We start from the raw sequence: 144179 nt of genomic DNA on the forward strand, positions 1-144179 counted from the left end.
AACCCTGTCGGCAATTCAACAACGAGAGGTCAAGGAGTTTCTGGTCAGAAATAGGGTGCTGTTCTCTGACGTACCTGGGAAAACCTTGGTCGTTAAACATGACATCATCACTGACCCAGGGGTTAAAGTTAATCTAAAGCCCTATAGGTTACCAGAAGCACAAAGAGCATCGGTGTCGAAAGAAATTAAAAATATGCTAGAGTTAGGGGTTATTGAAGTATCACATAGTGAATGGTCAAGTCCCATTGTGTTGATTCCAAAGCCCGACGGGAGTGTGCGTTTCTGCAAAGACTTCCGAAGGTTGAACAGTGTTTCAGAATTCGATGCCTACCCGATGCCACAGTGGAGAAGGAGGCATTGGCCATAAAGTGGATGTCTGAAAGTAAGGACAGTAATACGAGATGGTTCTTGGCGTTACAAACTTTTACATTTTCAGTGGAACACAGGCCAGGGGGCCTGTTGTTTAAAGCAGACGCGTTGTCACGCGTTCATTGTTTGGGGGCTTCAGTTGTTCCGTCCCATAGGTCGAAACAAAGGGGGGGGATATGTGATAGGATCACTGGTAAAGTGGTCTGTGACAGGGACATTTATCCCAGATTCCTGTCCTATGTGTTTAAAATCCCCAGGAGAAAGTCTGCAGTGTAGCAGGCTTGAGTTTCGGCTTTTTGAAAAGCCGGTTTGGGACCTGGGGGTTGTGGGTGAGAGGAGAGAGAGGGCTCCACCCATGGCCACTCCAGGGTTTGGTTCTCGCAGCCTGGTAACAGGCTTGTTAGTTTTCCACCTGAGAGTGGCCAATATAAGCCTAGTGTGTTGAGGGCTGATTGTCTCACCTGGGAGAGCAGGCAGGGAGTTTGCTCAGAGACACTTGAAAAACCTATTTGTGAGTACTGTGCTGTGCTTTGTTGCTGGCGAGGGCATTAGGCCCTGCCAGGTTCTGGTAGTGAGGGAACTACCTGTGAAGTTAGTGCCCCGACAGGGCTAGGATTTATATTTATGTTTTCTTTATATTTTCTGTCATTGTACAATAAAGACTGGCGCCGACCAGCTTGTACTTGCATCCAGACTGGTGTGCTGCTTCCCTGCTGCTGTGTGTGTGTGTAAGGAAGGAGTCCTCTACCCAGGAGAGGGACCCCCTAACCTAACTGTGTCACAATATGGTGGAGAATGCGGGCACCCACACACACTGAAGTTGCAGCAAGAGGAGAACTTTCCATTTAAAAATTAAAGGGACAGACACCCAATTTGTGAGTGTGGAAATAACACTGTGTCCTTGGAGTCCCATAGAGGAGGCATCAGCCAATGCTCAGAGAGGCAAGGTTCAGCTTCCAACCTACACCCCAGGACAAAATGGAGGACATTATTAAGGCCTTGCTCCAAGCTACAACAGCTCAGCAGGAATCTACCAGAGCTCAGCAGGAGACGAACAAACTTCAGCAGGAATCTACCTGGGCTCAGCAGGAATCTACCAGGGCGCAGCAGGAATCCACCAGGGTGCAACTGTTGGCCTTGGAGACAGCCCAGAGGCAACAACTGGTCGCCATCGAGGAAACCTGCCAGGCCATAAAAGAGGTGTTACAACACCTGGTCGCCCGGCCCAGAGATGTTACTACTGGTCCTCCCACCACCACTCACTCCGTACGAGCCAGTCACTTCCTCCAAAAGATGACTTTGGGTGATGATGTGGAGGCCTATCTCGCCGCATTTGAAAGAACGGCCGAAAGGGAGAGTTGGCCCCAGGAGCAGTGGGCAAGTCTGGTGGCACCTTTTTTGTCTGGGGAGCCACAAAAGGCCTATTTCGACTTATGCCTGGCTGATGCCAAGGACTATAAAAAACTAAAACAGGAGATCCTAACTCGCTTGGGAGTCACCACCTTTGTTCGTGCCCAAAGGGTCCACCGCTGGGAGTTCCATATGGACAAGCTTCCACGTTCACAGATGCATGACCTCGTCCATCTGTCCTCAAAATGGCTACAGCCCGAGACACTGACGGGACCACAGATCTTGGAAAGGGTCGTGTTTGACCGGTACCTGCGATCGTTACCTGCGACTCTGCGCAAGTGGGTGAGCCATGCAGACCCTAAGTCCGCGGACCAGTTGTTCGAGCTGGTGGAGAGGTACGTGGCGGCTGAGGAGCTGAGGAGTATGCCCCACCAAGCCCCGATGGCGCACCGGCGAACTCCCACAGACACTGGTAAGACTGTTCCAGGGGAGAAGGGTGCTGGGCGGTGGGATGTACCTAAGACTGAGGGTGTAGAACCTGGAGACAGGCCTGCCAGGCCAGGAAGGTTCTTGCCCCGTAAACGACTAGACATTAATATGATTCAGTGTTTCCGGTGTGGTGACTTCGGCCATATTTCCGATAATTGTTCACTTACAACTGAACCTATGCAATGTGATACTGCTCATGTCTATCGCAGGGGGTCTTTCTTTGCACAGACAGCCTGTACGGCTGACCGGAAGGCTGAGACTGATAAGCACATGTGTGTACTCACTGTAGATGGCAACCGAGTAGAGGCACTGTTAGACTCTGGTAGCTTGGTGACACTTATAAAAGCTGAGCTGGTGAACCCCTTGAGGCATACAGGGAAAACTGTTGGTGTGACCTGCATACATGGGGATACTCGATATTATGTTACTGCCGAGGTGAACATCGAGACACCATGTGGTTCGGCTATAGTTTCTGTGGGTTTGGTGCATGGTCTGATGTGCGATGCAATATTGGGGGGAGACTTTGCTCAGTTCTGGAAGTTGTGGGAAAGCCGTTTTGTTCCAGAAGTGAACAACCCCGATCCATTTGAGAAGGTTGTCGATGTAGTGGAGGAGGGAGTTTCTTCTGAGTCAGAGATACTCCCTTTTTCTACTATGATTGGCGAACTAGAGAATGCGGAGCGTGACGGTGGCCCGCCAACTGATGTGCCTCCCATATAGGTGGGAAGTGTTGTTGGGCCAGTTGATCATCTGCCTGACTTAGAGGTCAGAAGAGAGGTCTTTGCCGTGGAGCAGTTGAATGACCCTACTTTGGTAAAAGCCAGGGAGAATGTAAAAGTAGTTGATGGTAAACCCATAGACCCTGATAGTCCTTTGTCCTATCCCCACATGGTAATGTGTCAGGATTTGTTATATCAGGTGACTAAGAAGGGGGAAGATGTTGTGGAACAACTAATAGTTCCATTGCCTATTATAGAGGTGCCGATAGTGAGAGAGCACCTGAAACAGGCTCAACAGGCACAGCAGAGGGTATACAACCATAATACTCGGTTACGCAGCTTTGCTCCTGGGGACAGAGTGTTAGTGTTGGTTCCCACTGTGGAAAATAAACTTTTGGCTAAATGGCAAGGGCCCTTTGAAATCTTAGAAAGAGTGGGACAGGTCAATTACAAAGTTTACCAGCCGGGGAAAAGAAAGCCGGAACAGATATACCATAGAAATCTGTTAAAGCCCTGGAAAGATAGAATGGTACTGTCGGCCGTCCGAGTCCCTCCAGTAAATCCCGGGCCCTTAGTTCCCGAAGTGACAGTGGCAAAAACCCTGTCGGCAATTCAACAACGAGAGGTCAAGGAGTTTCTGGTCAGAAATAGGGTGCTGTTCTCTGACGTACCTGGGAAAACCTTGGTCGTTAAACATGACATCATCACTGACCCAGGGGTTAAAGTTAATCTAAAGCCCTATAGGTTACCAGAAGCACAAGAGCATCGATGTCGAAAGAAATTAAAAATATGCTAGAGTTAGGGGTTATTGAAGTATCACATAGTGAATGGTCAAGTCCCATTGTGTTGATTCCAAAGCCCGACGGGAGTGTGCGTTTCTGCAATGACTTCCGAAGGTTGAATAGTGTTTCAGAATTCGATGCCTACCCGATGCCACAGTGGAGAAGGAGGCGTTGGCCATAAAGTGGATGTCTGAAAGTAAGGACAGTAATACGAGATGGTTCTTGGCGTTACAAACTTTTAAAATTTCAATGGAACACAGGCCAGGGGGCCTGTTGTTTAAAGCAGACGCGTTGTCACGCGTTCATTGTTTGGGGGCTTCAGTTGTTCCGCCCCATAGGTCGAAACAAAGGGGGGGGATATGTGATAGGATCACTGGTAAAGTGGTCTGTGACAGGGACATTTATCCCAGATTCCTGTCCTATGTGTTTAAAATCCCCAGGAGAAAGTCTGCAGTGTAGCAGGCTTGAGTTTCGGCTTTTTGAAAAGCCGGTTTGGGACCTGGGGGTTGTGGTTGAGAGGAGAGGGAGGGCTCCACCCACGGCCACTCCAGGGTTTGGTTCTCGCAGCCTGGTAACAGGCTTGTTAGTTTTCCACCTGAGAGTGGCCAATATAAGCCTAGTGTGTTGAGGGCTGATTGTCTCACCTGGGAGAGCAGGCAGGGAGTTTGCTCAGAGACACTTGAAAAACCTATTTGTGAGTACTGTGCTGTGCTTTGTTGCTGGCGAGGGCATTAGGCCCTGCCAGGTTCTGGTAGTGAGGGAACTACCTGTGAAGTTAGTGCCCCGACAGGGCTAGGATTTATATTTATGTTTTCTTTATATTTTCTGTCATTGTACAATAAAGACTGGCGCCGACCAGCTTGTACTTGCATCCAGACTGGTGTGCTGCTTCCCTGCTGCTGTGTGTGTGTGTAAGGAAGGAGTCCTCTACCCAGGAGAGGGACCCCCTAACCTAACTGTGTCACAATATGGTGGAGAATGCGGGCACCCACACACACTGAAGTTGCAGCAAGAGGAGAACTTTCCATTTAAAAATTAAAGGGACAGACACCCAATTTGTGAGTGTGGAAATAACACTGTGTCCTTGGAGTCCCATAGAGGAGGCGTCAGCCAATGCTCAGAGAGGCAAGGTTCAGCTTCCAACCTACACCCCAGGACAAAATGGAGGACATTATTAAGGCCTTGCTCCAAGCTACAACAGCTCAGCAGGAATCTACCAGAGCTCAGCAGGAGACGAACAAACTTCAGCAGGAATCTACCTGGGCTCAGCAGGAATCTACCAGGGCGCAGCAGGAATCCACCAGGGTGCAACTGTTGGCCTTGGAGACAGCCCAGAGGCAACAACTGGTCGCCATCGAGGAAACCTGCCAGGCCATAAAAGAGGTGTTACAGCACCTGGTCGCCCGGCCCAGAGATGTTACTACTGGTCCTCCCACCACCACTCACTCCGTACGAGCCAGTCACTTCCTCCAAAAGATGACTTCGGGTGATGATGTGGAGGCCTATCTCGCCGCATTTGAAAGAACGGCCGAAAGGGAGAGTTGGCCCCAGGAGCAGTGGGCAAGTCTGGTGGCACCTTTTTTGTCTGGGGAGCCACAAAAGGCCTATTTCGACTTATGCCTGGCTGATGCCAAGGACTATAAAAAACGAAAACAGGAGATCCTAACTCGCTTGGGAGTCACCACCTTTGTTCGTGCCCAAAGGGTCCACCGCTGGGAGTTCCATATGGACAAGCCTCCACGTTCACAGATGCATGACCTCGTCCATCTGTCCTCAAAATGGCTACAGCCCGAGACACTGACGGGACCACAGATCTTGGAAAGGGTCGTGTTGGACCGGTACCTGCGATCGTTACCTGCGACTCTGCGCAAGTGGGTGAGCCATGCAGACCCTAAGTCCGCGGACCAGTTGGTCGAGCTGGTGGAGAGGTACGTGGCAGCTGAGGAGCTGAGGAGTATGCCCCACCAAGCCCCGATGGTGCACCGGCGAACTCCCACAGACACTGGTAAGACTGTTCCAGGGGAGAAGGGTGCTGGGCGGTGGGATGTACCTAAGACTGAGGGTGTAGAACCTGGAGACAGGCCTGCCAGGCCAGGAAGGTTCTTGCCCCGTAAACGACTAGACATTAATATGATTCAGTGTTTCCGGTGTGGTGACTTCGGCCATATTTCCGATAATTGTTCACTTACAACTGAACCTATGCAATGTGATACTGCTCATGTCTATCGCAGGGGGTCTTTCTTTGCACAGACAGCCTGTACGGCTGACCGGAAGGCTGAGACTGATAAGCACATGTGTGTACTCACTGTAGATGGCAACTGAGTAGAGGCACTGTTAGACTCTGGTAGCTTGGTGACACTTATAAAAGCTGAGCAGGTGAACCCCTTGAGGCATACAGGGAAAACTGTTGGTGTGACCTGCATACATGGGGATACTCGATATTATGTTACTGCCGAGGTGAACATCGAGACACCATGTGGTTCGGCTATAGTTTCTGTGGGTTTGGTGCATGGTCTGATGTGCGATGCAATATTGGGGAGAGACTTTACTCACTTCTGGAAGTTGTGGGAAAGCCGTTTTGTTCCAGAAGTGAACAACCCCGATCCATTTGAGAAGGTTGTCGATGTAGCGGAGGAGGGAGTTTCTTCTGAGTCAGAGATACTCCCTTTTTCTACTATGATTGGCGAACTAGAGAATGCGGAGCGTGACGGTGGCCCGCCAACTGATGTGCCTCCCATTGAGGTGGGAAGTGTTGTTGGGCCAGTTGATCATCTGCCTGACTTAGAGGTCAGAAGAGAGGTCTTTGCCGTGGAGCAGTTGAATGACCCTACTTTGGTAAAAGCCAGGGAGAATGTAAAAGTAGTTGATGGTAAACCCATAGACCCTGATAGTCCTTTGTCCTATCCCCACATGGTAATGTGTCAGGATTTGTTATATCAGGTGACTAAGAAGGGGGAAGATGTTGTGGAACAACTAATAGTTCCATTGCCTATTATAGAGGTGCCGATAGTGAGAGAGCACCTGAAACAGGCTCAACAGGCACAGCAGAGGGTATACAACCATAATACTCGGTTACGCAGCTTTGCTCCTGGGGACAGAGTGTTAGTGTTGGTTCCCACTGTGGAAAATAAACTTTTGGCTAAATGGCAAGGGCCCTTTGAAATCTTAGAAAGAGTGGGACAGGTCAATTACAAAGTTTACCAGCCGGGGAAAAGAAAGCCGGAACAGATATACCATAGAAATCTGTTAAAGCCCTGGAAAGATAGAACGGTACTGTCGGCCGTCCGAGTCCCTCCAGTAAATCCCGGGCCCTTAGTTCCCGAAGTGACAGTGGCAAAAACCCTGTCGGCAATTCAACAACGAGAGGTCAAGGAGTTTCTGGTCAGAAATAGGGTGCTGTTCTCTGACGTACCTGGGAAAACCTTGGTCGTTAAACATGACATCATCACTGACCCAGGGGTTAAAGTTAATCTAAAGCCCTATAGGTTACCAGAAGCACAAAGAGCATCGGTGTTGAAAGAAATTAAAAATATGCTAGAGTTAGGGGTTATTGAAGTATCACATAGTGAATGGTCAAGTCCCATTGTGTTGATTCCAAAGCCCGACGGGAGTGTGCGTTTCTGCAAAGACTTCCGAAGGTTGAACAGTGTTTCAGAATTCGATGCCTACCCGATGCCACAGTGGAGAAGGAGGCATTGGCCATAAAGTGGATGTCTGAAAGTAAGGACAGTAATACGAGATGGTTCTTGGCGTTACAAACTTTTACATTTTCAGTGGAACACAGGCCAGGGGGCCTGTTGTTTAAAGCAGACGCGTTGTCACGCGTTCATTGTTTGGGGGCTTCAGTTGTTCCGTCCCATAGGTCGAAACAAAGGGGGGGGATATGTGATAGGATCACTGGTAAAGTGGTCTGTGACAGGGACATTTATCCCAGATTCCTGTCCTATGTGTTTAAAATCCCCAGGAGAAAGTCTGCAGTGTAGCAGGCTTGAGTTTCGGCTTTTTGAAAAGCCGGTTTGGGACCTGGGGGTTGTGGGTGAGAGGAGAGAGAGGGCTCCACCCATGGCCACTCCAGGGTTTGGTTCTCGCAGCCTGGTAACAGGCTTGTTAGTTTTCCACCTGAGAGTGGCCAATATAAGCCTAGTGTGTTGAGGGCTGATTGTCTCACCTGGGAGAGCAGGCAGGGAGTTTGCTCAGAGACACTTGAAAAACCTATTTGTGAGTACTGTGCTGTGCTTTGTTGCTGGCGAGGGCATTAGGCCCTGCCAGGTTCTGGTAGTGAGGGAACTACCTGTGAAGTTAGTGCCCCGACAGGGCTAGGATTTATATTTATGTTTTCTTTATATTTTCTGTCATTGTACAATAAAGACTGGCGCCGACCAGCTTGTACTTGCATCCAGACTGGTGTGCTGCTTCCCTGCTGCTGTGTGTGTGTGTAAGGAAGGAGTCCTCTACCCAGGAGAGGGACCCCCTAACCTAACTGTGTCACAATATGGTGGAGAATGCGGGCACCCACACACACTGAAGTTGCAGCAAGAGGAGAACTTTCCATTTAAAAATTAAAGGGACAGACACCCAATTTGTGAGTGTGGAAATAACACTGTGTCCTTGGAGTCCCATAGAGGAGGCGTCAGCCAATGCTCAGAGAGGCAAGGTTCAGCTTCCAACCTACACCCCAGGACAAAATGGAGGACATTATTAAGGCCTTGCTCCAAGCTACAACAGCTCAGCAGGAATCTACCAGAGCTCAGCAGGAGACGAACAAACTTCAGCAGGAATCTACCTGGGTTCAGCAGGAATCTACCAGGGCGCAGCAGGAATCCACCAGGGTGCAACTGTTGGCCTTGGAGACAGCCCAGAGGCAACAACTGGTCGCCATCGAGGAAACCTGCCAGGCCATAAAAGAGGTGTTACAGCACCTGGTCGCCCGGCCCAGAGATGTTACTACTGGTCCTCCCACCACCACTCACTCCGTACGAGCCAGTCACTTCCTCCAAAAGATGACTTTGGGTGATGATGTGGAGGCCTATCTCGCCGCATTTGAAAGAACGGCCGAAAGGGAGAGTTGGCCCCAGGAGCAGTGGGCAAGTCTGGTGGCACCTTTTTTGTCTGGGGAGCCACAAAAGGCCTATTTCGACTTATGCCTGGCTGATGCCAAGGACTATAAAAAACTAAAACAGGAGATCCTAACTCGCTTGGGAGTCACCACCTTTGTTCGTGCCCAAAGGGTCCACCGCTGGGAGTTCCATATGGACAAGCTTCCACGTTCACAGATGCATGACCTCGTCCATCTGTCCTCAAAATGGCTACAGCCCGAGACACTGACGGGACCACAGATCTTGGAAAGGGTCGTGTTGGACCGGTACCTGCGATCGTTACCTGCGACTCTGCGCAAGTGGGTGAGCCATGCAGACCCTAAGTCCGCAGACCAGTTGGTCGAGCTGGTGGAGAGGTACGTGGCGGCTGAGGAGCTGAGGAGTATGCCCCACCAAGCCCCGATGGTGCACCGGCGAACTCCCACAGACACTGGTAAGACTGTTCCAGGGGAGAAGGGTGCTGGGCGGTGGGATGTACCTAAGACTGAGGGTGTAGAACCTGGAGACAGGCCTGCCAGGCCAGGAAGGTTCTTGCCCCGTAAACGACTAGACATTAATATGATTCAGTGTTTCCGGTGTGGTGACTTCGGCCATATTTCCGATAATTGTTCACTTACAACTGAACCTATGCAATGTGATACTGCTCATGTCTATCCCAGGGGGTCTTTCTTTGCACAGACAGCCTGTACGGCTGACCGGAAGGCTGAGACTGATAAGCACATGTGTGTACTCACTGTAGATGGCAACCGAGTAGAGGCACTGTTAGACTCTGGTAGCTTGGTGACACTTATAAAAGCTGAGCTGGTGAACCCCTTGAGGCATACAGGGAAAACTGTTGGTGTGACCTGCATACATGGGGATACTCGATATTATGTTACTGCCGAGGTGAACATCGAGACACCATGTGGTTCGGCTATAGTTTCTGTGGGTTTGGTGCATGGTCTGATGTGCGATGCAATATTGGGGAGAGACTTTGCTCAGTTCTGGAAGTTGTGGGAAAGCCGTTTTGTTCCAGAAGTGAACAACCCCGATCCATTTGAGAAGGTTGTCGATGTAGTGGAGGAGGGAGTTTCTTCTGAGTCAGAGATACTCCCTTTTTCTACTATGATTGGCGAACTAGAGAATGCGGAGCGTGACGGTGGCCCGCCAACTGATGTGCCTCCCATTGAGGTGGGAAGTGTTGTTGGGCCAGTTGATCATCTGCCTGACTTAGAGGTCAGAAGAGAGGTCTTTGCCGTGGAGCAGTTGAATGACCCTACTTTGGTAAAAGCCAGGGAGAATGTAAAAGTAGTTGATGGTAAACCCATAGACCCTGATAGTCCTTTGTCCTATCCCCACATGGTAATGTGTCAGGATTTGTTATATCAGGTGACTAAGAAGGGGGAAGATGTTGTGGAACAACTAATAGTTCCATTGCCTATTATAGAGGTGCCGATAGTGAGAGAGCACCTGAAACAGGCTCAACAGGCACAGCAGAGGGTATACAACCATAATACTCGGTTACGCAGCTTTGCTCCTGGGGACAGAGTGTTAGTGTTGGTTCCCACTGTGGAAAATAAACTTTTGGCTAAATGGCAAGGGCCCTTTGAAATCTTAGAAAGAGTGGGACAGGTCAATTACAAAGTTTACCAGCCGGGGAAAAGAAAGCCGGAACAGATATACCATAGAAATCTGTTAAAGCCCTGGAAAGATAGAATGGTACTGTCGGCCATCCGAGTCCCTCCAGTAAATCCCGGGCCCTTAGTTCCCGAAGTGACAGTGGCAAAAACCCTGTCGGCAATTCAACAACGAGAGGTCAAGAAGTTTCTGGTCAGAAATAGGGTGCTGTTCTCTGACGTACCTGGGAAAACCTTGGTCGTTAAACATGACATCATCACTGACCCAGGGGTTAAAGTTAATCTAAAGCCCTATAGGTTACCAGAAGCACAAAGAGCATCGGTGTCGAAAGAAATTAAAAATATGCTAGAGTTAGGGGTTATTGAAGTATCACATAGTGAATGGTCAAGTCCCATTGTGTTGATTCCAAAGCCCGACGGGAGTGTGCGTTTCTGCAATGACTTCCGAAGGTTGAATAGTGTTTCAGAATTCGATGCCTACCCGATGCCACAGTGGAGAAGGAGGCGTTGGCCATAAAGTGGATGTCTGAAAGTAAGGACAGTAATACGAGATGGTTCTTGGCGTTACAAACTTTTAAATTTTCAGTGGAACACAGGCCAGGGGGCCTGTTGTTTAAAGCAGACGCGTTGTCACGCGTTCATTGTTTGGGGGCTTCAGTTGTTCCGCCCCATAGGTCGAAACAAAGGGGGGGGATATGTGATAGGATCACTGGTAAAGTGGTCTGTGACAGGGACCAGATTCCTGTCCTATGTGTTTAAAATCCCCAGGAGAAAGTCTGCAGTGTAGCAGGCTTGAGTTTCGGCTTTTTGAAAAGCCGGTTTGGGACCTGGGGGTTGTGGTTGAGAGGAGAGGGAGGGCTCCACCCACGGCCACTCCAGGGTTTGGTTCTCGCAGCCTGGTAACAGGCTTGTTAGTTTTCCACCTGAGAGTGGCCAATATAAGCCTAGTGTGTTGAGGGCTGATTGTCTCACCTGGGAGAGCAGGCAGGGAGTTTGCTCAGAGACACTTGAAAAACCTATTTGTGAGTACTGTGCTGTGCTTTGTTGCTGGCGAGGGCATTAGGCCCTGCCAGGTTCTGGTAGTGAGGGAACTACCTGTGAAGTTAGTGCCCCGACAGGGCTAGGATTTATATTTATGTTTCTTTATATTTTCTGTCATTGTACAATAAAGACTGGCGCCGACCAGCTTGTACTTGCATCCAGACTGGTGTGCTGCTTCCCTGCTGCTGTGTGTGTGTGTAAGGAAGGAGTCCTCTACCCAGGAGAGGGACCCCCTAACCTAACTGTGTCACTATCTATCTATCTCTCTGCCCTAATAATGTTCTGATGGCATCCTAATGGTGTTTTAGAGTACCACAGCCTCTAAATCCACTCTCCTGTGTGAAATGGCACCTGATCATGAGGGAGGGACTGATATGCAACCCTATATATGCAGATCTGACATTTCTGGGAAAATAAAATTTTGCCTCTTTCTGAGATCTTGATGGGAAGACCAAGCCGGGACTTGGAATCACTTGGATCCCCTAAGTTTGGGTGTATTCGTTTATTAGAAAAACCAAACCAATCATTGCTAGTACCATGCTGAACATTCCTTGGTTACCCCAGCTAAATCCAAGTCTCAAAACATCATAATCAGCGGCGGCTCCAGAGGTGGGGTTGCAGCGCAGTCCAAAATTCAAATAGGAGAGCCACACCAACTGCCACCCCAAATGCTGCCAAACATCGCCGTCTGGGACTCAATGGCAGTTGGTGTAGCTCCCCTATTTGAATCTTAGACTGCGCTGTAGCCTCACCTCTAGGGCCGCCACTGATCATAATCCTGGAAATATTGGATCTAATGTGTTTTGTATTGCATATAAATCCCTGCCTGTTTACTTCCTAGTTCAATATGATCTGTGCAGGCTTAGTTATGGGTAAAAAAAAAAAGAATGGTTAATTAAAAAAAAAAATGTATGGGGTCACACCCCAAATCAAAAACCATCCTTGCATCACTGAGCCTGGTCAGGTCATGGGAAATAGGGTGAAAACCATGTGGGGTTCCCATTATTCTCTACTAACCAGCACAAAGCTAAAACAGCCAGAGGGCTGATGCTATAGCTGTGCCACTATGTTTCATAGATGCGTTATATTCTACTGCTCTGTTGCTTAGCTTCATTGATAATTATTAATTGTTTATAAATTTCTTGTACTTGCCTGTTACTCTGCTGTTGATCTGACATGAATTGCCTATATTGGCCTGAGGTCTGTGATTTGCTGTTTGGAGAAGTGTGTTGGTAACTTGGTAATATATTAGATTTCCTCCTAGGCTTTTACTGTTAGGCTATTAACCATTGATTAATGAAAACATTCTGTAGGGTTGTATAGTTTATTAAACTGCCATTCTGTTTGCCACTGCTGTGCCACTATATTTCATAAATGTGCTATATTCTGCCATATAAACTGCCATGTGTTTGTGCCACTGCTTTGTCACTTAGTTTAGCCAGCTAGCTCACTGCAGCCTTTGGTCAATATCAGTAATAACAATATTGGGACCTGTGAGCATTGGGGGAGCAGCAGTACTGTCTCCTTGTCATTTTCCTGAGCCATTGGGTACTAGGGCCTACCCCGGCTCTCACAGCAGGGAGTAAATTTACTAATATTCGATTTGATCCCGATTTGTCCCGTTTTTCAACTCGGATAGGATCGATAAAAAACTGACATTTTTTTAAATTAAAAAAATTGGGAATTTACCAAGGTCCTGGTTTTTAACAGGATCGTTTTGATTGATGGTGTATTTGGTCAATCCTGTCCGTTTTGAAGCCCCGATTTAACCGGACGAATTTCTCTCCCAAACAAGCAGGCTGCACATATCAGTGAAATATGTGCAGGCTGCTTGTTTTTTTTATATCTTAATGGGTTTTTTTTTCTTATAATTGACGTGGGGTCCCCCCTAAAACAGAACCAGCCCCGGACTTTTCATAGCCGCATCATGTAAAAACAGAGAAGTATCAACATTGTCTTTACAGTAGAACTGTAGGTCCCAGCAACACTCCCCCGCATGCTGGTACTTGGAAAACCACAAGTACCAGCATGCGAGACATTAAGGACCCACTGGTACCTGTAGCTCACCTGTAATGAAATGTTGAAAAAAAACACAAGACACACACACACCATGAAAGTTTTATTACATATACACACACACACATACTCACCTACATTAACAGGACTGGTCCCCTTGTCCAAAGTAGGCATTCAAGGTCTTCCTAAAACAAAAAAAATGAAAATCCCGATCCACGCAAAACAGATGGTTGTTATCTCCCGAATGAAATGCTCAGACACGGCTTCTGCCTTTGTAGAGCCATATCTGAGCGTTCATTGACTGACAGAGGTCAGCCCCTGCCTCTCTCAGCCAATGAACAGCTCCTCCATTGAAGTCAAATGGTGGGAACGGCAGAATAAACTTTAGTAACCTGTGCCTCTTCATTGACTTCAATGGAGGAGCCCACCATTGGCTGAGAGAGGCGGGGGCTGACCTCTCTCAGTCAATGAATGCTCAGATATGGCTCTACAAAGGCAGAAGCCAAGTCTGTTTGTTATCTATTGTGTGGATCGAGATTTTAATTTTTTTATTTTAAGCAGACCTTGTATGCCTACTTTGGACAAGGGGACCAGTCCTGGTAATGTAGGTCAGTATGTGTGTGTGTATGTTTGCAATAAAACTTTACGTTCATGGTGTGTGTGTCTTGTGTTTTTTTAGACATTTCTTTATAGGTGAACTACAGGTACCAGCGGGCCCTTAATGTCCCACATGCTGTTACTTGTGGTTTTCCAAGTACCAGCATGCGGGGGAGGCTTGCTGGGACCTACAGTTCTACTGTAAAGTCAATGTTGATACTTCTCTGTTTTTACACGACACAAACACTATCAACCTGCCACCCAACACCCAGGGGTGGTGGGGATAGCCCCGGGCTATCAGCCTAGGCCAGCGGTGCCCTGGATAGGGGGATCCCTTTATTGGGGTGGTCCCAACTCCCCAGGGATCCCTGGTCTGGGCTGACTAGCGGTCAGGGCTGATGTTGCAGCTGGGGGGCCCGGTGATAGTGCTCTCCTGGCTATGGCATCAGTCCCCTGCTAGAAGGGGTCCGCTGCTTGTACTGGGAATTACAGGGGAACCCTGCTAATTTTTTTCCTGTAATTCCAGAACCAGGACTGAATCCCAGAGCTATGAAAAGTCCGGGGCTGGCTATGCTTTTGAGGGGGACTTCATAGCCAATTTTTGTTTTAAAAAGTAAACCTTACAACACACTTTCCACTAATAAACATACACAAATCACTCAGATTTATGTATGTTGGATGGCAACTCGCAGCTCAGAAGGTGGTGCATCTGAAGCTTCTATTGAGAGTGTAAAATGCCCTACTTTAGAAAAACTAATAATGGTAAATTCCCAATTTAGGCAGAAATAAGTGAAAAGTACTTCCGAATTGAGCCGATGATATCATTTCTATTGTTCAAAATGGCCGAATTTGCGGTATTAAACCACCCTATTTCAACCTGAAAAAATTAACAAATAGCCCGACTTTAATGATAGTAAATTCCCGATTTGCAAAAAAGTGATATTATCACCAGAAAGCAAATCGGGACCAACACGAATCTTAGCAAATTTACCCCCAGGTCTTTCCTGCTGAATGCTCTACTGCCCATGCATGGCTATGCCACATGCTATTCTTCTCCGGCATCTAATACAGTTGGACACCACCCCTGTGCCCTGGACCAGTGGTGTTACAAGCGGGGTGCGGAACGTGCCCGGGTGTCACCTGCCTAGGAGTGACACCAAAGTGCCGACTCCTCAGTGATAGCCCCCAGGCGCCCCCCATCTGCAAGTTTGTGCCCCCTTTTGCTGCATGCACTACAATGCAGCCCAACACCACCGGCACAGGGTGTCAGAACAGGTAGGGATGCCACTGCTCAGGACTGTTCTACAGCCCAAAGGGCTGCAGGCATATGCTTTATGATTAGGTGTCTGAGCACCCTGCTGACACCACAGTGAGTAAGCAGTCTGATGGTGCATTCTGCACCAGATGAACTGCAATGCCCCACACAGGCCCAGCGACAGGAGGGTACAAAGGGTACTCCCGTCCCGGGCCCCGAGGTACAGACCATACTAACTTATTATGTAACACTACAAGGCAGCCAGCAGCTGAGGTGGGCCGCGGGCAGACTGTGTCACTGTGACACAGCTGCACCACACTTGTAAATGGGCGGCCACTTGCTTGTAAGGAGCAACATACCGTCACATCGCAGACGCAGCACGCAAACGTTGCTGGGGCTGGACGCAGTGGTGGGGGTCAGGAGCCACGGCCTGCATTTGGGGAAGGATCATTGGTGCCGGTGGCCATATTCATGTTGCCAGTGCTGCAGGTTAAAACGGCAGCCGGTAGAACCACCCGCCCATCGCCGTCGATGACCAAGTCCCTCCTGGCCCTGGGCTGGGTGACCTGCTGGTAAGTGTTAATACACACAGTTAGTGACAGACTGACAGTGTGTTGCAGTAACAGGCATGTCTGAGTCTGACTCAGAGATGGATTTAGACCTCAAGGGGTCCTAGGCAAGACATTATTTAGGGGCCCCCTCCCTCAAACAATCCTGTGCATATATTACAGTAGTTATATTCATGCATCATATTATATACACGCATCATTATACATATATATATATATATATATATATATATATATAGTTTTATTTCTCCAAAGGAAACCTGTCCGATCTGTGGAAAGGAATAGGCGGCACTCTTGAATCCTGATGAAAAGGTCTTAGGTGATCAATACACGTTTTTTCAGACGTAAGAATGCCACCTATTCTTTTCCACATGGAGAGGGCCAGGTTTTCCTTATCTTGCTCGAGTGACACCTACTGTACTATATGCACAGTTACTACAGTCTTCCTAGATCACATAATATATATATATATATATATATATATATATATATATTTTATCTATCTAATCTATCTATCTCATCCTGTAACAAATATATACATGAAAGGAGTGTGTATGTATGTGTGTGTATACATACATACATACATACACAGTTCGATGGGTGAGACGGGATGAAAGGGGGTGAAATGAACAGAGGAAGACAGAAGGAAAAATAGTGTGAGACTGTAGGAAAGGGGGAAGAACAGGGAGACGGGAGAAGGTGAGGGAACAGAAAATAAGATAAAAAAGCCCACACAATAGGTAGTAACTCAGCAAATATATATATATATATATATATATATAATATATATATATTAGGGGTGTGCACCGGCCACTTTTCGTGTTTTGTGTTTTGGTTTTGGATCTGGATCTTTCTTCGTGTTTTGGATCTGGATTGGTTTTGCCAAAACCACCCTTCCGTGTTTTGGTTTCTGGGTTTGTGTTTTGGATCTGTATTTTTTTTTTTAAAAAAGCATAAAAACAGCTAAAATCACAGAATTGGTGGGTTTTTCTGCTCCTATGCTATTATTAACCTCAATAACCTTAATTTCCACTCATTTCCAGTCTATTCTGAACACCTCACACCTCACAATAGTGTTTTTATATCCAAAAGGTTGCACCGAGGTAGCTGGATGACTATGTTAAGAGATACGAGTGGGCGGCACAAACACGTGGTCCATCTAGGAGTGACACTGCAGTGGCAGACAGGATGGCAGTTTGAAAAACTAGGCCCCAAACAGTACATAATTCAAAGAAAAAAAAGAGGTGCAAGATGGAATTGTCCTTGGTCCCTCCCACCCACCCTTATGTTGTATAAACAGGACATGCACACTTTAACAAACCAAACATTTCAGCGCCAGGGTCTGCCACACGACTGTGGCTGAAATGATTGGTTCGTTTGGGCCCCCACAAAACAAGCTGGCAATTAATCTGTCCCTGCACAAACTGGCTCTACGGAGGCAAGATGTCGTCCTCATCCTCCTCATCCACCGATTCCTCACCCTCTTCAGTGTTGTGTACATCCTCATCCTCACAGAGTATTAATTCGTCCCCGCTGGAATCCACAACCACAGGTCCCTCTGTACGTTCTGGAGGCTGGTCTCCCTGGAAGAGTTGATAATTAATTTTATGAACATCATCTTCTCCACATTTTGTGGAAGCAACCTCCTACGCCTTTCGCTGACAAGGTTCCCGGCTGCACTAAACACTCTTTCGGAGTACACACTGGAGGGGGGGCAACTCAGGTAAAATAGAGGCAGTTTGTACAGGGACCTCCAAATTGCTTCTTTTCCTGCCAGTAAAGGTACGGACTGTCTGACATGCCTACTTGGATGCTGTCACCGATGTAATCCTTTAACAGACAGACGCATGCTTGTCGCTGCTGCTTTGAGGATGCAAGTGCGGCTACAGCCCACACATTTCACAAAGACAGAAAAAAAAAGAAGAATATTTTTATTGTTTGTGGAGCACCCTTTGAGGGTGTCACCACCCTTTAACAGCCAGACGCACGCTTGTTGCTGCTGCTTTGAGGATGCAAGTGCGGCTACAGCCCACACAATTCACAAAGACAGAAAAAAAAGAAGAATTTTTTTATTGTTTGTGGAGCGCACTTTGAGGGTTACACCACCCTTTAACAGACAGACGCACGCTTGTCGCTGCTGCTTTAAGGATGCAGGTGCGGCTACAGCCCACACATTTCACATGGACAGAAAAAAAAGAAGAATATTTTTATTGTTTGTGGAGCGCACTTTGAGGGTTACACCACCCTTTAACAGACAGACGCACGCTTGTCGCTGCTGCTTTGAGGACAGTATCATATGCAGTGACAGTAGACTTGTCAGAAATTATTGGCACGTCCTTCAGTCCAGACCAGATGTCCAAACCGGCCCTTGACTTATGACACAGGCGCACGCTTGGCGCTGCTACTGTGTTGATGCACGTGCGGCTACATCGCACACAAGTCACAAACACATAAAAAAATAGTTTTTTATTTTTTGGAGCACTTTGAGGGTTACACCACCCTTTAACAGACAGACGCACGCTTGTCGCTGCTGCTTTGAGGATGCAAGTGCGGCTACAGCCCACACAATTCACAAAGACAGAAAAAAAAAGAAGAATTTTTTTATTGTTTGTGGAGCGCACTTTGAGGGTTACACCACCCTTTAACAGACAGACGCACGCTTGTCGCTGCTGCTTTAAGGATGCAGGTGCAGCTACAGCCCACACATTTCACAAAGACAGAAAAAAAAAGAAGAATATTTTTATTGTTTGTGGAGCACACTTTGAGGGTTACACCACCCTTTAACATACAGATGCACGCTTGTCGCTGCTGCTTTGAGGATGCAAGTGCGGCTACAGTCCACACAATTCACAAAGACAGAAAAAAAAGAAGAATATTTTTATTGTTTGTGGAGCGCACTTTGAGGGTGTCACCACCCTTTAACAGACAGACGCACGCTTGTCGCTGCTGCTTTAAGGATGCAGGTGCGGCTACAGCCCACACAATTCACAAAGACAGGAAAAAAAAAAAGAATATTTTTATTGTTTGTGGAGCACACTTTGAGGGTGTCACCACCCTTTAACAGACAGACGCACACTTGTCGCTGCTGCTTTGAGGATGCAAGTGCGGCTACAGCCCACACAATTCACAAAGACAGAAAAAAAAGAAGAATTTTTTTATTGTTTGTGGAGCGCACTTTGAGGGTTACACCACCCTTTAACAGACAGACGCACGTTTGTCGCTGCTGCTTTGAGGATGCAGGTGGAATCTAGACGGGATTTGGAACCGGGGACACACTTCCTCCATCAATTGTCTAAATCCCACTGCACTAATGGCGGATACCGGACGCACATCTAACACCAACATAGCAGTCAAGGCCTCAGTTATACGTTTTGCTTCAGGATGACTGCTGTCGTACTTCATCCTCATCGCTAGGGACTGTTGGAGGGTCAATTGTTTAGTAAAAGTAGTGGTGTTCCTACTTCCTCTCTGGGATGATGAACAACTCCCAGCAGCAGCAACAGCACTAGGAGGAAGTGGTTCTTGATCTTTCCCTATTTTATTTTTATCGGAGAAAGTTTGGTCCTCCATTTATGTTATATTGATATATACGTGCGGCTAAGGCGCACACAAACACAGAAAATATTTTTTTTTATTTTTGCTGGAGAGTAGTGCACTTTGTGGGTTACACCACCCTTTAAGAAATGAGCCAGCCGGCTCTTTTTACTTATGGGATACAGGCGCACGCTTGTCGCTGCTCCTTTGTTGATGCACGTGCAGCCACAGTGCACACAATTCACAAACACAGAAAATATTTTTTTATTTGGTTTGGACTGGAGTGTACTTTGGGGGTTACAGCACCCTTTAACGGTCAAGCCAGCCGGCCCTTTACTTATGACACAGGCGCACGCTTGGCACTACTTTGTTGATGCACGTGCGGCTACTGCGCACACAATTCACAAACACAGAAAATATTTTTTTATTTGGTTTGGACTGGAGTGTACTTTGGGGGTTACAGCACCCTTTAATGGTCAAGCCAGCCGGCCCTTTACTTATGACACAGGCGCACGCTTGGCACTACTTTGTTGATGCACGTGCGGCTACTGCGCACACAATTCACAAACACAGAAAAAATATTATTTTTTTAGCACTTGGGGGGAGCACCCCTGATGGAGAGAGCACCCCCTGGACAACACTACAGCACCCCTTTAGGACTGGGACACTGAACAGGACTTTGGAGTGGACACAGCCCCTATGGAGAACTGACTGCACAACACAGTCCAGCCAGCCCCTATGGACTTTGAAGTAGTGGACACAGCCCCTATTAACAACAGCAGCACAGCACAACACAGCCAGCCCCTATGGACTTTGAAGTAGTGGACACAGCCCCTATGGACAACAGCAGCACAGCGCAGCACAGCACAGCACAACATTACTCTGCACTACACTACACTACACAGCCCAGCCAGCCCTAACTCCCACCCTCCCTCTTCACTGTCCACAGCCGAGTGAGAAAATGGCGCCAACGCGGGTACCTTATATAGGATCCAAAACCCGCGAGACCCGGAAGGCGGGATGATGACGTTTTGCCTCGATTTCAGATCTGAGTCAGGCGGGAAAAGTCGAGCCTAACTCGGATCGGCCTCGGATCAGGGGGGCTCGGGGGGGTTCGGATTTCAGAAATCTGAACCCGCTCACCCCTAATATATATATATATATATATATATATATATATATATATGTATATCCTAGTGACATTGTAAAAACTGCATAAATCCAGTAGGTGTCACCAGGTCAAGCCTTGACCTAGTGACACCTACTGGAAATATGCAGTTTTTACAATGTCACCATATGAGAAAAAAAAATAACAGTTATACATTTTATTGTATATATATATATATATATATATATATATGTTTATATATATATAATATATATATATATATATATACATACATACATACATACAGACACAGGATATATATTTTTGCTCCCATTGAAATATACATTTTCATAATATATATATATATATATTTGTGTTGTTATTGCAGGTAGCTCACAAGGGTCTGGGCTTGCTGGGTGCTGCTGGCGGGTGGCGGCAGGCCTGGAAGGCTGGCAGAGTGGCTGATGGGGTGGGCTGCAGTGGGGCCCGGCTAGATGGGTGATGATCGATCATCAGGTGCGAGGGACAAGGCGGGCAGGCCGCGGACCTAGTGAGTCACTGTCTCTGTGCAGTGTGCACACACGCACAATTGGCTTCTTCCATCAGGCAACCAGTCGGGCTACGTACAGTCTCTCCCTCCTAGACAGAGAGACGGCCATGCGGGACTCTTTGGGAGAGGAGGCAGGAACATCATGACGTCACGCGGTACCTGCGCAGTGCTCCTCTGGGAGCACTGTTAATGTGTAATTTCCAAGGGCAAAGAGGCCCATCCACGGGCCCTTTGAGTCCCGCCGGGCCCTAGGCGAGCACCTAGGATGCCTGGCGGGAAATCCAGCCCTGGTTTGACTCACAGGCGCTGGGCTTATAATGTTAATGGTGTGGTTTTACTTATGTATATTACCCCTGTGTGACAATGTCTGACTGCTGTGTGTGTATGTGAGAAAATGGATGACTGCTGTGGGTATGTGAGACAATTAATGACTGTTGTGTGCGTGTGTGTGTTTGTGACAATGGGTGACTTCCATACACCTGCATAGTAGCCATATCTACCCTCAGTAGAAAAAAAAAAGGCAGGTAGCTGCTTTGAGCAAGCAGTGAATAGAATAATTGCTGTGCACATGCGCGTGGCATCTATTCACAGGATATAGCAGCACCCGGAGTGCTGGGCATGCATCCAGCGTGACAGTATGGGGTGTGGCTCGTGGGTACGGCTTTTCCCACGAGACCACGCTTCCTTCATTTTTTCGGGTGTGTGCCTAGTATTAATTCAGCCTTTATATAAGTTGTGCCCTTATATTAAGGCTGAATCAAAAAGACTGAATTCTCCAATAGGGAATTACTGAGGTGGGGGCATGGTGTTTAAGGGGCTACACCTCAAAAGTTTTTGGGTGTACCGAGCTGAAAGTTGGAATTGATGGGTAGAATTGTCGCTTGGTGCTGCATGCCAAATTTCAGGGCACAAAAATAAAAAATTTGGATTTGGGAGTAATCTAATGTTCCAACTGTCAGTTTTTTCTGACACTTTCTGTTGTATTCTATAGGGGATATTTGGGAAGGCATAAGTCAGGATAGGGGGTGAATTTATTTAGACTTGGGGTTTGTTTAATTAGGTAGCTCTTGTTCAAGGGTAGGTGCTTTTGAGGTTCAGGTAATTGAAAAAGTTACAGTTTTTAAACTATTAGCCCACAAATGCTCCATTATAGAGATAGGGAATGTCAACTTGCTGAGCAATGTCAGTTGGCGGCCTCCTGCAGAAGGTGTATAGTGGCTTCACTTGGGTGAACAAACATGGCTGCCTTTTAGCCCGCATCCCATTTTTATTAGGTGAACTGGAGGGGAATTACATACATTTTTGTGATACAATGGGGCAGGGGGGTGTTTTGGGGCTGGTGTGGGCACATTATCACAGTAATAAACCCTGTAAACGCTCACATTAATGAGTTTAATCCTTCGGTTCGAGCGGTGCCAGAGGAGTCTGATACAGCATGTGATCATGATTTTACTAATTTATTCAGAGGCAGAAAGTCAACAGAAAATTCAAAAGTGCTAAGGGCACTTATAATAAGGCTGAATCTAATAAATGGAATTCTCCCATAGGGAATTCCTGAGATGAGGCATGGTGTTTGAGGGGCTACATCTCTAAAGCTATTGGACGTACGGAGCTGAAATTTGGCATGGACGAGCAGAACTGAGGTTTGTTTTGTTAGGTAGCTCTTGTTCCAGTGTAGAGCCTTTTGTGGTTCAGGTAACAGTACAAGGCCCAGCAGCAGAGCGGCCACACCTCACGGCGCTGTCACACTGTTCCATTCCTGCACAGGAGGACACACTGGGTCAGTAAGAGGAGACAGGTCCGGGCAGGGGGAAATTACTGAAATTACACCTCCAGGGCTTCAGGAGCATTGGGCTGCACCGATGAGACACAGCAGCAGGGGATAGCAGAAAGCGGACAATAAGGCACCAACAAGAAGAGGGGGCTGCACATCTTACAACTTCAATCCTTCACATTGAAACTTCCGCTGCTTCTGTGTGTGATCTCCCGGCGTGATCCCACTCTGCTGAGCCATCTGTGTCTGCCCACGGGGAGCATGATCCCATCCGGCTGTGAATGGCAGCGAGCTCTCCCTCATTTCTGTTACCATCTACCAGATCCACCAGATATTTCACACAGCTGGACCCTACAGTACACCAGCCAGGAGACTCTCCCGCACTTCCTGGAGACCATGCAGCCCAGTACAGAGCAGTTTGCGGGACCGGGAGGGGAAACATGGCGTTCTATGTAGATAATAGTTTCAAACAGGCTGTGAGATTAAGCCCCCTGCTGACTGAGCCCTTAGGTATGAAACACAGGGTGGCTGTGTGTGCTATGTGCCAGCTGTGACTGACATCTCTCTGTGGGAAGTAAATGTAAACTACGGTTAGGGCGAGTCCGGGAAGATGGCAGCGTCCAAGGACACACCGGGTCAGAAAGATGAGGAGACCAGTCTGGATCAAGTCTCCGGGCAGAGGGCAGGGGGAAATGCCCGGATATCCCGGCAGCAGCGGCGCTGCCCAAACTCAGACGTAGATTGATCTCCAGGTGTTAGACAGACCAAAACTGAAATTATGGTCAGGGAGGGTGCGGGAAGATCGTGACGTCCAACAGTCTCATGTGTTCCCCTCACCTTCCACTATGTCATATATGTATAATATACCATGTACATGTTCTAACACTTCACATATGTATGTCATATATACACCTACTAATATATACATATCCTGTCAGCCACATATCCTAATATATCCAATACATGTCCTGTCACCTCATATGTCATATACACCTAATATATCCAATATGTCCTGTCACCTCATATATATGTCATATACACCTGTTAATATATACATGTCCTGTCATCCACACCTCCTAATATATCCAATACATGTTCTGCTACCTCATAATTATGTCATATACACCTCCTAATATATCCTATACATGTCCTGTTTCCTCATATATATGTCATATACACCTCCTAATATATCCAATACATGTCCTGTCACCTCATTTATATGTCATATACACCTGATAATATATACATGCCCTGTCATCCACTCCTCCTCATATATCCAATACATGTCCTGTCACCTCATATATTTGTCATATACACCTCCTAATATATCCAATACATGTCCTGTCACCTCATATATATATCATATACGCCTCCTAATATATCCAATACATGTCCTGTCACCTCATATATATGTCAGATACACCTCCTAATATATCCAATACATCTTCTGTCACCTCATATATATGTCATATACAGTGTTGGATTGGGGCATGGAGGACCCACTGGGGGAATGCAGTGGTAAGGGCGCATACTTTAGGGGTGTGACCAGCTTCCAGAGGGGGTGTGTCCAGCCACCACAGAGGCTTGGCCAACCATTAAGAAGTGTATGGTCTGGGCCCCTTTATAAATATATATAGTAAATAATGTAGTGCATGCATTATAATGTACCAGATTGATAACTACAATGCATTGTAGTGAATACACCATAAGTCTCAGATGTCTAATGTAACATATGCACAGTCTGGAACAAACCCCTAGAGGAGAGAGTGGGCCCTCAGACAGTGGGGCCCACCGGGGATTTCCCCTGTGGGCCAGTCCGACCCTGGTCATATACACCTCCTAATATATCCTATACATGTCCTGTTACCTCATATATATGTCATATACACCTGCGTATATAACCTATACATGTCCTGTCTCCTCATATATATGTCATATACACCTCCTAATATATCTAATACATGTCCTGTCACCTCATATATATGTCATATACACCTCCTAATATATCCTATACATGTCATGTCACCTCATATATATGTCATATACACCTGCGAATATAACCTATGCATGTCCTGTCTCCTCATATATATGTCATATACACCTCCTAATATAGCCAATACATGTCCTGTCACCTCATTAATATGTCATATATACCTCCTAATTAGGGTTGTGCGCTGACCCCCATGTTTTTGTTTTGGATCTGGATCTCCCCTGGTTTTGGATCTGTATTGGTTTTGCCGAAAACTCACCTACGTGTTTTGTTTTCGGGTTTTGGTTTTGGATCTCAAGTTTTTCTTAAAAAATCAATAAAACATCTAAAATCACATAAAATGGGCCTTTATTTGTTCCTACAGTATTAATAACCTCAATAATATTTATTTCCACTTGTTTCCAGTCAATTTTGACCACCTCACAGCTCACAATATTGATTTTTTTCATCTAGTTAAAGGGCCAAAAGGTTGCATCCAGCTTGCTGGCTCAAAACTGATTGATATAATTATTAATAGAGTTGAGGACTGTGCAAAGATGATGGTTGGGAAACCCTTGAGGATTGAATAATTGATAGTTGGTGCAGCCCCTTGTGTAAAATTGCTAGTAAATAAATTAAAAAACAATTCATTGGTGCAGCAACTGGCTGTAAAATTGATAAAAAATAAATAAAAAAACAATTCATTAGTGCAGCCCCGGGCTGAATAATCAATAATAAAAAGAAATTCATTGGTGCAGCCCCTGGCTGTAAAATTGATAATAAATTAATAAAAAAAAATTCATTGGTGCAGCCCTGGGCTGAATAATTAATAATAAACAAATTCATTGGTGCAGCCACTGGCTGTAAAATTGATAATAAATACATTAAAAAACAATTCAATGGTGCAATATATAGGAAAGGTTCCTGGACTGCACACCCTGAATATATATAATGGGAGGTGCTACCTAATGAGACTAATTGCAGGCACAGAGACAGACAAATCTCAGGCGCACAACTCCAAATTACTAATAATATAAAAATGCAATAAAATTTTGCAATCAATACAGGTTTTTAGCATAATCATGGCCAAGGTTATGGGCCTACCCACCTTATCCAGGTAACGTCTTTAGGGTAGGTCCCTAACATACTAGGGTTCAAATCCAGAGCGCAAGACACCCCCAAACTAGCCCAGCTAAGCCACCCCAGGGCACCGCCATAGTAAGAAAAGTGCAGTGTAAAAGAGATAATTAAGAGCAGCCACAGCTGCAAATAAAGAATGAAAATAAAAAAGTGAAGTACATGTATAATAAACAAACAATGAAGGGTTAAAATGTGTTATAAAAGAAAAATGTGTTATATGTGGTGCCCTGAAACAGATCAACCAAAGCAATCCAGGGGGACCCATGCCTCAAAAATGACCAAAGTTGCACTACAATATATAACTTGTATAACCTCTATTGATTGCAAAATTTTATTGCATTTATATATTATTAGTAATTTGGAGTTGTGCACCTGAGATTTGTCTGTTTCAATTCATTGGTGCAGCCCCGGGCTGAATAATCAATAATAATAATAAATTCATTTGTGCAGCCCCTGGCTGCAAAATTGATAATAAATTAATTAAAAAACAATTCATTGGTGCAGCCCCAGGCTGAATAATTAATAATAAAAAGAAATTCATTGGTGCAGCCCCTGGCTGTAAAATTGATAATAAATTAATTAAAAAACAAATCATTGGTTCCTAAACCAACCATAACATTAATTTAAAATGTCAGGCAGCAATGCCCCAACCAGCACATAATGGAAAGGAAAAAGGTGCAAGATGGAATAGTCCTTGGGCCCTCCTACCCACCCTTATGTTGTAAACAAAACAGAACATTCACAGTTTAACAAACCAATAATTTCAGCAACAAGGACTGCCAATTGTGGCTGAAATGGTTATTTTGTTTGGAACGCCATAAAACAAGCTGCCAATGTGCATTGGACATGGAAATGAAAATGATCCCATACTCAAACTGGCTTCACATTACAAGTTGTCAATGTCCTCATCCTCATCATCCCCATCAGTGTGTACATCCTCTTCTTCACACAATATTAATTTGTCCCCGCTGGAATCCAACATAGGCACCTCTATAAATTTTTTATGTAATTGTTGGTAGAGGTCTTCCTCATGGAATTTGTAATTAATTTTAATGAACATCATCTTTTCCGCATTTTGAGGAAGTAACCTCCTACATCGATCACTGACAAGTTTGCCAGCTGCACTGAAAACTCTTTTGGAGTACACACTGGAGGGTTGGCAACTTAAGTAATGCAAAGCCAGTTTGTGTATGGGACTCAAATTGCCTCTTTTTCCTGCCAGTACTGAAAGGGACTGTCTGACATGCCTATTAGGATGTTATCTCTGAAATAGTCCTCCACCATTCTGTGAATGGAGACCGTATCACACATAGTCACGGTAGACATGTTACTAGTAGGCAGTTCTCTCAGGCCCGACCAGATGTCAAATTTTGGTGAACAATCTGCATGACCAGCAGGCATTCTGTAAGGAAATTTTAGTTTTTTACTGGCAGCTGCAGAAACTGAGGAGTTGATGGCATTTCACGTGCGGCTGCAGCTGACAATTTTTTTGCCAACAGCTCTTTGCATAGTTTTAGATTTTGGTCTGTTAGAAAAAAACTCACAATGTAGGACTTAAACCTAGGATCCAGAATGGTCTCCAAAATATATTTTTCAGATTTCAATAGATTGATGACTCTTGGTTGGATCCTGGTGAAGTGAATCAAGGGCTTGAGCCACCAGTCCAACATACCTTGCGTAATCACTCCATTTCAGCTCCTCCTTCAGTTTTCCAGCTGTTTTTGTAAAAGGGGAATGACCTGACTCAAGCTGGCAGTGTCTGAACTAACTTCACATGTGGCAAGTTCAACATGGAAATTATTCTCCACTGCACTTGAGTAAGGTGCATTCCCCCTCCACGCCCTATGTCATAGGCTGTTGTATAGCCCTGGATGGCCTTTTGCTGTTCCTCCATCCGCTGAAGCATATAGAGGGTAGAATTCCACCGAGTTACTACTTCTTGCTTCAGCTGATGGCAGGGCAAATTTAACAGTACCTGCTGGTCCTGTAATATTTGACAAGTGGTTGCCAAATGTCTAAAATGTCCAGATATTTTGTGTGCCACCGAGAGCTTCTCCTGCACGCCCTTGTCATTTTAAAAAAAATGTTGCACCACCAAATTAATTGTGTGAGCAAAACATGGGATGTGTTGGAATTTGCCCACATGTAATGCTCTCACAATATTGGTGGCATTGTCCAAAATCAAAAATCCCAAGGAGAGTCCAACTTGGGTAAGCCATGTAGCAAAGATTTCCCTGAGTTTTTCTAAGAGGTTCTCATCTGTATGCCTCTTAGTGAAGCAAGTTATACAAAGAGTAGCCAGCTTCTGTATCAGCTGTCTTTTGGTAGATGTTGCTGCTGCAGTTGCTGTTGTAGGCATTACATCTACCCAGTGGGCTGTAATCCTTAGTTTGCCCCATCCCACTTGTCCACATATCAGTGGTCAATTGGACAGTGGGTACAACGGCATTTCTGAGGACATTAGTAAGGTTTTTTTAATGTCCTTGTACAGACTTGGAATTGCTGTTCTAGCGAAGTGGCATTAGGAAGGGATCTGGTAGCGAGGACACAGGACCTCAGTTAACTGTTGAAAACCCACTGCAGTAATGGGGGATACTGGATGCACATCTAATACCAGCATAGCTGTTATGGCGTCAGTAATCTTCTGTGCAACTTGGTGACTGCTGTCATGCTTGTTTGCCCTTGCAAATGACTGTTTGACAGTTAATTGTTTTTTGGAGGATACACTACAAGTAGTCTTCCTCCTGGTCCCCTTCTGGGATGAAGATTCACTCATAGCAGCAGCAACAGGCGTGGTCATCAAGAATACTTCTGAGGAATCATAGATAGGAGAGGAGTTAATCATGCTTCGAATAACAAAATTGGAGGCAGCAGGACTACTCCCGATGACGAATGAAGATGTTGATGATGCAGGTGTTGGTGGTGGAGATCGAAGGCACTTGGATCCCACAGAGAGAGAGCAGGTAGGTGACACTGGACTTGTTACGGTTTGAGTTTTGTAACTTGGCGACATACACTTTGATATTTGATGAATGCGCTCCAAGTGATGTAACAAGGAGGAGGTTCCTTGGTGGTTTAGGTCCCTCCCTCTACTCACTCTTGCTTGGCAATGGTTACATATGGCTTGACAACTGTTGTCCAGATTGGGGTGGCAACAATTCCACATGTGAGAAGTGGATTTTGTTGTCTTTTGCCCCGGCATGACAACAATGGGCTTTGGGCCTGATTCAGACCCGCTCGCAAGCGGGTTGATGCTGGCCCAGTGTGCACATGCGGCGTGCGCAACGCGCATGCACAAGCCCCATAGTGAGTGAGACCTTCACTCGCTCCGGGGCTCACTACAAGATGGGGCGGCTGTCGATGTTGATCAACAGCTCGCCCCATTTTGTAGGCGGGTAGGGGGGGTGGCTGAACAAATGGACATCTTCGGCATCAACATCCTCATTACCAACATCTTCATCATCAACAAGCTCATCATCCTTAGCGCCTTCAACTACCAAAATATCCTCCTCCATGTGCAATTCCACAGAAGCATCCTCACTGACTACGTCTGAAAGATGTTGACTGTCCTTCCCCACATTTACAGAGGGCACACAAATGTTGAAACTTGGAGGATCCTCCAGTACACTAGTATTTAGGTCTGGCTCACACATGGCAACCGCGGATACACTTCCACTCTCCTCGGGGATTTGTGATTTTGATTTCTCAGAACACACATTTGTTTTTTACGGAGCTGTCTTACTCTTCTTAACAACTTTCAATTTTTTAATGGTATCCCCACCACCACCACTACTACTACAAGCAGAAGGGCTATCAGAACCAGCAGTCATCATAAATAAAGGCCAAGGTCTTGTGCTTTCCTTTCCACTTGTAGTGAATGGCATATTGCCAATTTTTTGTTTATCTAAAAGCAGTTTGCCTTTCGATTTTTTTTTCTTTACTACAGTAAAAGTAGCTTTACCATATCCATGGCATGACTTAAGCCCTGGGGAATGGGCCTTCATAGAGGACGAGGAAGTTGACGGCCTTGCATTATCATGATGACTGCTGGCAGCAGCTACAACATGTGGTTCTTGGCCTTGCTCTCCTGTCATGTGACAGCCCTCCATATTTTCTGCGGTCTTGAAGCAGTGTCACAAGTACCAATAGTGTAGCCAAGGTGCGGTTACAAAATTCACACACATGCAGTTGTCTGCACACAGAAAAAAAATAGACAAAAGACACTTTTTTTTTGTTTTGTTTTTTTTCCAGGCCCAGATGGACGCAGCAGACAGCACAGCACCAGCCCAGATGGATGCAGCAGGCAGCACAGCACCAGCCCAGATGGATCAGGACCAGCCCAGATGGACACAGCAGGCAGCACAGCAGTGACAGCTCCAGCTGGATCAGCAGTGCACTAGCCCAGGACACAGCAGACAGCACAGCACCAGCACAACACCAGCACAGGTAAGTACTACCTCTCCCAGCCCTACACTACCCACCTTCCCTGTTTAGTCTCCACAGCCAGAGTGAAATGGCGGCCACTTCGTGGTCCCTTATATACATTGAGACGAAAGCTCGCGAGCCATGGTACCCGCCCGTCCTAGTTAGCCAGTTCAGTGCCGACTGCAGTGAGTGCGGTCAGCACTACACATTTACACAGGACCGGCACTAGTCTTCCCAGCACCGGCCCTGTGCTGCACAGCCGAGCCCCTTCCCTCCCCCTGAGCGCTTGCCCAATAGAGCCAGGAGGAGGGTGGCAGGCAGGCTCATGCTGTGCATTTCTACCAAACACATCGCCACCAGCGCAGCAGCGATGTGTGTGTTGATCAACAGCCAATGAGAGTCAGACAGACTCTCATTGGCTGCTGCCGCACACACATCGCCACCAGCGCTGGCGGTGATGTGTCTGTTAAACAGCAGCCAATGAGAGTCAGATAGACTTTCATTGACTGCTGCAGCACCCACTGTAAGAGCCGGCTCACTTCCGGCTCCTGCAGTGGGTAATAGGAGAGACGTCATGATGTCTCTCCCATAATGCAGTGCGCCAGCCCGGGAGGACTCACATGCGGATGGTGGCAGGAGCCAGAGCGTGGATTCAGGTCAGTTTTTTTCTTTTATTTATTGTTTTATTTTCAGTGTGTATTTGTTGGGGGGGGGTTCTATACTGGGGGCACTTATACTGGGGGCACTTATACTGTGGGCACTAATGGGGAACTTATACTGGGGCACTAATAGGGAACTCATACTGGGGCACTTATACTGGGGCACTAATGGAGGGGACCTATATTGGTGGCACTAATGGAGGGGACCTCTACTGGGGACACTAATGGGGGGAACCTCTCCTGGGGGCACTAATGGGGGGACCGCAACTGGGAGCACTAATGGGGGGGACTACTACTGGGGGCACCACTGTGGGGGACCACTACTGGGGACACTCCATCGGGGACCACTACTGGGGGCACTGCATAGAGGGGGGGCTGCTACTGGGAGCACTATCTAAGGGGCACTGCATAGGGGGACCACTACTGGGGACACTCCATTCGGGACCACTACTGGGGGGCACTGCATAGGGGGGGACTGCTACCGGGAGCACTATCTAAGGGGCACTGCATAGGGGGATCACTACTGGGGCACTGCATAAGGGATACTGCACTGGGTGCACTGAATAGGGAGGACCACTACAGGGGCAATGGATAGGGGTTACCACTACTGGGGGCCTGCATAAGGGGGACCACTACATGGGGCACTGCATAAGGGGGATTACTACTGGGGGCACTGTATAAGGGGCACTACTGGGGGCCTGCGTAAGGGGGACCACTACTGGGGGTACTGTACAAGGGGCACTACTGGGGGCCTGCATAAGAAGGACCACTACTGGGGACATTGCATACTGGGGGTACTGTACAAAGCGCACTACTGGGGGCCTGCATAAGAGGGACCACTACTGGGGACATTGCATACTGGGGGTACTGTACAAGGGGCACTACTGGGGGCCTGCATAAGAAGGACCACTACTGGGGACATTGCATACTGGGGGTACTGTACAAAGGGCACTACTGGGGGCCTGCATAAGAGGGACCACTACTGGGGACATTGCATACTGGGGGTCCTGTACAAGGGGCACTACTGGGGGCCTGCATAAGAGGGACCACCACTGGGGACATTGCATACTGGGGGTACTGTAGAAGGGGCACTACTGGGGGCCTGCATAAGAGGGACCACTACTGGGGACATTGCATACTGGGTGTACTGTATAAGGGGAACTACTGGGGCCTTCATAAGAGGGACCACTACTGGGGGCATTGCATAGGGGGGACTGTATAAGGGGCACTACTGGGGTTAATTTGCATATGGAATAGAAAGGAAGTTCAGAGTGACGAGAAATGGGTATGTGTGTCATGTTGACAAGCCCCATTTTTAAGTAGCCACACCCCTATTGACCATGCCCATTTTTCGTCACGCGCATCCTCGGTGCGCGCACATAGGGTGGGGGGCTCCATTTTTACATTTGCCTTGGGCTCCAAATACCCTAGTTACACCACTGCATGTCCTGTCACCTCATATAAATGTCATATACACCTGCTAATATAACCTATACATGTCCTGTCTCCTCATATAGTATATAGGAGAGACCAGCACTGGGCACTGCCATGTGTGTACCCTGCTACATTCCAGCACTGCCCCCTCCGCTATGGGTATTGTAATACACAGCAATGCCGTCCTCCTCATATACACACAGCGCTGCATATATAAGCAGCAGCAGGCCACCCGCGCTACTGTCAGCGACGGCTCAGTCACTGGTACCCACCTGTAGCTGGTGGTGGTGGTGTCCGGGGTTTTTCTACTTCAGCAGCGTGTCAACAGAGGATGGGACGGGGGTGCTGAGCTGGTTATCACTGTCAGTGTCTCTGGTGCAATGGGTACTGTAATTCAGCAAATGACGTGTTACTTAGTTGAAGCCATTACTAAGCAGCATGCAAGGAACTACAACTCCCAGAGGACATAGGGCCTGATTCAGACCTGCTCGTTCCTGGAGGCAGCTCGCAGGTCTGATCGGCATTTTTTTTTCTCCAGCCCGCTCGCAAAGTTGTGGGTCACCACCCACAGCTTGTGCAAGCGGCCTGGAGTCCCTCACGTTTATCGCGACCATCGGGCTTGTGATGATACCCTGTGGTAGGGTCTCGGCTCCCACAAGCCCGAGTGGACTTCGTGCTCTAATAGAGCAGGAAATCCACTACTGACATCACTAGTGATGTCAGTAGGGCCGCCCACAAATGCCAGGCTTTCCTAAGGGAACGCCTGCATTTGTGCAGCAACCCCCCCTACCCGCCTACAAAATGGGGTGAGCTGTCACTCACCATCGACAGCCACCACGTCTTGTAGCAAGACTCGTAGCAATGGAGCTCCCATTGCTGGATGGGTCTCATGCATGTGCATGCCGGAGGTGGCACATGCGCAGTTGGGGACAATCGACCCGCTTGCGAGTGCTGTGCGCTTGCGAGCGGGTATAAATCAGACCCATAGCATGCACCGTACTTGCCTGAATTTGTGCAACTTTGTTTATTTATTTATTGTGTTGATGTCATGCTTGGGCACTCGGTGACAGGAGGATGGAGAAACACATGTATATATTATATTATATACTCTGTGTGTATTGTGCAGCTGTACATAGTGTGTTGCTTGGTGTGTAGATGCTGCTGCTGATATACGGCCCACATGGCCTCTTTATAAGACATTAATGTGCATGTTTAGCAATCCCATCCTACCCACATTCAACGCCCGGCATAGTGTGTGCACGGCTAGTAATCCCATCCTACCCACATTCACCGCCTGGCATAGTGTGTGCACGCCTAGCAATCCCATCATATCCACATTCACCAGCCGGCACAGTGTGTGCACGCCTAGCAATCCCATCCTACCCACATTCACTGCCCAGCATAGTGTGTGCACACATTGTATCAAATATACATCATGACTGCTTATACAAGAATTATACTAGGGGTAAGAGATATATACTGGGGTAAATTATGTATTATAGCTGAGGCACATATGATTGATATGACATGGGATTATACAGGGGTACATGAGTGAGCTAGGTGGTTTATACTAGAGTAAATTAGGATTATAATAGAGGCACACATGATTGATATGGTTAATAAATAAAAAAGGCAATGAAATTCCTTTGGAAAAGACAAAAAAACTAAGTTTTACATGTCCCATTAAGGCTTCATTAGATATGATCTGAAAATTCACAAAACCTACTGAATTTCTGCCACTCAAACTAAAAAAAGCAATGAAATTCCAATCATTAAGGCTGGTGCCTTAATGGATGTGTTCCTTGCACAATACAGATACTGTATGCCATCACACCCTGTGGTTAACTGCAGATTCAGCACTCTCACAGAGTGAGATTGTTGTTACTCACGAAATGGTGGAGCTGCTAATTCACAGAATTGTGTGCTAATTCACAGAATTGTGTGCTCACACTTGCAGTCTTTGTGTTAGGATCTGCGGTTATCAAATCATCTTGGTGGCAGTTCCCAGTCATAGTTGTTACTGGGACATGTCCTGTCCTCATTTTAGCTGTTACAGGCAGCTGGAAATTCTGTCTTGTCTGTGTACAGCTCATAGCCTGTCATTCCTGCCTGTCTGGTGCAGTTCTCAGGTGCACACTAGTTAATCATCTGTCTGTGTGCTGAGCTCAGGTGCACAATAGCCGGTCATTAGGAAATGGCTCTGATTGGACCCTGCATCTCTTAAGTTACAGCCATCTTGAACTGTATCAGTATTCCTGTCTGTATTCTTGCCACATCATTGTGCCTTGTCTGTTTCTTTTTAGTCCAGTCTTGTCCATACTCTAGTCCTGTTTGTCTTGTCTTTGCTAGTCCAGTCTAGTCTGCCTTGTCCTTGCCTGATTCTTGCCTGTCTTGTCTGAAATCCTGCATACCCTGGTCACTCCTGCCCTGCAGCTATACCCTGTGTCTAGTCATTCCGTGTCTAGCGTCCTAGCTGCATTATAGTTCCTAGAAATTCCTCAGACCATAGTGACCTGTTGCTGTTAGTGCAACCTGTCTATACCTGTTAGTGCCACTCTCTGCAGCCACACTCCAACTAGTTGCCACAGTGGAAGGACTGCCACATCATTACCCTTTATAGTCTTCGGTCAGCAGTCCTGCGATCTCATATTCATGTGAGAATCGTAACACTATGCAACTGAGGTCTGAGCAGAAGAAAGAGCTGCACAGATGGGATAAGAGTGGTATGGATGGGAGGAGGAGACAGAGTGGTGTGGATGGATGAGACAGAAAGACATGGAGAGGGAGGAAGATTAAGCAGTACAGAGGGGAGCCAATGTGATGAAGATGAGTGGAAAACAGTGGTGTGGATAGGTGTGAGGAACAAAGTGATGCAAATGGGTGGAAAACAGTGGTGTGGATGGGGGGAAACAGCAGCATGGATGGGGGAGACAGAGTGGCACGGTTTGGGGGGACAGAGTAGGAAGACAGAGCAGTGCAGATGGGTAAAGACAGATTGGTGCAGATGAGGCAATACGGATTAGCACAAATGGGAGAATACACAACAGTAGGGATTGGGGAAGACAGATTGGGCCGGATGGGGAGGAAGACAGAGTGGTGCGGGCGAGGGGGGGGGGTAGACAGAGTTGCATGGTTGGGAAGGACAGAGTGGTGCAGATGGAGGAAGAAAGATTATCACAGATGAGAGGAAGACAGATCGGCATGGCTGGGGGAAGGCAGTGGTGCAGATGGAAGAAAACAGAGTGGCATGGATGGAGGAAGACAGGGTGGTGCAAATGAGGAAAGACAGATTGGTGCTGATGAGGGAACACAGACTAACATAGTTGAGAGACCACACAGCAGTAGGGAAGATAGAACAGCATGGAGGCGTATAGGGGATGAAAATGTACATGCCTTGACAGAGTATGATAGTTGTAGCATTTAGGGAGCTGAATGTGTATTCTGAATAAGATGGCTCATTGGAGTGAGAAAGATGTTGGAACCCAGTGAGATTGCTCACAATCTTCCCATTGGTGATCCAATGGGAAGATTGTGGGCACTGAGTGGGATGTGGGTGCTACATAACTGCTCAGACCTCAGTTGCATAGACTGCATGTGTGTATTCCAATGAGCCCACCATTCTGTGAATTAACAACTCAACCATTTTGTGAGTGACAGCAATCTCACTCTGTGAGAGTGCTGAATCTGCAGTTAGCCACAGGGTGTGACGGCATACCATAACTGTATTGTGCAAGGAACACGTCCATTAAGGCATCAGCTATAATGATTGGAATTTCATTACTTTTTTGAGTTTGAGGGGCAGAAATTCAGTAGGTTTTGTGAAATTTCAGATCATGTCTAATGAAGCCCTAATGGGACATGTGAAACTGTTTTTTGTCTATGGAATATATATGTGTGTGTGCATATTGGGGGTCGAGATGATGTTGTGTGTGGGGGCGGCTGGTTTGAGGGATATCACTGTACCGGGCCCCACAAATACACTGTGTATGCTTCAGGCTGCCACAGTATGTCTCCAACTATATATACACTATATATACTGTGCATATACCACTGATGTTTACCCCTGCATTACCTGCATTTACACTGTACCTGCTGTTACCAATAAACCCAGTACACTGGTTTAGGATCACTGTGTGGCCTAAGCTCCATTTCACTATTCCGCTGGTGCCTATTGTACTACACCAATAATATAGGAATGAAAACAGGTCCAAATTAGATCTTAGATGTTTTTAACAATTTTTAAAGAAATCCAGATCTAAAAGCAAAACCAAAACTGTTCAGGGTGGTTTTGCCAAAACCAAAACATGTTGATGATTTAGGACCAAAAGCAAAACACAGCAGTGAGGGAATCTGGATCCGCCTCTCGGATCTCCTTACCAATTCCGGACTTCAAAGTGAGGCAAATTGTCATCAACTGGTGTCAGATTTTCACAAGTGTTGGACTCTAAGTCCCTGCGTGGTGATTCAGGTGCCATTTCACTCTGTGCTGGCTGCTGTCCTATGCTGTGCTGTGTCCCTCGACTCCAGTTGCTGCTGTGCTGTGTCCATCCAATCCATCCACTTCAGTGGCTGCTGTGCTGTGCTGTGTCCATCCACTCCATCTACTCCAGTGACTACTGTGCTGTGTCCATCCACTCCAGTGCTGCTGACATATCTATCCAGTGTCCATCACTCAAGTGCTGAACTGACATATCTGTCAAATGTCCATCCACTCCAGTGCTGCTGATCTATCTGTCCAGTGTCCATCCACTCCAGTGCTGCTGTTGTATCTATTCAGTGTCCATCTACTCCTGTGCTGAGCTGATGTATCTCTTCAGTGTCCATCCACTCCAGTGCTGCTCAGTTGATGTACCTGTCCAGTGTACATCCACTTCAGTGCTGCTGATATATCTTTCCAGTTTCCTTCCACCCCAGTGCTGCTGATGTATCTGTCCAGTGTCCATCCACTCCAGTGCTGAACTAATGTATCTGTCCAGTGTATATCCACTCCAGTGCTACTGAGCTGATATATCTGTCCAGTGTCCATCCACTCCAGTGCTGCTGAGCAGACGCATCTGTCCAGTGTCCACTCACTCCAGTGCTGAGCTAACGTATGTGTCCATCCACTCCAGTGCTACTGCCATTTGTGAAAACAGTTTAAAAAAAGTAAAAAAAACAGTTAAAAGTAATTTTTTTAAAAAAACACGTAAAAAATATTTTTTTTGTACAGCTTGTGTGTGCTGTACCCCACTGTGTTCACAAAAGTAAGGTGACTCTGCAGGCTGTACCACACTGTGTTCATATCAGTACTGTGACTCAGCAGGCCATATCCCACTGTGTTCACAGAAGTACTGTTACTCCACAGGCCATACCCCACTACAGGGGCAGATTGGGCCACTGGGACAGCAGGTAAATTCTCGCTGGGCCAATCCCATTCCCCCATCTGTCGGGCTGGCTTACCCCACTTGCCAGGCTGGGTCACTTTGCCTACCAGCCTGGGCTGATGATTTATGCTTCTAACTGTCACTGGCCGGTTGGTGTATTTCTGGGATTTGTGGATCACAAACTGGAAGTTCTTACAGGCTCCGGCTAGCAGGCACTTCTGCGTATTGTTAGCCGGGAGCAGCAATGCTGCATTAATCATGTAACCCTCATAGTGATCCTGGCAGCCAGCATGCTCTGCAGGTACTGGGTCTGGCTCTCCTAACATAACGGGACTCCTCACTGGGAGCCCGGAAAGATGGGCGGCAGTAGCAGCTAGTAACGGGGGAATATGCAGCAGAAGACACACAGCTTCCAGCCTGGCCCAGAGAAGGGAAGTCCTGCCCAATGCCCATAGATGCAGATTACATGCTCCCCAGCCCAGCACAGGCAGGTAACCAGGCTCTCATCCTCCATCAACTGGATGATATACAAGGCGGTCTGTAGATGTGATGAGACCTCCCAGCCCAGCTTACAGAGCCAGCATTCACTAGGCAGGGGAATAATGAGGGTCAGCCCAGGGAGCAGTGACCAGAGCTGCCCCTGTAATTTATCACAGCTATAGTCAGTCTCTGGTCTGGGATTTCTAAATTGCACAATCTTATGCATTAAATGCACACCAGGGAAGGGGTTTGTAGCAGCATTAGCAAAAATGTTGCAGACTCAAAGCAAAAGACGCAAGGAAGTCCCCGGCTGTGTCCAACTCAGAATCAGGTGCTATGAGGAGGGATCCCATCCCGCTTGACAAACCACACCCCTCAACAGACCCTCCCCTGTTAGGGCTGTTTCCATAAATTTCCCGTTCTGGTTTTCAATCCCAATCTGCCCCTGTGCACTGTGTTCACATAAGTACTATGGCCCCACAGACCATATCCCACTATGTTTACATAAGCACTGTGAGTATGTAACTCTGCATGCCATACCCCACTGTGTTCACGTAAGTACTGTGACTCTGCAGTCTATACCCCACTGTGATCACATATGTACTGTGACTCCGCAGTGAGTGGGGATTTAAAAAAAAAAAGTTTAAGTAAATAATACTTTTACATTGTAGTTGTTTTTGTACAACTTGTGTGTGTCTATCGATATGGATCACGATGATCAGTCAAGAGAAGAGCAGGAGCAGCAACCAAATACTAGTGCTGCAGCTGCTACCACCAGTCAGGACAGAACTAGTCCTTCAATGTTATCTACTAACGCTGATGTCCAAGGTTATAGAGGGTTTAAGTCAGAGCATCTGAAATCAAGAAATCAATATTTTACAGTGGTAAAGAAAAAAACACCTCTAATAAAGAGAAAGTTTAGTGCAGAAAAAACAAAATTGCCAACATGTCATTCACCAAATTTAGTAGCAAGGAAAGGAATGTTGGTTCTGCAACTGTCATTGAGGCATCTTCTTCTGCCTGTCATGACGATGCAAGACATTCTCCCTCAGAGGGGTATATTTACTAAAGTGACAGTTTTTAGAGTTAGAGATGTTACCCATAGCAACCAATCAGATTCTACTTAACATTTAACTAGCACCTTTTAGATGATAATAACTAGAATCTGATTGGATGCTATGGGCAACATCTCCACTGCTAAAACTGTCACATTAGTAAATTTACCCTAGAGTGTAGAAGAGGTGTCAAAAAAATTAAAACCGTAAAATCAGTGCAGAAAATAACCACTAAATCAGCAGAACAAACTGTGTTCAGAAACATCACAAATCCCTAGGAAAAGTCTAAGTGTATCCATGAGCGCTATGTATGACCCTGACCTTTATGTACTTTCTGTACTCATAAAGAAGCCTCCTTTCTCCATTTATGCGCCATCTGCCAATGTGAGGATAAGCAGCACAAGTCAAGAAGTTTCTGATTGAGGATGCTACAGTGGAAGTGCTACAGGATGAGGGGATATTTGTGTAGCTGATGCAGGCGCTAATGAGGATGCTGATGATGAGGATGTTGATAATGAGGGTGTTGTTTGTGTAAGTGAGGCACCAGTGGAAGCAGTTGTTACCCGTGATAAGAAGAAGGCCATTGTCATGCCTGGGCATAAGACAAAAAAATCCACCTCTTATGTGTGGGATTATTTTAACCCAAATCTGGACAACAATTGTCTTGCCATCTGTAATGTTCGTAAAGCCACAGTAAGTAGAGATAGGGACTTTAACCATCTAGGAATCTCTTCCCTGTTACATCATTTGCAGTGCGTTCATGAAAAGTTTTTGGCAAAATCATAAACTTATGCTAAAAAAGAAACAATAAGCAGACCAGCGTCAGATAGCTCTCTTCTGTCTACTAGATCCAAGCACTGCAATCTTCACCAACAACACCTTCATCATCAGTATCCTCAATCATGATCTGCAGTAGTCCTGCATCCAATTTGATATGGCTAACTGAGTCATCCCCTATACAGGATTCCTCAGAAGAATCATTGAGCGCTAGGCCTGCTGCTGCTGGTGGATATCCCAGAAGGGGACAAAGAAGACTTCTACTAGTAGTAGTTTAAATACAATTGACTGATAAACAATCCTTCCATAGAGGAAGCAAATATGACAGCTGTCACCCAGTTGCACAGTGGATCACTGAAGTCATAACAAGTACTCTAGTATTAGATCTGCATCCAATTTCCTCCATTAATGCAGTGAGTTTTCGAAAGTTAATTGAGGTGTTGTATCTCCGCAACCAAATCTAGATTCCAATAGAAAAGCAATTCCCTGCCTGCACATGGACGTTAAAAAATACTTAATTAATGGCTCCAAAATGCCATTGTACCCACTGTCCACCTAACCACAGATATGTGGATATGCGGAACAGGACAAACTAAAGATTGCATGACTGTGACAGCCTGCTGGGTGTGTGTATTGCCTTTAGCAGCATGAACAGCAGCATCTAACAAATGCCAGCTCATTCAGAGTCAGGCTACTCTCTGTATCACTGGCTTCACTAAGAGGTATACTGGTGTCAACCTCTTAGAAAAACTTAGAGAAGTTACTGCAAAATGGCTTTGCCCACTTGGACTCTCCTCAGGATTTGTGATTTCTGACAACGCAACAAATTTAGTATATTGTATATTGAGAGCATTACAGCTGGGTAATTTTTAACACGTCCCAGGTTTTGCTCACACAATTAATTTGGTTGGAGTAGAATTTTTTGAAAAATGACAGGGCCGTGCAGGAGATGTTGTCTGTGGGCCAAAAAATGTTGGGACATTTCTCCATTCAGCAGCTGCATGTAAAAGATTGCAGCACCTGCAAGAACAATTTAATTTGCCCTGACACCAGCTGAAGCAAGAGGTAGTAACAAGGTGGAATTCCACCCTTTATATGCTTCAGTAGATGGAGGAAGAGCAAATGCCATCCAAAGCTACACAATGAGCCACAGCATAGGGAGAGTGTACCTTACTCCAAAGCAGTGGAGAATACTTTCTGTGTTGTGCAAGGTGCTGAAGCCCTTTAAAGTTATCACCTGTAAAGTGAGTTCAGACACTGCCAGCTTGAATCAGGTGATTCCCCTAATTAGACTTTTGGAAAACCAGCTCAAGAAACTGAAGGAGGAGCTAAAACTAAGCCATTCCGCTTAATTTGCCGGAGTTGTAGATGAAGTCCTTTATTCACTTCACCAGGATCCAAGGGTTGTCAGCATCTTAAAATCGGATCAATATATTTTGGCGACCATGCTTGAACCTAGGTTTAAGACATACATTGTGTATTTCTTTCCATCGGACACAGATCTGAAGAGATGCAAAGATCTGTTGGCGAGCAAGTTTTTAGCTCAAGCGGCACGTGACATGGCAACATCTCCTCCTTCAGTTTCTCCGGCAACTGCGGCTGCCAGGAAAATCTCAGTTTTCTTAAGAGACCCACTGGTGATGCAGATGAGTCAACAAAAAATGTTGACATCTGGTCGGGTCTAAAAGAATTGCCTAAAATTAGTGACACCTCTACCACGACTCCATCTTATCCGAACACCATTCAAAAAATGGTGGAGGATTATATTAATGATAGCGGCCAAATAGGCATGTCAGACACCACTGACAGGAAAAAAAGGCAATTTGGAGGCTCTAGTACAAACTGGCTTTGCTTTACTTAAGCCGGGAAACTTGTCAGTGATCGGCGTAGGAGGCTACTTCCTTAAAATGTGGAAAAGACGATTTTCATCAAAATGAACTACAAATTCCACGAGGAAACCGAATCGACAGTGCCGAGGCCTGCACCCACAGAGTAGCCAGATGGAGATCTCTGTTCAACCCGGCTTGAAGAAAAGAAAGCATTCGCGAGACCCTAAACACCTTAGGGTCATACTTCCTCAGTTCACACCACTGAAAAAATGAGTGCCAAATTCTGTAATAAATGCGGGCAGAGGGAGGTTTCTGTGCCCTCAACATTGTCTGTATTACAGAATCGGGAAAACTTTTTGCCTTTAAGACGAAGGCCTCAAGAGCCATGCTGTCAAAGATAGCTGAGGAAGGTCCACATTCAGACAGGGACCCTGTATTAACAGGTCCTGCCTTGGAGGAAGAGGCCACGGAGTATCTATGGAGAGACTCTGCAGGTAGGTGAACCAATGGCATCTGGGCCAAGCAGGAGCTACCAGTATTACTGTACTGCTTTCCTGCTTGACCTTCCTGATGACCCTGGGAAGAAGGGAAAATGGAGGAAACACTTACACCAGTCTGAAATTCCACCTTACTGCTAGAGCATCCACATTTTGGCCGCAGGATCCCTGGTCCTGGAACCGTACCTGAGAACCCTGTGCTTGTGCCTTGAGGCAATAAGGTCTACCTCTGAAAGACCTCATCTGTCCACTAGGTTTTAAAATACCTGAGGATGAAGAGCCCATTCTCTGGCATGTATATATTGTCGACTTAGAAAGTCCGCTTCCCAATTTAGGACTCCTGGTATGAGCACTGCCGATATTGCAGTGAGGTGACATTCTGCCCAGACCAGAATGTTTGACAATTCCGACATGGCAGCCTGGCTCCGCGTGCCATCCCTGATGGTTTAGGTAGGCTACTGCGGTGGCGTTGTCCGATTGTACATGGACAGGCCTGCCCTTTAATATTTCTTGAGCCTGAACCAGTGCTATGAATACTGCCCTTAGTTCCAGGACATTTATAGACAGAAGACTTTCTCTTGCCATCCACTTTCCCTGAAAAGTGTGATGACCTGTCACTGCACCCCATTCTCGGAGGCTGGCATCGGTTGTGAGGAGAACCCAATCTGGAATCCAGAATGGGTGAGCTTTGTTGAGACGACCCATCTGCAACCACCAAGACAGGGACAGTCGCAATTCTGGTGAGAGACTGATTGTCTGTGCGTTTATTAGGTGGTACTTCCCTCTCCAGTGAGAAAGGATTAACCTCTGCAATGGTCTGGAGTGGAACTGGGCGTACTCCACCATGTCGAAAGTCAACACCATGGAACCTTTGCTGCATGCTGCATGGATTTATACTAATCGGCTGAGAAGAAGCTTGCATATGCTCAGCTGAAGAGCCGCAATCTTGTCCTCTGGCAGATTAATCCTTTGTTCTAGAGAATCCAACCTTGCCCCTAGATACACCATCTCCTGTACTGAAAGAAGTGATGACTTTTTCCAATTTACAATACACCCATGTCTGTGCAGGCACGCTACCATCAGTCTGAGATGACGCTGCAACTCTTGTGATGACTGAGCCAATATCAGCAGGTCATCAAAATACGGCAGAATCCTGATTCCCTGACACCTGAGGCAGGCCGTTATTACTGCCATGACCTTGGTGAACACCCGAGGGGCCGTTGATAATCCAAAAGGCAGTGCCTGACATTGGAATTGCTCCTGTAAGACTGCGAACCACAGGAATTGCTGGTGGGATTGTGCAATTGGCACATTAAGGTATGCATCAAGGATACCATGAAATCCCCTGGTTCCATGACCAACACAATCGACTGCAGAGTTTCCATGCGAAACCTGGGCATACTGATAAATGTGTTGAGAGCTTTTAGGTTTAGAATAGGCCTGTGAGACCCGTTGGGTTTCTGAATCAAAAAGAGGGTGGAGAAATATCCCTTTCTCCGTTGATTCACTGGAACCAAGATTATAACCCTCGATATCAGCAGGGAGTGTATAGCCAGCTGGAGGGCCAAGGCATTCGCAGAACCCGCTGCAAGTAAGTTGTGCTGAAAAACCTTTATGGGGGACTTCTCTGGAATGTAAGGGTATACCCCTGGGAGACCACCTCCCGAACCCAGGCATCTGTTGTTGTAAGATGCCAGGTGTCTGAATACTGAAGAAGTCGGCCTCCCACCCTGGGATCCCCCAGAGGGAAACCCAATCCATCAAGCTGCAGGCTTGACATCTGACCTGACAGCCGGACGTCTGTTTGGCCAGGACATCCTAGACTGTGGCTTCCTATAAGCTGTGGCTTCCTATAAGCATTGGCTCTGGCGGAAGACTGACCTCTTGCTGGACAGAAAGGCTGACCGCTTAGGTTTAACAGTGGATGCCGAACGTAGACCAGCCATTTTAGAAGCTGCCACGGTAGCCACAATATTGTCCAACTCTGTGCCAAACAAAATGCCCCTTGAGAACGAAAGGGATTCCAGAGCTGGCTTGGACCCTGTATCTGCCTTCCAATTCCTCAGCCAGAGGGCTCTCCGGGCCACCACTGAAACCGCTGATGCTTTGGCAGATAATATCCCCGCATCTAAAGCTGACTCTCCCAAGTAGAACGCTGCTTCCTTAACATAAGAGATGGTTGTCAGCTGTTCCCTGGAAGCTTCTGGAAGAGAATTTTCCAGTGTCTTCATCCATTCCTCAATGGCCTTAGTGACCCAAGCTGTAGTCATTGCCAGTCAGGTAACTGCACCCGACAGAGAAAATATGGTTTTAAGACAGGCTTCAAGTTTCCTATCTGTGGGACAATTAAGCAAGGAAGCAGAAGGTATAGGCAATGTGGCACTCTTAACTAGATGTGCCACATGTGCATCCACTGATGGAGGAACCTCCCATTTAGTGCATTGGAAAGGGGTATAAGGCTTCCACCTTCCTTGTAATATGGAACTTCCTATCTGGCAATTTCCATGCTTCCCCCATGAGATCCGAAAGGTGCTCAGACTTGGGAAACTCAGGTTTTATAACCCTCTGGCATTTAAACCCTGGAGCCTTTCTTTGCATTGGCTCCTCCTCGTAAATTATTAGCACAGCCTTGACTTCCATAATTAGATAAGGGACATCTGCAACTGGAAAATGGTCTTCTTCGTCTGAGGGTGATTCCTGAGAGGAACCCTGTGTATCCCCACCATCGTCAGAAGATGTACCAGAATCTGAAGGCCGAATGGTGTGTAAAGCCGATCTCCTTCTGGACTTTTGCTGTACCGGCCTAATCGTCTATTTAGGCTGCTGAAAAGCTGCTAAAGACGAAGCTACATTCTGACTTGAATTAGCATACATGTCCAAACAGGACGGATGCATCAGGGGATAAAACATAGTATGTTGCAAATGCTCAGAGGGTCCCATCATTGCAGCTGGCCCAGGGACTGCCAATCTCTCCACAACCTGTGCCATAATCTGGGAAAAGGAAGCCCCGGGAGGTTCCTGCCCAGAAGCTGGCGAATTTGACTGATGTGGAGACTCCTTGACACAGCGGCCACATAACCCATCCTGTATGAAATCCTGTGGCCATACATGATACCAGCACAAGAGCCTCAGCCACCTGTCTTTCAGCTTCTTTGGACATAATAATATCTCTATTGATATGCAAAGTCTGAGTACAAATGTGACAATGTTTCATACCCAATATACACACCTGCCACAGAGGGTTAAATGAGGGGAAACAGTAGTGATAGATTATGACTGTCAGTTATTCAGATAAAGGCAGCATAACACACAGCAGATTTCAAAATAGTCACATGCGATGCATATAGATACATAGTTTGATATATACAGTATTATAACCATATGCACCAAGCTCTTTTAGCCACTACCATATAGCCATATATGACACCAGCACAGGCGTGGTAGTATATTGAGCTCTGTATAACCTGAACACCATAGAGAGAGGTATACAGGGAGACTGAGCCAGCCTCCTGAGACCCTAGCCACCGAGAGCACCTGAGAGTGGTCTCTGGCCAACTCATATAAAGGGAGGCTGGGAGGAGCAACCAGGAGGTGGGAAGTCTTATGACTGAACCACTATCCAGGTTTGGGGAGGCACTGCCAGGGGATAGCATACCTCCCCTCATGCTGTATGGATCCACCGGGCACACTGACATGTCTGCTGCCATAAGCCCCTGGCTGTCAGGATCCCTCATGTCCTGGTGGTCTAGTGCCGGTGACTGTTTCCAGATGGCTCTGCACAACAGCCTCCTCCGGCGGGTCTCCTACCACCGGAGGCACAGACTGCCACACCCGGTTCCCCCCATCAGTGGCCGCAGGGAGCCCCTCACCTGCCATCCCCAATGTTTTCCGGTTGCAGTCCTGGGTTGGTTAGGCCCGCTGAAAGTACTAGCCTGACGCTAGAGTTGTGGCCCAGTGGGGAAAGATGGACCGGCGGCACGAGCATCTATATAGATGCTAAGCTGCTTCAGGTCTCCCCTCCATCAGACACGTGCTGCCATTCGGAGAAAAAAAAAGAATAAAACTTGTTCGGGGAATGCGCCTGCTCCTGACCGCATGGTGCTCCTGCACCAAACAGCACAATACTGGCTTATTGTAGCCAGGGGCGGGGTATGTATGGAGGAGGACCCAGTGCATCCTGGGAGCTAAAGTTTGTTGACTGTTTGGTGCCTGGATCACTCCAGCTACATCCCAAGTTATTTCTGTGGGCATTATGGAAGCCGAAGAAGAAATATAACTAATGTCATAATCATAACCAGATAATGTATAGTAACAGAAGTTTTTGTGTAGGGCAAAATGTGAATTTCCCTGATCAAACAATTTATGTGTCTTTCCAGGCCTCCATGTTACTCCAGACACCCTTACGTCTCTCCATCCTCAGGCCCCCTGTCATTCTCCAGGCTCTTTGTGTCTCTCCATCTCCAGGCCTCCATATCTCTCTCCAGGACCCCAAAGTCTCTCTAGGGCCCCCTGCATCTCTCCATACCCAGGACCACCAGTAGCTCTCATTCCCCCAGCCTGTGTGTCTCAGCCTCATTCCTCAGACCCAGTGTGTCTCAGCCCCATTCCTCCAGACCCAGTGTGTCTCTCAGATCCATTCTTCCAGACCCAGTGTGTGTCTCTCAACCCTATTCCCCGAGCCCCAGCCTGTGTCTCAGCCCCACTGTCTCAGCCCCATTCCCCCAGACCCAGTGTCTCTCAACCCCATTCCCTCAGACCCATTGTTTCTCTCAAATGCATTTCCCCAGACCCTGTGTCCCAGCCCCAGTGTGTGTCAGCCTAATTCCCCCCAGCCCTAGTGTGTCTCAACCACATTCCCCAGCCCCAGTGTGTGTCTCAGCCCCAGTGTGTGTCAGCCCCATTCCCCCCAGCCCCAGTGTGTGTCTCAACCCCAGTGTGTGTCTCAGCCCCAGTGTGCCCCAGCCCCAGTGTGTGTCTTAGCCCCAGTGTGTCTCAGCCTCATTCCCCCCAGCCCCTGTGTGCCCCAGCCCCAATGTGTGTCAGGCTCATTCCCTCCAGCCCCAGTGTTTCTCTCAACCTTGCCCCCATTCCCCCTGTGCAGCCGCTGCCACTTACTTGCAGCTCCTCTGTCTGTCTGCTGCTTGCCTCGGCCGTGTGGCATCACTGTGTGCAGGCTGCTGTCCTGGAGGTGGGGAGCTGGGCTGCAGAGGGGCTGGACAGAGGCAGAGCCATCAGTGGTGACTGACAGGTTCTGCAAAAGCTTGTGGGAGCAGCATTTGCGCATGCGCTGCAAAAGTTGGAGAGCTGCCTGATTGGAGCTGAGCTCCGATCGTGGCAGCGGGGGATGGGCAAGTGCTGGGTGGCCACCGGCCACCGTGAGGACCGGCCCAGCGGGAACCAGCCCAGTTTCCCGTCGGCTCAATCCACTCCTGCGTCCTGGTGCTCTCCTGGTTACCCCTTCTGGCCTGAAGTGGGACTATCAATAGCATGCAATATAGGTGGCACTCTGGACATCTTGGCAAATAATAGAAACAGAAGTCCCAGTGTGAATTAATGTTTCAAGGCCTTTATTGTGAGCATATCCTGAAGAAAACGCTCACAAAAAAGGTGTAGAAACGTTGATTCACACTGGGACTTCTGTTTCCATTATTTGCCAAGATGTCCAGAGTGCTGACCTACTGTATATTGCATGCTATATATATATATATATATATATATATATATATATATATATAATCTCCACATGTTCAACTGATTAGGGCTGGAAGCATCTACATTTACTGTATGGGGAATGTTTTCCTTATTTGTAAGGAAAGGCTTACAAAACAAAAGTACCCCATACATAAAGTTCTTTTCAAGGTGCCCGTCAAGCAATCCTCCCCCCTCCCACTGTGCTATGCATTCTTCTCAACACCCAGAGGTTATATGGTGATGAAGCTTCCTTTAGTTCTCTCTTTTCTACCTCCTTTTATCCTGACCTGGGTCCCACAAGATCTGTGCTAATCAGATTCCAATGGAGTTTCTGGATAGAAATGGTATTGACATAGTTCTCCTTCATGCACTTGTCAATTCTGCTGTCTACTTCATTAAATCTCAGAATAGATCAGAATTGGATGGGGTGACTTGCACTTTATTAATCCAATGAGATTTATTTGAAAATATTAATGCATTTTATATCATCAAAAAATTGTGATGCAGAGGCTGCAGTTGTTGACAGGATTCATCAGTGCAATAATAGACTTCTGTGGATGAAACCAATGACAAAGTTGTCAATTAATTACCACTAAACACATGCATTAGCTCCCTTAACCCTGGAAAGAATTCATGGATTGTATAAAGTATTTCACCATTATGGAATCTCCCATTTTAGAGTATTTAGATGCAGTGGCGTCACTAGGGGGGTGAGGTGGGTGCGGCCCAACCCGGGTGTCACCATTCAAGGGGGTGACACTAAGAAGAGCAGCACGTCACACCCACGGGCCGCACACCCATGGCACCACCGCTGACTATGCTGCTGGAGCCGGAGGAGACACTTTTACTGTATATGCAGGTCCGCCGTCCGCGTCCATCCTGCCGTACACTGGTCCTCTGCTCTGCCCACCGCCGCCGGGGTGAGCTGCACATTCTCTCACCACGGCCGGCGTCCAGAGCCACACACATGCACAGAGAATCTCTCTGTGCCTGTGTGTGGTTCTGGCCGCAGGCCTCGATGATGTCATTGCGCACGCCGGATCCGCTTGTACTTCTGGGAGCCACTCAGCCTGATGGATGAGGAGGGACTACGGGCCTGTGAGCGCACTGCGTGTCAAGAACAGAATAAGGAATCAAGTGCGCAGTGCGCACCTCACCCGGACACACCCAGAGGTAAGTACTGACTCACTGCACAGCGGGGGCACAGCATAAGGGGGATTACTGGGGGCCACGGCCACTGCATAAGGGGTGCTGGAAGCAGAGCTTAAGGGGCATTGGAGTTCCATGCTGGGGCACTGTATAAGGGCACTACTGGGGGCCATGGAGCACTGTATAAGGGCACTACTGAGGGGCATGGGGCACTGTATAAGGGCACTATTGGGAGCACACCAGGCCCAGCTTAAGGGGCACTGCATAAGAGGCGCTACTGGGGGCACAGCTTAAGGGGCATTGCTGGGGGCACTACCACTGCATAAGAGAGGCAATACTGGGGGCACTGTATAAGGGCACTACTGGGGGCACAGCTTAAGGAGCATTGCTGGAGCACTGCATAAGAGGCGCTACTGGGGGCATAGCTTAAGGGGCATTGCTGGGGCACTGCATAAGGGAGGCAATACTGGGGCCACTGCATAAAGGGCACTACTGGGGGCACAGCTTAAGGGGCATTGCTGGGGCACTGCATTAGAGTGCATGTAGCACTCGTAAGAAAGCATGGAGTGACTAACCAAAGTACATGGCATGTATGAGAGTATGCCATGTGATAGTAACAAGCAACAGAAACCATACATTTTTTAAAAGTGTTCCTCGTTAAGTGATCAGAACTGCCTGATGTGCCCTGTTGGAAGTTGAACTGCCACATCCATTTCCTGATGTGCCCTGTTGGAAGTTGAACTGCCCACTGCTGTTGCAAAACAAGAGCTGTGAGGTGGTCAAAATTGACTGGAAATTAGTGGAAATTAATGTTTTTGAGGTTCATAATACTCTAAGAACAAAAAAATCTCAAATTATATGATTTTAGCTTTTTTTGTAAATTTCTGGAAAAAATCCAAAACCAAAACCAGTCACTGCATTTTGGCAAAACCAAAACCGGACAACAAATTAGAACCAAAACCAGCAAAAATGGTTTGGCACACATCTATAGTTTTAAATAGACTACATCCTGAGCTGCATGTTTAGCAGAAACATAAACAGATTAGTGTGACCCGTGTATGTTTCTGCCTGTAAATAAACAAGAAAAGGGTTACTTTAAAATAAAATGACATTCCCCCCCAAAAGCATAACCAACCCATGGCTCTGGGAGCCAGTACTGGTTCTAAAAATATGGGGGACAAAATGGGTAGAGGTCCTCCACGTTTTATGAACTAGCACTGGGCTCTGTGAGCCGGGCCTAGTTTTAAAAATTCAGGGAAAGAATTGTGTAAGGTCATGTATTTTCAAAACTGTTAACAGGCTCAAACTAGTCAGAGTGTAATGCCACAGCCAGGGGACCCTTTCACCAGGTCCCCTGGCCAAAGCCTTAACACCCCAAACTAGGCCGGGCTCTTCCCTGCACCCTGGCTGGTTGGTGCAGGTGTACTTGTGATAATATTTAATGGGTACTATTGTTTTTTACAGTAGGACTACAGATCCCAGCATGCCTGCCTTTTGGCACTTGTGGAACTAAAATGACAGGACACACACACTGTGCAAAGTATAAGTTTACGTGGCAGTTCATCTTAAGATCTGAGTCAGTTGGAAAAAAAGTAAGTGCGACTTACACCTAGCATCAAGCACAGTCATCAAAATCTAGTGATCCGACTTGAAGATATTTGGCAACCCTTGGATCCTGTCGAAGTGAACAAGTCTGACATACCTAGCAGAATCATTTTGTTTTAATCTCCTCCTTCAATTTCTTGAGCTGATTTTCCAAAAGCCTAATTAGGGTAATCACCTGACTCAAGCTAGCTTCATAGGTGGCTATTTCAAAGAGTTTGAGCACCTTGCACAAGATGGAAAGCATTCTCTGCTGCACTGGACTAAGAAACACTCACCCGCCTCTCCCAATGTCATGGCCCCGGTAAAAAAGTGGGCGTGGTCTAGTCACGGGAGGCATGGCCACACCTCCATAAGTGAAAAAAAAAACAGTTTTGCAGTGCGCTGGTGAGGGGATTGCAGTGAGCCCCCCTCAGCCCGGCGCATAACCAGTGGGGGGCGCGATCAGCTTGATTGCTCCCCCCACAGGCATAGGAGACTGCTGTGGCTGCTTCTTAGCATTCGCTAGCAGTCTCCCAGTGCAGCCCAGCACACAGCAGTGTGTGCTGGGCGGCTATGATGTAAGAGGGTGGGAGCAAGCCAGCAAGCCTGGGCCAGGGTAATTTGTACCTGCTCCCCCTCCCTCTCGGTGCCCCTGCTTGTTGTATAGCTGTGGATGGCTTTTTGCTGTTCATCCATCCACTATATAAAGGGTGGATTTCCACCTGGTTACTTGGACTCTCTTGCTTCAGTTGGTGGCAGAGCAAATTCAACTGTGCTTGCAAGTGCCACAGACAGCATCTCCTGCATACCCCTGTCATTTTTTTAAAACCCTCCAAGTTTATTGTGTGAGCAAAACATGGGATGTGTTGGAATTCACCCAGCTGTAATGCTCTCACAATATTGGTGGCATTGTCAGAAGTCACAAATCCTGAGGAGAGTCCAAGTGGGGTAAGCCATTTTGCTATGACATGTCTTAGTTTTTCTAAGCGGTTGTCAGCGGTATGCCTCTTAGTGAAGCCGGTGATACACAGAGTTAGATTAAGTTTGTTAGATATTGCTGCTGCTAAAGATGAATCACCCACCCAGTGGGCTGTCACAGTCATGTAATCTTTAGTTTGCCCACTACCGCTTGTCCACATATCTGGCACTGCATTCCGGTGCTTGATACATATGAAAAATTTAGTAAAACCCCAGAAAACTGCATTTTAAGGGATTTTACGGCATTTTTCCCTTTAGTACATCTCGACCCAATTGTTTCAGTACCCTTGTTCTGGCAAACAGGTTCTTTAAAAACTCTATAGTGTAGGAAGCAGTTGTGGAAATCATGGTAAACTTTAGCAATATTTATTATTTAGCAGGCTTCCACCACCAGAAACATGGACCCCATGTGCACTTGTTGCCGTGGGAGAGTTGGCCATTCCCACAGAAGCAAAGGTGCTGGTTAAATTCACATAGGGAGACAACATTGATTATCCAAAACGACACAGGTGCAGGCTTCCAACGCATTTCGAGACACTAAAATGCACCTGTGTCATTTTGGACCCCGGATCACCTTTACATGATTCCTACCCTATTTGGGTAAAGCAACTGGAGCCACTGCAGGGCAACCCGGGCACTCTGTAGTTTAACACCCGCTGGCTCCACATCACCCTTTGGGTAGGATCTTTCTTATATCTAAAAAACATTGGACCTCATTCAGAGTCTCTCGCAAGATGTGATCGCTCGCTTGCAAAAAGGGGTCGGGTATGCAAATCAAGCGATCGCTCTTTGCATTGTAAGGACGCCCTCTATGTCTTAGTGAGCAATGGCAGTTAGCGTACGCTGGACTATAAAACCTCCCACCTGTCACTCGCAGCACACGTCATCTCTGGGAAGAGTCTGATTAATCGTGAACATCAAGGGCCACCGGAGCTGCTTGCAGCGCTTGGGATTGACCTAACCTACCCCAAGCACTGCGAGCAGTTCAGGCTAAAAAACAACAAAGTCACGTGTGCAATGACGCTACTTTGCTAAATATGCACACCCATTAAACGCCGTTCTGACGGTCAGACATGCCTGCGTTCGCACAACCGCTCCCCCTTTCACAAGCACCTTCCCCTGTTACCACCCACAAACGGCACTATCTGTCACTCAAAGCAGCGACCTGAAAGTGGCTTGCAAGCTAGCAAAATCAGATCGCAACGAATGACTTGCGCACGCCCACTGCGAATTATACGCATACGCAGATGTGCGATTATCGCTCCCAGCAAGCGAGTATGCCCTAGCGAGAGACTTTGAATGAGGTCCATTGTCTGAAGTGACTTGTTTTATATATTTTTTATATAATTTTCTATACACTTCATTTTGGGTTATCCATGTGATAAGTGCATTTTTCTTGTCAATATATATATATATATATATATATATATATATATATATATATACCACTCTACTTATCTGACCATGCATAATGGTACCTGCTTTCTTAACCATTATTTGGTCTCATGGTAAAGAACATTAATTCTTTGCACTGTTATCATATATTTTAATTATATTGTGATCATCAATATTGTCTCCATATGTGAATTTTACCACTATTCAACTATTGCATTTGTTTCATTATTATTTAAAATTGTCTGTTAATAAATGCATCATATTCGTTATTGAGACTCTCTCAAAGACTTATTTTCACCATAGAATTGGTTGTCACTGAGCAGCACCATTGTATATGATAACAACAAATTTCCAGTATTGATTAATCCTAGACTAATTAATCCGGCAGTTGGGTGAAATTTTGTTTTTGTGGGTCTTTTAGCACTGCGGAAACATTTACACATGTGAAGTCCATTAGCATCAATGGTGTGCCCTCAGTATGTTACTGTAATTCATGTAAACCCCTTGTTGTTTATCAGTGTGTACCCACCAACCCTTACTTCACAATTAGCAGTTAAACCATAAACATCGTTTGGATTTTTTCTCAGCGCATGCATTCTGAAGACTCTGTTCATATTCAGGGGTCTATTTACTAAGCCTTGAATAGAGATAAAGTGAACGGAGATAAAGTATCAGCCAATCAGCTACTAACTGCCATGTTACTGGCTGGGTTTGAAAGATGACAGTTAGGAGCTGGTTAGTTGGTGCTTTATCTCTGTTCACTTTCTCCATTCAAGGCTTAGTAAATAGACCCCTCAGTGACGTGATCTGGGTGGGTGTTTCCATGTGATCTAAAGTAAATAATGTCATGGGGCAGTCTTCAGTCTCAGAAGCATGACTTTGACTGAAATCCTGCCTATCCCCCCACCTTTTGGCTTTTAGTAACTCCCATGTCTCATTTGGCAAGGCAAAAGGCATCATCGCCACCCCATCACTTGACCCCACCCCTTCTAATGGGCAAAGATACAATTCCTGATTTTATGTCTATGAAACCACATCGCACTGTACGTAGTTCCCAAACCAACTTGTTCATTGAGAGTACCACATTTTAACATATTCTCTGCATTTATAGATTTCAGCATTTTGCTCACATTTTGTCAAATCATCAGACATGGGTTCATATGACAATTTCATCACACAATCACACATCTGCTCAAATACATTTTCTGTAATGTGATTACATTTCTTCATTTCTGTCTAACAATTTTTCCTCTCAGTTTGGGCTGTCTCTGTGCATTTCCTCTCTTTCAATAGCCTCATCTAAGTACACTAAATCTTCACACTCTTGTCTGTGTATTTCAAACTCACTAATCCCTGTACTGGCTGCAATATGTAAATCAGCACCTGAAATTTCAACTTTTGCTTGTGAAAACTCAGTACCCCTCCCTTCAGAATTACTTAGAGGGGAACTGTCAGAATTCGGAGAAACACACAATGGCATAATTGCATCATTTCATTCAAAATCATTTTCTTTTAAAAACCTCCAATTGCACAGTTGTCTTCACACAGGTCAGATTAAACTGAGATTTTTGCAATAATTTCTGAAACGTCACCAACTGATTCTCTAATTTTACCTTCTCAAATTTAACATGTTTTTACCACTTGAAAAACATTTTTCTTTTTAAATGACAACAGACATATAACACTGTGATTCACAGACCTCTACATACAGTATATGGGGCAATGAGACAAAGGAAAACATACACATACAATAAAGGACAACAAGGGTAAATCAAAACATTAATTTGACTATTTACAGAATTAGTCAACCAGTCACATACTATTTAACCCCTTTGAACCCACTTCTGTACACTAATTGTTGTATACAGTGGGACTTTCTTTTATCTTTTATCAATATAGAAGTTGAATAGTTATACAAGTGACCAATGGAGTGAGTACAAACTAATTTACACTTTATTATAAGTAACAAACAAACAAACAAATAACAAACACAGTTTATACTAAACTTTTGTTTATTTATTCGGACAACAGCAGTTAATCATCTTCTTAATGTAGGGTGTGGTATCAGAGAGCCCTGGTTTCTCAATGCCTGGTTCAATCGATTTATAAGCAGATACATTACTGCTGTCTCAGGTCATGACATGAGCTGATGGCTATTGTGTAGGGACATGTATTTATACTAAAATCTCGGAGTTGGCTGCTAGATGTTAACCCCATATTAGTTACAAACTGGGTACCAGTGCTAGGCTGGTACAATACAACATGATCCATTCTTATCTCTTACACATGCGCAGTATGTATGTGTCTCACTGTCTCTTGCTAACACCATATAATGTACTACTAACTATCTCTTAAGAAGCCCACTGAATATCTAATACTAGTGTTAGGAGAACTCTGCGGAAATCCCCCTCGATATCTTTACCTAATTCCCCTCTTATGTCATTCTTTTTTAATGACCAATTTCTTCCAGGTATGGATGTTAAGACTTTCCACTCTTGGTTCGCAGTAGGACTTTTTAGGGTCGGACAGTTGATGAGTGGGAGTAGCTTTATGCCTTTGCTGAGATGTGTGAGAAATGGAACTTATCCCTCGGAAATATTGGCATTACCTTCAGTTACGTCATTTCCTGCAATCTCTCGGCCCCTCTAAGACTCTTTATACTCCCTTTGAACAATTATGTGTTAGCTCTACTCCCCTGACCCATACTATCTCGCTGATTTATAATTTTCTGTCGGCAGATGCTAGCCTCTCTCTCCCTAATTTTACTAAAGTTTGGGACCGTGAGTTTAGGGTCGGCCTAACTGAAGAGGAGTGGGGGAAAATATTTAAATTAGCCCATGCCTGCTCATCTAGTGTTGGTGTCATAGAGACCCAATATAAATTGCTTTCTCGTTGGTATAGATGTACAGATACCCTCTCTAAGATGGGAATTGGTGTTCCGAATATATGCTGGCATTGCTCTGGGGCTCCAGGCAACACATTCCATATTTGGTGGCAGTGCCCTATCCTTCAACCTTTTTGGAACAAAGGGCTCAATGTTCTAGCCCTGCGCATGCGCCGCGTCTCGCGTGCGCATGCACGAGTCCCACAGAGCGACTGAAGTTCAGTCACTCCGGAGCTCGCAACAAGACGGGGTGGCTGTGGTGATTGACAGCTCGCCCAGTTTTATGGACGGGTAGGGGGGGGGTGGCCGGACAAACGCAGGCATTCCCTTTGGAATGCCTGGTGTTTGTAGGAGGGCTTACTGATATCACTAGTGATGTCAGTAGTGGACTGACTGCTCTATTAGAGCAGGGAGTCCACTCAGGCTTGCGACAGGCTAGACCCTACCCCAGGGTCTCGTTGCAAGCCCGACGGTCGCGATAATCGTGACAATCTCCAGCCCGCTCGCACAAGCTGTGGGTGGTCACCCACAGCTTTTCGAGCGGCCTGGAGAAAAAAAAAAAAAAAAACGCCCACAGACCCAGCGAGCGGCCAGCGGCTGTGAGCAGGTCTGAATCAGGGCCAAAGTCCTTAGCCTTTCTGCAAAAATTCTAGACGAACCAGTCCCTTCAGATCCAATGTTCTGGCTGTTTCATTTATCATCCAGACCCCTCTTGAAATAAAAGAAAACTTTATTATGTCATTTAAACAACGCTGCTAAAACAGTCATTCCGGTAAAATGGCGCTACTTATCTCCTCCAACAGTTATGGAATAGGATAGACTTATACATGGAAATGGATGATATACTGACTTCTGCTGGTAATGATTTTGAGTCCTTTAGGGACCTGGTGCCGCTGGATGGATTTCCAAGACTTCAAAAATATCCTATCCTCTACCCGCTCTTCTATTTTCTAGGTCTGTCCAGGTCTGTAGTAATACCTGAGCTCTTGCACCTGGTTAATAGGTTGATTTATAGCTTTACTTTACTTTTTTATTATTCTTCCCTATACCCCTTTTTCATGTGTACTGATGCATGACTACATCATTTGATCTGAGGCGACTGCTTTCTCTTTTTCTGATATACATTTATCTACTCCCCTTTCCTTCCCTCTCCCTCCCATTTTCACCCTATTGTCTGGTTGCTTCCTTTATTTTTTTTTTGTATATTCTTTATCTCTTTTTTTATTTTTTTGTCATATTTGTGTTTTTTTTTATGTTTTATGATGTTACTGGCGATTTTGGATATTGGGTTTATCTCTTTCCTATGTTTGGCTAGTTTTGAACTAAGTTTTCTGACAATGACCCTGAGATTGTTTCTATATATCTGTACTGTTATTTTATTGTTTTGACAATTTATTAATAATAATAAAATACATTTTGCGCTAATACTAGTGTTAGGTACAAACAGACACAGGAAAGTAGGCCTCTCAATTAATGTCTGAAAATATGCAAAGTTAAGAACTGCATGAATACAATATCCTTTACAAACTTAATGGGACCCAACACAGGTTGTAAAACTTATATGTTATGTAAAAATTAAATAATTAACCATATGGCCCTGTTAACCCTGAATCAGGAGCAGACTGAGGTGTATAAGTGACTGAGGCTGCTGGTATACTCTGGTATAGTTATACAACAATGGGCCTGATTCAAAGTTGTACGCAAACCTGATGGTTTATGTACAACTCCGATGTTTTGCAATCAGTGCATGTGCAGGATCTGTTCTGCACATGTGCAGTCCTGTGTCTCTGACAACTATACCCACTATGTCACGATATGATTGACATGCAGCACCATTTGGGGACGGGGAAGGAGGCAGTGACAAGCTACGTTCTTGAAAATAGGGGCGCTGGCCTGGTTTACAAGGCATGCTTGAGGTCAGGGTCTGCATCGTCTGATGCAGATTTCCTTGCCTCTGCATAATTACACCAGATATCCTGAGTAACCCAATAGTTACTCAGATGTCCAATGGCCACGCAAGTGATCTGGTGCTGCATCTCTAGACACAGCAGCCAATCACAGAAGCCGGCAGGAGGCATATATTTACACAAAACACCTCCTGCTTTTGCATATTGTAACACTGCATACTATGACTGTTATGATGCTCCTGAATAATTTGTATAAGACCCCTAGAGTCATGCTAGGAAGAGCTTATGCCTATAACAGCCACCCATTGTTTCCTTAGAGTTGGATACACTCACCGGTATTTAGGATGCCACCAAATATCTTGATCTTCCGGACCGTAGGGGCTTATACAATTATCAGGAGATCACAGGATATGCTGGAAGGTAAGGATACTGATGCAGGAATGACCTCAATAATAAGCCACAGAAATAGAACCACAAAGGTAAAACACAGGGCTGGACAGAGGCAACCTATATAAACAACATGTTCGCTTGAGCAAGACTAAAGGTAGTGTAGCCTGCAGGAGATAAATGCAGCAGTGGTGAACAGAGTTAACCTTGCTCAGTGCCTGAACAGTAATAATTAATAGTCACGGAGACAGGACTTGGATAAATCCAGTACATGCTAGAATAACCAGGAGCATAAGCACTGAGATGCAGGTAATGGAAATATGCTCAGACACAGAAGTAACAGGAACAGCTACACACACTGAAGCATAAATGATCACTGGCAAAGGACCTGTGGGAATGACTGTCTTTCACCTAGAGCCTGTACCAATGAGATGCAGGCAAAGGGAACCAGTCCCCTGTAAACAAAATAAGCAGCAGCTTTAGAGCTGCATGTAGCCAGCATCCCAGCTAATAAATGACAGCTAAGGCTTCCCGGCGTCCGGGATGCTTACTAACAGCTCGGACCACAATTCCCTGTGGCCACCTTGTATCCTGGTTTCCTAGCAACCACTGGACCTAGACCCAGCATGGCCGAGGAGACGCGACGTCCCAGCCACCTAGCAAGGGCTACGACTCGCATTAAAGGTGAGCCGCCACACTCATAACAAGGATACATTGGCTGTGCTACTGTGTACAACTCTGAATCAAGCCCAGTAATCACTCAAGAATTACCGAGTGGAGTTTTAAGATAAGGGGGACTCTGCTCGGGATGAAGTTATGTGACCTTGCGGCCGCCAGTCACAATCCCGACGCCGGAATGCCGGCTATGGATTTATGACAGGCGTCAAGATACCGACCCCTGTCATAATCCCGATGCCGGATTGCAGAACAATGCGGGCCCGAATTAGGTAAATATGGGGCCCGTCCTCTTAGCCGCGGCGGGGGAAGGTAAGGTTTAGGGCACCCCAGGGGAATTTAGGGTTAGGCACCCGCCTGGGGAAGGTTAGGCTAGGGGAAGGGGGGTTATGTTTAGGCACTCCTTGGGGGAGTTTAGGGTTAGGCACCCCCCCGGGAGGGTTAGGCTTAGGGTGCGGAGAGGAGGGGTTAGGTTTAGGCACTAATGGTGGAGGGTTAGGGTTAGGCACTAGGGGGGGAAGGTTAGGGTTAGGCACCCCTAAAAGCAGTGACAGATCCAGGGGGAGGGGCGATTGGAGTGATCACCCCCCCTTAGCACAGTCCACATAATGCACTTAGCTGAGCAGGCTGTGTTCAGCCTGTGCTGTGATTGGAGCCTGTGTAATGCATGGGCCGTGCATTACACAGGCTCCGATCACAGCACAGGCTGAACACAGCCTGCTCAGCTCAGTGCATGATCCTGGGGGGGTGTGTCAGTGACAGGCTGAGGAGGGAGAGTAGACTGTCAACCCTGCACAGGGGCACTGACTGTGCGCTACTGACACTGTGCAGGGAGACATTACAACCTCCATCCTACATCGCTGCTATACTGCCCCCACACAAAGGGGAGGGGGGATGGCTCCTGCTGCCCTCGGTCAGAGGAAGAGGGGAAGCAGGAAGATGGCTGGGGGAGTGGGGAGCAGGAAAATGGCTGCTCCTGTCCTTGCACAAAGGGAGGATGGATTCTGCTCTAGGACAGGACGGGGGGTTGCAGGGAGTTGGCTGGGGGAGGGGGAGCAGGGAGATGGCTGCTGGTACTAAAACTGTGTATTCACAGTTAATACATACATTGTAATAATCAATGTGGCCATACAAAAAAAACCTGTAAAGGGGAGGCATTGGGACAAGAAAGGGGAATAGCCAATACAGGAAAGAGGAGGAGTCATAATTAATCATTAAATCGCCCCCCCCCCCCTAAAAGAACAGTTTAGATCCACCCCTGCCTGAAGGAGGGTTAGGGTTAGGGGGTGGAGAGGGGAGAGTTAGCTGTACTTACCTCCGCTGTCAGGATTTCCTCCCTTCGGCCAGCTGCACTCGGGATTTGAACCGGCGGCTATACAGCCACTGGCGTACAATCCCATTCTATAGCAAAGTGGCTAATGTAATGCCACAGATATTTCCAATGAGAAATGACTGATATTTTTCATAGAAATGATAAAACATGTAAAATGTAGATAATTGTTAAAGGTCTGTGATATAAGCTCAATAAGTGCACATATGGGCCCTCATTCAGACCCACTCGCAAGCGGGCGCACGTACGTTAGGCGTACGTACAAAATTATTTAAATTCAATGGCTCGCTCGTATTTTCTTTCGCATCTAAAATTCCTCCCTAAACTCAGGCGACTCCTCCTCTAACTAACGAGCGTGCGAAATAGCGAGCGTACATCCCCGAAATGGCTTGAAGGGAACGCACGCACAAGTGAAACCGGAAGTGGCCTTGTCAGATGTCGATTACCTGCTCCTTTATTCTGCCTACCTCCCTCAATCGTATCATGCCAATCAATGTATCAATTAGCTTAATTGTTGTTTTTTTTTCAACACAATGCAAGAAACTTTACTCTTGTCCGTGTTTGTGTTTACCCGCAGAATACGTACGGATGGAACATTCGCTTTTATTGTTCAAAAAACATGTGAACCACAATTAAACAATTGTTCTATTGCTGTGGATCCCCGCATATTTTCCGGGGTTCATTTCTTTATTTAAATTTGCAAACGCATGTCACTGCATCAAGCCTATCATAACTCTCCAGAGATTTCTGGCCCTGTTGAACACATGACTCATACACTAACCAATAAAACTGCTCCTGTTAATTTCCAAAATACATTAGCCAATCAGAAATTTATTGCACACTTTATCAAAAATGTTTTGTATGAAAAACTCCATTGCCATCATGAGAGCCTCCGCATTCACCAGGCGCGAGCTGCTGGTGCTTACGGAGGTGATGGATCGCCGTATCACCAGCCAGCCTCCACCCATCACCAACCGGCAGAAGCGCTCCGCGTATGCGGAGGCACGGTCCCGCCTGCGGTCCTTAGGTTCACGCCGCAACATCGGGCAGCTGGAGCGCAGGTGGTCAGACCTGCAACGGCGAACGCCCCGCTTGCTGGCATGCTTTCGCATGCAGATCCTGGAAAGTAAGTGTTATGTATTGTGGTTTTCATGTTTGTGTTTGTGGGGCAAACTGCGTGTGCATGTTTTCCTGTCTGTCCTATTTATTATTTGTCCTCATATCTGCGTGTGCATGTTTTCCCTCTATTTCTGTTTTTTTCATTCTACTCCTATTTGCATGTTTTTTGTTGTTGTTTTTTTTTTTTTTATTTGGGCCCCGGATTTGCCCAGAAACTAACCTCAATTTGTTTGACATATTTTAGGAGGACAGCCAAGACTACGCCGTCACCGTCCGGCCAGACGGCGTTCCCGGCCACTATCCCCAACCCCCAGCCAACACTCCACCCCAAATATTTCCCCTATACCCCACTCCTCCCCAGCCTTCCAAGACCCTCTCCCGGAACTGTCGGGCCTCCTTCCCCTCCGTCCCACTTCCCCCTCTCCTCCACCCACCCCTCTTCCAATTACCCCCTCCCCGGAGTCCGTCATTACCCCTCCCCGTTCTTTGGGGAATGAAGGCTCCTCCGAGGAAGAACATGGAGGGACTTCCGGAGCTCCCGTTTTGGCTCCCGGTATGTTTTTCTTTCACATTTTTTTTAACCACAAACTGTTTGTATGTAATCATGTGTCGTGCCTTTATTCGTGCTTGTTTGGTTTACTTTTGGTGATTTAGCAGTTTGCCTTTACCTCTTCCTGCTGATTTCAACATACACATATCACACCTGTGGGAATTTGTACATAGGCCTTGTATTTTTGGCAGCACCCCCTTTTTGTTTTTTTTGTTTTTTTTTTAGGTTTAGGAGTGATTTCGTTGTGTTTTTGTTTTTTTAATGTGGATTCCCTATTGTTTTATTAATCCACACACTTTTCTCACCCACAGAGGAACAGAGGCGTCGACAAGAGGTGGACGAATGTGTTGGCCAGATGCGCCAACATGTCATTGGCATTCTTGTGGGCCTTGACCGGCTGTCTGGCATCCTTCGCCAGTAGTTTTTTTTGTTTATTTTCGTTTTCTAAATAAATTTTTTTGTTCTAATATACGTTCTGGCTCATTCTTTTTTTCCAAAACAAAAATAGTTTTCCCTGACATAAGTAGACTGTTCCTGCAAGGATTTCCCTTTTTTAAAAGTTAGATTGTGTTTTGTATTTGTACGTTAAACAGCCACAAGAAACACATAACAGTAACAATGTCATTTCCCTTTTTGGGTGTAGTGTCAATTAGATATTTCGACATTTTACAGGTTCCTAGTTGGTGTGCAAGCTGCTTAGGCCAATCTTCAAAATCCAAAGGTTTGGACAGGCTTCCTTTTGGTGTGGGTTGGGAACCTGAAAACATATTTCAGTTTACATCAACTGGTGTCAGTACTGGATTACCCCTTAGTCAAATGTAAGGTGTGTTAACCTGGTTACACTTGCTGTTAACGTCCAAAAAAAGGAAGACCATTTCACTCTCCAAACATTTATTCACAACATAAATGAGAAATCAAAGTGGTCACTCCCAAAAAAAAAAAACAGTGATAATCTCAAATACAACACATACAAATAAAAAATTTAAATAAAAAAAACAATCAAGAACTGGTTGACGAAGGACCATGCCAACATGATTCCACAAACATGGCGTTGCGATATGGGTTCCAGAATATATGCCCAAAATCACCAGATCCAGGTTTGGTAAGGGTAGCAGGAAGTAGTGAGCGTTGGAGTGGCAAAGATTTTGTGAACAAACAGAAGATGGTGAAAAAAATAAAAATAAATTAGATGTTCGCAAACAAACACAAACACATTAGGTATAAACACTGTAGTTTTGGTCAAACTTACCTAAAAAATCTGGCCACCACATCATCGCGTATGGCCCCCCCACATACTGACCTCCGACCAACCTCGGGGGGGCCATCCTCAGGTAAGGCATCCTCTGGCTGCATTGGGACACCACTCCTTATGGCGATGTTGTGAAATATCCCACACAGGACCACAATTTTCGACACCATATCCGGCAAATACATGAGCTCGCCACCAGAGCGGTGGAGGCATCTGAATCGGCCTTGCCTGGTGGCTGTAAGTGCGGAATTATACTCACTTTGTGGGCCTGGTGTGGGAGCCAAATAAGGAGTGAGCAGCCAGGACATGCAAGGGTATCCACTGTCTCCTGTGAAAAATAAGAGACAACATCAGGAACACTGTGTATCAAGCTTAACATTGTTATGTACTAAAGGTCTCCACTTACCCAGAAGCCACGCATCACCAGCTTGTAGGTTGTTTAATTTGTGCCATATCCCTGATTGCCGGATGACGAAGGAGTCATGTGCACTTCCTGGTAATTTTGCATTCAGGGACAGGATCTGGAGGGAGGCATCACATACCACCATTACATTCAGGGAGTGATAGTGTTTCCTGTTTCGAAATATGGCCTCCAGCCGTGCTGGAGGCTGAAGTGGTATGTGAGTACCATCCACAACCCCTATGATGTGTGGGAAGCCAGCTATTTGGTAAAAATTGGCCTTGGCCACACTAAGGGCACCCATATCCAAAGGCATTTGAATAAAATGATGGAGGTGCTTGAAAAGTGCCTCCATCACTGCCCTCAGGATCCGGGAAAAGGAGGATTGGGAGATGCCCGCCACTATTCCCATCGTTGTTTGAAACGATCCTGAGGCACAGAAATGTAACACCGCCATAAATTGCGTCAGTGGTGGTATTGCTGTTGGACTGTCAATTTGCCGCTCAAGATCACTTTCTATTAATGAGAGAGTGTCTATGATGATTTTGGGAGGTAGACGGTAGCGTCTTAAAACCTCATCATCGGGCATTCCAAAAAGGGTGACACGTGTTCGAAATATCTGGGGCCTTGCATGCCTACGATGCCAACGCCTGGGATGAGATTGAGGTTGGTCGGCTTCCGGGAGCATGGCCAGAACAATCCGCCCCAGATCAACCTGAAATTCAAAGATTTCAAAGTAAGGCTTTTGACCCACCCCAAAACTATATTAAAACAACTTAGCTTGATGATACCATCCATTGCTGCTTACATGCCGGGGTATTGTCATGATACGTCCAAACTGAAAATAAACACCAAAATTACTTGACACATTTCACTCTGGGCATTTTTGTTTAAAAATTTTGTGCTAGACCAAAGTTAAAATATGCCAAACACCCATTTAGCAAAACCGCAAAGCGACATTTAACACAGTACATCAAAACGGGTCGAAATGTTGGCTCAAAAAGCGAAAGATAAACCACCAAAAAGTTAGAATGATTATTAAGCTGTTTAAAATGCGCTAATTAGTTCGCTAATACAAGTCACAAGAGTAACTACTAAAAATGCGCTAATTAGTTCGCTAATACAAGTCACAAGAGTAACTACTAAAAATGCGCTAATTAGTTCGCTAATACAAGATAAAAAATGGACTTACCAAGAGCAAATATCTAAGATGCAAAATCAAAAGGTCTTTGGGGTCGAAAATAAACAAAATCTAAAATAGAAAAAATTAGGGATCCAAAAATTACAAAATATACGAAACACAATGAAACAACAACTGAACAAAAGTTAGACTTCACAAAACTTACCAAATCAAGAAACGAGGTCCCAAAAATATAAACCAACAAAGATAACGGAAAAAAAAACGCAAATCTAACCAACAAACGAATCTCCAACCGCCAACTCCTTTCTACGCAATCAATAAACTCCAGCCAAGATAACCTCCAACAATCCAAAAACGCCACCTCGACTTGAGACACACCAAGCCATAAATAGTGTTTCGTTTCCCGCACAAATTAAGGAGGGATCATAGGGCCGCACAATCAATGATGCGGCCGCAAAATAAGGACGCATGTATAAATACGTCACGAAAACACATTCAAATTCTGGTGTATTTCTTGTTTGGACCTCAGACATTGCGACAGACCAGGTAAAAAATGGCCAAGAGTCAGGCGGTAAGTCTTTCATGCATTTTCTATCAACGATTAATTTGAAACATAAGATTAGGCAAGTTGTGATTTTGTGAATTCTGTAAATTTACACAAATAGGTGAGGAGGATGACATGGAAGAGGCTGCTGGGCCCAGTATTCCGGCCAAAAAAAAAAGGCAGCCACATTTCACAAGAAAGGAGATGGAGGTTTTGATCCAGAAGTGTGTGGACATCCTGCCACAGGCAGACAGGAATATGAGTCTAAGCCAGAAGTGGAGAATGTGGGAAGAGGTAGCCGTTGCTGTCAATAGAGTGGGTGATTATGTCCGTCTAGCCCGGGATGTCAAATGGCGGTAAGTAAACCCTTGCCCCCCCTAAAAACAAACCCCATTTTAAACCAAAGGATAATGGCTTCCATTTTTCCCCACAGATGGGGCGACTTCAAATATCGCCTAAAGCAAAAACTCGCGGACAGGGCTAGGCATGCAAGGGGGACAGGTGGGGGTCCCACCCCTGTGTCATTGGAGTTGACGGATTTAGAAGAGCTGGCACAGGGGTGTGTGCAGCCTGTGGAGGTGTTTGGCGTGTCCAACATGGATACGGACATGCCAGACTTTGCGGCTCCTCATGTTGGCCCAGGTAAGTATTGTGATGTCACCAACTCTGAAATGCTATTGTGCCAATATGTAGATTCTAATGTGACTCTTTTCTCATTTTTCCAACAGAGACACAGGCGGATGAGTCTGCTCCAGAGGGAAGCCTTGGCCGCAGAATTTCTGCTGGCTCTGCAGGGGAGGAACCAGTACATCCGGCTGAGGACCCTGCAGAAGCCAGTCCAGGGCGTGCCCCCTCGCAGGCAGTGGGCCTCCTCACAGAACTCAATTTAAAATCGGATTTCCATACGGAGATTCTGCAGAGGATGGACGCCAGTCTGATACGGGTGGCTGAGGCCCTGGAGCAAAATGCTGCGGCCAACGTGACCATTGGTCAGGCCCTGGCGGAAAATACCAGGGCCAACATCCGCATCGCCGATGCCCTGGAGCAGCTCGTTCGCCAGCACATGGTGGAGCCGACCTCCCTTCCTGCCGGAACATCAGGATCCTCCACCTCTGGCACAACATCAGCCAATCCTCCAAATGTGCCTAGCCCTGTGCCTAGTCCAGAGGCCACAACATCTGCCTCTGGACAGGCCAGCCCGATGGCATCCCGGACCCGGTCTGGCGCCCACCCTCCCCCATCCAAACGGGCGAAAAAACGGTGACAGCAATGGCGACTTTTCCCACACTCCTGTGCTTGGCTCATATTCCTTTCTGGTCAAAACTTCCCTCTCCTTTCTTGTGAAATGTTTTTAATTTATTTTTGTACGTTTATGTTAGCAGTTATTGATTATTTATTTTTGATAAAAAGTATCTTTGCCAGAAAAAAACAAAACAAAATATTAGGCCAATTGGTTTGTGTTTAACCAATAAATTTATGTTAAAAATCTGACATTGTATTTTGACATTATTGTACAAATGGGTTACATTTAATCCTGGCCCTAAAGGCAAAAAAGGACACCAAAAACCATTTCATTTTTTAAAAAAAAAGGCCTCTTGAAGGAACGTTTAAAAAATCACATAACGATGCAAATTCCACATTAATAAAAAAAGGGGAGCTAATTAAAACATGATGACATTATTGTCACAATAGGCCATAAACAACAAATTGAGGCCAAAAAAACCCCCAAAAAATGTACGCCAATTGATTGTGTAATCCTGACATTAGCAGGTATGATTTCCACCTGCGTACGGTTTTGTGCTATCCCAATAAACTGCTTTCCAAACACATACCAAGCCGGTTTTCAATACAGCACTAATTGCTTTTGTGACCACCCGCGATTAATCGCTGCAACATCATGGAGTCCCGGGACGGAGGAGAAGGCCATCGCCAATGTGGTCGAGTAATCCAGACCCTAAACTGTGCAAGCATTTTGAAGAGAAAGAGGATGTTCCAGTGACGTATGTGACGGTCCGAACACATTTGACGTTCGCATCTGCTAATGTATGTACGCCCCAAAAACGCCTCGCCACGCCTGCGTTTTTCCATCTCCACCCCCGTCAACACCCAAAAACGCCCTGTTCTGTCAATCACATTTGACATGTCACTTCCTGTATGCTATTTTAGGAACGACAGAAAAAAAGCTTGCAATCTGCCGTACGCACATGCGCAGTGTAACACCGACGCATGCGCGGTTAGTCAACATCGGAACGCAACGAGCGTACTGTTGGTAACGTGCGGCTCTGAATGAGGGCCATATATGGCATCAGTGTAGCCATTTATGTATAACATTGGGAAATACACTCATTGTTTTCATATTGTTTGATTTGTAGTAAGCAGTTAGTATAGTTACAAATACATTGGGAGTGACAAGTGGCTGATGTTTGCTGCAAAAATAATAAATGTCATTGCATTATTTTATTATAAATCTGTCTAATATATTATGTATTTAAAATAATATGAAGTGCACACATATATAGACCATTAGGGTAGCTGTTTGAGATATCATTAGTGGGAAAACATAGAGGGAAATGTGATAGACTGAGCATTTCTGGCACATTGAAAATCACAGTGCCATAACAGGGAAGAGCAGCACTGCCCGAAGCGTCCTGAAGTCAGTCCAAGTGGCTGCATAGACAGCATGGTGCATGCCCGGTGCATCCAAAGGACACGCCAAGCAGCACTGCCACAGAACTAGTGGCTGCAGGGTGCCATCCCAGGCACCCTGTTAGCCAGAAGCAAGGGCCATGGAGCAGCGATGGTGTGAATGGTTGCCTTCATTAGGGTAACCTGATATAATGTGTCTGTATGAAAACGATGACAAATTGTATTACCTTGACTATATATTAAATTGTTTTTTGTTATCAAGCCTATGAGGCAAGATGGAGACTGTGAAGAAGTAATTACCTAGGCAAGGAGTTTGTGGAAAGAGGATTACAGATACCTTCTGCCACTGCCTATGTGAACTGTGCAGAGATGAGCGTGAGGAAGGTGGAAAAGAAGGAGCAGAATATAAAAGGGGTCTGTGATTGCCACAGTGGGCAGTCAGATTTACTTGAGGTGGGATGTGGAGACCTGCGCAGCTGTGGTGCAGGAACTCGCTGCTGCCTTACATTTCACTGCTGCCCTGACAGAACAGAGGCCCTGATTCAGAGCCGGACGCTCTGACAGAGTGCTCGCTCTGAATCAGGGCCGTCCTTCCTAATTTTAGAGCGGCCTCCTGGCCGCTCGCATAGCTGTGGGTGACCACCCACAGCTATAGCGAGCTGCCAAAAAGATGGTCGCGATGGTCAAGACCATCGCGACCATCGGGCTTGCGACGAGACCCTTGTGGTAGGTCCTCGTTGCTGCAAGCCTTGGAGTGCTTTTGGCTCTATCAGAGCCGAGAGCACTCCCACTGACATCACTTGTGATGTCAGTGGGGCCGACCCCAGACGGTAGGCGTTCCCATGGGAACGCCTCCGTCTGGGCAGCAATGCCCCCGGCATGCCCACCAAAGGGGGTGTGCTGTCACTCACCATCGACAGCATGCCCACTTTGTAGAGAGAACCATAGCGACGGCTTGGCCATCGCCATCTGGGTCTCGCGCATCTGCACGTCGGAGCCGGCTCCCTCGTGCGCAAGCGCACTGGGCCAACATCGACCCGCTTGTGAGCGCTCAGCGTTCGCGAGCAGGTCTGAATCAGGCCCAGAGTCTGACACTGGAGCAAGGGGAGCAGGAGGATGGGGAGTTCCTTTATTGTTGTCAAACATTGAGGTGGGGCTCCATTGCAGGGATTGACATTGATGGTCAATGTTTACTAACCATCAATATTTTCCTTTTGATTGTAGTGTTTTTACCATTCAATGGTGGCACTCTGATGTGTGCTTCCATCGAATGGTAATGAAGCGATGGTCTTCTGATAGTTAATTACAAAAAAAATCCTGACAGCTGGCTCATACCTGGCTGCTAGTGTATCTGTGCTAGTCGCGGCATCACTCAGTCTCAGGTCACTGGCGGCTGTGTCCTGCACTGCTTCATCTCCTCTAGTGACGGACAGTTCACTCAACCTCCGGCCTGCCGCTCTGCTTTGGTGTTGCATATGGATGCTGTAAATGTACCAGCAGATCTGTAAAGGTGTCTGACACTCACTGCATCCTACAAAAAGACATTAAAAAGACTGCCCTGCCTAAGACTATCAATAAAAAGCTACTTAACACACTATCATAAAACAACTACTTACTGGGATGCTAATTAATAATTCAATTCATTTACTCAGGTGCGTGTAATTGCAGTGACTACAAGGACAAAGACTTCCAGTGAAATAAAATCTTTTGATTGAGAATGTGCAAATCATTCTGAGACTGCAATGCACTAATTGTAACATCTGCCCGGGTAGGAGCCAGGGGGATGCCTGGGTGCTGGGACTCCAGTCATGGCAGTCCCGGCGTGATTCTACCCCTTGTCCACAGGTGGCACAACAGGATGGTGCACCCCCCTCGGCCGGCGTCCCTGGTGAGTGCCTTCCTGGCCTATGGGTAGATACGCTCCTGGTTGCCACTAAAGGGGGAGGGTTAGGTTTAGGCAGTTTAATAGGTAGATATGAGAGCTTGGATTTTTAGAGGAAAGATATGATAAAAATAAATATAAAACCAAATATATATGATTAAAAATAATAAAATGAATAAAATTTAAATAAAAAAGTGAAATAAGTAAAAAAAGTAAAAAAAAAATGTTTTTAAATGCAAATAAAATTCAATATGAGTGGCACATGTGGAAAAATAGGATTGTTAGCAGCAATGATTATAGCTCTTTGTAAATATGTGGTGGGGACCGTTTGCAATCTTAGTCCAGGGGCTGTGCTCTGTGCTGACCCTATCTTACCCTGTCTCTCTCCTCCTGGTGGATGTGGAGGAGGTTAGGGATGGTTCAGCACGGCTCCTGGAGACTTGGAGGGGACTGAAACACATAGCCGCTGCATTCTATCCACCGCTCATCAGAGTGACATCATCAATTGCGGCCCACCAAAGCCCAGATGCACCAGGACAGCACACGGCAGGATCCATGCTGAACCATCCCAAACCTCCTCCACATCCACCAGGAGGACAGTAGGGTGGGAGGGTTAGGATACAGACCGACAAGTGTCGGTATCCTAACCCTGTCGGGATGCCAGCATCTGGATTCTGACCGCTGGGATCCTGAGCGCCGGCATCATGTACCCAACCCAATTGTATATACCTTATAGGCTTAGTAGGGGTTAGAGTTACTAATCACTAGCAGATGTATTGACCAAAGTTTCTTACTCTCTTTGGCTCTCAGGTGTTAGCCTGGAATACCCCCTGAGAGCCAAAGAGAGTAAGAAACTTTGGTTTATATGATAGACCATATACCTAAATCGATCCAGGGAGAAATGGTCAAAAAAACTTCTCCAATGTGAATCACGATGGATTCATCGCATGAATAGTTTGGCACCTTATGGTCTCAATGAGACATTGGGTCTGCACTCTTTTCTATAATGGGGATTAACCATACAGTGATACATATATTAGATTTATCCTTATATATTAGATTGATACATATAGTGCGCCATATAGCCTGTAACTTTGTTCGCGGTGTCACTTTGTTCTATGTTTCATATTTTTTCATGTGTTTTGATCAACATTATTTAGCAAGTACTCTGATGTAGTGATATTGTTTGTTTGCTATGTATGGTGCGTTTTGTATGCTTACTTTACGATGCATTAGTCAATAATAGACTGTTAGGTGATGTATACACCATGTTATATAGAGAGTTAAGGTAGCTTATGTCATATTTGTTTAGTCGTTTCCTTGGTGATGGGCTCTTCCGGTCTAGCGGCCGCCCAGCTGGTGCGGCGCGATGACGACACTCTTTGGGGACTATGATCAGCACCGGAACTCCGTGGGCGTGGTCACACACAGGGTTTCTCTGGTTATTTAAGGTCAGTAAATTGTTTGTATAATTTATTCTGAAGACAATGCTGAATTAAATAGCATTGAAACTTCAATACATTTCTGGTGATTATGTTTCTTCTTCCGAGTGTCGCACTGGATACAGACATACACACACACACACAATAAATATATATATATATCCAGGGTATTTTCCATAGCTAGGGAGAAAAACAGAGGGCAATCGCCAAAAGCAGTATGCTTATTTATTTAATGGCAGCATCATAATCCAAGCAGAATCATAATCATCATCTACGTTTCAGTCCCGAAGGACCCTTGTCAAGACTTCAGCATAACAATCAAATGCCAACATATACATGCATCAGGCGGCGTCACCGTCACCAGTTAATCTAACCAACATGTGTGTCAAGTGACCCGTATATAACCACCTTACCTTACCATGTTCCTATATACCATACATCTGAGGGCACCCAGGCACTTTGTTACTCAGTGGAGGAGTGCCAGCCAACATATATATATATATATATATATATAGATATATATATATATAATATATATATATAAAAGCATCCACAGGGTTAATAGGAAGACATGGATAGCAAACAGGTGATTTAGCTGACACCAGCAATAATCTACACAGCAAGATGTGCAGGTTTAGCAGCAGCACAGAATCCTGCACAGCATATATGTATACACTTGTGTAAGGCAGATATTTGTATTAACAGAAACACTACAGCAGAGATGATATTCCGTGTGTCAGCATAGGTGTGTAAGGAAGATATTCACTGTGTCAGCATAGGTGTGCAAGGCAGATATTCATTGTGTAGGTTTGGTAATACTTGCAGTTGGTAGAAACAATAATTAAAGTTCCACAAGAACGTAGAACACTGGGAATAGACATGGCTGGGCATATGCAGAACAGCAAACCAGAACAACAATACACATGGAACAGACCAGGCAGTAACACATAGTATAAGCTATCACAGGCAGAGAATGCTGGGAGTGAATGCAATATAACAGGAAGAGGAACCAATGCAACCATCCTTCTAATTGCAGTACAGCTGAACTGCATGCACACTGAGAGCTAGATAGCAGACTGGCTGCAGCTGAAGGCTTCCACAATACTCACAGCTTGCCTGCTGCCTAGCAACAGCCAGGAGTAGAAACTGCTAAGGCTGTCAGAAATCCTTGTAGCGGATCTTGAAGCCAGAAGCTTATGCAGGCATGAGACAGAGTGGAACATGGTGTGTCAGGGTCTAGGTCCATTTCGACTTGGTCATACAGATGGAACATGTTGTTATGGTTCAGCCGTTCAGGTTCATATGCCTCCTAAAAAAATGTGGCCTGCGCAGCCTTTTTGGTACCTGCATTACCTCATGAGCCTGCTCAGTTTCTTTCTCTTGTGTCTTTTAAGCCTGGTGGTAGAGCCTCTGAAATCCCAGTCACATGCAGTGAATAGCATTGGTAGTATATTCTGCCATTTTTGCTTCACATAAATCAATGCAGCTGATTAGCCCCTTTAATAGACATCATCATTGTGTTCCCACTAATTGCAAATTGAACACCTGTGAACACATGCAAACACTCACCTCAGGAGGTATTCTATATGAAAAATCAACTTTGGTGCGAGTTTGGTAATTTCCTGTGAAAGTTTCAAAACTCGATTCTTGGTAAATTTGCATGTTGTATTTTTTCTTTTGGAAAGTACTTGCGAGTGTGGCCGATGTGTATTTGGTCGTGTTTTTTAGGTTTGTGTGAGTTTTGATGTTCATTTCCTGCAAGTTCGCATGTGTGTGCCCTTAGTAAATTTGCGAGTCGGGAAAACAGGCTAAACTCGCACGAGAATACAATCTCACCCAAACACGATTCTTAGTAAATTTACCCCTAGGAGGGGTCTTAACTTTCATGATGCATGCACTGAAATTATATTGCAGATTAAGTAAGTCTTAAGTAATTTACTGTTTTTGCACTGTATGTATTTTGATGTACCATTTATTATTGTATATCTTCACTAGGTTGTGATTGGCCAGTATTTTATTTGATATGAGAATGTTAATAATTTGTCTTTTTTATACATTGGGTTTACAAGAATATTTATAAATCTTCATTTTTTATGCATACAGTATGTCAGGTAGGATTCCATATATGTGTATGGGGCAGAGCCAAAATGTATTGCAGCATACTGGTCCCCCAGCACCCGCAAATAGGGATGGAATGTCAAAAAAACCATCAGCGTACCAATGTTTTTACCATTTGTCATAAGCATAACAAATTTTTTAGTCCTAAGCATTGGTTCAACAACACCATTTCTTCTTGTTTGAAGAAAACTAGCTACTTAACAACACTCCAAATAAGGGATTTAGACCTCCTATTCCATATTCATACATTTAATGTGTAATCTATCTCGATTATACAGTGATTTCTGTGCACCTTGGAAATAATAACTTTTAATTAAATTCCATATATCTAAAACACACTTATTCCAGGATGCATTGAAAAGGACTTGAACTGTCAACCTCATGTACTACAGCTAGACACTTAAAACATGATCCATTGTTAGTTTAACCATTTCAGCTAAGCAAATCTATGTAGTGAGCAGCCACACACTATATAGAGCTGTTTAGCTGCAATGGCTTAAACTAACAATTACAAGTAGATTCATATAGTAAGAATGACAAGACTTCCTATGTAGGAGCACATAGCTCAATGTGTTATGTGTCTGACTGTCGTGTATGAGGTTGGAAGTTTGAATACCATGTATGGCATGCTGAGTCTGTTTTAAAAACAGGAGAATTAACTGACAGTGCACAAATCTCATGTACAAACAGTAGCCAATCAAACAAAACCTTGCTGCATCTGACACCAAATACATTGGTAGAACATGACATTGGGGTATCTGAGTACTCAGAAACCACCCCATGCATGCACCACTGTATGTAGGATTGATATCTTTGCACTTCAATAATTGTATTTCAATTTTTTTGGGAAGAGACACATCCCATTTTTTAGAGCAGACTATCCATTCATTACAGAATACGTAGAGCGGTTATCGCTCCTAGAGCGGAATATGTAAACACCAATAACTGCTATCTTGGGAAGTGTCCCTACTTCCTCAATTTGGAACAAGCAGATATAATAGAGGGAAGCACTCTGTGGTGAGTCTATTAATGATAAGTTTTCGGAAATGGATGTAATGCGTTATATAATGTTTTGAATATGTACTGTGTCTGTATTACTCATATGTTGGTCATAATAAAATATGAGTGTAAAGAAGGGGATATGATGGACTGAAAATTAAAGTTGGATATTGTTTACACAGAAAAAAGTCTTAGTCGTCAGGTAGGCAAAAAGTGTAGGCTGGGAGTTCAACACGAAAAAGACAATTGTCCAATCTAGTGGAGCATAGGTGGGTGTTGTTCGCAAAGGCAACAAGTCTATAATGCAATAGTCAGGTAGGCAAAAACTGTAAGCTGGGAGTTCACCACATGTGTTGAAAGGTGATGTGATGTCCAATAAACACAAATGTCAGATTTAGTGATAACCAGGTTGGCAAAAACTTTAGGCAGATTATTGTAAAATTATATATTGTATAGTCCTTCCTCAATGCTGTTTCAGGTACAGTGTAGTTTCATTTAGGTAAGAAATATTTACTTATCAAATACTGTGCCTGCTGGTCCGTCACCTCTCGTAATGTTTTGCTATTGTGTGAGCCTGTTACCCTTATTACCATTAAATAGATTGCTTTAGAGTTTCAGTACTCAGTTTTGTATATAAACACCTAGCCTTTCACTCACACATACATACCGGAGGAAATGCAAAGAGGTGACGGACCAGCAGACACAATATTTGGTAAGTAAATCTTTTTACCTAAATTAAACTACACTGCACTATAGTGTCACTATCAACCTGATACTGCGTTCCTTCTTTTTGAGGTAATGTGAGGAGGTGTGTACCTGAAACAGCATTGAGGAAGGACTATACAACACATAATTTTACAATAATCTGCCTAAAGTTTTTTCCAACCTGGTTAACACTAAATCAGACATTTGTCTTTATCGGACATCACATCACCTTTCAAAACATGTGTTGAACTCCCAGCCTACAGTTTTTGCCTACCTGACTATTGCATTATAGACTTGTTGCCTTTGCAAACAACACCCACCTATGCTCCACTAGATTGGACAATTGTTTTTTTCGTGTTGAACTCCCAGCCTACAGTTTTTGCCTACCTGATGACTAAGACTTTTTTCTGTGTAAACAATATCCAACTTTAATTTTCAGTCCCTCATATCCCCTTTTTTACACTTATATTTTATAGAGATGTGCGCCGGTGTTTTGGTTTTGGATCTGGATTTTTTCTTAAAAAATAAAAAAACAGCTAAAATCACATAAAATGGGCCATTTTTTGTTCCTACAGTATTAATAACCTCAATAACATTTATTTCCACTCGTTTCCAGTTAATTTTGATCATCTCACAGCTCACAAGGGGACCAGGAAGCATGCTTTCCAAAAATAAATAAACAATTGACTTAAATAATGCTTTGCAAATCTTCTATAAAGGCATTTCCCAACCTGTAGAGGGACATAAAAAAACACATAGTTAGTGGCCTTCAAACTGCCGTTATTCCCACTGTCCACTTAACCATATGATATATATTGTGAACAAGCGGAACAGAGCAGCAAATGCAACATTTCAGACCTAAGGTTTAAGTATTACGTTGTGTCTTTCTTGGGAATTCTTTCTTGAGTGCCATCGCTGCTTGCTGGGAGTTGATTTTTTTTCATCCCAGAAGGGGACCAGGAAGAGTACTTTCCAAAAATAAATAGACAATTGACTTAAATAACCCTTTGCAAACCTTCTGTTCTGTAACGGAATTTCCCAACCTGTACAGGGACATTAAAAAAAACTGAGTTAGTCAGTGGCCTTCAAATTGCCATTGTTCCCACTGTCCACTTCTCTTAGATATGTGAATGTTAGAATAGAATATAGAAGGCCAAAAATTGGGTGGACCACATATGGCTGATTGATCAACCATGGCGACTGGATTAGTGTCATAAGGAAGAGGAGGTTGCAAATTGGGTGTCATGTTATGAGTTGGCCATATGAGGTATGTTGCTGTTAAGGGATCAGGCTGGTAATCATCAGTGGACACATTAATTTATTATAGTTGTTGTTATTTTGGGTTGCCATCTCCTGAAGGGTATTTACCAACAGACAGAGACTACCTACCTATCAGCTCAGGCATAGACACTTCCTGAGGAACAGAGCTCTGTTCTCTGGAGGGAAGCCAAATAGGTGGGAGCCCCTGTACTTCCAACATCTGAATCTCTTATCTCTCCACATCATCTATGATAGAAGAAAAAAATGTAATTGGGGACATCTAGCTCCTCTTTCTGCACCCTGCTTACCCTTTTTGGACCGGAAGTCCAGGATGGATGGTTTGGAAGAAGAAGGCCTAGCAACAGATGGGGATGGTCATTATCAAGACCTGGTCCCCCCAGTGGGTGCAGTCTGTGAGGTATTGGTTGGTATGCAGGCAGCAGAATAACAAAGGCCTCCATGTTGTCTGTGCTTACTATTCCGTATTTCAGTTTGCGATTCAGGTAGGAATAAAGTGGGCTACAGAACAGTGATAGAATCACTGGATGTCTTAGTGCATTCAGGCCAGATACGATCCAGGAATTCCCAGACAGATTCCGAACAGATGAATCCTTTGCTTGTAATAATCTTTGGTAATTCCTGGCAAAGGTGGGTGTTATAGCCAGACACTTTGAAGGCTGTAACTTTGAACTGCTTTATAGAAAACATGTGAATTAAACCTTTCCACACTGCAGAACATGATGGAGAAATCCCTTGAAGTTCAGCACCTAGAGCATCTTTTTTCATGTTCTCGGAGGCCTCTCCTGACTGTGAAGAAAGAATCTCCACACTGTACCATTGTGACTTTTTAATGGTGATTTCAATGTTGTCCACTGGCTGAGATCCATCTCATCTGAGGGTTGGGTTTTCCCCATGCAAATGAGACAATTCACATCCAGAAGATGACTCTTATGTTTAGCCATGGTGTCAGTCTCTCTTTTGGCAAAATTAGGCTTTAGTTTTTTACAAATATAGGCTTTATTTTTTTTAGAGTATATAACTTTATAAGATGTTAGGATAACATTTCTGCTATGTTTAAGATTAAAAAAAAACTTTTTGTAACCTAATAACGTAAAAAAAAAGTTTTCATTGCAATATTCATGCAGCCCCTTGACAGATGCCCCAACAAGCACATAATGGAAGGAAAAAAATGCAAGATGGAATAGTCCTTGGGCCCTCCCACCCACCCTTATGTTGTATACGAAACAGGACAGTTTAACAAATCAATCATTTCAGCGACAAGGACTGGAAATTGTGGCTGAAATTATTGTTTTGTTTGGACCCCCCATAAAACAAACTGATCCCATACACAAACTGGATTTACATTACAAGTTGTCCTCATCCTTGTCCTCATCATCCCCATCAGTGTGTACATCCTCTCCTTCACACATTATTAATTCACCGCTGGAATCCACCATAGGCGCCTCTGTCATTTTTTAATATAATTGTTTGTAGAGGTCTTCTTCGTGGAATTTGTAATTAATTTTAATGAACATCATCTTTTCCACAATTTCAGGAAGTAACCTCCTATGCCAATCAGCTGCACTGAAAACTCTTTCGGAGTACACACTGGAGGGTGGGCAACTTAAGTAATGCAAAGCCAGTTTGTGTATGGGACTCCAGATTGCCTTTTTTTCCTGCCAGTACTGATAGGGACTGTTTGACATGTCTATTAGCATGTTATCTCTGAAATAGTCCTCCACCATTCTGTGAATGGAAACCGTATCACACATAGTCACGTTAGAAGACATGTCACTAGTAGGCAGTTCTGTCAGGCCCGACCAGATGTCATTTTTTGGTGAACGATCTGCATGACCAGCAGGCATTCTGTAAGGAAAATTTTGTTTTTTCTTGGCAGCTGTTGAAACTGAAGGAGGAGATGAAGGCGTTTGACATGCAGCTGCAGCTTACAAATTTTTGACCAACAGCTCTTTGCATAGTTTTAGATTCTGGTATGTTCGAAAAAAACTCACAAGGTAGGACTTAAACCTAGGATCCAGAATGGTGGCCAAAATATATTTTTCAGATTTCAATAGATTGATGACTCTTGGATCCTGGTGAAGTGAATCAAGGGGTTGATCCACCATTCCGACACACTTTGCGTAATCACTCCATTTCAGCTCCTCCTTCAGTTTCTCCAGCTGTTTTTGCAAAAGTCTGATGAGGGGAATGACCTGACTCAAGCTGGCAGTGTCTGAACTAACTTTACGTGTGACAAGTTCAAAGGGCTTGAGAACCTTACACAACATGGAAATTATTCTCCACTGCGCTTGAGTAGGGTGCATTCCCCCTCCACGGTCTATGTCATAGTCCATTGTATAGGCCTGGATGGCCTTTTGCTGTTACTTCATCCGCTGAAGCATATAGAGGGTAGAATTCCACCGAGTTACTACCTCTTGCTTCAGCTGATAGAAGGGTAAATTTAACAGTACCTGCTGGTCATGCAATCTTCAACAAGCGGTCGCTGAATGTCTAACATGTCCGGATATTTTGCGGGCCACCGAGAGCATCTCCTGCACGACCGTGTCAGTTTTTAAAAAACATTGCACCACCAAATTAATTGTGTGAGCAAAACATGGAACATGTTGGAATTCACCCACCTGTAATGCTCTAACAATATTGGTGGCATTGTCCGAAATCACAAATCCCGAGTAGAGTCCAAGTGGGGTAAGCCATTTAGCAATGAATTCCCTGAGTTTTTCTAAGAGGTTCTCATCAGTATGCTTCTTAGTGTAACCAGTTACACAAAGAGTAGCCTGCCTCTGTATCAGCTGTCTTTTGGGAGATGTTGCTGCTGCTGTTGTAGGCAATATACCTGCCCAGTGGGCTGTCACAGTCATGTAATCCTTAGTTTGCCCTGTCCCACTTGTCCACATATCAGTGGTCAAGTGGACAGTGGGTACAACGGCATTTCTGAGGACATTAATAAGGTTTTTTTTATTGTCCTTGTACAGACTTGGAATTGCTGTTCTAGTGAAGTGGAATCTAGAAGGGATCTGGTAGCGAGGACACAGGACCTTAATTAACTGTTGAAAACCCACTGCAGTAATGGCGGATACTGGACGCACATCTAATACCAGCATAGCTGTTATGGCGTCAGTAATCTGCTGTGCAAATGGGTGATTGCTGTCATACTTGTTTGCCCTTGCAAATGATTGTTTGACAGTTAATTGTTTTTTAGAGGATACACTACAAGTAGTCTTCTTCCTGGTCCCCTTCTGGGATGAAGAATCACTCACAGCAACAGCAGCAGCAGCAGGCGATTCATCAAGGATCCTTCTGGGGAATCACGGATAGGAGAGGAGTTAATCATGCTTCGAATACCAATATTGGATGCAGCAGGACTACTTCCGATGACAAATGAGGATGTTGATAATGCAAGTAGTGTTGGAGATTGAAGGCGTTTGGATCTCACAGAAAGGGAGCAGGTAGGTGAAACTGGACTTGTTACGTTTTGAGTTTTGGAACTTGGCTACGTACACTTTGATATTTGATGAATGCACTCCAAGTGATGTAACAAGGAGGAGGTTCCTAGGTGGTTTAGGTCCCTCCCTCTACTCACTCTTGCATGGCAACGGGCACATATGGCTTGACAACTATTGTCCGGACCGGGATGGAAATAATTCCACACATGAGAAGTAGATTTTATTTGCCTTTTGTCCCGGCATGACAACAATGGGCTTTGGCTTTTTCAAACCATTGACAACAGCTGTTGCCTTACTTACACAAAGGACATCCTCGGCATCAACATCCTCATCACCAATATCTTCATCATCAACATCTTCATCATCCTTAGCACCTTCAACGACCAAAATATCCTCCTCCTCCATGTGCAATTCCACAGAAGCATCCTCAATGACTACGTGTGCAAGATGTTGACTGCCCTTCCTCACATTTACAGAGGGCACACAAATGTTGGAACTTGGAGGATCCTCCAGTTCACTAGTACTTAGGTCAGGCTCACACATGGCAAAAAAATAAGTCTCTTTTATTGTTTTTTTGGGGAATAACTGGAGTCGGGCAGCACTAGGTTGCAACTTGCGTTGCTGGCTGGCTCTTGTGCGCTACTGCAGTTAAGCCTAATAGCCACAAGCACACACAGTAGAGAAAAATATAAGACACTTTTATTGTTTTTTTTTTTGGAGAATGACTGGAGTTGGGCAGCACAAGGTTGCAACTTGCATTGCTGGTTGGCTCTTGTGCGTTACTGCGGTTAAGCCTAACACGCACGAGCACACACAGAAGAAAAAAATATAAGACACTTTTATTGTTTTTTTTTTTTGAGAATGACTGGAGTTGGGCAGCACTAGGTTGCAACTTGCATTGCTGCTTGGCTCTTGTGCGCTACTGCGGTTAAGCCTAACACCCACGAGCACACACAGAAGAAAAAAATATAAGACACTTTTATTGGTTTTTTGGAGAATAACTGGAGTCGGGCAGCACTAGGTTGCAACTTGCGTTGCTGGCTGGCTCTTGTGCGCTACTGCAGTTAAGCCTAATAGCCACAAGCACACACAGTAGAGAAAAATATAAGACACTTTTATTGTTTTTTTTTTTGGAGAATGACTGGAGTTGGGCAGCACAAGGTTGCAACTTGCATTGCTGGTTGGCTCTTGTGCGCTACTGCGGTTAAGCCTAACACGCACGAGCACACACAGAAGAAAAAAATATAAGACACTTTTATTGTTTTTTTTTTTTGAGAATGACTGGAGTTGGGCAGCACAAGGTTGCAACTTGCATTGCTGGTTGGCTCTTGTGCGCTACTGCGGTTAAGCCTAACACCCACGAGCACACACAGAAGAAAAAAATATAAGACACTTTTATTGGTTTTTTTGGAGAACGACTGGAGTCGGGCAGCACAAGGTTGCAATGCGCGTTGCTGGCTGGCTCTTGTGCGCTACTGCAGTTAAGCATAACACTCACTCACACACAGAAAAAATATAAAAGACACTTTGATTGATTTTTTATTTTTTTTTAGCATGACTGGAGTTGGGCTGGATCTTGTGCGCTACTGCGGTTAAGCCTAACACACACAAGCACACACAGAAGAAATAAATATGACATGTTTATCGGGGTTTTTTTGGAGAACGAATGGAGTTGGGCAGCACAAGGTTGCAATGTGCGTTGCTGGCTGGCTCTTGTGCCCTACTGCAGTTAAGCCTAACACCCACGAGCACACACAGAAAAATATAAAAGACACTGATTTTTTTTTGTTTTTAGCACGACTGGAGTTGGGATGGATCTTGTGCGCTACTGCGGTTAAGCCTAACACCCACAAGCACACACAGAAGAACAAATTTAAGACACTTTTATTGTTTTTTTTTGGAGAACGACTGGAGATGGGCAGCACAAGGTTGCAACGTGCGTTGCTGGCTGGCTCTTGTGCGCTACTGCGTTTAAGCCTAACACCCATGAGCACACACAGAAAAATATAAAAGACACTTTGATTGATTTTTTTTTGTTTTTAGCACAGCTGGAGTTGGGCTGAATCTTGTGTGTTACTGTGGTTAAGCCTAACACGCACGCACGCACAGAAAAATATAAAAGACACTTTGATTTTTTTTTTTTACTTTTTTTTTTTTGGAGTTCAGAACTTGGGCCCAGAGATGGACACAGCACAAGCCCAGGACACAGCAGACAGCCCAGATGGATCAGCAGACAGCACAGTGGCAGTGTTAGCACCATGACCAAAGACCAGAATGGATTAGCAGTCAAAAGCCCAGGACACAGCTAACAGCCCATATGGATCAGCAGACAGCACAGTGACAGCACCGTGACTAGAGACCAGAATGGATCAGCAATCATCAGCCCAGGACACAGCAGATAGCACCAGCACCTCTCCCAGCCCTACACTACCCAACCTCCCTGTTCAGTCTCCACAGCCAGAGTGAAATGGCGTCTGTCGCGTGGTCCCTTATATACTACATTGATCATAGAGATGAAAGCTCGCGAACCGCGAGATTTCAGATTCTATCGTTTTGCCTCGGTTTTGAGATCTGAGTAAGGCTGGAAACTCCGAGCCTGCTTGGATCCAACTCGGTTATGCTAAATTCGGGTGGGTTCGGAACTCTGGAATCCGAACCCGCTCATTTCTAATATTTTATTATGACCAACATATGAGTAATACAGACACAGTACATGTTCAAAACGAAAAAAAATTAAACGCTGCATTACATCCATTTCCGAAAACTTATCATTAATACTCACCACAGAGCACTTGCCTCTATTATATCTGCTTGATCCATTCATTATGCATATAAATATTTAACTTTTTATTTTTTATTACTTTTCTAATAACACGTGCAGCCAGTGGTCTCGGTCTCTTGATGATGCGATTCGCTCTGAATTGTGCCATTGTGGCCCCATGTCAACTTTATAATGCTGTTAATTTTAGTTTTATAAAATGGGGTTGGGGCCATGATGATATGATCGCAGCATAATGCCACCCCCCCACACACACACTCACCACCCACCTGGCTGTACCACACCCACGTGCACCATCCACCCTGCTGCCACTGGCAGGAGGAGGCAGCCAAATATCAACATGAATGGGTTGGTCCAAAACTATGGATTTTAGGAAAGAAATTTGGCCCTAGTGTATATGGATACCCTCTAAAACACTGTTCTCTTCTTTGTTGAATGTTGGATTTATAAAAACAAACAGGTCTTGTAAGATAATGTTACATTTGTAATGTGCTACCTCCATCCTTGGAGACTTGCTTCCTGGATACAGTGCTTGCTGTGGAATGAGACTGCTGTACCATTGTTTCCGAGATCAGTGGAATAGAATAAATATATAGCAATGTTATACTTTTTAAAATTATAACTGAGGTCTGACTTGATATCATATTGTACATATAAATATACTTTGAAAAGGAGCCTTACCTGGTGTTCAGTAGAAGGCTCCATGGTGTCCATCGTTTCGTTTACTCCTTCCACAAGAGCTGGGTGCAGCCATTCCTTCACTTTCTCCTTCCAGTTTACTGTAGACATCAAGTAGTCTTTATCCTCATGTTCCTTTACCTTACCCTTCTTCACCTCTATGCATTGTATGCAGTAACAGTACTGTAGCTCTTTTTACATATTTAACAGTTCTGATGGGTTTAGTGATTACAGCTTCAGGACTGCTGCATCAGGCCTTATTTTTCACTTTTATGGAGAATGTAAACACCCTTCCTCATAGGAGCAGTTGGCATATCTGGGAGGCCATGTTGTGGCCATGCCCCCACTTGCTTGTCCATGCCCTTTCCCCCTCTACTCACTTGACGAACCTGCTGAGAATTTTGTAGTCACACGAAACGGGATGATGACATTGTTCTCATCAGTGGACCTTAAGTATCTTGTACCAGATCTAGCTATTCCTAATTTTTTATGTACAGTTATTTTTCTTAATCCCGACTCTTATACTAAGCCAGACCTGGCGAAACGAGCTTCATCCAGACTACTGGGGACTCAGTTGTGTGCATAACAGGTCCAAACCATGGCACAGTTACACTGATTGCCCCTCCAGCACAACAATAAAGGTACAAGGCTTTTTTCATGGGATGCATTGGTCTAATTTCTCTCTTCAATCTTACCTAATATTGATTCCTATAAGATGCTATTTAGTACTACAAGTCGCTTAAAAAAGAATTGCTTTCCCGTCCAACCGTGTGGTTCCAAAGCTCAAAAAGTTATTTATGTAAAAGGGATAACACAATGTAAGACTTAACAATTAGAGTAAAAAGCAATGAAAATAGTACAGCCCGGTACATTTTCGTGCGCACTGGTCCCAGTATACAGTCATCAATCCAGAAGTCTGCGGTCACAAGAAGATGTGTGTACACTGAGGTCAGGAGACAGCCTATATACCTTACAGGTTTCAGAGTTAACAAAGGGACAAATTGACAGGTTCTCTTTGGTTCTTGCTTCTGGTCAATTTGGTCATTGGTCAGTTCATACGGTGTCATCAGGGGTATGGCTCAGTCTTCCAACAGTCACATTGTGTAGCTTCCCGCCAAAGAACTGGTTAATATTGGCTACAACACTGAATACAAGTAAAAACATTCTATTCAATAACTCCCTATCATCCATAACTAGCGAACGCATGATGCGACTTCCTTGCCGATAGAAACGGATGTCTGCATATAAACAGGGATTTAGTATGATACCAAACATGACATGTCCACTGTATTCTGAACCTTAGATCTCTTTTAAGTACATCTCACATCATAATTATTAGCTAACAATAACTTTAATAACTCTGATTATTATCTATAATGTGTGGGAACCATTTTATATGTATGCGTTCGCATATATGCGTCTGTGTATTGTAATAGCAAATATGTGTCTGTGTATGTGAATACGCATATGAGCGTCTATGTGTAAGTATGTGAATATATATACGAATGTCTATGTGTGTGTGTAAATATATATATATATATATATATATATAAATATGTGCATGTTATGTGCGTCAGTGTATATGTATTGTGGATTCGCATTTGTGCGCATTGGATTGCACCAACGCAAAGTAGTGTCCTAGTAACACGTCATCAGACCATAGACGACTATATCATCAGATAATAATTGTAAATCGATCATATCCAATTATTTGACTTTGACACTAGACACTGTGTTCATTTTCATTACCATGTACCTGTGCTAATTTTCTGAGGAAGTGGCAATCAATGTAAATTTATTTATAAATAAATTCCTTCTAATTCTGAGTACACATTGGAGCTATCTGTGACATATTAATTATGTGTTTTTTCACTTGCACATAATTATTTCTGTTTGTCCTATAATTAGCTTTTTCCCCTTTTATCCACCACATTGACACATGTCCCCCACTTGTCTGTTTCAGTAAGAAACACAAATACCATGTTACATGTTTGAATGTTTTTTGTATGTCAGAGATTGTATGTATTATTATTATTGTTATTATTATTATTATTATTATTATTTTCAATAAAAGTTAAGTTTTAAATAATAATTCCCAGTTACAGAATCCTCACTCTATACTTTTGTCATATCTATACTATCACTCTAGAGCAGTGGTTCACAAACTGGGTGCTGTGGCACCCACAGGGCACTTGCAGAGGTGCCAGGACCTAATCAAATTATGTATGGTCCATATGATAGGCAAAACCAGATCTGGATGCTGCTAATTATAAAATATGTAGACAAATGAATTGACAACCCTGTCCACCACTACAAAACTGAACCTAAGGGTGACACATGAGCACAATTTACATAATTTAAATTTTTTTGCAGAATTTATCAATAAAAAACTTTTGTCCTAGGGGGTACCATGAAAAATTCTGAAATTCTAGGGCACTGTGATTCAAAAATGTTTGGGAACCACTGCTCTAGTATTTATTGTACTTGCTATAAGTCTTAGGGGTAAATTTACTAAGAATTGTGTTGATCTGATTATGCATTTATGGGAGTATTTAGCCATTTTTACAAACAAGAAAATTTACTATGGAAAAAAACTGATGTATTTTCCATCTTTACAGAGATGAACATGGGAGTTTTGATACTTCAAATGCGGCTGTAAACACTAATAGAAATGAATACACCATTGACTCAACACAGCAGAACTTTACATACACATATGCAAAACATTGGAATTTACTAGATATGAGCGGGTTCAGATTTCAGAGATCTGAACCCACCCGAACTTAGGAGATATGAGGTAGATTCGAGTCAACATGGGTTTTCCCACCTAACTCAAATCTCAAAACGAGGCAAAACGTCGTCATCCCGCTGTCGGATTCTTGCGGGATTTGGATTGTATAAAAGGTCCCACGATCACTGCCATATTTTATTCCGGCTGTGGAAAGGGAAGAGGGAAGGACCTGTGAATGTGATCGCTGTGCTGTTTGTGACACTGTGCATAGTGGCTGGCTACTGTTGTCACTCAGGGGCTGACTACTTAATGTCCACAGGGGGCGGGGCTGGCTGTGATCCATATGGGGGCTGGCTGGTTGTTGTCCTGTCCACTCTATAGGGGCTGGCTGTTGTCCATAGATGCTGGCTGTTGTCCATATAGGGGCTGGCTGGCTGTTGTACTGTCTACAGGAGCTGGCTGGCTGTTGTCATTTATCAAGGGGCTGCTGCCTCTTTCAAGGGTGCTCTTCACCCCCAGTGTGAAAAAAAAATTCTGTGTGTGTGCGCATTAGCCACACTTATCAGCAATGTAGGTGCACAGGGGTACTGCCTGTGTAATTTATCAAGGGGCTGCTGCCTCTTTCAGGGGTGCTCCTCACCCCCAGTTTGAAAAAAATAAAAACATTTTTTTCTGTGTGTGTGCATGTTAGCCACACTTATCAGCAACATAGTTGTGCAGGGGTGCTGCCTGTGTCATTTATCAAGGGGCTGCTGCCTCGTTGAGGTGTGTTCTCCCCCCCAGTGTGAAAAAAATATATATTTTTTTTCTGTATGTGGTTGTGTGCGTTAGCTGCAACTTAGCTGCTCTATAATTGCTTTGTGACACTGCTGTAAGACCGCAGTGAGTATGGAGGACAGTCACATGACAGGAGAGCAGGATCCACAAACCAGTCTTGTAGCTGCCGGCAGCAGTCATGATGATGATGCAAGGCCTTCAACGTCATCTATGAAGGCCGATGCACAAGGGCTTAAGTCAGGCCATATAATACAATCAACTTTTATCCTGTTACAGAAAAAAAATCTAAAGCTAAGTCAGCTTTAGAGAAACAAAAAATTGGCAATATGCCATTCACTACACGAAGTGGCAAGGAAAGGATAAGGCCTTGGCCTTTATTTATGACTGGTGGTTCTAGTTGTGATGTTTTAAGCTCTTCTGCTTGTAGAAGAGATACAAAAAAAATTAAAATTGTCTCCGAAAAGTCACAGATCCCCGTGGAGAGTCCAAGTGTGTCTATGGTTGCCATGTGTGAGCCTGAACTTTCTTATACTGTACTTGAAGAGGGCCCTCCTTCCACCATTTATGTGCCCTCTGCAAATGTGTGGGTGAGCAACACAAGTCAACATGCTGACGTAGAAATCGAGGATGCTTCTGTGGAACTGCACCAGGAGGATGAGGAGGATATTTACGTAGTTGGCAATAAAAACAAGGATGATGAGGATGTTGATTATGATAAGGATGTTGATACCGAGTATGTTTGTGTAAAAAAAACTGTAAATCAGGCAACAGTTGTTGCCCATGGTGGGAAAAATCCCATTTTTGCCATGCCTGGGCAAGGACCAAACAATCCACTTCTTACTACTAGTAGTAATTTAAAAAAACAATTGACCATTAAACAGGTCTTTGATAGAGGAAGTAAGTGTAACAGCTGTCACCCAGTTTCACAGCGGATCACTGATGCCAAGACGGCTGTGCTAGTATTAGATGGTGAAATAATAGAAAATGAGGATGATAGTGTGGAGGAAGTGCAAAAAAAAGGATGAGGGGGAAATCTGTGTCCTATCTGACGCTAATGAGGATGTTGATGATGAGGATGTGGTTTGTGTAAATCAGCCACCAGTGGCAGCAGTTCTTACTCAAGATAAAAAGAAAGCCAGAAAATCCATGTCTTGAGTGTGGAATTATTTTAATCTAAATTCTGACAACCGTTGTGAAGGCATCTGTTCCATTTGTAAAGCCAAAGTTAGCAGAGGAGAGGACGTTAACCATCTAGGCACCTCCTCCCTGTTAGGTCATTTGCAGTGAGTTCATGCAATTTGTTTAACAAAATTATAATAATTTGTAAATTAATAACAAGCAGTCCAGTATCAGCTACCAGCAGTTTGGACCAGTGCATGCAATCTCCACCACTAACACCCTCATCATCAACCTCGTCTTTAATAATTGAAGGTAGTTCTTCCAAAAAATGTTTTGTGGGGGCCCAAGGAGTTCAGCCACGAAAGTGTCAGTCCTAGTCGCTAAAGTGCTTGGTTTGTTAAACTGTGTATGTCCTTTTTAATATCCAACATAAGATGGGGTGGGAGGGACAATTCCATCTTGCACCTCTTTTCTTTACATTTTGCACCATTTGGGGCATTGCCGATTGACATTATTATAGTTTATTAAACTGCCATCCTGTCTGCCACTGCTGTGTGGCAATGTTTCTTAGATGTCCTATATTTTTTTTTAACTGCCATGCATTTGTGCCGCTGCTCTCTTGCTTACTTTAGCCAGCCAGCTCGCTGCAGCCTTTGGGCTATATTGGTGAAAAATAGTGAAATCAATATTGTGAGCTGTGGATGGAATTGCCTGAAAATTATTGTTATTAAGGTTAATAATACTGTAGGAACAAAACAGGCCCAAATTATTTGGTTTTAGCTGTTTATATAATTTTTTGGAAAAAATACAGATCCAAAACCAAAACCTAAAAACAAAACACCAAGGAAAAAGATAAGAAACCAGATCCAGATCCAAAACACAAGGAGATAAAGTTACAGATCCAAAACCAAAACACGGGGTTGCCGCACATCTCTAGAATTTACTATCAATCGTATTTTAAAAAATCAGCAATAAATGTGTGAAACAAAGTGATGACATAGAAGTTTGAAATGCACCACCTTTTGGCCACCGATTTGGATATGCAATTGCTTTTGGAACAGTTTTTTTCACATTTGTTTCCATTTGAAAGCATTCTGCAAACAATTATGAGGCATATAAAAGTATCCAAAGCTGCAGCATACTTTTCTCTGATTCCAGTATGGCAGAATTTGTTTATTGTGGATTGATGCAGGGTGCTGTGGGATTCCCAAGACTCTACCATCAGGCTGAAAGGACCTAGGAGCAAGAAACTGAACAAAATCAGCAGGTTATGCAGGTTCTGTGGAGGTTGCTCAGCCCTCGTTTTTTTAGAGGGCGTTTGAAACTGAACGCATTGGTCAATGGTGAGGTCATACAGATGTTGCTGCTTAATCATAACAACTTACTCCATCTGTATGACCAAGTCAAAATTGACATAGACCCTGACACAGCACGCTCAGTCTCAGGCTTGCATAAACTCATTGTTGTGTTGCACTTTTTGGATACTGGTAATTTTCAGTCTGTAACTTGTAGAGTTATTGGGATCTCACAGTCCAACTTTTCCTGCTACTTCACCAAGGTGATGGCTGCATTTCAGCCTTTGATTGGTGCCTCTATCTCAGCATTTTTCAAAACTGTGCCATGGCAAACTAGTGTGCCACGAGCAGTTGTCAAGTGTGCCGTGAGTAGTTGTCAAGTGTGCCGTGAGCCAGAGCCGTAGCTAGACTTTTTGGTGCCCTGTGCCAGAAAGAGCATTGGCGCCCCCTTCATTTTTCAAAGGGACATAATGCACCCAAAAAAGGGGAATGGCCTAATGGGGAAGGGCCAGGGAAGAGATAGGGGAGGCCAGGAGATGCTGGGAATGAAATAAGAGGAAGCTACAAGTGAGAATGATAATAAACAGAAAGTTGACAGGCCTAAACAGCGCCCCCTGACCTGTGGTGCCCTGTGCGATGGTACCGGCCGCACTACCCTAGCTACGGCCCTGCTGTGAGCAGTTGTCAAGTGTGCTGCGAGGTCAGTGCAGCCAGAGCTAACATTACTTGTACTGCTGGCCTGGGCAGTGCAGCACTCTTCAGGGAGGCTCAGGCATGCTCAGGTTGTGACCTATGGAGATGCAGCAGCGTAACATAGGTCAAACACGCTGCGTTGAACGCCCACCTGTACACTTCTCCCAGCTCTGCTCTGTGTGCTCGGTCACTGAGTGTGACTGAGCAATTCCAGCTGATGACAGACGACATTAAGCCTTCTTTTTTTTCTGTGGGTAGCAATATGATTGTTTTTTTTCTGTGGGGTCCAGTCAATGGGGGGAATTCAAATGTTTGTGTCAGGGCGTCTTATTTCTGTGCCCTTTATTCTTCGCCGCCATCGCAGCTAATCATCTGGCTTGTCAGGTCCGGATTCAATTGTTTGTATTGTGGGCGTGTAGAACTAGTGGACAGCGATGTGCACTTCCCGGCATGAGTGCCCAGCAGTCCTCCATGCCCACCCACCAGTGGAACTTCCCCATTGGCCCAGGTGTCAGGACACATGCCTGTCAGCAGCGCCGGCCAATTCCCCGGCTGCCTGTGACAGCCCATCCAGTGAGAGAGTGGCAAAGCAGAAGGGGCAGGATTGTGGTGGCCTGCTGCTTGTAGGATCCCGGAGGAAACGAGTTCCAGGCTTCAGCATAGGTAGGAGGGGATGCAGGCTGGGGATACAGCCTACGTGCTAGAGTGGTGTTGGGTGGACATGGGCCCCCTATAGACCATGCATGGTGCACCAGTGTGCTGGGAGGGGACATCCTGACCTGGCCTACCAGGGTTAATGCACATAGGCCTGTCAGCAGTATATATATATATATATATGTATGTGTGTATATATATATATATATATATATATATGTGTGTGTGTATATATATATATAAATATATATATAAGTCCTCCAAGTGGTGCAGCACTCCTGGCTTTCCAATAAGATACAGATTCGGTGGCTTACATTAATGTTCCTGTGCCAAGTTTGTGTATATATATATATATATATATATATAAATACATGTGTGTATGTATATATATATATATATCTATATATTATATAATGTAACCCCTAACCTTCCCCCAAACCCTGATACTTACATTTGGTAACCAGCGCCGGTATTTTAAGCCGTTGGAATCCTCTTTATGTGAATGTTATCTGCAACCCCCCCCCCCCCGCCAATGAAACTAAAAATAAAATTGTGTCCCCAAGCTGTTAGGGTCTGTCCGCATCCATCCTAACAGCTGCAGTTTCTTGTAAGAAAACAAACTCAAAAGAAGGGGATGATTGAGGCAAAAAAAAAGCTATTTTAATGATATTTTTGAAGAATAATTGATAATAGCCCTTAACAATTACATACCAGTTAAATATAAATAAAATTAAAATATTTAAATACTTTTTATTAAAACTCACACCCCCTAAGGCTGGTGAGAAATTACAGGTGATAAAGTGAAAAATAGGTTGACCAATATTTTTTATCACACCCAATTTCCAACAATTGAATAGCCCTGGCCATGTTACAGATAGGCTGGAATTTAGGCGTGATAAACCACAATTATCACGACCAAAAAATGTTCAATTGAATAGCGACTAAATTTTTCCACACCTAAACACATGTTTATCACGGGAAAAAACACAGTGATAAAAAATTGAATTCCCCCCACTGTGTGTGTTTGTTTTCTTTCTGTGGGGACCATTTTGTTGTATACTTTTTTCTGTGGAGCCCAATGTGTTTGATTTTGTTCTGTGGGGGCCATTGTGTTTTATTTTTTTCTGTGGGGGGCAATGTCTGTTCTTTCTCCTGTGGGGGGCCAATTTGTGAGTGTTTTTTCCCGTGGAGGCCAATGTGTGTGTTTTTTCCCATGAGGGACTGATGGTATGCCCTAGCAATTTTAAAATGTTTAAAATGTTGTTCAATATGCCGCGAGTTGAAAAAGGTTGAATATCATTGCTCTATCAAAGCCAGGAGTCACAGTGGCATGCAGACAGGGTAGCTTTTTATCGTATAGCAGGCATGCCAAATGTTCTGGGTGTGATTTACTGCACACACATTGGGCTGAGACCACCTAGGGTGCGTGCACATGTTTATTTTAATAGGCACCATGCACACTCCACTGATGTGTTTGCTGCAAGGTGCTGCCGTGATTATGTATTAGACAGTCAGCAGGCAGGGGATTCTGTTGTATCAGGCGACAATCTGACATCATACAGTGGGAGGCAGGTAAGGCAGGAGCTCATTGAACACCATTTTACCAGTAAGTATGTGCTTGTTTTCATACAAGAATAACATTAATTAGATGTGTTTTATGTTAATATAAATTCCACTTGACTACATCATTCAATTTTAAAGTGTTGTGTTTTTATATTTTTAAAACAATATACACAACATAAAATATTCAGTGACATTTGTCCCAGTGTCACATTTGAAAAAAAAATATTTCAAGATATTTGTAAAGCAAATTATTTTCTTGCCTGTATTTTAATCTATAAGTATTAAAATATTAGTAATTTGTTTTTGTGTAGAACATAATGATGAAAAATCACTTTATTTACATGATTTATCCACAACATACATAATATTAACCTCAAAAGAATAAATCCAACATTTCACATTTTTGGTTTTATTACAAAATATTTTTTTCTGGTCAATTTCCAAATATATGACCACTGTACTCAGTCAAATGTATTGGTGTAACCTATATTATTGGTCAATAATTTTAAAATTAAATTTAAAATAGCCAACAAACAATGTTTTACAACTTTTCAATTTTTTTCACAACACAGCCACCCCATAGATGAGATAGTGCATGACTGTGTTTGTTGCATTGATTTTCAAGTGCATTTTTCCAGTTGAGTTAACATGTTTTTTTTATAAACATATAAAAATACAAAAATACATCACAAAACACTTTACACATGCAAGTAAATGGAACATTTACAACATCTCAGCAAATTTATACAAACACATGATTATAACAAAAAAGTAATATTTAATGTAATAAGAACCAATATTTTTTAAACACTAAATATTTACTTTAATGTACATGAGATAATGATTTAGAATCTTATTTTTTGCGATACACATGACTCCTAACGGAGGAGTGTCCTCTTTGTGGAGTATTAGCCGAGTCAGGAGAACCCATTGATGTGGTATGTGGGGTGGTACCCTCTGAAGTGCTGCCACCATCATTTGGTAATCTATGAATGATTTGTCTGCCTAAATTGTTTAGGCTATTATTTAAGACCCTGGTAGCACTGTTATGGGATTCCATCATTATAATTACTGTTTGCTGTTAAATTAGCCTCCAGCATGTGTAGCTAAGACTGATGAAATTTTTGGTTGTCCTCCATTAAGTGCACAAATGTATCATGGAATCTATTGTTGTCAGTGCGCATTTCTTCTAGTATGTTTCCTACTCTCGTAACCTCTGTGGTTAATTGGCTGACATTTCTCGACATACATTGTGTATGTCTTGTCTGTGTGCTTATTTATTTTACAGGTTGAGTCTCCCATATCCAAATATTCCAAAATACGTAATATACCGAAATACAGATTTTTTTCAGCTCATTGTACACAAACTTTGTTTAGTGCACAAAATTATTAAAAGTATTCTATAAAATTACCTTCAGGCAGAGTGTATAAGGTGTATATCAAACATAAATGAATTTCATGTATGTACACAAAATTTGTTTGATGCACATAATTATTAGAAATACTGTATAAAATTACCTGCAGGCTGTGTGTATAAGGTGTATATAATACATAAATGCATTCTGTGTTGAGATATCTTGAGAATGGGACCCAAATCTAATCATGGTATGCAAATATTCCAAAATACGGAAAAATACGATATCCAAAATACCCCTGGACACAAGCATTTTGGATAAGGGAGACTCAACCTGTAAAAATGTGTAAGTATAGTGACAGGGACAGGACAAATCTGACATGGTTATACAACTACAGGTATGAGATCCAGTTCAGTTATTTTGGGTGTTCAAGTCTGAGCAGCAGCATGCATGATTGCAGACACCTGTCAGCTTGTTTATAAAAGGTTTCAGACACAGGAGACAGGGCTCCTGTGTCTGAAACACATGTATGGTGAATTAGTCGCCCAGGTGATAGGCCAGGGGTGGCTGCTGTTAGGAGACCTGTATTTGCTGTTTGGACACTGCTGTTTGTGTGACTTTCTGTGACCTGTGCTATAACCTGTGACTTGCTTGTAACCTGTTGACATTCTCCTATGAACTGCCAGTCTTGGAAAGCTGTGGAGAGACAAACCTGTCATTTGGAACTTTTACTCCAGTGTATGTGATACTTGTCACAGTATCTTTTTTTTGATTATTATTATTATTATTATTATTATTATTATTTATAACTTTTACATTCCTAAAATTGAAAAAGTACACAATAAATACTGTGCCCATATATTGGCCACTATAAAAATATTGTGTACGTCATTTTTGGGCTCCACTTTGGAAGTAATAATCATTTTTTAAACCACTTTTAATCGATTTATAATGTAGAGTGTAGTAAATTACTAAGAATTCAAACATCATCACTGAAATGTTCAAACACATTGTACATTTAGTTTGTGTTACACCATATGTCTTGGTACTGCACAACACAGTAATTGACAGTGGTGATGTGCACATTGTTGGGTTCCAGGGCTTTCATTTAGAAAAGCATTTACATTTTTAAGGTTCTTGCTTAAACAAACACAGTTCCTGCGTCCATACCTTTTCAAAATCTTTCATGATGTAATGTATTAATTGTTTAGGTACATAAAAAAACACTGTGGTTCACTTTAATATGTCAACATATATACTGCTCTTTTATAGTTTTTCATTTTTTTGGGATGCTTTGTAAGAAGTTGCATTAATACAACCTTTACTTGTAAATTTTGACCTCTTAAAGCAACTAAAAACAGTTTCACCACTATCTGTAAAAAAATTTAGCAAAAAATTTTTTAATTGTGTTTACCCATTAAGGTAAAAATTTATATTGCTATGTTTGATTTTTTGGTGTATGTTGCAATGTATAATTGTGTCTTTCAATGTGCTACAGACTCACCAATAGGCTGTGGTGAATGCAGCAGGATGTCTTCAGATATCTCCAGGATCATGCTGGGTGGTGTACTGGCAACCACTGAAATGAACCGAGGGGGTGTAATTGGAGCTGAAGATGGTCCTACATAGTATAATGTATATTTTTAGCAATAGATACCTTTCCTGGATAACCTTTTAAGTAGACATTATTACGATTTGTACCTGCGACCTCATCATTCTCCACGACATGTTGTGCACTGTACACCTTGGTGCTGCAGTTTTTCTTGCTATGTTGTGAAGTGTGTGAAAAAAAAAACATTGTTAATGTTAAAATATTTTTTTGAACAAATGAAAATCACTTTCTGGAAAAAAAATTGTAATAGTATTTGTTGCTCTGCATATGAAGGTTATTATGAATTAAAGTACTCTTACTCAACAGATCTGGTGGCTAGAGTGTGTGTAAATACTTTGTTTATATTAAATTGTTCAAAGTGTCATTCAAATGACAGCAACTTTCAAATCAATCAACACACATTGGAGTTACATGATGAAGGGAACTAAATTTATTAAGACCAGGGGTTAAAGTGGGCTGGAATGGGGTGGAACTGCGTTCCGTCACTTCTATTTGGAGATGGAACAGAGTTCTGCTTCCTCTGACCCACCTTAGCCTGGCGCCACAGGGAGGCTCCATTTGCCAGGCGCCCGCTGAGATTTTGTTACCAGCGGATGCCTGGCTCCCTCCCCGTATCACCAGCCGGAGATTGGAGCTCACACCTGATGTCATGATCTCAAGACGCCTCTCCCATAGTTCCGATGAGCCGCAAGTCGGATGGACGCAGATGCAGGAGTGGAGCTTAAGGTAAGTATTGTTTTTTTTTGTAAAAACTGTTTCCATATTAGGGGCATAACTTCTGGGGGCACTACTACTGGGGGCATCTACTTGGGGGCACTACCACTGGGGGCATTTGCTTGGGGGCATTACTATTGGTGGCACTACTACTGGGGGCATTTACTTGGGGCATTACTATTGGTGGCACTACTACTGGGGGGCATTTACTTGGGGGCATTACTATTGGGGAATTTACTCGGGGACATTACTACTGGGGGCACTACTAGTGGGGGCATTACTACAGGGGGTATTACTATTGGCACTACTACAGGGGGCATTACTACTGTGGCATTACTTCTTCAGGGGACATTATTACAGAGGGAACCACTCCTGGGGGCACTCCATATGGGACACCACTACTGGGGTCACTGAAAAAGGGACACTACCACTGTGGGCACTGCATAAGGGGCACTATCACTACTGGGGGAATTGCATAAGGGGCACCACTACTGGTGTCACTGCATAAGGGGCATTACCACTACTGGGCACGGCATAAGGGGCATAACTACTGGAGGCACTGCATAAGGGGCACCACTACTGGGGGCTCTGCATAAGGGGCACCACTACAATGTGCATTGCATAAGGGGCACTACTGCTGTGGGCATTATGTGTAAGGGGCACTACTGCTGTGGGCATTGTATAAGGTGTACTGCTACTGTGGGCATTATGTGTATTGGGGACACTACTGCTGTGGACATTGTGTATAAGGGGCACAAATGTGGGCATTGTGTAAAAGGGGCACTGTTGTGAGTCATACATGAATACTACTATGTAATGTGAATCTGGGGTGAATCAAGATTGTGCTACTATGTGGTGTAATGTGAATCAAGATTGTGCTACTGTGTGGAGTAATTTGAATTGGGAATACTATTGTGTGACTACACCCCTTTAAACAGACTGCACCCCTTTTTTCCAGCACATGCCTACGGTGTGCGCTGTCCCTTTTCTTAAAGAAACGCCACCACTTCTCTAGGACCACTTTAAGCACTGATTAAAGCCCAAACTGTTTTGTATCTGCTATACACCTTATACCTGTATGTAAAAATGTGTGACTCCACTGGGTATATAGGTGTGGTCACACCACATGTGGCAACAGGTATTATTGGATTGTAACTATCAACACAAAATAACAAAATTAACACTTTCTAGAGAAATATGTTCGTTTACATCACCTAAATAAGATCACATTGAGGATGTATTTTTTTTATTTTAAGCAAAACACATGTATGGGTGTGTCTACAACATTACATTAGACAATACAAACATTACTTTATATTGGTAGTGGGCTGCAAAAAAAAATGTAAGTGCACACACTAAAGGAACATAATCTTACACTCTGCACCTATGGAAACAAATCCACATGATGGCTACAATACACTCAATACATTAGACATCACTATAAAATGCAGCAACTACATAATAAAAGATGGCTTGGAAGCATGTACTGCCTCAAACAGAACCACTGACAAAATAACATGGCTCAAACATTTACACAATTATTACAATAAATTTAGAATTACCAGCCTGCCTGGATGCGTCGGTGTCACACACATGCGTGCGCTCCACTACCTTGGGGGGAATCAGCACCTTCAGTGGCTCCTCGTAGTCCAGTTACTGAGCAACATATGGAGAGCCACCACCTGTCCCCCCCTGCAGACTTTGCCTCCTTCCCCATCTTCTTTTTGACACGGCACTTGATGACTGACAGGCGTTTTTTTGCAGATATATATGGTCCTGCGCACATGACCCTCAGTATTAACTACCGCCAACACCTTCTGCCATATGGCATTTCTTTTATGGGTAGATACCCATGCTGCTTCATGCCTAAAAAGTTGACAGTGATACTTTATGACCTCAATCACCAAGGCCATGTTTTTTCACCAAACAAAAATTTGACCAAGTGACCAGTCCTGGTGCATCTCCTGGGTGCACTACCACTACCCTCATCAGACGACTGAGAATCTTGCCCTATAACCCCCTCCACCTCACAAACATCTGACACTGACATATTAAGACAAACAAATGGCAAATAACACTGAAAATGAAAGACAAACACACTTTCACACACACAAACACAAAAAAATGACAAAAGAATAAATGAACAAAGACAATAAAATGAGACAGACTAATAAATAACAAGACACCAAAAAGCACAAGACAACTTACACACACAGGACCTCATTCAGAGACGCTCGCAAAATGCGAGCACTCGCTCTGAATGAGGGCGGCCACATCTCTAAAAAGAGCCGGCCTCCTGGCTGCTTGCTAAGCTGTGAGTGACCACCCACAGCATTAGCGAGTGGCCAGGTTGATGGTCGCGATGGTCAAGACCATCGCGACCATCGGGGCTTGCGACAAGATCCTTGTGGTAGGGTCTCATCTGTACTAGAGCCGGAAGATCTCCCACTGACATCACTGGTGATGTCAGTGGGCCAACAAACGGCAGGCGTTCATTTGGGAACACCTCCGTTTGTGAAGCCACCCCCCGGCCACGCCTACAAAACGGGGCAAGCTGTTGATCACCATCGACAGCTGCCTCTTTTGTAGTGAGCATTGTACTGCGGCCAACATCAAGCCGCTTGTGAGCGCTCAAGCGCTTGCGAGTGGGTCTGAATGAGACTCACAATACTACACTCAGAAATCGCCAAAAAATACAAACTCCAACGATCTCTCTCAACTCCACTGACTAAACCCACAAGGTACAGACAGTTTGGAGCGTATTTAAAAGGCTCTGGCTTGACACTCCCACATAGAACACTTTCCACCAATCAGAAGCGTCTGAGTGCACTCCCGTATTTACATGAATTTGTCCGCAAATAACAAAGACGGCAGTCTACTTAAATGGTCGTATTAGTGACCATTTAGGTCACTAATATGACCAAAATACGGTAAGCTAATACATGCACCATCGAAAAACACGGGTTTTGAAAACACGGTAGCATAGTAAATTCCTGTATACTATATACTGTATTTTAAAAATGAACTCCCGACTTCCGGTTCCAGCATCTGCATGAGCGGCTGCTAGACGGAGCAGCTCCGCTACCACCCAGACAGCACAGCATCTCACGGACGCTGATTGGCCTCACCACAGTCGCGCTACCCACCACCAGTGTCCGGAGTCCCGCAGGCATTGTATGGAGCGGTACCTTATGCCGCCAGCACCTGGCAAACAGGAACGTCAGTAAGCGGATCGCCGCACCATGGATTCCAATATGGCGCCAAACACCATGGGAGCAGCTGTGCCGGACCCTGCCCTCCCAACCACACTGAATGTACAGTGTCTAAGAATGCTACACAGCAGGAGGGTGCCCCTGAGTCTCCTTCCCCTGCATGTGGTGCTAGCGAGGCTCCTGTAACATATGGAACACTTGTACAGGCAGTGAGGGAAGCTTAGGGTCTCTTTATGCAGGCACAAACTGCTGATACCAAAGCAGAAATATCCCAGCTATCTGAGAGAGTTCTGACCAATGAACATAGAATGGGTGAATTACTTCATGATGTGGCCAACCTAAAAAAATCAGTAGGTAAAACAGACAGCGTGCCATCATATCAGGAATAAATTAGACGACCTGGAAAACCGGTCAAGGAGAAACAATCTTTGCATCATGGGGCTACTTGAAGCTGTAAAAGACCCCGGGCTTTATGATTTATACATAATACTCTCACCACACTACTAAAGATCCAGGATGTATGCAATGATCTAGTTATAGAGCGTGCACATAGGGTGGGTCTGCAACGCAGTAATGGAGGTGCACGTCCTTGTGTAGTCCTGCTTAAATGCTCTCCATAAAGAGGCCTTTTGGAACGCCGCACGGAAATAGAGAGATCTGAGTTGGGATTCCCATAAGTTACTCATATTTCAAGATTACTCTGCAGAACTCTCAAAGGCATGCAAGGACTTTTCTCCTACATGCTCTCGTTTAGTTAAAGAGGGCAGAAAATTTGCTCTTCTCTACCCTGCGTGTTTCCGTATATATTATGGCTCATTTTACGTGGACTGTACGTCTGTGGCAGACGTAGAAGCCTTTTTTCGAGAACAAGAGGAAGAAAACAGAGGTCTTAATCCTGATGCAGTGGATTAAAGTGAAAAATGCATTTCATCCTTAATAATGGCTATTCTTATGAATGGTTTGCTATACTGATATCATTTTGAAGAGCTATTAACAGATATCTGGTATCTGAGTAGACATATATTTGATGCAGTGTTGATATAGTTTTGTGAAATAATAATATTACCTGCGGTTCTTCCTGTTCACCATTTTTATATAATTGTATATGCAGAAATGTTTGGGCAGTGCGGGGGTGTCCTCAGTGCATGTTTTCTGACTGTGTCGGCAGTGCAGGGGTGTTCTCAATGCAGGGTGCCGGCAATGTTGGCAGAGCGGGGGTGCCAGCGCTGTCCTCAGTGCAGGTTTGCTGACAGTGTCGGCAGTGCAGGGGTGCTGGTGGTGTCCTCAGTGTGGGAATGCCGACAGTGTGGGGGTCACTGACGATGTCCTCAGTACGTGGGACAGCAGTGCAGGGGTGCCGGCAGTGTCAGCAGCTGTGGTATCGGCAGCGGGGCATGCTGCCAGTGGGGGTGCTAGTTGTGTTGGCAGTGGGGGGTGTCGGCGGTGACAGGCAGCGGGGGAAGGCTGGCGCCATCTTTTTTTGCTTGCTGACTGTGTGCATAATGGTCTTAATGGGTTTAACGCTGATTGGCTGAGAGCCGTGACAGACGTTCAATACAAAACCTCGTGACCCGACAGCAGGATCGTGAGGTTTTGCCTCGAGTGAGGGATCCAGGGCAGGCAGGGAGATCCGAGCTTGGCTCAGATCGGCCCAGATACCCAAAATTCAGGTGGGTTTGGTTCTCTAAGAACCGAACTCGCTTATCCCTACTCCAAAGCCAGGGGAGTGGTCATATTAGCTAAACAACATTTGCAGTTAGAACTTCTTTCCACGAAAGCAGACCCTGAGGGCCGGTATTTGATGTGTGAAGTTTTACTAACTGGGAAAAAGTTTATTTTTTGCAATACTTATGCACCAAATGTCTACTCGAAGATTTTTTTCCCAGCAGCTAATTGCTCTCCTTATTCTCATTATCATGCTGATTCTTTGTTTGTCTGTGGGGATTATAATTTAATCTCTTTAACACAACTAGACAGACAGAAGTCTACTAGACAGATTCGTAAACCTCTTAAACTTGGGGTACCTTCTTTTGCAGCTAGTTTAAATCTGTTAGATATCTGGAGAATGTTCTATTCGCTGGAAAAATTATATTCTTGTTTGTCAGTAGCTCATGGTACCTTCACCAGAAAACATTATCTGCTTCTTTCTGCTGTATTACTTCCAAACATAGTGTGGGCTGAAATGGAACCGATTGGTCTGTCTGATCATGCTCTCTTGTGGTTTGGCCTTCATGTAAATTTTGACAACGGTAGTTGTCGATTATGGCGAATTCCGACATACTTAACACTGTCCCTTAAATTCCGGGCTAAAATTGAGACTGTATGGGAGGAATACAGACTAAATAACCTTGAACATTTGGAGAAGGAACCAGTTCTATTTTGGCAAGCTTCCAAAATGGTAATAAGGGGAGTTATTATTTCTTATACAGCAGCTCATAGGAAGAAACTAGCAGGAGATTACCTCTCAGCCCAACAATCACTCACAGATAAATTTCAAATATATTCAGCTTCCCCTACCAACCAAAATAGGCTTAGTTATTTGCAAGCCAAATCCTACTTTGATGGTCTATTTATTAAAATGGAAAATAGGTATAAGTTTAAAAAAGATCACTGGTTCCATAAGTCCTCCTTTGGTAGTTCATCCTCTACATCAGGGTCAGGGAACTTTTTTACCTTTTACCCAAAATATAGATACGCCAACATTACCCCCTTGATTTGAAAGGAAGGAAATCATATAGTAGTGCCCCCATAGTTATGCCCCTGTAGTAGTGCCCTCATAGTTATGTATCTGTAGTAGTGCCCCCATAGTTATGCCCCTGTAGTGCCGCTTGTACAAAAAAAACACTTACCTTAATCCCCGCTCCTGCATCTGCTGCCGTCTTGTCCGCCCGGCTGCTCCTCAGAACTATGGGAGAGACGCAGTGGTGGGCTGGGCCGGGGGGCAGGGTGCCATGTCATACGGGCCGCGGGCAGTCTGTGTCACTGTGACACAGACTGCACCGCGTGTGTAGCGCTGACCGGACGGAGTTCGGTCAGCGCTACACAGCACAAACACACCGCCGTCGGAGCCGGCAGCTGTGTGTTTGCTGTAATCAGCAGCCGCTGAGAGTCTGTCAGACTCTCATCGGCTGCTGCTGCTCCAACTGCGGGAGCCATCTTCCGGCTCCCGCAGTGGGTAATGGGAGAGACATCATGAGTAATGGCGTCTCTCCCATGCAAAGCGGCCGGAGGAGCTGTTAGCGGCGGGACCAGGAGCGGGAGTTTCAGGTAAGTGATTTTTTTTTTCTTTTTAAGTCTCTCTCTACTGGGGGGGGACTACTGGGGGCACTACCAGGGGGGGATTACTATGGGGGCACTAACAGGGGGGGATTACTACTGGGGGTGCTACCAGGGGGGTGGATTACTACTGGGGGCACTACAAGGGGGGGACTACTACTTATGGGGGCACTACAAGGGGGGGACTACTACTACTGGGGAAACTACAAGGGGAGACTACTAGTACTGGGGGCACTACAAAGGGGGGGACTACTACTGGGGGCACTACAAGGGTGGGACTACTACTACTACTGGGGGCACTACAAGGGGGGACTACTACTACTGGGGGCACTACAAGGGGGGGCTACTACTGGGGGCACTACAAGGGGGTACTACTACTGGGGGCACTACAAGGGGGGACTACTACTAGGGGCACTACAAGGGGAGGGGACTACTACTAGGGGAACTGCATAGGGGGCAGGGACTACTACTAGGGGCACTACGTAGGGGGAGGGGACTACTACTGGGGGCACTGCATCAAGGGACCACTGCTGGGGGCTCTATATAAAGGGCAATACTGGGGGTACTGCATAGGGGGGAGACTACAACTGGGGCCACTATTTAAGGGGCATTGCATAAGAGTTACCACTATTGGGGGCACTGCATGGGGGTGGACTGCTACTGGGGGCACTATATAAGGGGCACTGCATAGGGGGTACCACTATTGGGGGCACTATATAAGGGGCTTACTACTGGGGGCACAAGGGGCACTGCACAGGGGGGACCACTACTGGAGGCCTGCATAAGGGTGTTCTGTCCTGTGGCACACGGGGGCACTGCATATGGGCACTACGACAGGGGGTTGCCCCTAATCTTTATTTTTACCTTACATTAATCCCATATGGTCCCGCCTCCTCCCTGAAACATTTGAGGGGGGGGGCGCCATAGCACGCACGTTCTTCGGGCACCCTGGCTACACGCTACTCCTCTGCCAGGGCCGCCTGCATGCATTTGCCCCCCAGGCTAAAAGTTGCCAGCCAGCCCCTGGAGAGACATCATAGTGCGCATGGAGAGAGCTGGAAGCTGGCATTCAGAAGAGAACTCCAGCCTCCGGCTAACACGGCGCTGCAGGGAAGGAGCCGGGTGCCCGCTGGTAGTAACATCTCAGCGGGTGTCCGGCTTAGAGCCTCCCTGCGGCACAGCCGGGTATGCATATGAATCATTCTATATTATAGAATGATTCAAATGCATGCCCGGCTGTCCGTCCATTACCCCATGTGGGGTAATTTACCCCTGTTCCCTGACCACTGCTCTACATCTTTCTAATGGCTCCTTTACTACTTCAGGAGCACAGGTATTAGAGGTAATGAGATCATTTTATGAGACTCTAAATGCAGACAGGACAGTCTCCTGCACCCCCGAGGAAGTAGCAAAATTCTGGAAACTCTTACCGATCCCACAAGTGTCCACTTTATTTAATGATCTATTAACATCCCCTGTTACTGAATCAGAAGTGAAAAAGGCATTACATAATATGAAAAAAGGGAAAGCTCCTGGCCCTGATGGTCTATCCGCAGTCTTTTATCATATTCTCTCTAACAGAATGTGCCCTACGCTCAAAATCGTATTGAATCACATTATTCAACACAACACCATGCCAATACATTTTAACTCAGCGATTCTTAGGATTTTGCCAAAACCAGGTCGAGATCTGAGTGATCCAGCTTCATATTGCCCCATATCACTTTTAAGTATTGATTACAAAATTTTAACCAAAATAATCGCGGAAAGACTGGAACAGATACTGCCCTCTATAATTCATGGTGATCAGACCAGTTTTATTGCAGGCAGAAATTTGGTGGTCAATATTAGGAGTGCTATTTCGCCTATACTAGATGCCACTAATTCATCTCGTCAATCAGATAAAGTTATTTTGTCATTAGATGCTGAAAAGGCATTTGATATGGTGTTGTGGCCGAATCTCTATGATATTCTAAGGAGGTTTAGCTTCAATTACGCTTTTCTGAACATCTTACAAACCCTTTATTCTAGGCCTAACACTCAGATTGTGTGCGATGGACATATTTCTAATTTATTCCTGATCCAATGAAGTACTCGCCAGGGGTGCCCATTGTCACTGTTATTATTTGCAATTGTGTTTTGCGGCAGTCCCCCTTGTTTCAAGGCATATTAGTGGGTGGTATAGATCTGCAAGTAGGATTATTCGCAGATGATATGTTACTATTTTTATTTGCTCCTTCTGCGTCTATTCCTACGGTGATGAAAAAGGAGTTTGGGAAACTTGCCGGGTACAAAGTTAATGTAGATAAATTGGAAATACTTGTTATTTCTGGAAATATTTCTACACTCTCACAAGATTCATCACTACAACCGTTTTAAATTTTAGATATGCAGATGAAATACCTAGGGGTACATATACCTGCAAATCTATCAAAACTATACTCGCTGAATTTTTTGCCTCTGATTCAAACGATAGGCAAGATGCTGGACCGTTGAATGCTATTGCCTTTATCGATACTTGGTAAAGTAGCTGTGATAAAGACTGTCCTCTTCCCCAAATTATCATTTGCGTTGCAGATGTTGCCAATTAGATTGTCCCATGCAGACATAACTCACATCACTAGATTGTTCATAACATTTTTATTATTATTATTACCAGTTATTTATATAGCGCACACATATTCCGCATTGCTTTACAGAGAATATTTGGCCATTCACATCCGTCCCTGTCCCAGTAGAGCTTACAATCTATATTCCCTACCACATGTACACGCACACACATACACACTAGGGTAATTTTGTTAGGAGCCAATTAACCTACCAGAATATATTTTTGGAGTTTGGGAGGAAACCGGAGTACATGGAGGAAACCCACGCGAGCATAGGGACAATATACAAACTCCACACAGTTAGGGCCATAATGGGTATCGAACCCATGACCTCAATGCTGTGAGGCAGTAATGCTAACCATTTCACCGTCTGTGCTATCTGGGCTAATAAAAAGCCCAGAATAACGCAAGCCAACTTGAAAGCAACAAGAGAAAATGGTGGAGCTGACATTCCCGATCTCGTTAATTTCTCACACGCAGTGCATTTCACATACATTGCAGATTGGCTACTTACTAATAGTATTTACAATATATCCCCTAGACTGCATTATTGGCACCTTACTCCCCAGGAGCTCTCCAACACTCCCCGCAATCCAAAATTCCACCCAAAATTATGAGCAATATAATGTTTCACGACACGTATCTTGCTTGGTGGACCATTAACAAAACCCTAAAAAGAAATCCCAGGCATTCTAAATATATTCCATTTTTGGGGTAATCCCCAATTTTTACAAGCACTTGGAAATTCAAGTAAATCCACTCTATGGTGGACGTGTTTGACCCAGGAGGTAAAATGTTTTCATTCTCGGATTTAAGGGAGAAATATGGTCTTCCGCATTCCTATTTTTTCTCTATCTCCAAATAAGACATTATGTTCAGTTTGTGCCGCTTCCTATGGTTACGCCTCAAATGCAAGATTTTCTAATTTGTTTAGTTTCACAAATCTCCAAAACCACGTATAGAAAAAGATTCCTATAGAGGGAACGAATTAAACTTGATATTTCCAAGATCTGGGGACGATACTTACAATCCTGGCAATTGGATTTTATCTCCATAGATATTGGTCAAGCACCTCTGCATAATTATGACACAATGATACAAACTCTACATTCAGCTAAATTACAAGAAGTCCATCTTAAAACAATTAATAGGGCATATATTGCCCCATCACAACGTCGTTATATGATTTCAACTGAAACAGGAGTCTGCAGTAAATGTGGTTATAATCATGCCTCCTTTAAACATTGCTTATGGGAATTTTCAGCTATCAAGGAATAAATTAGAAGTATACCTTAACACTTTATTTCATCTTAATCTCACAATAGATCCATTAGCTCTTTTGTTTGCTAATTTTAGCCATTGGGACTAGATAATCAGATAATCGAATGTTGACTCCCTTTCTTATAGCAGCAGTTACCTCTGAGAAAAAAGTTATGTTACGTAAATGGACTACCCACTCTAAGCCTACTATTCAAAAGGTGAAACAATTATTGTTTAAGTTGATGTACTATGACAGGTACTCCGCCCTCCCGTATATTGAGTCAGGTGTAATTCGCTTTTATCGTAAATGGGGTAGATTTATTGAAATCTTAGATTCAGAGACTCAAAATGGTATATTTAAATTATTTGAAACCACAGATTGGTACCTCCTCAGGAAATTAGCTGCAACAGAGTAATTCTTAGCTACATTAGTTTGAGCTGCCCTCTGAGCCTACTCTCAGAGTTTCCAGTTTAGGTGAATCTTAACCAAAGGATGTGTCATTTGCAGGCAATATCATTATACAAATGTTTATTTATGGTCTAAAGAAATGTATCCCCCTCCCCCTCCCTAGTGTTCTTTCCTTTGTATGTCGTCTACCCCTGTTTGTCTATTTTGTCAATTTCAAATGGCATATTTTCTAGATTGTGCGGATTATTTAATTCATTCAAATTATATACACAGTGATGTTCTTTTATATCACCAAACAGCCAGCACAAAAGCCTCACCAACACCCAGCATAATACTGCTTCCAAGCCCGGAAGCAGACCACTCACACCCACTAGGCAGACCCTGCCTGTCCCAACCAGGAATCCTATACTGACCCCACGGGACTGAATCACAAGAATGTCACCCAGCAACTGATACAGTTTACACCAACAGGCACCCAACCGCCAGGCACCCCGCAGGACCCTGGAGGTCACCCACACCCCCTGGCCAGTCATTGGGATCAGAACAGCAACTGCCTTCCACCGTGGACCACACTTCACCTACCGGTAGGTAAGCATATCCCGACAACAGTGCGGGATGCCGCCAACTGCATGAACTCCTGGATACATCATTGTTACATCCCGGTTTCCACAAGTCTGTTGACCAAAGGTCCAGCATGGGAATTTGCAGTAATAAGGACCACACATCAAGGAGCCCCCTAAAGGGGTCAACCTATCTCCCAAACCATGGGTTGTACAGAGACAATATATACTACCATATCAACTGATGTCTTGTCCACATTCAGTGGAACCACCTAGAGAAGCACTGTGACTCACCCAATAAATAGGTCTGTATCCCACACGATTTGTTAGTCTATTCTTTCACTCCTCGATCCCCTGCTCCATCTTCCCCTACCCCACCCCTTCCTACACACAACACAGGAGCGCACGTATAACCCCCAGCTTAATTTAATAACTACATGATAAGTGGAAAATTTTGCCACTTTTTGGAATCTTGTATGGTCTTTACAAAATCAATAAAAATTATTTTAAAATAAAAATAAACTCCCATGTTCGATCGATCCCATCCGTGTTTAAATACGGTCAAACATGGGCAAAATATGATTCTTAGTAAATTTATCCTTTATGAATGCCGTTCAGTCGCTATTTTGCGCTGCTAGTCTCTTAAGAAAGAATTGCTTTCCAGTCTAATCAGGTGGTTCCAAAGCACAAAAAGTTATTTATGTAAAAAGGGGTAACACGATGTAAGTTTAACAATTAGAGTAAAAAGCAATAAAATAAACAATAGCACAGCTCGATACATACGCATGCGCACTGGTCCCAGTATACAGTCATTCAGTCCAGAAGTCTGCGGTCACAAAGAAGATGTCTGTACACTGGGGTCAGGACAAAAGCCTATATACCTTACAGGTTTCAGAGTTAACAAAGGGACCAATTGACAGGTTTTCATTGGTTCTTGCTTCTGGTCAATCTGGTCATTGGTCAGTTCATACGGTGTCATCAGGGGTAGGGCTCAGTCACATATGGTATGGTCACATTGTGTAGCTTCCCGCCGAAGAACTGGTTAAAACTGGCTACAACACTGCATACAAGTAATAACATTCTACTCAATAACTCCCTATCATCCATAACTAGCGGACGCATGATGTGACTTCTTTGCCGGTAGAAACGGATGTCTGCAAATAAACAGGGATTTAGTATGATACCAAACATGACATGTCCACTGTATTCTGAACCTTAGATCTCTTTTAAGTACATCTTACATCATAATTATAAGCTAACAATACCTTTAATAATTCTGGTTATTATCTATAATGTGTGGGAACCATTTTATACATAAGCGTTCGCATATGTGCGTCTGTGTGTGGAATTCGCATATGTGCGTATGTGTGTGTGTATGTGAATACATGTGTGCGTTCGCATTTGTGCGCATTGGATTACACCGACGCAAAGTAGTGTCCAAGTAACTCGTCGTCAGACTATAGACGACTATATCGTCAGATAATAATTGTAAAGCGATCATACCCAATTATTTGACTTTGACACCCTTATACCTAGTTGCAAAATATGTTCCTTTACAAATGACTGTTTTTCTCAGTATCCTTACAGTATAGGTATCTCCGCTCTCTATACATTATTATAAAATAACGAATAAATGTTATAATTTAAAGAGACAATAACATAAGATATAGGTGTACATTACTTGATATGCACGAGTGTGCCTGAATTTGTTTATAGAATATAGGTGGGTGCTGTGTTGAAGATGTAAAAATATTTTGTAATAAATTTATAAGATTAAATAAAAAAGGTTATGTTAGTGGTGTTGGATGCAATCAAATTGTCAAATGCAGTTTGCAAGTAGCTTTTAATTGCCAACTGGAAGGAGTAGTCACAGGGAACAATACACATCTCTCACAAGCTGCATTTTCTCAAAACAGCAAATTGCTATAGATGGGAGAAGGTATTAATGAGTCATATTTTTTGTGCCCATATATTTTTTGTGTCACCTAAAGAAAACAATTAATTTTTAATCACCTTGTGATGTTTTAAAAATCATGCAATAAACATTAGAGAGAAGCAAAAAAATACTGCTGCTCATGCTTAATTGAATCACCCATATGAAGGTTACCTGCAGCGTTTACAGGACATATCAGGGCTAGCATAACTGGAATTGCTGTGTGTAGGAACATATACTACTAGGACTAAAGCACACATACCTTCTTCTAAAGACGCAGTAGGGCTGGCACAGGACACCATGTTCAGACAGTGAAATCGTACCTGCCATATGGCGGCTGTAAGTTTTATATCACGACTGATGGTGTGTCTAAACTTTAGGACATACTGAGACAGATTAGCTCTGCTGCTAGTGGGCATCTCAGTAGAAACAGAACTGATAGTGGCATTAGCATAATGATGCAGCCACAAAAAAAAGCCAGCTGCAGAGGCATCTGCGAGCACCTCTAATCAGGGCCAAAGTCTTCTTGTGTAAATGAGTCCTGGAACGAACTACAGAACGTGTTTTGGCAAAGATCAATTATATAGCACTATCCAATTAATTATTATGAATGTAACTCCAGGTTTAAACTTTAAGTTTTGGAAATAAAATAACCAATAAAAACAGTATACCAATACCAACTATTGTTTATTATAATTATTATTAGTAGTAGTAGTATTAGTATTATTAGTATTACCCTAACATACATAAATTTAGAGTGTCACAAGAATACCTATATTAAAGGATAGCAAAAAAGAATAGAGCAATATTTCATGCTTTTTTTTCTTGTTTCCTAATAAAGCCTGATATATAACAATGTAATAGCTTAAAGTGATGACCTTGCCTTATGCCAGACAGACACAAGTGGGCAGATGTCTGACACCTGTACAGATTTTCCAGGAAGAAACAAGATTCTGAAGGCTCCTCCTTTTGGTAACTGTCAGTTACTGGACTGTGTTAACCCCCTGCCTGCCTGTGATATGCAGCATATCACGGAGAGGTTCACGGATGAACTGAAATAGTAGAGTGGTTTTCTCTCCAATTCACCACAGACTTCTTTCCCCTCAGCCCTCTCAAAGCTTCCAGGAAAATCCCCTCCCCTGCTAGATACATAAACTCCAAATAAATCCGGTCACGCAAAATCATTTTCATCTCCTACTTGTGATAAAGAGCTTCAAATCATATTATTAACCCTCATACTGCATTGCTGACTTTATATTTTCTCATGTTTATTTACTGATGAGTGTGTATAAATATATGTGTGATTATAAATGTGTGTGTCTATATGAATGTATATAAAGACAATTCAACATAGCCCTTTCCACTTAGTGCAAAATGCTCTCCAACAGAAATTCCAACTCAATTTACTATTGCAATTATGTACGCCAAATAAATTAATTAATTGAGCCAGATGACTGGAAACATAGATAAAGTTGGTGCAGATCACTTTGTGTTGGGTGGAAATGGTCGGTCTCTCTCTCTCTCTCTCTCTCTCTCTCTCTCTCTCTCTCTCTCTCCATTTAATCTTTACACATCACAATAGAAACAAAGTCATTGAAATCATATTTTAGCTATAAAAACTGGAAAATCCACCTATGAGATCAATTAAAAACCTCATAAGGTCATCGTCAGTGATTTTAACACTGCAATTAATTGCCAGCTGGACAGGTCTAAGCCAGTACCGAAGTCTCTTCAATGGCTATCCTCTTGCAATTCCATGGCCCTGAACTTTTTCTTGTCACAACATCTTTTGTTCAAAGCTTGGAGGGTAAAGAACCTACTGCTAGAGACTACCCTTTTTATTCACCCCTTCATGATGTATATTATAGACTGTATATGATTTTCTTAAGTGCAGAACCTGCTCAACAGATCCTTGATTAATCTATTTTCTCTAGTACAATCACGACCCTGTTTCCATAGATGTACCAGGTCCCCAATCAGGTCCTCACCACCCTCCGTGGCATATGAATGACAGAGCCCTCCTTAATCCACAACTTAAGCTACAATTGGAAATGGAGTTGTTGTACTATTTTAAAACTAACAATGCACCTACCATTTTCCCGATGCTTTTATGGGAGGCCTATAAGGCCGTGATTCGTGGTCACCTTTTTAGAACAATTGCATATGCAACACGGACTAGGACCAAATGCATTCTAGAAATCTCTGAACAAGTACACCTCCTCAGAAACTTACTAGTTCTACCGATGCCCTCACTAAACTGTCTACAGCCAAGGGTTAGCTGAATTTATTGTTGACTGCTAAAGCTGAAAATGCTCTGAAATGGCTAAACCAGTCCTTCTAGGAAATGTTGAAAAAGCTGACAGGCTATTTGTTTCTAGGTTGCAATCTGAATTGTCTTAAAAAAACATCCTCTCTGCTAAGACGGTCACTTTGGGATCCCAAACATATTTTGGACACATTCTTTAAGTTGATAAATTATGCTTCCCACTCTACTACTCCTTCCCCTGCTACTGAGGCATTCTGCCACTTTCTCTCACAGTGCCACCTGCTCTAGCTTAGTCCTGAAATATCAGAAGAGCAAATTGCTACTGCTATTAAATCTTTGAAAGATAATAAAACACTAGGTCCTGATGGCTTTACTGCTAGTTATTGTAAGTCTTTTCAGTTTCAGCTTATCACCCATCTCTCTGCCATCTTCAATAAAATTTCCTTGAGGCCAGGATCCTGGTGATCTGTCCAACTTTTTACTTATCTATACACATCACATTCGCAAACTGTCACCATAAAAATCTTTCATACACATCCCACAAATAAATTTATATCTCTTTCCTTCTACTTCTATTAGCTGGTGACATGTGACCAAATCCAGGCCCCAAGCACATGCCCCGCTCACAATGGAATATAAATCCAGCTAACCTCATAAACATCACGTGTCTTCCATCACCCTCCAAGTCGATACAATGTGCCTTATGGAATGCACACTCTGTTAGCAACAAACTAACAACCATCCATGACCTCTTTATCTCAACTAACCTCAACCTTTTGGTGATAACAGAAATATGGCTTACAGAATCAGACACTGCGTCCCCTGCAGCACTTTCACACAGTTACCTACAATTCACACACATATCCAGGGCTGTTAATTGTAAATGAGGTGGGGTTGGAATATTACTGTCCCAATCTTTCACATACACAGTTCTCCCACAGGTACCATCACTCACATTTACATCATTTGAAGTACATTCTACCAGGACTTTCACCCCTTTCTCTCTGTACATTGCTGCTATCTATACCCACCTGGGCCACCTCAACATTTTCTGGAACATTTTTCTGCCTGGCTACCTCACGTCTTGTCCTTTTTTTCACCACATTCAATCTGAATCAAAATCCTGTTAAATACATCTAAAAAACATATCCAATATTCAACCAAATCAACTCACTGCAAAAACTCTAATCCATGCACTCACTATTTTCCGCATTGAATATATTGCAATAGTCTTCATACTGGTCTTTCCAAAAACTGGCTCTCACCACTACAATCCATTATGAATGCAGCTGCGAGATTGATCTTCCTCACTAAACATTCATCGTCTGTTGTTCTGCTCTGTCAGTCCCTCCATTGGTTACCGGTTTTCTACTGTATGTAATACAAAATACATAAGGCTATTAACCAAACCACACCAATATACATCACTTATCTCAAAATATCTCCCAACGTGACCTCTCCGCTCAGCACAAGATCTGTGTCTCTCATCCACACGCATTACTTGCTCCCATTCACGGTTACAGAACTTTTTTCAGGCTGTACCCATTCTGTGGAATGCCCTCCCATGCACAATAAGACTTTCCTCTAGTCTCCAAACTTTTCAGCATTCTCTATAAACCCATTTTTTCAGACAAGCTTATCAGATTCCAGAATCACCCACATAACCTTCATAGCTTTCATATCTAATTACTTCCCCTCTCACAGTCCACACTTAACCTCACACATTTTCTTATCCTCCTGACCTTTGGCCAACATTCCTGTGTGACTGGATCATACAGCCCACTAAGATCCTCTGCAATCTTGTGTGAACCAATATGCAATATGTAGCACCTATCCTTGTGTATTATTGCCTACTTCCCTATAGATTGTAAGCTTGCAAGGAGGGCCTTCCTACCTCTATGTCTGTCTATTAGTACACAGTTTTGTTCTATTAATGTTTCCAATTGTGAAGCGCAACGGAATATGTTCTGCTGTATAAGAAACTGTTAATAAATAAATAAAACTGTATTAAATAATTATACGCTTATTTAGCTGTTATATACACACATTAAGTTATATGCCAAGATTCTCACATCATGCCTAAACTTAATACTGCCCTATTTGATTCATATGGGTCAGGTGAGCTTTATTCCGGTGCAACAGGTGAGGGACAATACAATACACACTATTAATATCATTCATGCCATTCGGAGAAAGCATTTAACAAGATTAGTTGGCCATTTATGCTAGAGACAATTCACCAGTTAGGGTTTGAAGGTAATTTCCTCATGGGGGTCCAAGCCTTGCATTTTGATCCCTCCACTAGAGTCTCTGTAAAAGGGATACCTTCCAGCTCCTTACAAATCACTAATGGTACTCGACAGGGGTGTCTCTTGTCACCCTTGATCTTTGCCTTGATAATAAACCTCTCACAACACGTATACATCTTTCTCCTGGTACTAGGGCAGCACAGACGGTGTAATGGTTAGCGTTACTGCCTCACAGCACTGAGGTCTTGGGTTCAATTCCCACCATGTGCGGAGTTTGTATATTCTCCCTGTGCTTGCGTGGGTTTCATCCAGGTACTCTGGTTTCCTCCCACACTCCAAAAATATACTGGTAGGTTAATTGGCTCCCAGCAAATATTAACCCTAGTGTGTAAGTGTGTGAGCATGTGTTAGGGAATATAGATTGTAAGCTACACTGGGGCAGGGACTGATGTGAATGGCCAAATATTCTTTGTAAAGCGCTGCGGAATATGTGTGCGCTATATAAATAACTGGTAATATAAAAAAATTATAGGGGGATTTCAGTGGGTATGTCAGATTATAAAATCTTTATTTGCTGATGATGTCCTTCTCACGCTGTCATCTCCCCACATATTCCTTTCCAGGGGTATATTTACTAAAGGTCCAGTTTGGTTGATTTTAGATTTATGGTGTATTTGTAGTAAATTTTTAATCGATTTTGCAAATTGGGGATTTACTAAAGGTAAAATCAATAATAAAACCGATAAAAAAAACAGAATCCCGACCAAAACCAAACATTGACCAAACATAGGTCCTTTCAAATAGACCACTTCTGGATTCACCGATTTACAGTCAGATTGAAAATTTAATAAAACTTAACTACAAAACAGACTTAAAAAGCACCCAAACAATAGACCTGCCTGAGGCAGTTGTGTTTAGGAGAAGCATGCACAGACCACTTTGATCTGTGCATGCTTCTCAGGGTTAAAAGATCCAAAAACTTTAAAAATGCTGTGAGGTCTCCCCCTAAATATGTACGTGGGTACTCATCCATTTTATTATTTTACCAAGACTTATCTGGGATAATCCTAGTTTCCCTTCTGGTCTATCCTCCATGCGCTCCTTCCCTCAGCTTGCAGAGGCATCTGCTGGTACTCAATGTCTTAGATTATGGCTCATGCATTCCCCTCTGATCTTCTATTGAGATTTGAGTTTCCTTATGCAATCCTTTTACATATTTGCATTTGAGACACTTCATCTCCTTTCTGGCTTGCTCCACAAACCTTTGGACTTTAACCTCCCTTTTATACCTTTGCTACCATAGACCTCTGACTAAAGGACTTAACTCTATGCTTTATAATGTTCTCCTCTCCTCTAAACAGTTCCAGCTTCTTAAATATGAACTCCAGTGGGAAATGAGTCTGGGCCACCCTCCTGATGAAGACAAATGGTCCACCATTAGAGACCTGGGGTAGATGTACTAAGCCTTGGAGAGAGATAAAGTGGAGAGAGATAAAAGACCAACCAATCAGCTCATAACTGTCACTTTGCAGATTGTGTTTGAAAAAAATGACCATTAGGAGCTGATTGGTTAGTGGTTTATCTTTCTCCACTTTAACTCTCTCCAAGTTACATCAACTCCAGAGTCTCTAAAGCTTCTATTTCCACACTAGTGAAGGAAAATGCTTGTATAGTAAATTATAGATGGTACCTGGTCCCCACTAGATTGCATTGATACATTCTCACAATGTAGACTGTCCATTATGATTTAATTTTTTACAGAAATGTATCCTAATATTAATGATTATGTATTATAAATCCATTATTTGGCACTAGTTCAAAAAAATTAGCAAGTTTGGAAGTTTTATCCACATTTGGTGGTCCTGTCCCAAGATCAACTTCTTTTACTGGAATGCAATAAAAAAACTAATTTTTTCCAACATTATTAGCCTAACTTTGAACTCACTTGTACTAATCTACTTCTATGTGCACTCATTGAGTGGACAAGCCTATAGATAGCTCATATTACACCTATGTTATGCTGCAAAATACCATATTGCACGTAACTGGAAACAAGCAAATCCATCTATGCAAAGAGAAGTAATTAATCACATATGGTTCAGTTACAGAGTGGAATACAGGTATATAACTAACTTGCAAAACATAACAGTCAGTGAATTCCACAAGGTTTGTGACCCCTGCTACTCATACCATGAAGCTCACTACGGAAGAGATGTACCAAACCTTCTAGAGAGATAAAAGGGAGAAATTGGCCATAGTAACCAATCAGCAACTGTCATGTAATAGACTGTGCTACATAAATGATAGCTGATAAATGATAGCTAGAAGCTTATTGGTAGATATGCGTAACTTATGCACTTTATCTCCCTTGAAGGTTTCATACATATCACTCTTCAATTTCAGCTGATTTCCCCCTGACTCATTTCCCTCAAGCATCCACTCCTATGTCCAACCCCAGACAGATAATAAACAGCACATATGGTACTTGTGTACTTTACTGACTCATTGCAGAGAGAACCCAATGAATGTTTTAAATGGTACTTGTGTACTTTATGTACACAAGTACCGAAAGTTGTCCCCACCTAAAGAAGAAAGTTGTCCCCTCGAGGGCTTGCTGCACTCGCCACGCTTCGGGCTCGGTGGCTCGCTACACTCACCACAAGGTTATATTCCCCCTCTATGCCCACTTGGATGGTAGGGAATGTCGCTGGACACTGGGAATGATGCTGGACACTGGCTGATGACGTCAGGGTCTTCTCCGTGAAGGGGATTGAGAGACATTACCATGATTGGGTACTCTCTGTAAAATACACCAGTACCGAACATACAATTGCTGTACTTTTCGCATGCCAGACTTTTCGCCGTCATCGCTGGTTTTCCATGCGAAAAAGTATCGCACGCGTCCCGCTTATCCCCGTATTCAATTAGAAATTAGAAATTCAATTAGAAATCTGCGAAAACTGTAACATTCAAAAAGTACTGTCAGATTTGGGGAAATCAGCCTGACACTCCCCAAAAGATGCACTGACATTTGGGATCACTATAGATCCCCCCAATTGGCCTACTGTAGGTATTTGGGGTACTTAAATGCTCTCAATAGCTGCTAATTAGTGTATTTGCAAAAGTGGTGAAGAATAGCATTTAGCAGTGTTTTTTGCAAGAAATAAGTAGTCCCAGCATATTTGGGGTACATGAAAATGGGTGCTTGCATATTTTAAATTTGATGAAGTGAAGTTTTCAAAATCGTAAAAAATACCCTTGCCGCAACCACCTGCAAACTTAAAAACACCTGGAGCATACTTGGGGACCCCCCTGAAGTCTATTTTGCTAGTTTTTAAATTTGTCCCCCCCCTTTGGCCTTTTTCGCCCCCTAATGAAAGTACTCTTTTAGGGTGATCTAGTCTTTAAACTTCTTTTGACGCAGTGTACCTTTGGGGGACTGTCCCACGGGTGAAGGGGGTTTTTCTGATGTTTGCACCCCAAACCCCCAATTCTGCACATTTTTCGACACCTATTCATAGGCGAAACTTTTTCACCGGCTATAATGCATTGAGTTTCCGCACTGGCGACAAGTCTCCACAATTGAATATGGGAATAAGTTTCCGCTGGCAAAATGTCATCACTGGCGAAACTTTTTTGACGCTAACTGAATACGGCCCTCAGCAGGAATAATAAGTAGCTCTCACATGAAGTAGACCCATGTTCATGAGCATAGACTCAATAAGCAGGTCTGATGAAACAAGGGTGCAGTGGTAGGAAGAAAAACCCAAAGGAAGAGAGCCCTGCTCATGAGAGATTATATCCTAAATGGAAGACACGGACACAAATATGGTTGCACTAAATGGGGGAGTGGAGATTATAGCAAAGGCAGAGGAATTAGGAGGGCTGATAGGCTTGAATCAACAGGGGAGCTTTGAAGGCACATTTGATGAGGTTACAGTCAGGGCCGGCTCCAGGGGTCAGAGCACCCTGTGCCAGCCCATCATATGTAGCCCTCTCATCGCGCGCGGCTTTGCCGCGCACGCCTGAATTTGGTAGCGTGGCCTAAACACCACAGGCCACACCCCCTATGTGACGTTATTTGGAGGCGTGCCCGAATGGCACGTCTCCAAATAAAGTCAGGCTGGGGGTAAAGCCCAGCAATCCGTCACTGGCTGGGCTTCCCCCAGCCCTCTTCCGTCAGTGAATGGCGGCATCCATTCACACTCCGGGGGTCCGGCACCGCCGCACAGCTGCGGTGGTGGGGGTCCCCAACCTCCCGATTAGACCACCCGCGGGCCACTTCGGCCCGTGGATGGAGCAGCGGGACAATACTGTCCCGCTGAAATCGGGATGCTGGGGAAGGGTGCCGCCCTCTAGGGGTGGCGCCCTTGTGCGACCGCACTGGTCGAACACCCCTAGAGCCGACCCTGGTTACAGTAGTCAAGACTAGAGATGATTAGGTTGTGATTGGTTGGTTCCAGGGTGAAAAAGGGCCAGATGATTGTTTATTCATGAATCCATGACTTTACTTTAAAATAATAGAACACACCTGTAAGTAACAATGAAAATGCACTATGGCCTAGCATGTAGCAGAAAAGATTCTCTTCACAATACTAATAAGGGAATTTATTGTGGTTACTTGAAAGATAACATGTTTTCAACTAGGAAAATATTTTAAATAAACTATACAGTAAGTCACAGGCATAGTATTATTAATTAATATTAACATAGGGACCCATTGAACATTTTTGAAGGGATTTTATCATGAAAACAAAGGTCTTTTTATTTTTCTGTTCTAAAGTTAGTGCCCTCTGATCAATGTTAAAATATGATACTGATGATAATGATAAAAGGGGAAGATTTGGGGGCTGATGCACATTGAGTATTATGCTAGCGGCATGAATTCACAAAAGCACAATTACAGTGTAGAACACATTATGTGCATATAACCCCTCACTTGCAGAGAGACAGAACATGGATTGGAACGATCATTATAATATAGGGTGAATAAAATAAGTGTGTGTTTATGCAAATACAGACAAACAGCAGTAGGCATACAATTTGCACTAGCTCTAGGCAGGTTCAAATACAAAATGATAATAATGATGATGGATGGCAATGATCAGATTGGATGATTGCTGACTCATGGGCACAGCTGACAACACTGCTTTTATTAATCACACCTATATCAGTTGAGTTAGCATTTTTAGCGTTGAGGCACATATGCAAAAATCTTTTCTTTTCTTTACACTTATTTGCACGTGTGTGTCTCACTAGCTGAGCAATTGTCCAGAAACATTAATGCCTTGCCAATTTCATTGTAATTTTATCTTGCTACACTTGATTGATTGATACTATTGATTATGATTGACTGAAACTATTGATTATGATTGACTGATACTATTGATTAAGCTTATTTAGCTCATATTGCAAAGTGCTCTAAGCTCAGTTTTTTTTTCTTTGTAAATCACCAATACTCAGACTTTTGAGACATATGAAGGCAATTATGACTTGTGCCTTACGTGAAGTATTACCTTACACCAGGGCCATAACTATGGTAGTGCGACCTCTCTGGCACAGGGCACCAAAAAGTCTAGTTACGGCTCTGCCTTACAAATGTGTCTTTTTAATGTTATTTGTGTATTATTGTAATCATGTGATTTGTTTCTCACAACAGAGATACTAATTTGTATTTTACATACCATATCATTTTTTGTCTTTTTATATATCTAAAAAATTAATTTTATTTGTTTAATTTGTATGACATATATGACCAGATGGTTTATGTGGCCATTGCTGTTGGCTAAAGATATTGCAGTGGTGCACTCAGGGGGGTTTCTAAACACACAACATTCCACCCAGTGGCGGGCTGGGCCGGGGGGCAGGGTGCCACCTGCCCCCCAGGCCGGTACAACTGTGCAGCATTAGAGCCGTCCGGTCCTCTGCCGGGCTCCCTGTCTGGCCGACTCACATCAGCCGGCAGGATAGGCTCACATCAGCCTGGTGGGACCGGCTCACATCCGCCGCTGAGCGCTTCCAGGATTTGCATTCCAATGGAGCGCAAACTGGAAGCTGTGGTATGCTCCGAATAGCGGGAACTTCAGATCCCAGAAGGAGCCACCGGGGACAGCTGCAGCGGTGGCCGGGTGGCACTAGTGGTAGTTGGACTGGTGGCTGCTACATCCCCCCCATTCGGAAAAGTGACCTCAGTGTCGGTAAGTAACTGTGTCTCTATCTGGGAGGGGGAGGAGAAGTGATTGCTGCCCAACACTGCTGGTGACACCGGGTACTCACCTCCCACCTCAGTGCCTTATACCTCCCACATAACTGCCTCACACCTAACCCCCTGCTCACTGCACCTAGGGTCCAATTTATTCACCCACACTTCTTTTACCTGTTTATATACAGTGTATATATATATATATATATATATATATTATAACACATATAATAACATCTCTCACAGAAACACAGAAAAGCTGCACATCATGCCTCACTGACAGTAAAATGTCAAGAAATGTCAAAATTACTACTTATTTCAAAGGACTTGATTTCAGTCCTCACCAAAGAACTTGAACAGGAATTAGCTGAGCAGCCATGTCAGCATCCAGCACAGCAAAAAGTGAGCACACTTGATCCTGAAGAAGCATTTAGCACTTCCTTCCAGTACATTTCACTATTCAATGCATGCTTTCTTTCCAAAATGAATCACCTTAAAGTGACAGTAGTCATTAATATTCAACTGTTTAAACAGCCTTTTCTGAATGTTCAACTGTTTTATTCACTTACACTGTTGTCCAGTTAAATGTTTATGCATTAAAAATAATTCAAATTAAACAGCCTATTCTAAACTTTTTTCTCCTCCTATTCTATATCTGTTGCACCCTACATAATTCTCCACATAGAACTATTTTGTCAACAGGGACCATTTTATAAGATAGATATACCACTCTTGGCTGATTGGTAGCACTCTGATGTTGAACACACCAAGGTGTGCATCAGTGGCGTCACTTACCTTTATTGCACCTGGTGAATATGGGGTCCATATTCTCGCGCCGGAGGCACGCGCGTGGGTGGAAGGGGCATAGTTTCATCCCACTAAGCCATGCCCACTTGTTGACAATCCCCCATCCTCTGCAGTCAATGGGCAGGGGAGAGGCTAGGGGCTGCTGTGTTGCTCTGCTGAGTAAGCCCAACTCAGCGCAACAGCAGCTGCAGGACAGCCAGCAACAGCCTCTCCCTCCTCTCATGAGTGTGGGTTCTCGGTGACACCAAAATAGCAGAGCAGCTCTGGTATTTTGGTGTCACCCCCTCGAATGGTGTCACCCGGTGCAGCCCGCACCACCCGCACCCCCCCTTGTGATGCCAGTGGTGTGCATATATCAGAGCACAACCGCACACCCAAGAGTGGTATATCTATTACATATATATATTGTGTACAAAGAAATCACACTCACCACAATTTATTCATATGCTTTGGGTGCCAGGTTTTAGTCTCCCATCAAGGCTCCGGCACAAAACAAGACCAGCACACCTCTTAAATGCCAAATGTATTTAATATCACCAATTGAGTCAGGGGTAAACAAGCCATTTTACAAACCATGAATAGAGACAAATACTTAGCATGGATAATTCTCATAAAAACAGGGGAGCTGTGCTCTTCAACCCAATTAGTCCCATGTTTCCAATATGAGCTTGTTCCAATAGCTGTTTCGTGGTCATCTTCCTCAGAGTACTGCTGTCTCTTTATGCCATAAAGATAGGTATATATACCCCCATACATTAATTATAAAACCAATTACAGGACTCACCTGTGCTCCAGCATGGCATCCGCAGAGTCCCTCTCGGCAGCTGGAAAGCACATGTCCCCCAAGCCACAGGATGCAGCCCCGCCGTCATCACCACACCACGCCGGAACTGATGCAAGCAGGTGGAATCCAATGAAATGCTTCCTGTTGCAGTGGAAAACACATCAATGGTACCCAGGTGCCGGAAGTGATATATAAGATATATATACTCATATATTTACTTGGGTCCAAGATTTGCCCAGCGGACTCCAGCGTGAGGTCTGACCGGGACCCCAACCACTCCATTAGGCATCCCAGACCAATTGCCACCCCTTTGTGAAGTTTTCATCCAAATCCATCCAGTGGAAGGCCTAGAACAGGCTTCCTGGGTCAAAGTTCTGCCCAGTGTACACCAACAAGAGGTCCGACCGGGACCTCAAGCTCTTAGTATGTCTTCTGGGATCCAGTGTTACCTCTCTGTGAAGTTTTTGTCTAAATCCATCCAGTGGAAGACATACCAGGATCAAAGTTCTGACCAGCGACCAAACAACGGTAGGTCTGATTGGGACCCTAACCCCCCTAAAACCTGTTCAGTATCCAACTGGACAACCTCGTGTTGGTTTCATCCCAATCGATGCAAGGGTGTATCTTCAAGTTTTTAAGTTTTATTATGTGATGTTGTCCAAATCCATCCATTGGAAGACCCAGAACAGGCTCCTTGGGTCAAAGTTCTGCCAGGCGCACTCCACTGTGAGGTCCAACTGGGACCTCAAACCCCTAGTATGTCCTCAGGGATCCAATATTACCACTCTGAAGTTTTCATCCAAATCCATCCAGTGGAACGCTCAGAACAGGCTCCCCGGATACGAACAGGCTCCCTGGGTAAAAGTTCTGCGTGGTGCACTCTGCCGTAAGGTCTTACCTGGACCCCAACCACTCCATTAGGCATCCCAGACCAATTGCCATCCCTCTCTGAAGTTTTCATCCAAATCCATCCAGTGGAAGGCAAAGAACAGGCTACCCAGGTCAAAATTTTGACCAGTGTCCCCGCATCAAAGTACTGCCCAGTGTACACCAACTGGAGGTGCAACTGGGACCTCAAACCCCTAATATGACTTCTGAGGTCCAAGGTTACCATTCTGTGAGGTTTTCATCAAAAAACATCCAGCAGAAGGCACAGAACAGGCTCCCCGGGTCAAAGTTCTGCCCAGCATATACCAACGGGAGGTCCAACTGGGATCCTAACCCCCATAAAACCTAGCCAGGATCCAACTGGACCACCTTGCATTGGATGCATTCAAATCAGTGCAGGGGTGGCAGAATGCATAACCGGACAAACAAACAGACCAAAGAATTTATATTTAAGATGTGGTCTAGACCCGCACTTATATCCCAGATTAAACAGCAAAATTTGGGATGCCACCCTATAGACCATTCAAAAAATACTCCGTATTTAAATCTACTTAACATCCAAATTGGAGTAACAGAGGTCACTCACCAGATATAAAAAATAGAAATCACATTTTAATCATTCATATCCAACATAGCAATGCCAATAATGTCGATGTTTCAATCCTGTAGGACCTCTGTCAAGACTTTAACATCAGAACAAACATATAGTATCAGATGTACAGCAGCAGCTTGCCTGAATGCTATTGGCAAACACTGTCAATAGTTGCTATGACTTTCTCATGTTTCCATAGACCAAGGTATGGTCTGTGTCAAATTTTATTAAATTACGTCAATTACTTTAAACGTTCTAAGGAAAAATTTGGGGCCAATAGCGAGTGAAACACCCTGTATTTTGGTGATAATGTATTACGTTACCAGATACCCGGAAGATATACCATTGCGCAATAATCAACAAAGACCATTGCTAGAGAACTAGTATATGTCTTTAGCAGATTGGGGATACCTAAGGAAATCCTGATCTGGATTTTCCATCCTGGAGCCTAGAAATAACAGTCCCCCCTTCCCAGCAGCCTGACCCTAACACTCCCCTCCCACAGTCTAACCCTAACCCTCCCCCTAGTGCCTAACCCTAAACCTAACCATAACATAATACAGTCAAGATCGCAACCATCTGCATTCTGGAGCTGGGATTTTGAGTGCTGTCGGTATTCCAGTGCCGGGATTGTGACCACCGGCATTGTGTGCAACGGGATGCCGTAAACATCCTGGAATATACACTGAACTAGTTAAAGATTAAAAATCCTAGTAAAAATACCTGCTAACTGGTCAGCACACTCACGCAAAACCCTACCCGGAATACAATCAGGACCTGGGGCCTTCCTGACATTTTTTATGCGCAGACATTGCCTAAAATTGTAGTCTTCCAAAGTTGAATAACTTTTAGAAGGGGACATGTATTTTTTTGCTGCTGATCCATTTTCACTTAATCAAACCTTCTACAAAAAGTACTGTATAAGCACCTCTTGTGAAATGGAATTTCCCCACAACACAGCTTTCAGAGCACACCATTAGTTAAAAATATTAGTATGTTCGAGGGAGTTAGTGGTGGTGTATTGAGACAGAGAGGCTGAGAATGCTTGGACTAAGTTAGGAGACTGTAGGAGATGAGCACAGAACTGCCAAGGGCATATCAGGGGTCTAAATGGAGAAGAGTTCCAGACCCAAAGGAATTGGGCATGATCTGACAATGTAATGGGCAGAATCTTAATGGATAGAATGAACTGAAGGGTCGATTTATTAGCAAAAAAAGGACTATGCAAGAGTAAGTATTATGGACATTGAAAAAGAAAGTATAGTCTCCTACCTCTGTATTTTCAGCCCACCATATATCGTATATGATGAATTCAGTAAGCAATTTTTTTTTTAAAAACAGTCATTGGGCCTAGATCCCTGGGGGACAGACCTATCCTAGAAGCACCTAATCTTTCAAGATGGGGGTCTGGAGCAGTGTGAAAATCCCCACATATAATAGGATGGTCTTTCTTATTATTTTGAATCTCAGAGCAGACTGTCCTCAGGAAAGAGATCTGACGAGAGTTTGGGGCATATAGAGAAACCAAAGTCACCTGGAGGCCATTTAGGATGCCTACCCAAATTAGAAACCTCTAGTTTTTAATTTTTTGAGTAAGGGTGAAAGGGGATGCTACATGGAATAAAATGGCATCCCCATTTCTTTTGAAAGGCCCATTGGCCGTATAACAAACTGGGTATCAATGATCTATTTATGTGGGTGGACTAGTGGCTGAAAAATGCGTTTCCTGCAGAGCCACCACATCTGCCTTATGGGCATGGAAGGTCCTTAAAGCTCAACGTCTTTTGTTAGGGGAATTTAGTCCTTTATTAGTCGATGAGTAAAGCTTAACCATAAAGAAAACTCAAAGAGCAAAGATATTATTAATCATGGAGACAGGATACCCAGGAAAAAAAAGGGAAAATGGACAAAATAACAGGGGGAACAAACCAAACAGGCCCAGTGTATCGGGCAGGAGCATCTGCCACATGCCAATTGTGGCAAAATAAAGAACTTGGAGGCAGACTGGAGGCAGCCTAACTCATGCGATAGTAATGTGTCAGGAAGTAAAAAAAACAGAGAAACAGTTGTAACCCCATCAGAGTATGTACAAAAGCACAGTAGGCATGGATAACAGAATATACTGAATTAACATAAACGGTAAAATGGAACAATATAAATTGTAGAAAGACAATAGACTGACAACTCATAACTGTGAAAATAACCATTAAGCAAGTGGGACAGAGACCAATGTATTAAACATCCCATAGCTCAGCATTGATTCCAGAATCATCCTAATTTTGATGTTGTTGCATCGGGAGCGGTCTTCTAAATCTGCTGATTTATCTTTAAGAGTAGATATCTCTGCCACCATGGATTCATGGGCAGTAATGAAGTTATTATGGGAGGTCACAAGTTCCTACATCTTTCATGTTTGAAGATGAATTGGTTCTCTCCCCCAGGTCATATAGATCTTGTTCATATCCTGTAGTGCAGAATGCTTGTCATCCATGAACTCCACCCAGAGAGACATCATTAAAGCAGGAAGTGGAGTATCATCAACAATAGGACCCATCTGTAAGGAAAGAAGGAGCAGGTCTGACCAGGGGAAAACCCGTGGGTGCAAGTAGGAGCAGCTGGGAAGGACTTGTTAGCAGCTGTAAGATCCCTTGGTTGAAAACAAATTGGCTGGGTCAAGGAGGATATTTTTGATTGCCTCTTGGTAGACATATTCTGTTATGACCGCCACATGAAAATGTAAAGACAAAGCGGGTGTAGAGCAGGAAGAGTAGGTGCCATTGGAGATGGATTCTCTGCAAGGACTGTCACATGGGTAAGGAGAGAACATCAATCAGAAGGCATCAAATTGGAAATATATACAATATATATAAATCAAGGCAACATGACTTTAAGAGCACTCTTGGCTAGAGCACAACCAGCATACATCCAAAGGGGACCAGAGGGTTAGGTGGGCATCCTGAACAAAACAGCTAGAATCAGATGAGAGCCAAATGACTTATATAATGGCAACAGGACTGTATCAAGAGCCAGAGGAGGAGCCACACTGATGTGGTTACCCTCCCAGGAAGCTGCTAGTAGGGGATAAACAGTAAACTCTCAAAAATTGAAGAGGAGCAGGTAGGTGTCTGCCCAGCAGGAAATCAAAAGGCCTCCAGATGCTCTAAATCATAAAACAACAAAAGTGAATACAAAATAAAATAAACTATTATTTGTGACTCTCAAGGGGTAGTGTATTTACTCGAATGCCCCTGCGGGTTACAATACGTGGGGAGAAATACCAGAACCCTGAAATGTAGAATCGCTGAACATATAAGAGGGATAAAAAACAAAGTGGATACACATAGTGTACCAATACATTTTGCAAAATGTCAAAATAGCGATCCTTCAGGACTAAAGTATTTAGGTATTAAAAAACTGAAGTATAATTGGAGAGGAGACGACAAAATCTCCGATATATCAAAGGAGGAAACAAAATATAATCTACTATCTGGACACAATATGTCCAAAAGGATTACACATTGATTTTGATATAGGATCCCTCCTCTGAGTCCCCAGGTTTACTAATGAAATGTATGCTTTCCAAAACCAAATATAACCTTTTCTATTTTCCTCTATTCTTGTTTGCAAAAATTTTTATTCTTTTTCCATTTCTCCCTTTTTTCTTTTTCTTTCTTAAGTATAATCCCACTATCAAATTATTAGGGGTGGACACTTTTCATGTTTTGTGTTTTGGTTTTGGATCTGTATCTTTGTTCGTGTTTTGGATCTGGATTGGTTTTGCCAAAACCACCCTTCCGGATTTTGGTTTTGGATCTGTATTTTTTTGAAAAAAGTATAAAAACAGCTAAAATCACAGAATGTGTTTTTTTTTTGTTCCTACACTATTAATAACCTCAATAACAATAATTTCCACTAATTTCCAGTCTATTCTGAACACCTCACAATATTGTTTTTAGGCCAAAAGGTTGCACCGAGGTAGCTGGATGACTATGCTAAGTGACACAAGTGGGTGGCACAAGCACGTGGCCCATCCAGGAATAGCACTGCAGTGGCAGACAGGATGGCAGTTTGAAAAACTAGGCCCCAAAGAGTACATAATTCAAAGAAGTAAAAGAGGTGCAAGATGGAATTGTCCTTGGGCCCTCCCAACCAACCTTATATTGTATAAACAGGACATGCACACTTTAACAAACCAATCATTTCAGCGTCAGGGTCTGCCACATGACTGTGGCTGAAATGTTTGGTTCGTTTGGGCCCCCACAAAACAATCTGGCAACTAATCTATTCCTGCACTAACTGACTCTACAGAGGCAAGATGTCGTCCTCATCCTCATCCACTGATTCCTCACCATCTTCAGTGTTGTGTACATCCTCATCCTCTCAGAGTATTAATTCGTCCCTGCTAGAATCCACCACCACAGGTCCCTCTGTACTTTTTGGAGGCTGGTCTTCCCAGAAGAATTGATAATACATTTTGATGAACATCATCTTCTCCACGTTTTATGGAAGCAACCTCCTATGCCTTTTGCTGACAAGGTTCCCGGCTGCACTAAAAACTCTTTCGGAGTACACACTGGAGGGGGTGCAACTTAGGTAAAATAGAGCCAGCTTGTACAGGGGCCTCCAAATTGCCTCTTTTTCCTGCTAGTACAGGTACGGACTGTCTGACATGCCTACTTGGATGGTGTCACCAATGTAATCCTCCACAATTCTTTCAATGGTGACAGCATAATATGCAGTGACAGTAGACATGTCAGAAATTGTTGGCAGGTCCTTCAGTCTGGACCAGATGTTCAAACTTGGTCCTGCTTGCCCTGCATCATCGCCAGTGGGTTGGCTAGGATATCTAAATTGTTTCCAGGCAGCCCTAGTTGCGGGAGAAAATGAGAAGGAGCTGTTGCCATGTCACGTTATGCTTCAGGTGACAATGTTTTCACCAGCAGGTCTTTGCACCTCTGCAGGCTTGTGTCCACTGGAAAGCGAGACACCAAGTAGGCTTTTAACCTAGGATCGAGTACGGTGGCCAAAATGTTGTGGTCTGATTTCAACAGATTGACCACTTTCGAAGCCTAGTAAAGTGAAAGAAAGGATTCATCCACGTCCCACATACTGAGCGGAATCCTTTCATCTTAGCTCCTCCTTCAATTTCTCCAGCTGCTTCTGCAAAAAGCCTGATGAGGGGAATGACCTGACTCAAACTGGCAGTGTCTGAACTGATTTCACGTGTGGCAAGTTCGAAGGGTTGGAGAACATTGCACAACACAGAAATCATTCTCCACTGCACTTGAGTCAGGTGCATACCCCCTCCTTTGCCCATGTCATAGGTGGCTGTATAGGCTTGAATGGCCTTTTGCTGCTCCTCCATCCTCTGAAGCATATAGAGGGTTCAGTTCCACCACATTACAACCTCTTGCTTCAGGTGATGGCAGGGCAGGTTCAAGAGTGTTTGCTGGCACTCCAGTCTTCGGCACGCAGTCACTGAATGGCAAAAGTGGGCTGAAATTTTTCGAGCCACCAAAAGCGTCTCCTGCACGCCCCTGTTGTTTTTTCACCACCAAATTTATTGTATGAGTAAAACATGGGAGGACGTGCTGGAATTTGTCCAGATGTAATGTCCACACAATATTGGTGGCGTTGTCAAATATCACAAATCCCCAAGAGAGTCTAAGCAGGGTAAGCCATTGGGCAATGATTTCCCTCAGTTTCTCTAAGAGGTTGTCGGTGGTGTGCCTCTTACTGAAACCATTGATACACAGCGTAGCGTGCCTTGGAACGAGCTGGCATTTCTGAGATGCTGCTACTGGTGACGCTGCTGTTGTTGCTGCATAAGGCAATACATCGACCCAGTGGGCTGTCACAGTCATATAGTCCTTAGTCTACCTTGTTCCACTTGTCCACATGTCCATGGTTAAGTGGACATTGGGTACAACCGCATTTTTTAGGACACTGAGGATACTTTTTCTGACATCTCTGTACATTCTCGGTATCGCCTGCCTAGTGAAGTGGAATCTAGATGGAATTTGGTACTGGGGACACACTACCTCCATCAATTGTCTAAATCCCACTGCACTAATGGCAGATACTGGATGCACGTCTAACACCAACATAGCTGTCAAGGCCTCAGTTATCCGCTTTGCAACAGGATGACTGCTGTCATACTTCATCCTACTCACAAAGGACTGTTGGACAGTCAGTTGCTTAGTAAAAGAAGTAGTGGTGTTCCAACTTCCTCTCTGGGTTGATGAAAGACTCCCAGCAACAACAGCAGCAGTGGCAGCAGTAGGCGCAGACATGCAGGATCCTCCGGAGGAATCCCGGATAGGATAGGAGTCAGTCATGCCAGTGATATGGCCTGCAGGACTACTTCCAATCCTGATTGAGGAGGAAATTAATGAGGAGGGAGTTGCTGGTGTGGTTTGCAGGCACTTGGATACAACAGGACAAAGGGATTTAGGTGTTCCTGGACTGCTTTCGGTCTTAGCCACAATTTAAGAACTTGAGAGTGACTTTTTATAAATGTGCTGCAGGTGACGTATAAGGGAGGATGTTCCTAGGTGGTTAACGTCCTTACCCCTACCTATTACACCTTTACATTAGCTACATATGGCAAAACAGTTGTTGTCCAGATTTGGATAGAAATAATTCCAGACCGAAGAGGTGGATTTTTTGGTCCTCTGCCCAGGCATGACAATGGGCTTTTTCATCCCACGGACAACAACTGTCTCTCCCAGTACCTGATTTAAACAAACCACATCACCATCAGAATCCTCCTCATCAACTTCCTCCTCAGCGCCAGTTACACCAATATCCTCATCCTGTTGGACTTCAACAGTGACATCTTCAAATTGAATATCTGCAACTGGACTGTGGGTGCTCTTTCCAACACTTGCAGAGGGCGTACAAATGGTAGAAGGAGCCACCTCTTCCCATCCAGTGTTGGGAAGGTCAGGCATCGCAACCGCCAACACACTTGGACTCTCCTTGGGGATTTGTGATATCTTTTTAGAATGCACAGTTCTTTGCTGTGGTTTTGCCAGCTTAACTCTTTTAATTTTTCTAGTGGGAGGAAGAGGGCTTCCATCGTCATCTGAAGCTGAACAAGTTCTGAACGTAAGCCAGGGCTCAGCCGTTCCTTGCAACTCCGTGTCATAAATGGAATATTAGCAAGTTTACGTTTCTCCCCAGATGATTTAAATGTATTTGTTTGGGTCATTTTTCAGAACTGTGGCTTTTTGGAATTTACATGCCCTCTACTAAGACATCGTCTATGTCATGACTAGTGGCAGCAGCTTCAGCACTAGGAGGAAGTGGTTCTTGATCTTTCCCTGTTTTATACTCCAAATTTTTGTCCTCCATTATTTTTATGGAGTGCATTATTTTTTATGGAGTGAATGACCCCTGTAAAATTTATTTGGATTAATTAAATAACCCCTGTAAAAATTATTTGGATGAATTAAATCACCCCTTTTTATTTGGAGACTAGAGTGAATACACAGCACAGGGCACCGTAGCCCTACAATACACAAGGAAAGGCCCTGTATATTTTTGGATTAATTAAATAACCCCTGTAAAAATTATTTGGATTAATTAAATTACCACTTTTTATTTGGAGACTGGAGTGAATACACCACACAGGGCAGCCCCTATAAAAATTATTTGGGCTGAATATACAGCACAGGACAGCACCACCGGACTGGACTGATACAGCAGAGTAAGTAACCCCCAGACTGATACAGCAGCACAGCACCACTGGACTGGACTGATACAGAAGAACAGGTCACCCCCAGACTGATACAGCAGCACAGCACCACTGGACTGGACTGATACAGCAGAGCAGGTCACCCCCAGACTGATACAGCAGCACAAAACCAATGGACTGGACTGATACAGAAGAGCAGGTCACCCCCAGACTGATGCAGCAGCACAGCACCACTGGACTGGACTGATACAGCAGAACAGGTCACCCCCAGACTGATACAGCAGCACAGCACCACTGGACTGGAGCGATACTGCAGCACAGCACCACTGGACTGGACTGATACAGCAGAGCAGGTACCCCCAGACTGATGCAGCAGAGCAGGTCACCACCCCATGATACTCCACTTTCCCACAGACACTAGAGAGACTGGAGTGAAGATGGCGGAGCTGGAGGCTTGACATGTGCAAAGTCCGGGTCTTGCAAGAATCCAACACCAGGATGATGACGTTTTGCCTCGTTCCGGGAACTGAGTCTGGCAGGAAAACCTGAGCCAGACTCGGTTCCCAGCTCAGATCGTGGGTGCTCGTATTTTCGAAAATCTGAACCCGCTCATCCCTACAAATTATTGATTTTAAATTTATTTATTATATAACTTAGTGATTTATTAACATGAGTGCACCACCAATAATTACAACAATAGAAGAATTTTTGATATAAGCTTTGCAAATAAAGTACCAGCATTGAAGGGGTGTTTTGTTCGGTGCCATTGCAGAGCTAAGCACCAGCTATATCTGGGACAGTTCAACTAGTAAACAAAAAATATGGTGGTTGCTCATATCAGCTTAATGACATAGCACAGGTGCTTGTAAAGGGCGGGGTTTACACTGAACACAGAAAAAAGGGATTTGCCCTCCAGCACACTGCAGCAAAATCAACAAAAAATATTTAAATCCTACATGATAATAGAGATTCAGAGGTATCAGTTACATACATTTGCAAATATATGAATAAGCGCCAGGCCAATCATCAAGGCTCCTCTATACTGGCGTCCCTAACATTAAGGGGTTCATGTCCGAGAAGCCAGGTACCCCAAAAAAATTTCCAGCCAAGGACCATCCCAAGGGCATCACACGAAAAGGGGAAAAAAAGTGATAGTGAAGTGTAAAGGATAGATGTGTAAGAATAAATCAATGTGTTAATGAAATGTGAAAGTATTAAAACAACATAAATAATAAACAAACAAATAAAAAAGTGATAAAAATATTCTATGTGAATTAAGTGGTGATGCCCTGAAAAAGGTCCAGCCAGAACAACTCCGGGGGCCCCACTCCCAAACGCTAACCCCAAAATAATTATTGCTACATAATAGTAGCACCCACTCTGGGTCATATAATTACAAATTGGTGTACTGCATGATAACAGCAAATGTATAAGCTGAGAGCTAACTCACCTTGTAGGTACCCCAGAAACCTCCACATGCACCTCCTCCTAATGCTGGCTCCCTTCATACCTCTCAATACTGCAAACAAAAAATATGGTGGTTGCTCATATCAGCTTAATGACATACCACAGGTTCTTGTAAAGGGCAGGGTTTACACTGAACAAAGAAAAATGGGATTTGCCCTCCAGCACACTGTAGCAAAATCAACAAAAAAATACTTAAATCCTACATGATAATAGAGATTCAGAGGTATTAGTTACATACATTTGCAAATATATGAATAAGCGCCAGGCCAATCGTCAAGGCTCCTCTATACTGGCATCCCTAACATTAAGGGGTTCACGTCCAAGAAGCAAGGTACCCCATAAAAAAGCACCTGTGCTATCTCATTAAGCTGATATGAGCAACCACCATATTTTTTGTTTGCAGTATTGAGAGGTATGAAGGGAGCCAGCATTAGGAGGAGGTGCTGGTCCTTATAGTGCCATGTGGAGGTTTCTGGGGTACCTACAAGGTGAGTTAGCTCTCAGCTTATTCATGTGCTGTTATCATGCAGTACACCAAGTTGTAATTATATGACCCAGAGTGGGTGCTACTATTATGTAGCAATAATTATTTTGGGGTGAGCTTCTGGGAGTGGGGCCCCCGGATTTGTTCTGACTGGACCTTTTTCAGGGCATCACCACTTAATTCATATAGAATATTTTTATCACTTTTCTAATTGTTTGTTTATTATTTATGTTGTTTTAATTCTTTCACATTTCATTAACACTTATTGATTTATCCTTACACATCTATCCTTTACACTTCACTATCACCTTTTTTCTCCTTTTCGTGTGATGCCCTTGGGATGGTCCTTGGCTCTAAATTTTTTTGGGGGTACCTTGCTTCTCGGACGTGAACCCCTTAATGTTAGGGATGCCAGTATAGAGGAGCCTGGATGATTGGCCTGGCACATATTCTTATATTTGCAAATGTATGTAACTAATACCTCTGAATCTCTATTATCATGTAGGATTTAAGTATTTTTTGTTGATTTTGCTACATTGTGCTGGAGGGCAAATCCCTTTTTTCTGTGTACAGTTCAACTAGTGTAAGGTTATCACTGATGAAGCCTCAAGGGGGAGAAACACATTGGAGGAACCTTGCATCTGAAGTACATGTTTCCCAGGGAACCGGAAGTTGGCACATGGAGAACTAGAAGCTACAGCCATGCATTTGGGACCACTGTCCAGCTACAAGCAGCGGACTCTGTTGAGCTAAAGATTCCAAGACAGGAAATCACTGTGCCACCCGGGAACCAGTTCATGGTCAGTGAACAGCAGGAGTGTGATTTGGATAGCACCAGCAGAAGCCAAGAGGATAGGGTGAGTGCCACACTTACAAATATAACAAATATGGAGGACTTAAATTACTTATAATACACAGTGGATTTTCATGGTAAAGGTTCAACTGATTGTCCGCTGGAAGACTGTTTTCTTACCTGCTTGTTCACACAACTAATAATTGTGGGAAATGGACCACACACTTTGAATTCTACAGAAAGAAATAGGCTATGACTATTGAAAGCCACATGATATTTTTATACTGAACCGTTCAGGTAGGATTCACAAGTCTCTGGACTATTTTACATATACCGATCAGGTGAAAGTTTTCATTGAGTATATACTCACTTATAATAAACAGCACATGTTGTATTTACATAATATCATCATCCTAACCTATAGTATATAGGGGACATTTTTCTTATTATTATAGAAAAAAATTTGTATCTATAAGAAATAAAAACTATTTTTTATTGATGCAACAGTGGATGATTATACTCTATTTTGTATTGATCTTTGCACTTATCCTTTACTACTTTTCTATATTTATTCTTTTTGATTATCCTAGGCAGGTTTGCGCCGAAAACTACATAATTTATTTTTAGAAAAACAATACCAGCAGGGGAAGCTGGATAGTTTTGGGGCTGCACCCTGTGTTATTTACTATACTCTTTATTTCTTTATTTTTTATTTTTTTTATATTGGTGCACAGACAGTACTGTACTATCTACTTTATAAGAAGTGAGGTAAGTTTGGTAGTGCAGCCTTCGGCAGACCTAGATGGTGGTGACCCTTCAATTCAAGCACTATGGCCGCAGTAGTGGAGGCTGCCATCCTGCAGCAGTGAGCAGAGGAGGGGTGTCCTATATGCGCAGCTCCTAGATATCCAGGGCCTTGGGAGCTGTCAGTTATTCTGGCAATGTTAGATATTCATCTCTCTTCTTTTGGGGTCTGCATCCTCTGGTGCTGACGTATACCACAAGATCTTCTTTCTTGGTGATCTGTCCCTCTCCAAAAAAATATAAATTATGTCTCTTACTGTTACCTCCCTCCATATCTTCCCACAGCCTTCTCTTCACTACTTTTATAGCTCACTCCAGTTCCCTCCATATCACTGCCCTCCCCCATTCCACAGCTCACACTGCTCTCAGTGGGATGCGGTCAATATCCCGACCACTGGGATTCAGGCAGTCAGCATGCCGACACCGGAATCCCAACACCTGTCAGAATCCTAATGCCAGCATCCTGACTGCCAGAATCCCGAAGGTAAGTAGCAGGGTTATGGGGAGGGTTAGCGTTAGGGTTAGGCACTAGGGAATGGATTAAGGTTAGTTTTAGGGTGTAAGGAGGGGGAGGTTAGGTTTAGGCACCCAGTATGGAGAGTTGGGATTAGGGTATTGAGAGGGGGAGGTTTAGGATACCTTCCAACGGGTATAGGTATCCTAACCCCGTCTGGATGCCAGCGTCGAGATTCTGACCCCGGGATCCTAAGCACCAGCATTTGCATACCCATCCCGTCTCTGCACATCTCACTGCCCCCCAAAGCTCACACTTTCCCCCTCACACCTTACTGGTCCCCCCACCCTGCTCACTGACCCATCAACCCTGATTCCTTTCCCCTACATTGGCCCTCTACTACACACACAGTGATTTAACAATTTATTCATTGATTTACACCCTTAAGTGGATGAGTCCACTCCACTTATTTCACTTATTAACACTGTCACATCTAATAAGTTTCAATACACTTGGCACTGGTACCATTTCTGTTTTCTTATTACACACAAACACACTCTCTTACTTTACAAGCAGCAGAAAAACACACACACTCACTCTCTTACCTCACAAGCAGTAGAAACACACACACTTACTGTATCTCACAGCAGCTCCACCTCAGTCTGACAGCAGTCCTGCTCTGCTCTGTCCATGTAGCTCCACCCCCCCTTCTCACAAGAAACTCCCTCTCCATGTGTGGCCCCCAGCAAGTGGTGCCCCTAGGCACATGCCTCACTAATGGTCTGTGATTCTAATAAATACACTAATGGTCTGTGATTCTAACAAGATGTAGTTATAAACCCTTACCTTTAACAGTCCAGCCAAGATGCGACTTCAAATCTAGGCGAAAAATATTATTTTGAAAAAATAATAAAGAGTTTAAGTACCTATTACATAAACACATCTGCATTAGCGTCGTTTTCTGGGCATTCTGGGTAAGATGTTCAAACTTGTATCCAGCCACACGAGCCACGGAAAGAAGTGGGCATTGTTTTAGATTCATTGTAATAACTTGCCTCTGCAACAACTGGCCCCACCTTCCCCTATGTGTTTGTTTGGTGAAGTCAAACTGTCAAATGTTGTTTGCAAGGCACCTTTGTAAAGTAAGGTGCAAAGAACAACAACATTTAGAGTAAAGAATAACTTGCAAATGTGGTCACTTACGCCAGGTGTTATCTATTGTAAGTCCCAAAGGCCTGCTATAGGTATGTGTGAATGATGTCACGAGCATCAACACATACACTGTGTAAGAAAAAGAATAGCTAAATAACTAAAACTGACGTGCCCCCCAATCCCCCCCCCCCCTTAAATTGAGCTACAGCACCAGTAAAGTTGTCTTGGCAATAGCAGTAAGATACCCAGCTCCATTCCATAAGAAAACTGATGCCAAGCACTAATAGGATAATATCATATATAGCAGCAACTCCTTAATGAGCCTGTGTTAGCTCCCTGAAAGCAAAAACAGCTACTGTACAATACAAATACACCAATAGTGTTGCGCTAAGGATGCTCTAAATATAGAAGAATTTAATCTTGAAATGGCAGAAAATAATAATCTAGACACCATTTGTATAAAATGCACGTTATATAACAATTAAATAAAACAAAAAATTACAACACTTCATATGAAGTTAATTAACAGCAGCACACGTCTATGTGAATATATCTCTATTAATTATTGTAAAAAGCAATCATATAAAACACTGCTGATATCTGCCAATAAAAACTATATTGATAAGAAGTCTCTAAATAGACCAGGAGTTCACATATGCAATTCCTACTTAGCATGAGGAGTTATATTACCAGTTTGATTCCGTCTTTATATCCCTGTATTGCCAAAGTTTGTATGTAATTATAAGTGACTCTCACCACAGTGGCTCAGCGTAAACCTTCAATTTAGCATTGCGGCACTGTTATAATGGCAGTCAATCACTCAGCAGATATCAAAGGTGCAAATAAATCTCCAAAGACTGGATGCAGATAAATCCTGATGCATTTCACTCCCGATTCCGGAGCTTTATTAAAGAGGATTCATACGTCGACAGAATGTCCTTTTTTACCTGCTTATCTATTGGACCTGCAATTACTCAAATGGTCTACACTTGCCATCCTAGGTGTGATTAAGTCAAGGATCTTGGTTAATTCTTTAGATAATAATAATAATAATAATAATAATAATAATAAGAAGAAGAAGAAGAAGAAGAAGAATGTTATTTATATAGCACTTTTCTCCTAAGAGGACTCAAAGTGCTTTACATTTTCCTTTACAGCACAAAATACAAAACAAGCTTAACAAGGGACGTTAGTGAAATGCTTGGGTGAACAGGTGAGTCCTGAGTTAATTTTTCAAGGATTCTAGAGTGGAGGCTTCTCGAACTGTGTGGAGAAGTAAGTTCCATATAGTCAGAGCAACAAAGCTGACAGCTCAACCACCAAATGAATTCCGGGAGATTCTAGGTACTGTTAATAGTCCGTCATCAAAGGATCGCAGTAATTGAGTGGGACAGTAAGGGATCAGAAGCTCTTTCAAGTACCTTGGGCCCTTGTCATGATCATGCTGCCAATGCGTTATCTAGTGCAGTCATACTGGTATATTTATAATAATTAATATATAAACAACATTCCATAACATATAAAAATAATGATAATTATTATACAAATAATAATAATAATAATAATAATAAGTTGTGTCTTGACCATACTATAATACATTCAATGTATCTTAAATTTACTTTAAATATAATAATAATAACACCACTTATCTCACTGGGATTTGAACCCCAGTCTTAATGTATGAAGGGCAGTGTAGTTACCACTACACTGTTTAGGCTGTTGTCTGAACTGTATGCTTTTCACTATACAACTAATGGAATGAAAATAAAATATAAAATCTACACTAATAAATTATATAATAGTATCCCACAAAAAATATATATTAAATAAACCATCTATTATTATATCAGACAGTTCTTTTAAAATAAAAAATATACAAAGAAACTCAATATTTAATTGTTATATTGGGATCTGAACCCCAATCTCTGTATAAGGAAGTTTATAATATCAACCTCTACACTATCTGTATTTGGTGACCGATAGGCCATTGATCATTATCTATGCAGATGGAGTAATGATGTTAAACAAATAGACATTAATCAATAAGCCATCATTTAGTTCAAAATGTTTCAAATACATTAGTTATAAGAACAAACAACTGCTGCATTCATACACCTATACTAAACTACCCTAATTATGCAGAACCTAAAACAGAAGCTACTTGAATACAAACTACGAAAAGGATTCAAAATCTATATTGTCATTTAGACCTGAAGGAAATAAAGTCTGCAATTTAAAGATCCAAAGTGCTTCTTTGGCACATAGAGATCTAAAGCGATCTCCCCCTGTTTTTGTTTCCCACATGTTGTACCCCTGTGACTTTCAACCTAGAGGGGTTTCCATCATGACATCTAGAAAGGTACTGAGAGACACTATGAAGTGGATATTTTTGCAATATATTAAGTCGGTGTTTCCTAAATCTAGATTTGAGTTTACGAGTAGTCCTGTTAATGAATTGCAGGCCACAAGGGCTCTCCGGTACGTAGATGCAAAAAAAATGTATTGTAGTTAATACATTTCTGAATAAAAAAATTATCCTTACTACTATAAGATTTAACTGTGAATGCCCTATTAATGATGTAACTACAATTAATACATCTAGTGCTTCCACAATGATAACAACCTTTAGGGTTGAAGGAAGCCACTATTCATGACAAACATTTGAAGGAGCTACATATCATATTCATATTCTTTTTAAATATCACCTTCAATTTTGGATCAATTATACCATTAGGAATGGGATCTAGTAATATATTGAAATTCTCAATCAAGGTTTTTTTTATTACATTTGATTTATTATTGAATTTATAAATATAATACATCTGAGTATCAGAATCAGGAAGGATCTTACTTTTATTTTTATTATATTTTATTATACTAAATCTATTGGTCTTTTTGGGAACTAGAAGACTTGCTCGATCTAATATCAATGATTGCTCATATGCAAATTCCAATAACAATTTAGGATAACCCCTCTCCAAAAAATCCACAAACAATACATCTGCTTGAATCCTGTACACTTCAACACTAGAGCAATTTCATCTAAGTTGATTAAATTGACTCTGGGGCACATTCTGACACTAAGGCTTGTAATGCCCACTATTAAAATGGAGGAAATTGTAAGTGTCAGCTTCTTTTTTATGGTTGACTGAAGAATTGCTGTTCAAAAGTTCCCATATATAAATGTGCAAAGCTCAGAGTGAACCTAGTGCCCATGGCCATTCCCACCACCTGCAAAAAATAATGATCTTAAAAAGTGAAATAATTGTGCTTAACAATGAAATTAACGGAATCCAATAAAAATTTCTTAAGACCACTACTAATTTCTAAATCAGCTTTGAGGTAATTTGCTATAGCTGTTACTCCCAGGTCATGTAGTATATGCATATATAAGGCTTGTATGACTAGTTAAAGAAAAGCATAATTTGTCTTCTTTCAACATTTTTAAATGTGTTAAGAAGATGCATTGTATAGCATATATATATATATATATATATATATTGTCGAAGCTGAATAATTGGCTGAGACAAGATCAGTTTAAAATTGAAGCGCGCACGACGCAATCTTGCAAATGGCAGCTAGACTCCATTTTAGAAACAAGAATCTGCAAGACGTCATTTTGTGACCAGCGTCATTTCAAGTTACAACTCAGGAGCTAAGAACAGATGGCAATGTTTTTGTTAATCTGCCAAGGGCAACTGGAAGAACAAGCTTTCTGAGTAAGAGTAAATAGAATAGACAATGGGTATTTTTACATACAAATTGGGAATCCCTGGATGCAGATAAAGTATAGTTGTGGCAATTGTAATATAATCCAGGCATTGATCTACACAATTGGATCTGTCTGAATCCTAGAGAGGATGGCCCCAACTTCACAGCTTGATTCACAGTTCACACAAGAGTCTGGGAGAACAAAAGAGGTTTTTTCCTTTGAACACAGGACTGGTGGGGGCCTGCTGACCGAGGCCATGGAACTGCAATGCTCAGCAATCCACACTGCTGAATGTTCACTTTGTGTATGAGAAATTATGCACTCAAATCTCACCCATTAATAACTAGCGTCCTTATATCAAACCCCTAATACCCACACATTACATATTCATAGATAAGGTTCAATAAGCTCTAAAGTGTATGATTTAAGTTGGTTCAGTTAGTTTAAATGCTGAAAAATAAAGATATTTGATAACTAAGGTATTATACATGCTAAACAAGTCATGTTTGGAGTTGTACTGATGCGTATCCTTTTTACAGTATTCCGGTGTTATCGGTGGGGAGATCGCATCATACATTCCCGAGTTATGGATCGCAGAGCCTACAAGCAACAAAATGTATATTTTAGAAGCAACTGTTAGGATGCTGCAGGAGGCGTGAAGAGGAAGACCCCCAGCTGTTAGAGGCAGGGAGAGTCTGTTTGAACCAGCCTGTTAAATGTGTTGTAACAGATGCTTCACCCCTGGGAACCAATGATATCAGCAACAGACTTCCCTATTGTCCTGTTTATTCTGGGGGGGTATAAATATGAGTGCACGAATGCTGGTTCTGGTTCTTCGTGCTGAATGCTGAATGATGTGGGGTCTCTTGCTGATGCCTATCTCTGGGTCCAGAAGCACCTGCGTATGTATACTGTACTTGGGGTCTGTATAATTTCCTTTTGCACCTAAATTGTGTCTCTCTCTGTGTCTCTCTCTCTCTCTGTATGCCTCTCTCTCTCTCTCTGTGCCTCTCTCTCTCTGTGTCTTTCTCTGTGTCTCTCTCTCTGTGTCTCTCTCTCTCTGTTTCTCTCTCTCTGTCTCTCTCTCTCTCTCTCTGTGTGTGTCTCTCTGTCTCTCTCTCTGTATGTGTCTCTCTCTGTGTTTCTCTCTCTGTGTGTGTCTCTCTCTCTGTGTCCCTCTGTCTCTCTCTGTATCTCTCTCTCTCTGTGTCTCTCTCTCTGTCTGTGTCTCTCTCTCTGTCTGTGTATCTCTCTGTCTCTCTCTGTGTGTGTCTCTCTCTCTGTGTGTGTCTCTCTCTTTCTCTGCGTGTCTCTGTGTCTCTCTGTCTGTGTCTCTCTGTCTGTGTCTCTCTGTGTGTCTCTTTCTCTGTGTCTCTCTGTCTCTCTGTGTCTCTCATTGTATAATCATGCATATGTATATCAACTGTACCTTGTGACTTTATGATTTATTTGCGCTTATTGTACACAGATCATAGCGTGTAACTGACTGTACTTTTACTTGAATAATACTTTGTGCTTCAGAACCACATGTTCTGAGTCTGGAGTCTCTATTTATTGTATGACTGCGTACGCAAATTAGCGTCATCCTTAGAGGTTTATAGGAAGGGTTTTAGAAGGTACAGGCAGGGGTATATAGAGGTTCATTTCAATATCGTCAGATGAGGGCTCATTGAGTGAAGTCACTTTCCTGCTCACACGGTACATACATCTATCGATATTTCAGCAAAGGGTGGAGTGGCCACATGCAGGGTTTGCCTGCAACCTCTTTGTGCTGAAAGATCGCTATCCATCTCCGTGTGAATCAAGGAAGCTGACTAGAATCCAGGGACAAGAGAGGAAAAAGTTTGTTTTCGTCTGTTGATAGAACCTTACATTTAAAGGGGTGTCGCAGTACTGAGTACGCGGCTAAGTCGCAGGTTTGCGCATAGCAAAGACGCACTTTTGTGTACGCAGTTAAAAAGTCATTATACGGTTGTGTGGTAGTCGCATTATTTTTTATGTGGCTGGTCGCACAATAGCGTATACATACTTCCGGTTGTGCTGCCATGGTGTTTAAACAAAGCCATTGAGGTTTACACTGCAGGAAAAAAGTGTGTAACAGTGAATATTTGTTGAACAAAGTTAAGGGTATCGTATGATCCTTAAAGGCTAGGTGCAAGGGATAGTCTAGCTGCTTGGTAAGCAGCTTTACCTTTCTATACACAGTAGCAGGTGTACATGTTGTCTTTGTTGTAGAGAGGTGCGTGAGAGTAGCCGACATATAAACTCTAAAAGGTGTGGAAGTCGCCTTACTAAATCTTATCCGGGTGTGGAAGTTGCCTTTTTCAAATCTTATCCAGGTGTGGAAGTTGCCTAACTAAATCTTATCCAGGTGTGTGGGCGCCGCCGACTTAAATCGTCCACAGGTAAGTGAAACTGTCTTGATTGTCTTTCACCGGTCTAAATCTTTATTGAAAAGCGTAGGAGTTGTCTCAGAATGGGAGCCACGCAAACAGTAGAGATGTTAGGCAATGATGTGCTGCTAATGGAGGCACCGATCAGATCGGCCCATCGTATCATGCATACCAAGTACGGTACTTATGCAATAAGGTATTGTGATTTATGGTTTATTATGACGAGGAAGAGTGTTAGACCGTTTCCCAGAATTGGTAGATTTGATAAGGATGTATTAGAGAATGTCAGTTTGATGCGCTCCCGAGAGAAAAAGGTTAAATATTTTGAATGTTTAAAACTGTGGCAGCATGAAGGGGATGCGTGGCTTAAAAATGTGCAAGCGACGCAAACTAGTGTCGCGAGCGCATTGCCAGAAAATACATCCGCGACGCTAAATTGCAATACGGGCGAGCCGCAAATTGGCTCTAACATGCGGCAAGGTAGCTTTGTGGAGAGTATTGCCAGCAGTTCACGCTCACCTCCCCCACCTTATGTGGATGGAGGTGCAAGTACAGTTACCAAAAATACCCATAAAAATGTAACAAGCAACTTGTACCCTCTCTTAAGCAACTATAAAGAAAATGTTCATGATGTGGATGATGAGCCTATTGTAATGTCTGCCATTTCCCATGCTGTGCAGATGATAGATGCTGCATCACCACAATCACGGGTGGTGCCACCATCTCCATCGGTAACAGCAGGGGAAGTGTTAACACACTCTGCACCAGTAGAGGAAGTTGTTAATACCATACATAGCAGCAGCAGATTAAACCCCCAGCCAGGTAACCAGGTCAAAGGTAGCAGTGCTACCGGTCTGCATCCCATTTGGACGATAACTGTTCCGAACGGAAATGCAGATGCGAACAGTGTAGTGCCCATGAGGGAAGTAGTAATGCATTGTCCTTGGACATGAGCAGAACTAAATTCCATCATAAATGTTTTCCCCGATCCCAAAAAGGAAATAGCCAAATGTCAAAGATTTTTGAGAAATTTGGGTAGTTCTCATGAGCCAACTAATAACGATTGGCATGTGGTGTTAAGGGCCTGTCTACCACGCAATACCGACGTGACAAAATTTATCACGGATTGTGTATTGGATGGTGACAATCCGTTAACACACCAAGTAAACCAAGGTAACATTTCCCACATTGTAACTCAATTGGGTATATATTTTCCAGTAGTAGTTAACTGGAACAAAATTGTCACCATTAAACAGAAGGAGAGTGAAACTGCAGAAGATTATTGTGATCGGGCTCTGCAGGCTATCACCCAGTACACTGGGATAGAGGATATTAAAGATAGCACTCACCACAGGGGAATGATAGTCACGGTACTCATGGACGGTCTGAAAGACGACTTAAAGACTCGGGTTCAGACCTCGCAACCTGGCTGGAGGGGAATCACAATAGATAACCTCATAGAATCTGCCATAGAACATGATAAAAATATCACAAAAAAGAGAGAGACCCAGAGCGAAAAACTAATGGCTGTCAGTATCCAAGCTCTGGAAGGAATGACAATAACATCACAGCCAACCGACACACCATCACCCACACACACACCTGCACCTGAACAATTACACATCCTCACCAATCCCACACCACAGTAAACACATCCTTACCCCACAAATCATACACAACCACAGGTCCCATTCTCATATCCCCCACAATATGTGGACGATTTATTGTTGTATTTTAGGTCATGTTTGAATTATATTAAACTGTTGTGCTTTATCTCCCACTCATAGGACACAAGGTTGCTAAGGATAAACGGCAGCCATGCCAGGCTGAGGTCGACTACTCGGAATACTATTCAACCCAGTGGCCCAGGCATTATTTAGAGCAGTAGCTATTAATAACAAGATCTAATTGCAGGAACCTGTATGCAGATACTATATCCCTAGAATTATTAAAAATTGATGGGGGGACTTTTTTTACAGATGACGTTTCCAAGAACATGTGAAAGGTGATGGGTAACAACACTAAGATTATCCCAGACTGTCTTTTCCTTTATTTGCCCCCTTGGAGATACTGTTCAAACAGGGAGCCTCATGTGAAAATATGATAATGAGGTTACTGTGCAGGGTCTCACGAAGATGAATGATAATGACCGAAATTGAAAGTGTTATTAACTAACATGTCTAATGCAATCTGTCATGATGTCAAATCTGGA

Source organism: Taudactylus pleione, unplaced genomic scaffold (genome assembly GCF_031769625.1).
Source record: "Taudactylus pleione unplaced genomic scaffold, aTauple2 ptg000152l, whole genome shotgun sequence".
NCBI classification, from domain to species: Eukaryota; Metazoa; Chordata; class Amphibia; order Anura; family Myobatrachidae; genus Taudactylus; species Taudactylus pleione.